Consider the following 144,179-nt stretch of genomic DNA (forward strand, 5'->3'; position numbering starts at 1 on the left):
GGAAGGGAAACATGGAAACTTCTGGGGACATTCCAGCTTAAACATGAGGCCCCATACCCATACATTACTGTGACAATGGGAGCTTCCTTTCAGGTGTTCCTCTAAAGAAAAGAAATAAGAAAAGAAGATTGTATTTCTTATGTTTCATATCTAGGATGAATCATATTCCCCACATCTGCATTAAGTCCTAACTTCTATTTCCTTTTTTGTTTTAGCTGTTCAGTGTTTTCTGATACAAACTTATTGGGATTTGAATTTTGCAATGTTCAGACTCCTGAACAAAACCAGCAGAGTACTGCTTCTTTTGGCTGTCCACACCAAAATACTCTCTGCTGTAAGCTGTGGCCTGGACTTTTGCAAAATGTGGTTGAAAGTTATACTTTGTAACCTGGCTTTTATCATTGTTCTCAGGAAGTTGTAAAGAGCAAGCACTTTTAAAGTGAAATCACTTGTGTTCCGTTGTTCTGGAATTGGGCTTTTAAAGCTGGAAATTACTCTCTGGGGCACAAGGATGATAATGCTTCAAACTTTAGAAGTGTCTGAGCTTTTAGTTTCTGAATGAGGTCGGAGCCAAATGTAATCTGCATACTGGAAATCTCTGATTTGAAGATAGGGTACATTGGGAAACATATCAGACTTGATACTTCAAGGGTCTTATTGTATTGACAAGTTCCCTCTGCCTGTTCTTTTTTACCACTGAAATGTCACATCAAGAGCTCTATCAGTTAATAAGATAACACTGGCACAACACTGAAGTGGGGAAATTAAGAGTGTGAAAATCAGCAAAGTGCTTTTCTCAAAGCAGTAAGCCTGATAGCAGTCCTGTCAGTTGCCTTAAAACAGATGTTGACCAATTTAATAGCTCATCGTGAAATAAGCTCAGAAAAAGCAAAAAAAGGAATTCCAGTTCATGTGACATTTTCTATATAATTGATAATAATTAAGTAATCTAGATAAGAATTAAGTTTAAGGCTGTGTATGACTTGGCAATGTCTTATCCATCCCGAAGTATGCATTAATTCTCGCTCCCCGAGGCAATGATACTCCTAATATCAGTGACTCCTTGGGGGATTACATGAATTACATTAAGTCTGAAAATCACTTTGTACTTTCCTTGCCACCTCGGAGCATGGAGCTGTGATGGCTCAGCAGAGATGGGATGTGTTACAGCCCTCACAAGCCATTCCCCTTACAACCACCCAGAGCGCTGCTGTGAGACCCCATCTCACATGATGTTAGGCAGCAGGCTTGGAATCTAACAGAAGCCAAACCAAAGTCTGTCAACTCTTCCTAAATGAATTTACAAGCAGGGAATGAGATGAATGGCATGGGATGGTTGTGCATTACTGCAGAAAAGCAACTAAAAGCATTTGTGGGGATCTAAGTATAAGATCCCAGAAATACACACATACTTTCCACCATTTAAATATCTTGTCTCTGGGTGGAAGCCAAACATTTTTCTATTTATTTCCACATATGTCATCAAGATTCTAAGGAATTCAATTGCTAAATACATCCTGGAAAAGGACAAGGTGTTAGGAGGATGTTAACTCACCTAACATTGTGCGCTAAAGAAAGAGAAGTATCTCTTTGTTGCTCTCACAGAAAAAGGCTGAATTTCTTTTATTATAAGAAGACAAGATCTGTCTGTGATAAGTACTGAGAACACATGCAATGATACCTCTTGTTTCCAGGCATCCTGACAGCTACTTCAAATCTGCATTTTTAAGTGGAATTAGCAGAGAAAGAAGATTTACACACCCCTTGCTGGCAGCTCGGTTTATGCTCCCTGCAGCAAGGCTCCTGACAAAGCCCAAACTTCCTGATTAATCTCCAGGATGATAGGAAAAATGACCTTTGGAGGAAGATGGTGGTGAACTTGTGCTCAGGATACTCCAAGCCAGACTGTGTCACAAACCCCCCACATGACTTTATGGAAGTCATTCAAACTCTTGGGCTTGTTTTCACAACAAGAGTAAGTCTGTTTTGCACATTTAAATTACAAACTCTCCAAGCAGAGTGAGAGAAACCTCCTACCCAGTGATTAAAGGAGGCCAGGTTAAGTCTCCTGATGCCCCTGAAAGCAATGCCAAGCAGCTGCACTGCTGAGAAATGCTCTTTATCCTTGTCCCTTAGAGAAGAACAGAGCTGGAGAGAACCACACTGGTTACCCCTTGCAGTTGCCCTCCACTCACTCTGCCAGTCCCGACCTGATGCTGCTTCTATAAGGAGAGGCTTCTTAGAAGCATTTGTAGGCTTCCTGAGGGGGCATCAAGAAAATCCTCTCCTTACCCTCTGACTCCTTCATTTCACAGGCTATGAGGAGAACAATTCACACAGGTGGAACTGTGTTGGTCTGAAACCAAGGATGTCTCCCCATGGAAAAAGCCTGGGTGTGAGCTGGGTCAGCACAGCTTACGTAGGGGAAAAGAGAGGCCTGGAGAGCCACTCTGACCCAGGCAATCGTAGCTGCACACTTGGTGCCACGTCCTTGCTAGAAAATGCCAAGCTGCAATTGTCAGACCCTAAAACTCAGCCTGGGTGAAGACGTTATTCTAAAATGTATTTTGTGTTACATTTACTAGCGAACTAGATTTTTTTTTAAAACATAAAATATTCAACACGTGATTTCATATGGCTTCAAGCTTACAGTATCTGTGTCCTCTCCAAGTCTCTGAATGCATCCTACCAAGAGGACAGAACCTGTCCCAGACAGACAACAGGAGTAAATTATGCTGCAGAAAGTTGGTTGACGTTCATGGTGCTTCCTATCTTGATGACACTTGTGTTTTCCATAGATTCAGTGCCCAAATGTAATGTTTTCTGGTTCAGTTTAGAAACCTCCAGGCATAAGCAACACCTTTGATTCGTGGATGAATGACAGTGCAGGCTGCAAGAAACATGGTTTTAGCCAGGCATTTTGTAGGATGAGCTAAATCCAAATGGCCAAGGAATAGGGTTGAAGTTCTTCTCCATTAGTTAAGAGAGTGATGGACTGTGAGCAATACTTTGCAGCTTTGCTGCTGATGGAGCCAAACACAAACACAAACTGAATAATCTTGTGTGCAGAGAGTCCTGAACACAGCACCTGACCCACACTTGAGCATTTCTCATGAGGGCTGCACGTCTTTTTAAAAAACATACACATACCATCAGTTGTATAATAAATGCATACAGAAATCTTTGTTTATATGAACACATTATGTTTCTAGGAATATATAAACAAATATAAATGAATAAAAAGTGTCCTCTTTGCCTCCTCTCCTACATACTGCTTGAGGCAGCTTTGTTGTTCAGCAACAAAACAATCAGCAGCACATAAAAGAGGAGCAACAGCTTTATTATCACTTACCTATGGAAAAATAAACCTGGGCTCTGCAGATGTGGTTGGTGTTGGCCTGACCAAGCCGTTGGAAATAATTATAAACGTTTAGATATACTCACTGGTTTCTCCCTGATTTCACCCATTGATTGGTGGCAGCCTGGTATCCATTTAAAGTGGGTTATTCTCTTTCCATGCTAAGCCTCTCTGAGCAGGGATGGCCATGCCAGGCACCTCGGGCATCTCTCCTTCCCAGTGGCTGCAAACCTGCCCCGTGTGCCCTCAGCAGCCGGGATGGCCCTCGCTCGCTCGGCAGCCACTTCTGTGGCCTTGCCCTGCTCCCCCCTTCTCAGAGTCCTGCTGAGATGAAACACAGCCACGTAACAACAGCCCTGCACCATCTCCAGCTCAGCCCGGAGCCGTGCGGGGGCTGAGGCCTCAGGGGAGAAGAGCAGGGAGAGCAAGAGGGAGCCTTGGCCGCTGCCATGGCTGCCAGGGCCTACTGGGGCCTGGTGCCGCCAGGCCACGTCCTCCCACCAAATCATCTGGAAAACACCTAAAAACCACCAGGAAAAACCCACCCATCCTTGTCCTCCCTTGTTGTGTCTGGATGAGAATGGCCTGTGCCCAAGGCTTAGCAGCCTTTGCCACCCAAAATTGTAAAATTGAGCCATTTTGTTCCTTAGAAACCCCGAGCTCTGGAGATGCCCCCATTCTGTCTCCCCCTCAGTTCCCAGCCACCTCAACAACAATAAACAGCAAAATTCTGACAATAAACGGCATCATTTTGATATGATGTATTTGTATTTACACGGTACATTTTAAAGCAATAGCTACACTGATCATACATATTAGAAACAATAAAAAAAGAAGTTAAGAACTAAAATGTACATCATACACTTGTATATATACTTTTTTTTTACACAGAGGTAAAAAGGCTTATAAAAATCAATACAACAGGGTTTTAACTTTTAGTATATAGATACATAATGATGAGGCTTCAGGCACTTTAATTTGTTAACGTGAGCAATAGCTTGGAAAAAAAAAAACAAACAAAAACCCAAAACCTTTCCACAACAGGAAAAAAAAATTGGTTAATGTTTTTGTTACCACAGATACAAAAATAAAATCTGAATAATTTCTCTCAAATGATTGATGTCAGTATTGCAAAGCTGACTGGGAGAATGCTACACACTGTTCAGCAGCAGTGTGGAAATTAAGGAGAAATATTTACAAAAAACCACCCATTTCTATCCTTGTGCCCTTACACCACTGCCATCACGAACCAAATAACGTACGCAGCAAAATCTACAAGTATTACAAAAACCCAAGAGAAGAGGGAAGAAGGAGAGGGAAAGAAAAAAAAAATAAAAAAGAGGAACCTTTTTTTAATAACTTTTATTTTCAGACATACAGAAAGGCTTGGAGTATGTCTACTTAAATAAATAGGGGCACTTCAAGACCGGACAAAAAACTGTAAGATCTTTTTGTAGTGTTGTGCTTTATAGAGAGAAGATCTTACAGATGTTTGTTTACATGAAACAACTTTTGAGAACAGAAATAAAAGGAAAAGGTTGTTTCATTAATTATTTTTTTACGAGGCTGGCTTGATGTTTACTAGACACCATTGAGAGATTTGTCAACTGCTATTAGGCACAAAATATTTAAATTTCATTCAGCAAACCCAGACATATCACCCAGAGTGTAACACTCCATCCCTTTTCCACTATCATTCAATTTTTTTTTCTCCAACTGAAAAAATCCCCTGTAACTGCTGTGAATTAAACCTACCCAACTCTATAGTGTATAATAAGCACATTGCATACTTAATTCACGGTTGACTAAAAAGCTGTGATTAATTCTCAGAGGAACTGTTGGGACATTCCACCAAGAAAGAATGGCAAGCGTTCCTTTTACATTTATTTGGCAAATTAATTCTTAAAAAAAAAATCCTCTCTTTTAAGACTGATGTCAATGTGCAATAGAGGGAGGGAAAGGACATGCGCCCACTGGCAATTTACTGCAGAAAGAAATTATGGCAGGAACAGCAGTGCCAGCTTTGACAAGCCAATCCCTAGCTGCCTCAAAGTATTCGGATTGTACTATGCTAGTTAGAGCTCACTGCGCTAAATCTTTTTTTTTTATTTTTTAATAAAAATTATTTGGCTATTCCTTGTAATATATTAGAAAAATACTCTTTTTCCAAGCTAATTACAAGCCTTGTACACAAGACAACATGACATTAAAAAAAATAATAATAAAAAAAATTAAAGTAATATTATCCTGCTGTATGCACCTTATGCATCCACTTGATAAACCTGGGTGGAGAACTGGGGAGGGGGAAAGCCAGGCAGACGCCTCAGTCTGGCTCCTGCAAGGACTCACATGCTCCATCCCACACACAGGCTCACAGCAACGTGCTGACACGTGTGGAAGTATCTGGCAGATTGGGACCGCAGGTCACAGACTGGAAGTAGTAGTTAACATCCTGGCTTTGGATTTTTCAATACCTGCTTGGATTGCTAAATGTTGTTACTACAGTGGACGCGAATGTTCTCATGCTCATGGATACAGAAAACAAACACACACGATTTTCCATATAATCCACCACTTAATGCAGCATTTCCCCAGAATTGCCATAATAGTGCTTTTGACATTGCATTGTTAGTAATTCTTTGCATATCAACAATTTTCCTCATCTGGAACCTTAGTGTTTTATTCACAGATCTCTACGAAGAAGTTCCCTTTCTTTTTGGGCAGAGCTCTGAAAACACATTTTTCCAATGTTATTTAGGGAAAAGAGAAAAGCCTAAAATTGAAGTTTCCCTTTCAAGTAGTGGTCTGAAATGATTACAGGTAAGGAGGACTATCAGATTCTCAATGGCTATGTGACTATGGTAACTGAGCCTTACTTTCTGTTCACAGAGCTTTAGGAACAGAGAAATAATTTAAGATGTTTGCTGAAGGAAATGACGATGGACCCTAGAAGAGAAACTGCAGCTTAGATGGCTATTTTTGCTTTGGAAAACAGAACAAAAAACCCAAAGAAAACCAGTGACAGAAATACTGTGTTGTGGTACAAGTTTGTTACTAGCACACCTTCTATACATACACAATAGCTTGACGGTAAGTTAAAATATCTTCCAAGTGAGATCTCATTCACTACACCGTCCCATTTCTAGAAATGCCAAAGCTTGCTAACACGCTGTTGGTACCACACAAGCAGAGGCAAGACAGACATAACCTGGAGATGTTCTACAATCCACCACCATTTAAAGCAGTTCTTCTCTCAAACTCATTTTAAATGAAAAAAAAAAAATTTAAACATGTACAAGACAGTCTGTTTTGATTACAGATTAATAATACAAAAGTCTATGCTGTAGGTTAGTTAGTTAGAACAGTTGATGAGCAAATCAATGCAGTGTGAGCCCCAGACGACCCAATGTAAAGTGATCCAAACTGGTGGTTTCCGGATGCTGTCGGGCACAGTGGCTGCATTAAAGTGAGTGACCTCAGTGCTCCAAAACCAACGTGTTCCTTGAACTACAGGAAAAACCTAACACTTTGAATGCATCTGTAGTCATCCAGCAGCTTTGTGTTTTCCACCACAGCACCTGCACATGACCCCACAGTGGTAACAAGCCCGAAGCGGCAAGTAACAGCACATACATGGAGCAATGAAAGACAAGGCGATAAGGGCCATCCACCGGAGGCAAAACATTTCATCACTGGTGTCGCACGAGCAAGGATCTGTATAGTCTCCTTCTGGGTCGGACATACAGTGATAGAGCATAGTGTCTGCGCACCACATACAGCTCACTCGATGGATGCAAGTCTTGACGCGGTCTGGAGCATCCTGGCATTGACCCCGCTTGTTCTCCTCGTGGTTGAACATGTCCCTGCAGTACACGCACCGCGACCTCTCACCATCTTCCTTCCGCCTGGGCTTGAATTTGACAGGTTGAGTCTTTATCACAGCACCCTTGGTATCTTCACCCAGGTCAAAGTCCGAGTTGTCTACGTAAGGATAAGTGTATTCGTGTTTCGAGGCCTCGCTTTTGGCAAAACGTACGTAAGAGTCCATGTCATCAGGATCAAAGTTCTTTCCTCGTGCTGGGGCATGGCGATAATCCTCATACCCAGTCATCCAAATCTTCTCCCGAGGATTGATGCGCACTATCTCCTCATCATCATCTGGAAAGTTGACGTGCCGGTAGGATCGTGGTACTGACTGTGGAAGTAGGAAGGAGATGAGGAGAGAGAAAAGATAAATAAGCTCATTTTGCTACTGGTAATCACTGTCTCCTTGCTTCCTGAAGAGCCAATACTTAGAAACTTCATCTTTCCTTCTTTATATGCCCTTCACCGTGATCCATCATGGACTTTTTCAGTCTTTGGCTCATGAGGGAGTAAAACTGTCACAGTCCTACACTGGCCTGCGTGCATGTGGTACAACACAACATGCTAAACCAGTGTTACCTCCCCCTCCCCCTCCCCCTCCCCCTCCCCCTCCCCCTCTTTTTTTAATAACAGGAAGCCATTTAAAGCTAATTGAGAAGGAAATGGGGAGAGCAGAAGGAGGGAGCTGTCTCAGGCATGTGGAGGAAAACCAAACACCAACAGACTCTGGCAGACATAGAGAACACTGGGAAGAAACCTTACTTGTTCTAGATGGTAGTGGTCAGAGCTGTAATGGTCGTGAAGGTGTCCACGAGTGCAAATTCTTCGATGTTCACAGGATGCAGGAGAAGCCAGAGTTCGCACAGGCTGTTCCCTTTTCTGAGAGGAGTTGGAGGAGCTATCTGTAGCATTCTGTTTTAAATGGAAAGGGGGGAAAAAATCGTCATATATTCAGCTGTTACAGCACAGGGCATTAAGAGATGTTTTGCCACTCACTGACTTTGCACACACCTGCAATATTGGCAACACCTGACCGCTGGAGGCTTCATGAAGTTTCTCATAAAATACTTAAAAGAGGCAGATCTTTTGCCAGGCCATAAAAGCTGTCACCACACACATGGAAAAATAATATGCCCAGAGCCTGCCCGTGACATATTCACCAACACCACCTGTATTCGCTTGGCATGTTATTTGTTATCCTGGGCATGGTGGGACGATGAGCGCTCACCAGGAGCTACCTCTGAAGAGCAAAGTTAAACCCCAGCAAATGACGCAATCCTGTAGGTCCTGAGGGCTCAGACAGAGCATCTGTGTGCCCAGGCTGTACCCCACCAGTCACCCAGGCTACAAAAATACTGGCAATTTTGTAACCTTTACACATTCTCCAAACACTCACTGAATTCCAGTTCATCACCAGTTACCTGAATATCAGCTTTCCTTTAAAAACTTCAGGCTTTTTTTTCTTGTTTTGTCACTTTTTCGCCACTCACTATTACTGTGCAATGAATGTTACTTGTATTTTTATACATTCCTGGCTCTCTTTGAGCACTTTCTTTAGGTTAATTAGTTACATCATTATGCAACAATGATCGTGAAAGGGTGAAACATAACACAGTAACATGCTGTTGCCAATACCTACTGCTTCTTAACAATCCTATTTCTCTTCCTGCAGAAACACACAAAGTAGTAATGTCAGCCACCATATCTCCATAGCCCTTCCTTGGTTAAAACAGTTGCCATACAATATTCAGGATTTTGCCCATTAATTCTATTTATAAGTTTTGGGCTTTTTCATATTACCATGAATCTCTATGGACAGTTGCTAAAAGCACCATCAAACCAAGAGCAGGAAAAAGAGAGCCTCCATGCACAACAAGCAGAACAGCTGTAGCACTGCATGTGCCTGAAACGGTGGTGCCTGAAATAAAAGAAATCTCCACCCACCCCCCTCTCAACTAACAAGATGTGCTGCAGCTACAAGTCCATGGTCCTGATTGCCACTGCAGTCAGCTGAGACTGCACAACCTCAAGAGCAGAGAAGAATTGTATCAGTAGTAGCAGAAGACTGGTTTTACCTGAAAAACCTTCTCTCCTTGTCAAGAATGCACTCTCTAAATACTATTTTCCAATGAATGGCATCAGACACATTTCTTGCTCCAAGAATACAAGAACCCTCTTTGTGAATATTTGTTTATTCTGAAAACAACACTCTGAAAGACTCTGTCCAAAGGTGAGAACACCTTGAAGCATTTCAACACAAAAACAGATGTTGGTTCTCTTTAACTCCTGCAGCACTTTAAAAGCACCGAACTCCCAACTTATTCTGTTGAAAGCAAATACACAGTTGTTTGCAGTGTGATGTAAAGCCAAGCTGGGTTATCTGAGAGGTATAACAAGCAGAATGAGTTTTGAATGGCTGACTCCCATTAAGAACAGACTTTTAATATGTGTGTTTGTTTTAGTTTTTTTTTTTTAAACAAATACACAGAAGCAAATCAACTCTTAACATAGTTAACAACACCTCTAAAGTGGAACAAATATTCAGGCTGCACCAATATTCAGGCTCTTTTAAAAAAGAGGCTTCATCAGTCCTCATAACTTATTAGACAAAGGCAGTTCAAATCTGGGGTTTAAACCCTTCAAAGCTAATTCCTGTGGACTTAACTTCAGGCCCTGCAATATGTAGCACATTTGGGGACATTAAACAAACAAAAAAAAAGGCAGTTTCTACAAATGTTTTGTAATAACATTAAGCTTAAAACTTGTTTGAAAACCCTGAGAAGAGTCAGGACTTAGTTACAACAGCCATATTGGTACTCACAAAAGTACCTTTTCTGCAGAGCTGTATGTGGTGCAGACCAAGATGCTGAGCTGTGATTTAAGGTCTCAGAAAGCCACATACCACACCCCATGGCCCAGGCAGCCCCAGCCTGCTCTCAAAGCTAAACTTCAACTGACATGAAGCAAAAAAGAGGCAGGGCCTTAAAATGGTACCATGGCAGGCAGCAGGACCCTTCAGCTTCAGTGGATCCACAGCTGAGCCCTGCTGGGACAAGCCTTTTGTGGATACACTCCGAAAACATCATGGGTGTTCGTGGTCCAAACAATGCAGCCTGGGGGAAACAACCCAGTGGGAGGTCATTGCACATACCGTCCTGCAACTGCCTCCCTGTCCTGGATGAAAATAAAAATCCCACCCAAACTAGATATAACTCCTTGATAATCTCAGCAGGGCAGCTGGGAGCTATAACCAGCCCTCCAAGCACAGCGCTATTTGCTGCCTCTCTGGGAAGGCAGCATTTCTGCAATAGGCAACTGGAAAAGAGCTTGTAGTGATTTCTATCTTGCCTGATTTGTATCTACCTTTGCTATCCTCCACACCTTCTTCTCCCTTTAGACCCAGCAGGGCAACTGAGCCTCTCCTCCACATGTGTTGACACGGCTACAAAACCTGTTTGCAGCATACCAGAGGCTGCGGCGCTGCTCTCCGCTTTCACCTTATTAAAAATCGCTGCATTTCCACATTCAATGTCCTCAGATTAGATGGGCAGTTTGCCAACACAAATACTCCCTCTAAGCACCCAGAAAGGGGAAATCAACCTATCCAAGACTGGGTCTCTGCTCACTCGTCCATAAAGAAGTTTATGCTGACTCCTGGTTGGTGACACTAAAGGCAGTAGCTGGGTGACAAATGCAGTGTCTGCAGAGTTACCTTGCTGACCATCAGCTGGGATAAGCACTGGTTCCTTTCAAAAACCAATATTCCACCAAGGTCCCTCGCTATTTCAAACTGACATAGGGGAAGAGCGCTCTTAGCACACATGAATGCATGGTCTGAGGACTGAAGAAAACAAAAGAGGTAGAAAATTCCTACCTCCCAAGCAGAAGGTCACCAGTGAAACCCACAGGCCCCTCACCTGTGCTGCTGGGCACACTCATCAATGATGTGAGGAGGAGATGAACAAGATGATGACACAGTTTCCAGATGAAACTTGTTATTCACAAGAGTCAAAATGAAAGTTGACCCTGAAAACTTTGCTTAAGAATCTCATAATGCAGAGAGACTTAACATGCTGGATGCTAAAAAACCCCCAAACATAATTAAACCTAAAGAGCAGTGTGACATAAACACTTTGATCTGACACACAGAATGATGCCCTCTGAGCCAGTTATTGCTGGCCAGGAAAGAGGTCTTGCTTAATTTAAAATAGGCAGCTCTGTGACAGTGCCCACTTGGTGGCTCAGCAACAGGTTAAAAAAAAGACAACCCCCAAATCACTGCATGTACCTGCTGTGCTGCTCCAAGCTGTCTGTGGTGCTAGCCCTCTCTACCCTGTCCCAGTAAGGGCATTTCCATCATGGCAACCTCACAGAGCCATGGCCAGCACCACAGAGGATGGGATGGCTTCTCAACAACAGCCAACTAAATAGCCTGGGTCTCTCCAGCCTGGGAAAGAGATCATGGAAGGGACCAAGAAGATGAGAAGTCTGCTGAATTGTGAATCCCACAGGAATGTGGGCAGAGAGGGATTATTCTTCTAGTATCCTTTAGAAAGCAAGATCACAAAGCATTCACTGGAACAGGCTCAAATAAGGTTCAGGCAGAAGGAGGTACTTCTGATGGTGGCTATAGCTAAAACGAGGTTCAAGAAGCCAGAGGGAAACCCTCAGAAGAAATTCAGTGACCAAGGATTAGAGGCATGATGATGCTTCAGGCCTCTGAAAGTCTACTGTCCTCTCAATGCCCCTCCCCTGCAACTGAACCTGGACTTGGTGACTGGTGAAAATCAGGCATATTCTCAAAGAAAAGGTACACTCATCCTCAGCCAAGTGCCACTAAGAACAAATGATGTCAGTGAGGGAAGCAGGGAACAGCTTCTGTCCCCCACAAGAAGACTGGGACTTGGCTGGGATTATCTACCATCAGCATAGCAGGCAAAATTCTGGGGAGGGTGGTGAAAGGTGGAAACATGACATGCTTGCTCTAAGTCTTCCAAATACAAACACTCACCTACAGAAATACATCTAGAAAGGATGTGGCCTCCAGACACAGGCTATTTCACTGATGGAAAATCAGGTCCCAAACTACTGAGCCACTGGTCTCTCAGAGAAACACCATCTTCTCAAACCTGTTAAAACCAATCCAGCTCCAGCATATGGTTTTGAGGGGAAACTATTGAAAACATGCCCAATAGTCACAAAAGAGAAAAGAACCCAAGACTAAAAGTTGTTGGAACAGGGAGTCTGATAACAAACTCTGTTTCAACATGCCCTCAAATGCTCAATTATGAGAGATTTGTGCTGCTCATACCAGAACCTTCTGAGTGCTATAGTGGTCACAAACTCTTGTGGTTTCACTGCCTGGATAACAAAATCATTAATCACGACCGTAACAGTCATTTTATAAAACCTGTGCAACACATTTCCTGTTGCAAGTGAGCTGGACATATCTGAGCAAGCACACGTACTGCATGTGTGCTACGGCTGCTTGAAGAAACAGCACCAGGCTTCCACAGGCAAATGATGGCACTGTGGTGATTTAAACAAAAATGCATGTCCTTGTTTCCCCCTCAGACTTTCAGAAGTGACTCATTAAATTAAAAAACCCCAGTCATTAGTAAAGAGGATTATGTTAATCATTTACTGCAGTTTATTTCTCATTGAAATGGATTTGTTACACAAGAAGGCTAATCAGATACCTAAGCAATAAGCACAGATGAGCATCTATGAAAAAAACACAAGAAAAAGCAGACTTCTCCTGCTTCTGAACTGGACTGATCACCTTGCCTCTAATGGCTTCACAGAATAGGTTAACTCTGTGTGATGCAACATGCAAGGCTGACTACAAGAAAGAAGAAAGATTCCTCTCAGAATTATGAAGCAATACAATCTGTGGCAGCTTGTCAGAAATTGGTTGCCAGAGGGAAATTGTGGAGTTCTGTCACTTAAAACTTCCAGAAGTGCTCTCTGCCAGCTAAAGGATTTGCAAGTTTGCTGTGAAAAATAACTGTGGGTCAAGCAAGACATGATTTTTTTTTTCCTCTCTAGAATGGTTAATGGTCCCATGAAGCAGGGGGGAACAGATGTATCATGATGTTGAACAATTAGCTTTGCAAATAATGGTCCTGAAGGAATCAAAACCCCATGCCAGCCTGGCCTTCGCAAAGCACAAGCCAACCTGCTCTCTATTGCCCCGCTCTACTTTTCCCATCTCCCACTGCATGCAAGCCCACACATCACAACATCCAAGGGGGCGTCCTGACATGCAGCAGAGAAAAGCAAAACTTCACCTTTACCGAAGGCATCCTCCTGCAACAGCCAAAGCTCCCTGCAGCAGCTCCTGGGTTCACCTGCGGAAGCCTGACCATGCTGAAGAAGAGCCCAGTGCCACCCCATCTTTTGAGAAGGCATCCCCACCATTCCCAGGACAAGAAACCCAGCTCTGCTTGGGTTGAGGATGAGCCTGGAAAAGCGACAGCCCAAGAGCTGCATCCTCCCATGCCACAGCCCAACCAGCCCTGGCCGAGGCCTCTGCAAGAAACGGGCTCCCCACCGGCAGCCGGAGCCCTCAGTGTGCTCTGCCCAGGTGCAATCCCTCAGGAGCCCTGGCACAATGTCACTTGACCCTTTGCTTTCACTGGGATATGAGGAGGCACAGCTGTGCTATCAGTCCGGAAAGGAAGAATGATAAAACCGCCAAAACAGCTCAGCGAGCGAGTGATACCGAGCTCTGCGCTGGCCTGGGCCTTATCTACGGAGCCGCCGTTTAGGAACGTCACAAAGAGGAAGTCTGAGAGTTATTTCGGATGCGTGGCAGAGAAACTTCCACCTCTCCGAAGAAATTAAGATAAAATATAGTCTCCCAGAACTCCCTCAGCCTAATCTTGCCAGACCAGAACAAGTCCTTCCGTTCTCCTCCAGCTTTTTTAAATTTTATTTTTAAAGCCTAAAGAGAGACAGCACTTCTGACTTTCACAGACAGTGGAACAGCACAAATCCTAGATTTTGTCTCAAAACACCTTTTTCTCTGTATTCAAGACATTTAGAAAAGGGAACAGCTGACATTTTCCATCAACCTCTAACTGTGCCCTGTATACTTAAGACAGTCCATTTCAAAGAGACCTTAGATGATCCAAGTATTAAGAAAGAGATTCAGTGTGAAAAATCTTTTAAGATTTGAGACTCCTGTCTCCTAAGCACAAGCTTTTAATTTGTCATGGCAATACAAAACCATGGAAGAAAATGCTTTTGACAAATTTCTGTTTGTTTCCCATCACTGAAGACAAGACAGAAATTGTATTGCAGAAAATTGCTTCCACACATTTTTGAAACATTTTGCCACTCTCATCCACTAGGGATGGCTGGAACTGAATGTAGCTGAAAGTCTGCTGAAAGTCTGAAAGAAAAGCTTCATGTTAGATCATATTCCAGTTCAGTTCAAAGACAAATTGGCTGTACACAACCATTACAATAAGCATGGATTCAGACTTGTCCAACACCAGAACAGGAGTAGAATTTCTCAAATGTTTGTTTTCTAGTTATCTCTGAAACAAATACCAATATAAAGTGCAGACAGCTAGCTATTTTTTACTGCTACCTTTTCTTATTTTAAGTTTTTGTGGTTATAGCTTTTACTGCCATAAAGATGCTGGTGGCTGTGCTGGCCTGAAGTCAGCAAAACTTAAGGAACATTTATTAGAATTCAGCACACAAGATCATCTCCATTAAACTCCTGCTAAACCCGACTCTGGCATCATTGGGCAGCTCTGCATGGGCCACAGATGTGGCTTAACAGCTCACTTCAAGAAGTGAAAAGAATATATGAGACTCAGACACGATGAAATGACATGACAAACACTCAGATGTGGTAAGGGGGGAAAACCTCAGGGAGATTTTCCTGTTTCACTACTTGCCTCATTCAAGGCATCAGACATGTCTGCAAAAGCAGGCATTTGAAGAGATACAAAGAGAAACTTTGTTTGCAGAAGTCAGAGGAGGACTGAAGTAAGTCAGCATCCCATTTTGCTGGGACTGAGACCTGGACCAGGGACCCTGAGCAGGTCTGTTCAGCATTTCCTTCCCAGGATACTTCTCCCCCTTACTGCAACACTGGGCGAGAACACTGCTTCAGTGGAAAGTTTTTGCATCGGGTACTTACAAGGGAAAACCAGAATGTTTTAAGGGGGGGAAAAAGCCCAAACCACAAGCCCAGCTTCTAGGGTCAATCCCCCAGGCAGCACAGCAATCCCACAGTACAGTGGTGAGAGCAGGGTGGCTCTGTCTACCCACAAGGTGCTTGTGTCCTCATCCATGTGGAAAGCCTCTCCTTACCAGGACTCCCACTCTTTCTTCATTTCTGAAACTCCTCCGTGCTGTGGCCTGACTGGATTTCTCCATGCTGAGACAAGCTACGCTGCTTCAACAGGATCTTTTTACTTAAACCTGGGAACTGTTTTTACTAACCAATTGCTTAAAACCATCTAAGGATAGAGGCCTTTCCCTTTTGCAGAGGATTTGTTAATCTGTTTATACCTTGAAAATGACATCCTGGTGTGGACTACAGCATTGTTGGATGCTACAGCATCCAACATTTGTGCTTGTACAGCTCTGCAAAGATCAGCAGAGCCACTTTCTCTAACAATATTACCCACACTAGCACAGCTGTCCTCTGCTAAGGCCAAGAGAGTGGCCACCACGGTCTGAACTGGTGAGGGGAGGTGATGGCCACTGCCTCTCTCCCCCACCAGTGCCATCACCTGCTCTGTGGGCACGCGTGGGTGCAGGACCACAGGAATGCAGCCCAAAATCACTTTTGCATCAGCTCCCTGGCCTCAGCTGACCATCCCTGTGGTGGCACAGAGGTACAGACAGCACAGGTGGGGGAGGCTGGAAGGGGAGCTCCTAATTTTCAGGTGCTGACAGGGAACTTAGCACATCCAACACTGCCAAAAAACGTTCCTTTGGCAAGATGGGTAAAGAAATAAAGGAGTGAAGTTCATAAGGGGGTGTTAAACTGAACAGCTGAGCACAGCTGGGAACAGATGGCTCCACAAAACTCACCATGAATCTCAGCTCTTCTATACAGAAACTTTCAAGGAGCAGGCAGGGAATAATATAAAGGGGGAAGAAAAACACTACAGAAAACTAAATTAGCCAAGCTAAAAGAATTGATGCACCTAAACCATCATTAATGTCTTTGATGCACTTAATCCATCATTAATGTCTTTGCTATGTATGCTGCAGCCTCTAAATCCAGCAGTGCTCCTCCTATATAATACAACAGGTTACAAAGAGAGGGAGAAAAACTAAGTTAAATGCAAACTTCCCACAGAAGACTGATATGATATTTTAGGAAGTCAGTTAGGGGTCATTTATTCACACAGTTATGAACATCGATGATATTTTAGCTGGAATTTATCACCAAAATAGAATCCAACAGCTGATGCAAACTTTTAAAATATCCTCTTCATATGCACTGCAAATATGTCAGGCTCTGCTTAAAAATGTAATGGCACTTATTTACTTCTGTCTTTCCTTCTCCTCTTGCAGAAAGTGCCAGAGACATATGAACTGCTTCCTATAATCACTTCTGATTTAATTTTCATAAAGTGTTTACAAGATACAGGGTAAGCAGACCCTTAACAAAATACAGGTGAGGGAAGGAAACAGGCCTATTTAGATGCAGTTCTTTATAATGCATTTCTGTGCTGGGCAGAGGTCCACTCTGAGCTCCCCAGACTCTGGTATTCTGTTGTTCATCTTCAGTTACTACCAAACACATCCTGGGGGGCAGAGGGGACACCACCTCACAATATTTTTTCAGTCTGAAAATTATGAAGTTTCTTTATGGCTTTTCTTTTGTTCTTTCTTGCTTTCTTTTTTCTTTCTAGGGGTGGGAGGGGGAATCTGTCAACTTAAAGAAAAATCTTGAAGCCTCATATAAAAGCATGTCTCTCATTGCTAAGCTTTACCAAATTACTCATTTTCTTGCTCAAATTCTCCAAAAAAAGAAAGCCCAAGTAAATAAACAAACAAAAACCCTCCAAAAAAATCCAAGGACACACTCCAGGCAGCCTCAACTCTCTGTCTGTTTTGGGCTTTTTTTTCCTACCTGTTACACAAGACGACGGATTCAGATCACATTTGCCAGTGTTTACACAGCAGGTGGGAATTACAGGCTCCTCCATGAAGAGGAGAGCAACTCCTCGGCCCCACAGTTCCCACACAGCTCCCCTCCTATCACTGCCCAGCCAGATGCTCCAGCTCAGCACCAGCAGCCAAATGCTTTTCCCCGTGCCAATGGTGCAGAGAGCTTTTCCAGCTCGCTGCAGACCTGCATCCCTGGCTCCCACCGGGGCGTGTGCCAGGCAGCCATTCCCTAATCCCTCCTGCTGCAGCACAGGAAGCTGTCAGTCATCGCCCTGCCCTGGCCAAGGCTGCCTCCTCCCAACAGTGTTTACACCCCGTGCTGCATCTACTCTGTCTGCCACCTTCACAGGCAGTGCCTGGGGCCAGCCAGGACACCCCAAATCCAGCTGTCCCTGCTGCCTCCTCCTGCCTGGGACAAGGCATTTTGTTCCAACACAGCAGCCAGTGAGACTGCAGCTTACAAATATAGCTGTCTGCTGAAAGCCACTTCCTCAGGGTGGATATGCAAGTAATGGAAAAGGCCATTTTCTGCCTCTGTCAAATTTTCAAGCACCCTGAAGCCGAAAGAAAGGCCTGTACACTTCAAAGGCTGACTGCACAGCCCAGATTAAAGAGGGAGTCTAATGGAAAGCTGCAGTCATATCAACCATGTATTTTCAAGGTAAAAGCATACATCTGGCCATAAAACATCCCCACCAACACAGCCTCAGCTATCCTGGCATCTCCTTCCAGTCTCAACTGAAGGATGAACTTCACAGTAGAAACATGAAGGAGAAAAATGCCACAAATCCTAAACCACACCCAAGTGCAAGAACCACCTTACTTGTATCACCGGCACAGCAGAGGTCTTGCAGAAGGCAATGGATCCAGGGCCAGGGGTATGCAATGAATTTCAGGTGGCACCATGAATGTTGGTGGGGGGGCAGAGAGTTTTTGCCTCCTGCTCAGCCCATCAGCTCCAGTTTCCCTTGAGTGAGCACTTCTGCTTTTCCAGCCCTAGAGCGAGCTGGCTCCAGGAGCTAAACCACCGGAAAAGTATTCGCTTTCTTTTATAGGGCTAGTTTTTGGTTCACTTCCCTGGGCTGGCTCAGCACAGAGTCAGCTGTGCTATGAAAAGGGGGATGGAGTAGCTGGTCTCTGATCTGCTGAGACTTAAGATGCATCAGTCAAGCTGCATCCCTCAGCAGTGGTTTCACACAGGGGCTAAAATAACTCCTGGAACCCCAAATCCTGCTCCCTCACATCAACTTCACTCTTGGCATGACTGTGCAGCAAAAGCAAGGTGGGGGAACTGGGCTGGCTGAAAAATAACCTGCTTTTCACAGGCATCTTGACTCAAATCAGGTTCCCCTTACATAATACCAAAGAAATGCCCTGGGAACCACAGCTGAACAAAAGCAAAAGTAAAAAAAAAAAAAAAAAAAAAAAAAAAAAAAAAAAAAATCCCCCCTAAACAAACAAACAAACAACCCCCTTTCCCACTCTGTTTTACTGTATGTTACAAAAAAGCAATTTACTCTTGGTTGTATTTGTTTCTGACACATTTGCACCTTAAAATACACAAATGCACTACAGCATTCGGTTTCAGATGAAAAAGGGAACATGCTCATGAACAGCTTGACACTTTAACTCATCATATAGTTTAAGTACATTACTAGACAGCCAAATTATTTTTTCAGAAGACAAACAGGCAGCTAGCTGGCTGCAAGAGTGAAACGATGCTACAACACACTCTGATCACAAATTCACCAGTTCGAAACTACAGCTAGAGAGGCATCAGCCAAGTCACCTTTGTACAAGGACTCCTACAGGCAGGTCTCCTGGTGACCCTTTTTATCTTAAAGGTCATCCTGCAAGAAAACAACACCTTCAGCAATCTGAAGATTACTTAAATTAATGCAAGTCAGGTTGTACATAACAAAAATAATAGAGTACAAAATGTAAAGAGCTGGTACACTGAAATACACCATATCATCATCCAAGCACAGGGAAAGAACAAAATGGGTGTTGAGAAGGAGAAAAGGAGAGGAGGAAAGAATTAGGAGAGGAGGAAAGAAGGAAATCTCTTTTCAACTGCTGGGGCAAACTGAACAAATCTGAATACTTAACTGCACAAATTACAACACAAGTTCTGGCAAGATGCAGCTATAAGGAAACTTCCACCACAGCAAAAGATCAAATTTCCGTTTCCTGCAGGATATATCCCAATCCCGCTGCATGACCAACTGTGTTTGTATGTGGGAATGGTACAGAGCCAAAAAATACACTACAAAAAATGGTCTTGAGAGGAAGAATTGTGACAAGAGAAATTGCTTACCCTCAGCAAAGTAGCTCAACACATCCCAGTCATTGCTATAATTAGCTACATAAAAACTACAGAGCAGTGAGCCTTAGAATATCTGATAGCAATGCAGATACTTTTTGTTTAATAACTTGTTCTTCTTATTTGTAATTCACTTAGAGTGAAACAACACCAAAGCAACGGAAATTCAGTCAGTTTGGGAATTGTGTTAAAATGCCAATTTCTGATCTGCAGTAAGAAAAGCATGTTTTACCTATCAGAGAGTGACACAAAGGCAAAAAAAACCTCATGATAAATACAATAAAGCAATACATAAATCGTGCAAGACCTTTACTCCCCCTCCTTTCTTTTAAAGAAAGCAAACAAACCTATAACCTCCTATCTGCTCCCTTGAGCTCTTCACTTACATCTTATGAATCTGTTATATAGACAAGAATAAATAGATTTTATGTTCTGTGTACCTCCACACCACAGTAATTTTTATATATCCTTCTGTCCAAATGACAGGTTATGACTAAGAGTAAGCAAGGACAATCTAGAGGCTGAAGTACACAGTAATTGCCTCTGCATTTCTGAAGGACTTAAGGAAAAGAGCAGCTGCCTTTCCAGATGATACCACTGTTTCAGTGACAATAGTATTGAATTATCAGTGAGTACAGCCTGCTTGTATTAGCAGAAAGAGCAAGAAAATAAATGGGTTAATTTCCAGCACCACTTGAAAGAAACAAGAGATCCTGAAAGAAAGGGAGAAATACAACACTAGAAAATAAACCTGACAGCCAGAGAAAAAAACTTTCCACTTGACCTTCCCTACTGAAAAATCTCTTTCAGCATTGGAATCCATTCCCATTGAGTGATGTAAATTTGTGTGGGCAAAGTTAACCTGAAGGCAGGAAAAAGCCCCAAACAGATAAAAAGCAGCTAGCCTTAAAACTGGTGGATAGTCAGGATCTTTTCAGGTTTTTGAGGGAAGGATTTGAGCCTGCTGGTTTTTCGGTGTGTGAATTTCTCTCTTCTTGGCAAGTACTTTTTTTTTCCTTTAAAATCTGAATTAGAATAGCTGTGGTTTACAATGCAAGCCCAAAATCCAGACATCAGAGGATGTGGCTAACAGCAATGAACCCTTTGGCTGCTCACACAGAGCACAGCTGGCTGCTGGGCAGGAAGAAGAACAGAAGGCAGGCCATCATGTCCTGTCACTGCAACCATCTCCCTGTCGGTCTGCTCAGCCTCACAGAGCAAACAAGGTGGATCCGCTCGAGGTGACAACCCCATCATTCCCACAGCGAGCTCTGTCCCTCCAAAATGCATTTCCCCCTTCGGCTGTTCGAGGATGGCATTAAGAAAAAAGGAAACTGCAAGCTCTTATGGCTCCTCAGTCTCTGAGCTCAACTTTTGACTGAAGCATATCTCACAACTCAGTGCTGATCTACTCTCAGCAACATCATTTTCCACAGAGGGCTGGGATGACAGATGCTCCAGCATCCCACAGAACTTATGGATATATTCCAAAGTATTTGGACTGGGTTTACTGTCCACTTTAAAGAAAAAAAGCCACAGTTGTTCTTTAAAAGAACCATCTGAATGTGAAATGACCAAGCCAGCAAGAAAAATTAGATTTAGTGTTTATCTAGCGAATATAAATCTTCTAAATTTTAATAGTGAGGCTGTAACATGCTTGAGGCCCAGATGGGAAGTGAAAGAAGACAAAAGGTTTGAAGGAAAGGCAGCAGGGATAAATCTGTTTTTTTAATTAGGAAAGCAGAAGAGATGGAAGGGGGACTGTAATGCAAATATCTGCCCCAATATGCACTGTTGTGGTGGAGAACAGGTAATTGTGTCTGTCTGTGAAATGACTGTCAGCAGTGTCCAAGCCACATAACAAACTTCCTAAGTCAAACACCCCCAAGGACAGGAATCCATGTTCTGACAAGAAAAAGGCACAAGGGGCAAAGGATTGCTCCAAACACACAACTTTGTAGTGAAAACATGAGCCTGAAGACTTTTGCTGGAAGTCCAGGAAGAAAAGCAGCGGCAGCAAGATCTGTCTGTATGACCTTAGTGAAGCATAAGAGTATTTCTCCCTTCTTCCAGTTGGGGAACCAAGATAAGTAAGCTTTTAGCCAGGAGCCAACAAGAGAAGCAATGGATTGAGCGTGTGCACCTTGAAACACAATTCTGCTGCTCAACCATGCACCTCTAGATCATGCCTGCTCGATCTGCCAAACTCTCCAGGTAACATACTGAACAAAAAATAGGGTTTTTTAAAAAAAATTTGTTGATTATATAAAATACATGGGATTTTAACATGAATGTCACACTTGAGTTTTGCTGTGCTCTCCCTTATATTTCCCTTAAAGCTAAAGGAGACTGCAGTCATTTTTAGAGTCACAAACCAGAACAACCATGGGAGCTGCTGCTCCTCCTGCCAGGGGGTGTCTTTTCTTTAGCACTAAAGCAGGCACAAGGCTGCAGATTTATCTGGAAAACACATGAGTGATGTTTCAGCTGAACTGGTCATAAGGTTTCAGAACAAACATCTCTGCTTTTTCAGATGGGATGCTAAAAGAGGCCATTTCAGGCACTCTGCAGACTCTGGAAGACATTGACCTTTTTTCCTTGGAATCAATTCACAATTTTAACTTCGTGGTCATGTGGGATTATTATCTGTAATTGAAAGTAAAAATGTAGATTAGGAAAAAAAAATTTACACAAGAACTCAATTATATGGCAAATTCCGTGGCTGAGGAATTACAGAATACATTCAGTCCGTATTAAACCCTATTTCTGAACTGAATGTTAAAGAAGGCTGAAGATGCAGGCTGGATGGATGAAGACAAACAGAACAATCTCAGCCTGTTACAAGGACAGTGTTTCCCCAGTGGAGACAGAACGGATGGCCAGTCTTACTCAGATTCCATCTCTTGAGAGGACGATTTATAATGTACAAGACAGAAGAAATTTATTTGCTAACATATGGAAAACATTTATGGGCTCTTTGGAGGATCTGAAACTCAAGAAACACAACTACGTATTGTTAAAACTCCTAAATGGAGATTTCATTTTAGAAATAAGCATTTTTCAACTCGAGGCTGTGACATTTAGCTCTATACACTGTTGTTTCCTGCCCTGTCAGGTATGAATTTCAGAACAGGCTGTTTGCTGTAGGTCTAAGCCACAGGAGAAGTATTAGCTGGCAAAGTCCTGTTTTTAAGGATATAACCCATGGGGATATATGGGGTTCAGAAAGATGGATGGGGAGTGTTTGCCATAGGGATGGGGCAGGATACTGCTGCCCAAGTTATCATCTTGGCTCTGCAAATTACATTTATGGCAGGAGACAAGACTACTGACACCCAGTGAATGCTCCCACAGCCACAGCTGCAGATTATTCAAAACCCAAAAAAAGGTCCACCTTCTGATACAAGAAAATGATGCTCCACTAAGCCACACAAGGTGACAGCCCACAGGAGAGCTCCATCTCCACCTTTGCCATGGAAGAAGTACCCTGCTGGATGCCTGGAAGGGCTGCAGGCTGGCTGAGGAATAAGCAGAACGGATGATGCACACGTGGAACCACGCACATCCCACGCAGCCACACTGGAGCTAACAGGAGCAGGGGCTTTATAGAAGCCCAGCATCAATCAACAGCCAAGAGCCGTGTCGGGGTCAGGGCTTGTATGGAATGAGGGGGGTGTTCTACAGCTGGGAGCATTATGCTGGTGCAAACATCTGTGCATGATGAAGTCGTGGTGGCCGGCCACAAAGCAGCCTCAGAAATGTGAAGTTTTGGACCCGCTGTGCTTGAACAGATTGAAACACCTTCAAGAAGAGCAGGACCTCGGGCCAAATATTGAGGCAGCAGTGCAGCAGCAATGGCTGAGGTTTTCAGAGACGGGTAAATGACTGATTAAATGACTCAATCATGCAGATACTTTTGAAAATTCTGCCGCACGCAGTTAAGTTTATTCATGCATGTGTGGGAGAGGGGGAGGATTGTGAAGATTTTAATAACTACCTTAGGAAATAAAAAAGAACAAATGTATTTTCTCTTTAAAACAGAGAAAAAACCAAACACAAAAAATCCACTGCTGTGGCTGAAAAGAGTTTACAGAAAGCTGCAGAGAAGTTTTGTGTGAAAGGATGACCAAATGGACTACGATACACAAGTCAAAAATACATGCAAAGAAAGAATGGAACAGAAGGGTAAAAATAAAACATTTCACAGCCCTACCAATTTCTTATAGTTTTAAACTGCTCTGTGCTTCAGTATGTTATTTCTGGCTTATGCAGTCTTCATACTTCACCATAACCTACCAGATAAATAGGAAGTTGAGATCTTTGAAGAACTTAAGGACTGCGGGAAAAGGAAAGATTTCATCCCAGAAAAACAAAGACATATTGGGGAAGGAGATGTCCCCACAGCCTTATTTTTGGAGTATGACAACACATGTACCCTGGTGTGCCATCTTGACAAATAGCACCATGCAAGGTCCCATCACCAGTGAGGTCCCTCTTGCACCCTGGAGATCACAAACCCCTGCAGAGAGCACTGCCAGGCAGGACACAACTCATTCCCCAGGTGCCAGCAAGATGCCAGCACTGCTGAGGTTTCCCTCCTTACTAATGCTATTGAGCAGCTTGTTCCTCCTTCTCCATCAGGCCTCCTACCCATAAATGTCTGCATGGCAGGGAGACACTTGTCACTTCCCCAGGGGCAAGTAGGTGGGAAAAATCTCCTCCAGTTCTGGCTCTTCATTCTGAATGCAGGAATTTGATTGATTTTGATGCAGCTGGAGAAGGATTCATCCAACTTTTTATATGTAAAGCACCTCCTACTTAAAGGCAACAAACTGGTGGACAGTCAGTCTTCCTCCTTGTAAAAATCATTCTTTGAGTTTAAAAATCAACACTCAGCCACAAGATCGAAATTGTAGAGAAATTCAGGAACACTCCCAGGTGCCTGAACACCAGCCAGTAGGATTTTAGCAAATATATACTCTCCTGTTTCCACAGGCCACTTGTCACTGCTTAAACACTGAGTATTCCAATGTGTAAGCCAGTGAGAGCTGGCACACACCCATCCAAGGCAGATTTGGACAGTCATCTGCTTTCTGACGAGCACAGAAGAGCCACACGCACATCAAGAGTGACTGCCCACCCCCAGCAGAGCACAGCTAGTCCAGCAGATCTGGGAACAAAGCACGACCTACTGGTAAAAGGCTCTGGCTGCACTGGTGCCTCCCCCAGTGCCCATAAATCACTTCTGGAAGGTAGTTGGGAAGCAGCTGCTAATGATAGTTTTGCTGCAGAGTGCAGGAAGTCACCTTTTAACCCTGCCTGCTGTTGTTTGTCTCCCTGAGCGTGACAAAAGGACAGATGTGGACAACATGCTGGCCCTCGGGAAGATCCGGTCAAAGCTCAGCAGGGAATCTGATGTGGTCCCATGCTGGCAAAGTGTCACCCTCAAAAAACACCTTTTGGCTTTGGATGCTTCCCAGGGCTCATTTTCAAGCAGCTTGATGCTTGTACCGATTTTTTCCTCCCTCACCCTAAAAATCCAGAGAAGTATCCCAAAGACAATTTTGAGTTTGCTGTTGCTGCACTGAGGATTACCCACATTCCCCTTTCCTGCCATCCAGGCCCCACAGGACAAGGAGGGGATTTGTAAAATAACCAATATGTGCCCATGGGGGTTGAATTAAGCTGAGCAAGTAACTTTATTAACAAAGAAGTATACAATGTGAGCAACTTGTTTCCAGCCCACGGAATAGCGCTAATCAGAGTCACGTTTTCACCTGACAAGATTTTTTTTTTACTTTTTAACTTTCCTTTTGAAGTTAGTAGCTTTAGTTTCAGCAAAACTCCATAATACATTTTAGACAACACCACAAATCAATCTCCAACAGCTCACTCCTGTTTAAGTCACTGCTGCTTAGACAGATGCCACACTACTGTGCCTTCTTCCACCCGAAGAACACCAGTCTGAACTTTCTACATTCCATGTACAGGTGAAATACCTTTGAAGCTTGCTTGTTTACAACTGTAATCCAAAATGAATATGTATCTCAGGAGCAGTACTCTTGCTAAGCATCTGAGTCTGCAGGAAGCTTCTCAGGGACAGACAGCAGTATTAGCAAGTGTGTGCACCACCTCTGTCTAAGCCAAAAGAAATTCAAGGGCAATTATTTCTTCACTTCTAGCTGCTGACACCACCTGCTCTGACATGCTTTTCCTGTGGCGACACGAGGCCAACAAGAGGCCTCACATTCTGTAGAGGATATACTTCCATCAAATAAAACACACCCATTGTCCAAATATGACGGTGGCTGAACGCCAGCCCTGAGGCATAAAAAGAAAAATCCCTTCCAACCTGACCATGTAAACCTGAGCATAGAGAGAAGGAGCTTGGCGGACATGTACTCACAGTGAAGACATCATCGTCGCCGACTTCGGCCTCGTTGTGAAGGGTGGACGAGGAAGTTGTAGATCCTAGAAAAAACAAAACCAACAGAGGTTTGTGTGCTGTAGATGTGCAAAAGAGTGGCTGAAATTAAGGAAGAACAACCCATCTGCTGGTAGCTGGGTTGGAGAGGTAAAACTTGAAAAAGTATTTCTTGAAACACAACTGTGTGACTGCCAATGCTAATTAACAATCATAAAAATAGCAGTTACCATTTCCAATTACAGAAGACTAATTTCTGAAGAATGGTAAAGCTATGTACTAATCAGTGCTCCAGGCTGATTCTCAGCTGTCAAGAAATCACGTATGAGTTTTTCTTCACTTACTCCCTAAATGTGGGGCAGGGGGGAAGAAATAACCTATAATTTAAAATAAAATGAACCTCACTTTGACAATGAAGAGTTAGATTGTATTTTTTTTCCTTTTAAGTTTTTATATACTTGAAAGGTCTTCTCTATGACCTGCTTCTCAAAGAATCACCTTGCCCCACGTAAACAAAGTATCTGAAAGGAGCTGATATGTGTAAAACCGTAGACAAGAGAAAAATACTGGGGAGTAATTTTCATTAGGTACATTAGGAAATCTTCTGGAACAGTAGGGAAGCATATAAAAAAATCTTCTCACCCCACAGGTGTTCCTGCAGAGCTGCTCGAGGGCCTGGTGAGCATCAAGGCAGGGGGTGCTCACCACTGCTGCATTTGACACCAAATTCATGCTGTACCTAAAAAGGAGTGACTCCTCTGCCTACACCCAATCAAGACCCCAGACCCGCTTCCTGGCTGGCTTCATCTACCCTAAGGCTGCCAAGGAGGGTGGGCACAGCCAGAGGATCTGCTGGGGAGAGAACCCTCAAGTCAAATGTCTATTTTTTTGATGGAAGCCCACTGCTAGAGTGGATTATGCCCACATCACATCCCTGACCAACACAGTACAACGACTTGTACTACTTTCATTCTGGAAATTTGTTAAAATAATGCATTTTATATAATGCTATTGGCACCAGCCTTGGCTGCTCTCAGTTGCATCATCGTGAATATGTGCAGAGCTAAGTGTGAAAGCCCACTTAAAACACTGAGTAATGTGGAAACATTTGTGCCATTTGCTACATTAGCTTTAAAATTAAAAAAATCTGAAGCTCTATGGTGCAGCATAGGGCTCTTGTACCTGTGTCCCAAACTTCTGATGCTACAGGGAATGAACTATTGGTTAAATATTCACAATAAAGCAGTGATTACATGATGTTAAGTTCTGAATGCACACTCAGTCGTGCTTAATATTACCTGCTGAATTTGATCAAGTATGTGAACAAAAAATGAATGATAAATTAAATCTACTGCCCAACACTGCATGTGCATGAACAAATTATTGTTTTTCATTCAGAAAGCCTTATTTGGAAGTTAATGAGGAACACATTCACGAGGATCAGCCTGTACTGTTAATGGGATAAATATAGATTTGCTGATTTTTAAGTATCTGAGATACAGCAGAACTTGATTTCAAATACCTCCACTGTAAAATAGATCAAGAAGAGCAAAACAGGAGTTGCCAACCACTGGCATCTTCAAAACACTACTCAATACATTTGAGTTATTATCTCCTCAAAACTTTGCACAATCCCATGCCACTTTCATAAAACATCCCTTTTATGACTCAAAATGATTCACAGTTTTAACAAGAAGAAGAAAGAAGCAAGTCTACCTGGAACTTCTTCATGTTAATGGCATAGAAAAAAGCAAATTTCTGAGAACATCATTCCTCTCACTGATGAGGTATTTACCAGTAAGGAGCCCTGGGGGATTAATTCTCTTCCAATATCTACCATGCTCATGTTAAAGCAAGGACAGGACATCCAGAACATGAAGTTGTCTTATGGAGCTAATGTCCTCAAAAAGAATACACATCTGTACATACATCTGAGTTAGTATCCTCAGAAAATGTACCATCTGTATATAAAAATATCCTGGTTACACTGGAAGAGAAGGCAAAAGGCTTCTCTAAGTCCCTACATAAAGTAGTATGGCTAAAAAAAAATCAAGAAAAAATGCATGAAGAATCAAATTTCATTAAAATAAAGTACAATTGAATTGTAGCTGTATTGTGATTGCCTGATTGCAATGAAATGTGAAAGGAAAAATTTATGACAACTTCAAAGCACAGACAATTCAAACGCATTTTTTACAGAATTAAAAAAACAACACCCAGAAACACAACAAAGAGTCTTCAAGAACTACCATTCAACTAAGAGGATGCAGACACAACTAATTACTGCAAAAAAAAAAAAAAAAAAACCAAAACCAAACTAAGTTTTATTCAACTCCAGGCAGGAATTTAACAAAGACTCAGTCAGATGAGATTTGACTGCAAATAAAGAGCCTGGGGTGCCTGAGTTGCCATCACTAGCGTAAAACCCAAGTTTATCAAAAAAAGCAGTAACAACAAACTTGATGATAAATAACAGGGAGAAGTCTGAACAGACAGGATTGAAAAATACTTGACTGAAATACCTTATCTCTTCTAAGGGATGAGAAAACTCAATTCCTAAAGCTAGGGCTGGCTCACTGTAGGACAAGGGCCCCAGCTGCACTTGAACACGTGCACAAGAGACCTCCAAGCCCAAGAACTGATTTTGAACACTTCCCTCTTCCCAATTCCCTGACCCAAACCCCCCGCCCACTCTTGCAAGGGTGCAGTGTCCACCCCACGCTACCTTCAATGAGGTCCTCGATGGCTTTCCTCACTCCTCTGTCGAAGGCTCGAGCGTCAGCGGGGCTTTGAAAGGTGAGCCCAAACTTTCTGTTGTCAACTTTCCAGTGGTGGAAGGTGGGGTTTGCCTTTGTGTACACCAGGTCCTTCTTCACAAAGCACTCCAGCACCACCTGGGAGGGCGTGAGCCCCAAAAGAGGAGCAAAGTCACTTTTCCCACCCCAAGGATACAGCCAGCATCGTCTCAGGCTGGACCCAAAAAGCAAGCCAAGTCATGCCTCACACAGGGGAACACCAAATCATGACTAATAAACACCAGACATGGTAATTGTTCTCAAAACTATTGCACATTCATCTTCTGCTTGTGCTTTGAGTAGGCGCTCACTCCCTACCCCAGGAGCATGTTTTGGACGCAGTATGGCACAGGTTAAGCTAGCAGGGGGCTCAGGAGGAAGGAGAACCTCTTCCCTCAATAGTTTCACTCAACAGAAATTTTAACCATCAGCAACAGATTTAGGAGATGCTGCAACACTCCCCTCACTGTTTTTAAATTGTTCACCCCCAGCCAGATACTCATGTCAAGTTCTGCTGTGCCAGAAACCATCTCTAGAGTGATGCTCAGGGACAACAGCAATGGCTTGTCATGTCTTACTCCACCCCTCAAAACCATAACCATGGCTCCCAAATAATGTCAAAAAAAAGCATCCTAAGCAAAACAACATTGGAAAAGACAAGCCATAACTGAAACAGCTTTAGAACACCAGTCTTTTTGAAAGCAAGATAATTTCTGACTCAAATAATGCATTTTTTGAGCCTGCGCAGGAAGTGCTGCTTTTAAGCTAGCCCCTATCTTCACAGGAGTGCATTTCAGAAGAATCAAATACATAAAAACAAGATAAACAATAACATTTCAAGTGGCCCTGGAAATCAGGAAAGGGCTTTATTAATTTGATTTGTGCAGGGATACAAGAGAGCTCCTTTTTAGATAAACAGCTACCAGGAGAAACTGAGTGTGTCAATTCATAAGAGACAACTTGTCTTCATATTCTCACTCAGCTTGTTCAAACCTTGAACAGCATGCAGCATAAATAATTCATGGCCCTTTTAAAAGGCTTGCACTGCATTACTCAGTGCAATGTGACTGGCTTCATGGGCTCTTTACACTTCAATTCACTTCTCACTTACCCCCGCACTAGGTCTAAGAAAAAAAAGAAAAAACCACAGGCCCTCTTTCATTCAAAGGGGATCTTCGCATGTGTATGTCAAAAATTTACCTGCTCCTTCCAGGTGGCATCACACCAGCCTAGGTAGCCAAAGATGGCAATTCTAGATGAGGATTGGGTTTGTTTTGTCCAATCCAGTATTATTTCCACATGCATGTTTTTTTATATATTTAAAAAAGAAAAAACAAAACTTGCACAAGAATACAATAGCAATAGATTTGGGATAATTCTCATTATAAGAACAGACAAAAGTTGAATTAGGGTCTATTACCAGTTTGTCTTTCTGCCTTTCACCATGGATTAGAAATCCACTTCTTCCATTGCCCTCCGGGTACGTGACCTTGCAGACGCCAACTCTGCTGAGACCGCCTCCTTCTTGCGGCAACCATCCCCCACTGGAGTCATCTCGGGTCATAACCACAGCTTTGACTCGCACAATATAGCTGTCACTGCAACGGCAACACAACAAAAACAGAACCTTTGTGAGCATCAGTCACATCACAGCAGTTCTTCCTGAGGGTGGTATTTGGACGGCACGGCGCTGACCCCAGCGGAGAGTTTCTGCCTGGGATGCAAGACCACCTCTGTCATGGATGGCCTGGAACACTCCAGCCATTGTAGGAGAGAGACCCACCAACCTCAAGGAATGAGCCTGCCAGGTTTCCAGATGTCAACACACAGATCAAACAACCTGTGGTCTCTGACACTCTGCCTCCTGCAGACAGGGACAGGGACCAAGACAGTGGGGTGACCCAGACCCAAAGCCAATTCCCACACTGGGGCATCAGGTCTATAAAGTACTGGAAGAACACATGGAGCTCAAATAACCCACGAAAGAAGAGCTTCAGGGTTTCTGTGATCCAATTCATGAAGTGGGCTTTGGAAGATGACACTCAAAGTCCTCCACATCTGTGACAGTTTTACGGGGAAAACCCCACAAATGTGGCTCCAGCTGGTACCTCAGATGAAAGGAGATGGGTATCAGCTCAGCTCAGGTCATCAGGACCATACCATGCCCTAAAACATTCTCACCAGCATTTCACAGGGCTTTGAAAGGCAGAGCCTCCTAACCTCACAAGAAACTATTCTGGAAGCACCTAAGATCTGGGGATAACCCAGATGCCCACCACAAAGGTTTAGAAAGCCCCCACAGTGGGAGACTCCAGGCCTCCCCTGTACCCTTTCCACAAAGCAGTTGCTCCATCATCCACTGGGGACATCACCAAAGTCATTTGGAAGCAGAGAAGCCCCTAGAGAAAGCAAGCAGAAGCCACACGCTGCACAGAACATGCAAGCTAAGACGGGCTGTCCCCAGCACAGAGCTGCAGGGAAACACCCAAAGGAGCTTCTCTGTCCTCGTGCCGCCCATCGCGCGCTGGACATCGACTGACACGGGGATGCCGATGGTGCGACGCCTTCACAGGAAGGGCACCACGCTGGGCTTGGATGGCAGCCACACACAGCCACGGCGCTGTCGGCTGCAGAGCTGCTGGGGCACCCAAAGGTGCCCACAAAGCTGCTGCAGGGCACTCCAACCTGGGAACATCAACAGAGATGAGAAAAGGGACGTGTCCATGGACTGTCCATCTCCAGGCCACCGGGTGACCTCACCAGGAGAAGGAAGATCAACACACAGAGGGCTCCAAGAGGTAGCCTTTCAAAATGACAGGTATTATCCTTTATGGAGAGAAATTCCTCTCTGTATCCAGATATTTTCCCAGCATCCTGTACAGCATGACAAGCAGCAGTAGCCCTCTTCATCCCGCACCAGGTAAAACTGCCTCATTTTCAGACTATTTTTGCAGCAGTTCAGGTGCTAACAGTGAAACTCCAAGCCTCCCTTTCCTTAACACAACCAGATTTAAGCATCTAAGCAGCCTCACAGATCCTACCTGAAAGCAGTTTGAGGACAAACCAAGGGAAGCAGTGAGCATCTTCTGGGGCCAGCTTATCTCTTCTGATCTCACAAAACACATGCTGCAATTTTCTTTTCACAGCCTTTAGTTTATGGATATGCCAACTTTCTCACTGGACCTACGCAATGACAACAGTGCACAGATGCGAGAAGTTCATCCCCTGCTGCCCTGAGTACTTTGCAAAGGCTGACAAAAAGCTTTCCAATCTGATACACAGCCACAGATGACACACACAAGGTATTCACAGAACTGAGAAATGATGTTTTTAAGAGTATTTTTGCTCGAGTCTTTATAGCAGCTTCCTGGTACAGTAAATAGGGCAAGTGTGTCTATAAATTGAACCAGTTACCTTTTTATTTTTTAATGAAAACCTGTTTCTAGATTTTCAAGTGGCAGCTTTAATCTCCTGACTTCCTGATGCTCAGAAATAAGCAAAATACTTCAGCTAATTTCCTACTATGCAAAAATTGAGCTGCTTCCATCCAAGACAGTTTTTGTTTTCTTCCTTGTACCTTTCCCATATAGTCTATGAGAATTAACAATTAGCAGATTAAGTACAAAGAAAGCCAACTATACATTTCTACATCTTTCTACTATTCCCCAAGGATCCTTTCTGGACTTATTTTTAGCTCTCTTCTGAAGTCAGAGCCGCTCAGTACGACCTTCCCTCCTATCCTCCCACAAAAGTCATCCACAGAAACTGCTGCTTCTCCTTCCACACTTGAAAATTGCCACTAGCATTGTAACTTCCTGCAGGATTTACCATTCACTTTTATGGCAGCACTTGGAGCCTTTGGCAGTCCCAAAAGTAATGTTGCCTTCAGTTACTTTGCTGCAGAAATTGTCCACTTAAAGGAAAATAAGACAAGAAGCAGCTACTCAGTACTTTATGATTCCTGTCAGTTATTCACACATTTCCATCACCCCTCAGTGAATTCTACAGGCTTGTAATCACATCTGAGTATTACTAGATACCTACACATTAAATTTAGGTACCGTGACTATCCCTGCCCATTATAATGACAATCTGGTGGGGCACAGAGCCACATGGTTTTCCTCTTTATATCCACATCTATCCATGACCTATGGCCCTCACAAATTCTGCCACCACATGCCAAGATAACACCATTTAAACTGTGTTCTTCCCATCCTGAAGACCAACCTCCTTAAATATAATAAGCCAGAAATTAAAGTTTCCATCCTACCCCTGCAAGGTGACTTCTGTTCCCCTATTAGACAAGAGTCTTGTCCAGCAGAAGGGTTCACCTTTGGCAGGGCAGGCAGAGCTCTGGCTCCATTAACAGAATCCCTTGGCACACTTTCCTGCATGATCAAAAGTCACCAGTGACGCTGGGCTCCCTGCAGAGCCCCATCCCCACTCCTGCTCTGCTCCAGCCACAACATTTCCCAAAGCGCAACCTGTGCTAAGGGACTTGCAAAAAAAGAAAGAAAAGATACAAGGAAAGCAGGTGGTTAAGGGTTCTGAGTGCTTGACATCTTGGTTTAATCACTGGATTAGGACTCAGAAGCTGCACGTTGAATTTTCAAGGCTACATGCAGCTTGCTCCAGTCTTCTATGTCTAAATCCTGCCTGCTGTTTCCATCCACAAGCCTAGAATAGGCAATGCTTCTTTCCCTCATGCCAGTGTTGATAAATACTTGGGAGGTACTCAAATATTTCAGTTCCATATAAGGATCTTGCTTCCTTAGTGTAAAAGCTGTTTATTTTCTTTGCTATTTCATTTTACGCGACTGCATCAAGGCTCTGGCTGGTTCCAAGTATTCCAAATCCTGAGGAGCAAAGGAGTGATCTGCAAATCCCATGTGTGTGCTGCTGATGAAACCTTGGTGTACTGGAGTAGCAGAACAACCACATCCAAGCCATCCATCTGCACTTTTATCATGGTAACTGCAATCTGACTCTTTCTTAAGAAATGGTTAATGAGGTACATGAAAATATATGGTCCATTACAATTAATGAGGTACTGATAGCTAAAAATGAAATAATCAGAGAAAACCCCACAGTAGCCTTAGTTCCTCTTGTTTTATTGGATCCTTGAAACTTTTAAGACTGCTCTAATTGTTGGCTTTATGGCCTATGCTTTTCATGCAAACTATTCTTAATTATGCTCTTAAATGCTATCTTAACCCTTCAGATTTGTCCTCACCAGCCTTCAAAGCTCGGGAAGAAAGTATCAGAAGGGATTACCCAGCTGCATGGCAGCCAGCCAGCATGTTCCAGGGCTGCTCCAGGTTGTCTGCCTGCCCCACCCTGAGTGAAAAAAAAAGAAACAGAATGAACTTTGGGAGTAAAGGTAATGCTGAAAAGCACACGCTGTTTTTATTGGAAGGAAAAGAGAACTCTTTAAAAATTATAGCTCGTGGGTATGCATACATATCTATAAAAGTAAAATGGAGTGTGCATGTGTAATAACTCTTCCGGAGGATACAGAATTTTCCTAAACAAGAAGTGACTGAATATGACCTCTGCCATCACTGAACCCTGGTTTCCCTATCTACAGTCCAACTCACAAAGCATTTGTGTGTCTAAGAGACAGGTGACACTTGAGGCTGACAGAAGTGCTGTCCCCCACCATGTACACATGGGGCTGCCATCATCCTGTGCCCTCAGACATAAACCACATCACTCCAGCAACACTAATGGGGGACAAAGCCATGAGCCCCTTGTGTGGCCAGTGAGGGCTAGTGGCTGCAATCCTGCATCCAGGAGTAAACACCAAACAATTCACTCCTTAGTTGAGGTTTAATTTCACCACTGTCTTTGTAAAAGGAGTGTCAAAGCAGACAACTTCCTTCCACCAGCTGCTCTTCTTTTCCATTTTGCTTCCAAAGCAGCAACTGCAGATACCATTGGAGATATCTAAAAATCCCAAGGAGGAAGGAAAACCTAGTCCAACCCCCCACATTTACTACTTTTTTGAGTCACACTTAGTATCTAAAACACTTCCCAGACACCTTCTGTAATTCAGTAATATTCTTCCCTCTAGCCAAGTTACTTGACCAAAATATAAGATTATAAACTTCCACAATATTGCTGCCATAAGGCACTTTGATATTTTCCTCCCTTTCTAACTCTACAGCTTACAAGGCCAGGAGAGATCCAGGTCTCAGAAAAAAAGGTATTTGCCCATAATGGGTTTCAACATTATGGACTACTGTCTTTTAATCCATGCACTGACATTCCCAGAAGCCAAGTTTCAGGGAAGAGCCTTAAAGGACAGCAGGAGGCTGCTAATGCAACAGCAGCAGAGGTCAGGCACACAAACACAATTTAAACTATTTGGATCCAAACAAATGTAACTTTGCGATTACTAGGGCATAACCCGTCTCTGGCTGACCTGGATATATTTCACAGTGCCAGGTGTTTTCCCTGCCTCAGCAGCTCCAACATCTGGAGTTAAAACCATCACATTCTGCCCAGGTGATTGCTGCAAGTTGTATTGTTGAGGCTCCTCTCTGCAGTTCATCCCACAGCCAGAAAGCAGAGACATTAAAAGCTGCAATTTTTGGAGTCCCACTTCCTTGATCTGTTGGTTGGTTCGTGAAGCTTCTTGCAAATGTGACATATCTGCAGATTATAACCAGCATTTTCTTCTTCAAATCCTAACTTAGCAATTTGTTTGAAAGCAAACTTCTGAGAGTATGCAGCTATAGCAAACTAAGTTGATATTTCCATAACATTTAGATTTCCAGCAGGTTTGAAACTTTTTCATTAAGTATCAAAACCACTACATATCACCAAGAAAAAAGGACATCCGTGTCTCTCTGGCCAGATCAAATGATAGAATGGAATCTGAAGAAAACCATGGAAAATCTCCCAAAAGTTTTTCTTGCCCCCACCTCTGCATCACACCAGGAACAAAGAATCTCTGTACCTGTAACCCAACTCCTGCATAACCAATTTCCAACCTGTATTTTTCTGTTTTACAAATCAAACACTGCCAGAATAAAAGGGCACATAGGAAATTTTAGTTTCCCCACAGTCAGAGTAAATACAAACAATTCAGTCTCCACATTCCTTGCTCCAGAGATGCTGGTAGAGCCTAGAGCAGCCCCAAAGGCAAAATGAAGAGGGGTCAGATCTCCACAGCCAGTGCTCGGCAAGCCTGGCTTTGCTTCCAGCACTGCGGCGCATCCAAAAATCCTCCACAGGAAAAACTAATAGCAGTTTTGTTTGGCCTGTTGTTGTTTTGGTTTTTTTCTCCCCCAGAAGAAAAAGGACTTCTCAAAAAACCAAGACACCTGCAACAACCCAGCCGCCCGCCTCCACATCTCCCTTAAATGCCGAGGCAGTGAGGAACAAAGGAACCCTTTCACCAAAACGTTTGTTCAACATTCAAGGCTGATTTTATTGAGTTTACGAGAAACAGTTCTATCCTAACTAGCTCAAATGGGATTTCATAATCCTGTAATTAGTTCAGATCCTTCCAGGAAGTATAGGAAAATTAATTCCTGAAATACATACATACATTATATATATCTATATATATTATTTTTTCCCAAAAGTATACATATTATGTGGTCCTGCATGGGCTAAATCAATATTTTTGGCCAGCATAACATCCTTTCCTGTGCCAGACTTGCCCAGTGATCCTCACAAAGTGCTATACACATGGGCAAAACCTCAAATGAACTGGAAGCAGCTTTTCAGGGAAAAAAGCTGGCTTACAAGCACGCTGATAGGCAAGCAAAGATACTGATGCAGCTCTAGGTCTCTCACCAGAAATCAGCTTATTACACACACAATTTTGAATTAAAATGACATTTTAACAGCATTGGGGCAGATTAACTTATGACTTGTGTCTGTGTTGAAGCATTTATGTAACATTGCTGAAACTGTGTCAGAGCTATCAAAAGTTACAGCAAATGTTGTTATAAAAACACCTAAAACAATATTTGATTTTTTCCCCTAAACAGCAGCCACGACATCACTGGGACATGCACACTAATGACAGAACTTTTAATGACCAACCATTCAATGAAATTTCTTAAAAAAAACTTCCTTCAAATTTGTTGAATGGGTCAAATTTGCAATAAACGATCATAGGTGCACATAGTAGTATGTCCTGAAAAGTTAAAAAGGGCAGCATTAATACATTTGAATAATTTGCCCTGCACCTCATCTGCAGTACAGGCAAGAGTTGCAGCCTCAAGTCCTCCTAGTTTTGTGCAAGAGTACAAAATATTAACAAATTACAAGGAAGCTAATTAGCACTATCATTTACAGTAATGAGTAATAAATTGTTGTTGCATGACAGATGGTATTTGTTTTATACCACGTTTAAGATAAGCAAAAGTCACATAAAAGTTCAGCCAGCCAAATAGGTAGATTCACAAGATCTGTATCCTGAATTGATTCCCCCACCTTAAAAAAAAAAAGAAATCATCACAATCATGTTCTACCCTAATTTTTTTCCTAACATAAACTGACCACAAGCACTCCGTTATTGCTACCCTATGTGAGCTAATAAACAGCAATATTTAGCAAAAAAAAACAAAAAAAAAATGACAACCACAGAAACTGCATTCCATAAAAAATTATTATGTCTGCTGACATATAGAGAGTATTCCTGTAAACTCAAAGTTTACAAAGAAAAGAAAAATCACTCACCCAAAGGAAGTTAAATTTTCCCCCCACTCTCCTCCATTTTGATCAGTAGAGACTACAACTATATTTATTCCTCTGTAAACATCCTCAATGACACGTACGTTATAACTATGAAGAGCAGACAATATTTTGCAAATATTAAAAAACCAAAATAATTCTGTGACTCAGTTCCAGCTGGGTCTGTATCAGAGGAGGGGTGAGGGAGTAAGCAGGATAACTGCACTCTAAATCTAAAGGGTTTTCATCTTTTGCCAGATAAATGAACATAAAAAAGAAAAGAAGACATTCTTGGCTGTATCAAAACCAGCACACACGTTGGTTTCGCCTTCAACCTTTTTTTATAAATCCCCTACTGCATCAAATGTCCATGAAGAGGGACATCAAGGGAAGCAGCTTCCCAGGCAGCATCTATTTTTTCCTATTGGAATTTAAAGAAAGGGTGAATATTAAACCATTAGTTCTGAAAAAAAAATTGATACATAACCATTAATGAAAGGCTGTGTTTCACAGAAGAATTCATACACATTTACTGATAAATTATATGCTGATTTAGACAACATTCAGAAGGGCTGTGGGGGGAGATGGGGGGAGGTGGAGGAAAAGAACCCCAGGAGTAAAAAATATGGAATTATACGCAGCCAGAGCACACTTACCTGCTGGGGGATGCCATTTCCTCTGCATTTTAAACCTTTCCTGCTCGGTTTTAGCACCATTGCCACCAGCAGCCTCCGTGTCTGCTCCGGTTACCCCGTGTCCCAGCTGGCTGCTGCCGGGCGGGCAGGCGGCTTCCCCCCATGCGTGATTCAGTCTCCTAGAGGGATGTGCTGCATTGTGCGGGGTGAGTCATCCCAGAGGTATTCTGCACATTACAGCCCCAGCCGGCCCATTACTCATTCGCAATATCCTCCCGGCTCGGAAGAGAACATCGACCAAAGATCCTTGTTTCCCCACCCCGGTTATAGGCTGGGAAAAAATAAAATAATTACAATACAGCTACCATAAAGTCATGATGGGGGTGTTTAGCAGCAGCTGACGGTGCTGCTGAGAGGCTGCCCAGCACAGCACCCATGCACGCAGGGCTGCAAACAGGTCCAAAGTTGAATGCAGGTGTCATTTCCTCTGGTAGCCTGTCAGCACTTTATTCCCAAAAGCTGCCAACACAGCGCTGGGACCAAGGGTCCAAACAACTCCCAAGGCTTGAAGGAAGCACTCAGCCTTCCAATATGTCTGCCTCCATCACGACTTTTAACAGGGTTTTAAATACTTCCAGCGGGCAACGAGTTGGGTCTAATTATCAACTACGGATCCTCATACACCCCATCTCTGCTGGCAGCCCACATAACCTCAGTGCCAACAGGAGCATCCCTGCACACGAGCTTTGTTTTGGACACATTGTCTCAAACACTCCCTTGCTGCTCAGGAACCTTCTGAAGCTCACTGCTGGAGCCTCTCGCTCAGCCAGGGTGTCGTGTGTGCCCTCACAAGTTCTATGATGATCCCTAACGCCCTCTCATTAAAGCAGAAATGTTGCTCAAGAAATGCCTCAGCACCGATAACAAGAATAAAAATTGTGACACTACAGCTCTGAAAGCAGCTTCTAAAAATACCTGCCCAGTTTCTGAACTAATCTGTGCTGATGATTAGGCAGGAGGGGAGAAGAAAGCTAACTGTTTCCAGGATCAGCTGCTTCTGTCTGCCTTAAATCCAAATGGTTTTAACCCTGATTTGGGACAAAAAATCCCTTTTTCCCCAAGGTGGAGAATGGTGACTGAGGTCATGCTGCCTGCAATCATCCTTCAGAGGAAAGCTGCATCTCCACTTTACAGAAACTGACAACCTAAAATCACAGGTACTCCCCAAAACTTCATGTGTGGACCATAGAAATGTCGAGCTAAGGACCAACGAGGTTTGAACCCATCTTCAGTGAGCAGACACCAGGCCACATGAAGGATGCTGGGACATCAGAGGGGGGTTGGACTAGATGGCCTTTAAAGGTCTCTTCCCATCCAAACCATTTTGATTCTATGACATCCCGACATTTGCTCACTCCTCTTTCCAGCACCCAGCGAGCACATGTGCAGGTGCAGCTGCAGGCCCCTATTTGCAGCTTGGCTGGATTTGTCATGACAACGGAATCAAGCTACAGTCCAAAGTCGGGATACAAACAACAAGCAGCATGCGAAGTTTGTTACAGTGGTATCAACAGACAGCTGCATTTACTGAATTTCAATATACAACTTAAAAAGATCTTTTAGCTTAATGGCCAGAGAATAGTCTGTCTTCATAGAAGTGCATTTGCAACCAGTGGGTTAACTCATTAGTCAGAGTATCATGCTATGCAAGTAATTAAAAATAATAGATGGGGCTTTTTTTTAAGATCTTAATTGCACATCCCCAGTCCACATCTCATCCTACCCAGATGTGCCAGAATCTGCCACCTCACTTTCCTCTTCAAGCTCTGCAGCAACACTGCTTTTACCTTCAAATGCAGCACCCATCAGCTCAAACCTCATCTCTCTCCACCAAGAACTCAGCACACAAGTCCAAAGCAACATCAGCCAGAAAAATTCAAGAAAGCTGCCTGGCACTTTTTGCTGCCAGTCCAGTTTCTAAAGCTTTTCTCCCAAGGGATGGGGGAAGATGAAATTAGCCTCCCTGTGTGAGACAAAACTATCCTTGAATAAGCTGTGTTGTAATCATGTTTTTGAAACAACATCCTGAACAGTTACATATCCCCAAGCATTCCTGTTTTCTTGCCTTCCTACTGGTCTGCAGGCCATCTTGCCCCTGGTCCTCCTAAAAACTCAAGGGTCAGCACACAGAGAAACTTGGGACCATCAGAAGGTTCTTACAGATGAGCAACATCAACAAACAGTTCCAGTATGACAAATTACACAGAAAAGTCACCACAATGTGGTACCTGTGTACCACAATCTCACAGCTGCTGTGGGGCAGGTCTCAGCTGATGGGGCTGGGTTGAACCACCACCTGGGTAATCTCTGCAAAGCTGCTGCTCTGCCCAGGGTCAGGAGCAAGTGGGGACAAACATTGCATGTGAAAATGCAAGAGAGAAAAAAGCTCTCTTTCACAAATGTTACAGCATGCTCAATCCATAGGAATGCAAATAATGCCCTCACCTCTTGTGTACATCCAGAAGCTGCTGCATCAGTCAAGAAGAGCCACCAACTAATTCAGCTGGCTTCAAGCCCTGCTCCCAAGGGTTTTCTCCAAAAGGAAGTAGATATCAAGTCACTGGATCAGCATCAACTGAATCACTCACTGGTTGGGTTCTCACCTTTGCACATGTTCATTAACCTTAAGGTTAAGCTAACAAACCTCAGCTCCAAGACTGGCAATGCTGCTGCCCTTTAAAAAATTATAATTAAAATAATTACTATTTTTCCCTTAAATACTGCCCAGTCCAGTAGATTGCACACCCAACCCTACCAGTGAAACATCCTCCAAAGCCTTCTTGCAATTCCTAGCGTGGACCAGTGAGTGGCTGTGCCAACACATGAACATCTTTCCCCATTTCCCAGCAAAATTCATGTTGCTACAGGGTTCTGCTGTTAGAAATTTAAAGTAAACACTGCACCTGGAGAGCCAGCAAGGTGGTGGATGTGTCTTTTGCTGCCTGCCAGCCAACCACAAGCACAGTTCAAAGAGCAGAGACAGTGGCTGGAGCAAGAGGAGCCCATTTTCACTGTAGCTGCTGGAGTACTTGTGGTGAAGGGAATGAAATTCAGTCACCTTGTTAACAGCAGTCATGTCAATGGGCTCAACTTCTGCAGCAAAACATTAACAGAGCACCCGGGACCAGGCCCTGGCAGTTGTGCACTGGGCACAAAGATGCCTCAGCACACCAATCCAGTGCAGGGAGAGGTGTCTGAGCATCTGCAGGGCCAGGTCCATTTTGGGAGTACTGAAACTTGTCCTGGCACACCCTCTGGGAACACCAGGTAACCTACCTTAAGTGTAGTATTCAAGATTAACCACAGCAATATTGCCTGAACACTGCTTGCTGTGCCTTGTAAGAGGTAAAGAAGGTGACTTTTCACAATTTTGTTTAAATTAAAAAAACTAACAAAACCCAAAATAGAACTAACAAAAAAAACCCGAAACAATCAAATGCCCTCCAAACAAACAACAACCCCAACAAAAGACTCATACATGGTCAGTGTAGTTTTATGCCCAGCACTTGAGAGACACCCACTGCACTTATGCTGTCCCTGTTGTCCACAAAGCTGTCCTAAATACCGGGATCATTAAATTGTGTTGTAGGGAAAAGCAGGAAGTATGGCAAAAATAGGAAAAAGAGCACAAAAGTAGATCCTTAGGAAGGACTTCAGACATTTTATGATACACTTTACACTGCTGAACATTACAGGAGCACTGAAATGCTCCTCCCTACAAATCATTACCATGTTTTCTCTATTTCGAATGTCATTCTCATAGATGAATGGACCTTTGTACATATGTATGACAACAAAAAAATGACCCCAGCATAGATGGGTATTTCCAGCCAGGATCTGGGTGGAGGCCATATGGACTTCATTTTCCTGCAGACAGATCAAAGGAAAGTGCCAAGAGCATCTTACAGGACTCCACATAAACATCCATGACCAGAAAAGAGGTTACACAAATGACATGCACCGAGCTCCTCCACACCGGAAAAGCCTCATGTGCTTTTCTTCTAATTAAACCCTTCCTCCACAGCTCCTAATTGATAGCTGGACAAACAGCTGTAATGTACTCCAGGAAATCTAACCCTGTACTTTGCCTTACTTGTGTGACATGGCCTCAACATCACAGGGCACACAGCAAACTTTCATTTTCTCAATAGGAAACTGGTTTAAAAAACAAGCTACTGAAAAACCAAGGCCTCACTCCTCCCTTTTTATTTTGCACTTTGATACTTAGCTCAAAGTAGAGGTACTTAAGTGTGAGTCTTTTAACAGTTGCATCTGTGCTTTCCTTTTCTTTAGGATAAACTTTTTTTACCATGCGAATACTCTCAGACTAATTATGCATATCCTAAACCAGGTATATAATTCTGTGTCTTCTCCAATTTCTTCCCTCTAGATTTCAAATCATCTTTACTGCTCTCTGAGGGCTGGCACTATCTCCTGGAAAGCCCCACACCACAACTCAATATTCAATGGTAAAACCACCTGCAGACCAAGAGGCAGACACCAGGATATGATAACCTTTATCCACCTACATTCCCAAAATCACTGAAAACTCTGATAAAATTGTGCTGACCAGCTCCAGCTTCACACTCTCCAATCTGCTGTTGACTGGGCTTCTTGTCAGCCAGCTCCCTGTTTTGCCAGGGACTGACTTGAACTAACTAGCTTAAATTTTCAAGACCACTCTGCTTCTCTGTCAGTGTTAGTAAAACATTATCTTGCCCTTAAAATGTACCTTGTCCAGCTCTTCTTTTCAGTGCTCCTGGGAACAAGCTGCTGTTTTACAGACTTACAGGAAGATGGTTAACGCTTATGATTCCGCTTTCCATTTTTAGTAGTGTGGGAATTATTTTATTGCTCATTTATGAGTTATCCTCATATTCTGCCTCCTTCAGAACACAGAAAAAACACAAGGAAGGCTTTCCCTCCTGTAAAAGGTACTGCAAGTATCACCAGGCCCGACTTGGATCAGGACATTCAGCATTAACTATTTTCATAAGCGCATGCAGTGGTAGGACAAGGGGGAATGGCTTTAAGATGAAAGAAGGCAGGTTTAGGTTAAATATTAAAAATAAATTCTTTATTCAGAGGGTGCTGAGGCACTGGCACAGGCTGCCAAGAGAAGCTGTGGATGCCCCATTCCTGAACTGTTCAAGGTCAGGTTGGATGGGGCTTTGAGCAACCTGATGTGGTGGGAGATGCCCCTGCAGGAGCAAGACGAGTTTTAAGGTCCCTTTCAACCCTAACCATTCTGTGGTTCTGATTCTATTTCATAGCTTACGGATTTTATTATTTAAGTCCTATAGCAGGCAGAGATTCCTCACCAGTACCTTCGGTTTCCTCTGGCCAACTGCGTGCATCTCCTAACCCCGACTTTGTTCTCCCTGCAGCCAGCTTTCCTGTTTACATCTCTGCTGTCGCTTCCCTTGCAAGCCGAAGGGCTTTGGAAAAAGGACAAACAAACAGGCGTTTCCTCAAGATGCTGGCAGTTGCGTGCCTGTGCCCCTCTCCCTGCCGCTGTCCTTCACCTGGTCACAACACTGTCACATGCGCTTAATGGTTTGCATTTCCTGTGCTCTGCTTTAACAGGCAGACTCGTTTAAATGCTGAAAGATACCGTGGTGCCAAGTGCCCGCTGAATTGTCCCTGGCAAGAGGGATTTTGCTTGCACACAGCAGAGAAATCAGTCAGGGGAATCATCTTGGGGTCATCCTATTTTCTCATTCTGGCAGGTAAGGATGAGTTGTTCAACACACTGCATGTTCATGTTCTCACACCAATTCCTTCTAAAAAGGTTCAGTACAGGGACAGCTGGAGTCCCCTGATATATATGGAAGAGATCAAAGACTCCCATGGCCCTTCCTTTTAGCAGCTTCTCATCCTGTACCATCAGGGCTTTTGGTACACTCACTACTAGCTGGGAGTTGCCATCTCAAATCTTCTGGATTCATTGGGGAATACCACAACATCAGACCAAAAAAACCTGCTAACAGCTTATGCAAGTCTATTAATTGAAATGACCACAGCACTGTTTAAAGGCATCAAAAAATGAAACCTGAAGAGAAGCAACATTATCTCCTTGCAGAAGATCCGTGGGAAGAAAGCATCTATCTTTTATGTTTGGGAAAGCCCCATCTATACCATATACTGTCCATTTTCAAAAAATTACTGAAGTATCTACAAGGGAGGAAGAAGATATACCCTGATTTTTTTTTCTTAACTTCACAATGGTTTTTCTCTGTCTCAAGCCATGTAACAACCACTCTGCACGCATGTTCAGCAGATGATAATGAAACCACAAGTGTTTATCTCAATCCAAAATGGCTTCATTTTTTTCCCCCCTCCCCTTAAACTCAGATTTAACCAGGGTTTTAATTCCAAGGATAAAAGGTGCATGCTTACCCTTTTATGCTCCACCTACAAACTTGGGTTTTTTTCATTAAAGTAGTTTCATCCAGCTATAAGTCTGACTTTAAGATTTATCTGTCTCTGCCACTATGTCCACTAATATCTTGGAGCAAAAGAAATTATAGCAAGGAATAGCCTTGGTCTGAAGATGGGTCTCCTCTGCTTTTGTGCAAAAGGAGGGCAGCTCTGTGCCCAGCATTCCACTGTGACGTTTTGGCTCCCAGAGAAGTCAGCAGCAGAAGAGTGATGTGTCAAGACTGCCCTGCATGGCCTTCTTTTCCACTAGAAATTAATATTCTGAGAAAACAGCAATAACTTTCTGGCCTCTCAAGGTAGAAGACCACTGCCCAAAAGCAAGATGAGTACAAACTTTGCTAAACAGTTTGCACCATGATGGGAAATCACAAGTTGACAAGATGTGTGAAAAAAAACCCAAACCCAAATCAAGGAAAACTCCCCCATGTCTCTCTGTGTGAGATAAAGAGATATTTTCAGCATTAATCTGCAAGGTGGGGCAAAGGCCCACAAAGCTGCTCCTTTGTCCAGGGATGCCTTTTTATTAATCTTAGCACCATGAGAAGGCTGTTGCCCAACCTGTGCTTCCCCCAGCACGGGTTGCAGGCTGTGCAGGGACAGCCTGGGAGCCACCAGGCCAATGCTGAGAAGATGCTGTGGATATGAACACAGCCCAGTGCATTCTGCCACGGAAAGCCCAGGCTGTGCCAGAATGAGCTCTGACCTACAGGCCCAGCTCCAGCAGATTCAGTGACGGAGTCAGATGACGACAGCTCCTTTCGAAATAGAAAGCTGAGGGGGAAAGTCAGTTACTCATCCAAATCCAGTGCTCTCCCTTGGAAATGCATGGATGACGCATACCATCAATTTTGAGAGGGGAGAAATCACATTTCTCTTGTCTTCACCCTGTCCAGATGTGCTTGGGCCGCAATGAGTCCAGCAAGGACTTGGGAGTTAAGTCCCCATCCAACACACGCACACATGCATGAGGAATATAGGAGGAATACATTTACACATTTAATGCATGCACTTAGTGTTGAAATTAGCTAGAAGTAACAAAAGTTATTAGCGTAGCAGCTGAAAAGATTGTTTCCATCCCATTATAACAAGGCAATGCCACATCTGGATGTGGAAAACAGTTGACTAATGGCCAATGCTCACCTTGCTAAAGGATTAAGTGGAAATCTGTGGCTGTCTCAAGAGAAAGCCTAGGATGTAGCAGCATTCCTCTTCTGGAATTCCAGCTAACACTGAGACAGGAGTCCTCCAGATGCATTCACAACCAAGTAAATGAAGTTTAGCTGAAACAATGCTTTGCCAAAACTAACACAAGGACAGTGACCTCTGGAATTTGGTGCTACTTGCAGATGTCCCAAAGGCTGCCATCAATGAAGTCATAAAAAAGGTACTTTAACTGTTGGCAGTGATTCATCCAGGTATTTTTTCTAGCAAAAAGCCTTCTTACTGAGAGAAGAGTTTCCTATTATTTGCAGGAAAATTCAGAGGAGAACAAACAGATACTAATTTGTTAAAAAGACAGATAAACATGTACAGGAAACACTTCTATGAAGGTCCTGATCCTCTGAAGATTAACAATCTACAGTACTGGAGACAAAACCATGACACTGAGGAAACAAGTGTACTATAAAAACAGGAAGAAGAGGAAGTTTATTTTTTTATGTTATTTTGAGGGAATATTTGTTTTTCTGAAGCTTAAGATACCAGCAAAAGCCTCCATCTGCAGGTCATACTATTCTCTATACAAAAGCAGCTGCAGCGAGTTTCCTCACCCAGGTCCCCAGAGCTGTCAGATGGGGAGGCCATCCTGCACATTACAGATCTGCTGTTTCCCTAACCAACACTGTTGTTCAGTTTTCACCTCATCTAAGGCCATTATGAATTGATGCACAGACAATACTCTATAGCTGACACCAATAAATCAAGTTATTTTGATGCTGCATTTCCCCCACGGCCACAGGGCTAGGCGTTCACTCCAGATATGTATTTTGGTATATTTACTGTAACAATATTAAGGCAGTACTTGTTGGAAATGAAGGGCTTTGCCACAAACAGAAAAGTTGTTCTGGACTCTCCTGCCTTAAGTTTGTGCTCAAACGAAAATAAAAGCATCAGTGCTATGGATGACAAGGATGCAGCTGGGATGTGCTGGGGTCAGCCACCACTCCTGCAGCAACCTGGTGGCACAACAATTTTCAGACTGTCACAAGTCACCAAAGCTGAACAGACCCATCACTTTGTCTGGAAGCACCAAACTTTGCTTCTGTCTCAGAAACATCTTGTGTTCACTCATGGTGGCATCACAAGGAGCCCTCAGACTTCTGTTCTATGATATATAACTTTATCCTCCTTACGTGAGTCAGGCTGAGGCACAGCACTGCCATGGGGTCTTCTGCTGTTAAAGGAGGTGGGGAGAGTAGGAGACAGGACCCCCACATCAATTTGTCTTCACTCAGGATCTTTTAGAAACAACTTCTCCACCTTTTTCTTGCAAAAGCCTGCAAGAAATCTAGATAATTCCCACTGCAACCAATGCCACGCACATGTACTCTATGCCAACCTAAGAGCAGAATTCAAATCTTTCTGCAGAATTCCCAGAGCACAGAAAGCTATCAATGCAGAAAATAAGTTCAACTTAACCTGAAAAAAAGGTTTAAATATTTAATACTCCTAATATATCCTCATCACTTCACTCTTCAGTACCATTTATACCTGAGTTATTTTTGTCCACTGAAAGTCATCCCTTTGAACTAGGGCATTCACTGTTTAGGAAAAACAATTAAATTTCCATGTTAGTTAGTGGATGTTAGTTAACTAGCAGGGGGAAAATTATCTATGTTAGGAAAATGCAAGTGCAACACCATCAGCCCTGCTTTCCATTTGACCTCTACCACAACTGCAATAATGATGCAGGTGTTATTTGTATGGTTATTGCGCATCAATTTTTCAGTATCTCTATACTGGATCAAATATGAAGCAGTTGCTCTTTGTCTGACACACACTACACCAAGCCACACACCTTCTGCTTTGCTCTTAAGAAGAACAGTGACTGCCTGTAACAGCATGGTCATCAGCGGGTACCCATCTTTTGTCAATTCACGTTTCCTTTCCACATGATTACTTACATTCAAATGCTGCTGAACTGCTCCAAATTCAACAGACCAGTTTTTACCTCTGCTACTTTCTGGGTTTTTCTGCCCCATGTGTGCTCATGTCCCAGGGTTTTACAGGACCAAATGTTCTACACCACCTTGTATTTCCTCCTGTTAAGTACTGGTATCAGATATTAAACAACTCACATCAGTTACAAGCAGAAATCGGAATAATAATAACAAAAATAACAGACGGAGCCCATAAGCACCAGCTTCTAGGAAATCACTATCAGAAACACTGCTAAAGTTTATGCTCTCTGGCTAATTAAGTACTTGAGTTGGAGGTAAGAAGCTGCACCCATATACAGTGCTTACCAAGACTTCCTGTGCTTTCCACCCCAAAATATCACCCAGAAAAGTAAGTTCCACTCTGAAATTACACCCAGATATCCTGACTTCACCCCTTATTTGCTCCAGATGAAGGAATGAGCTACCAAAAAACCCTGTGCAATGCTTCCACAAAAGTACCAAACTTTGACTCCTGCCATTGAGATAGATCATCAGTAGAGAACCAGCTAGCAAAATACAACAGTGTTTTGCTCCATTGTCTGCCATCACCCAAGAGATACTTTCAGAAGTCACGGACTGGCTCTTCAAGTTCTTTTCTTCAAAGCACATAAAAATAGTATGAAGTAACAGCAAAGCACAATAAAATGGTGGGTGTCTCATCTGGCTTCTGAGCTCTAGCAGCTCTGGTGACAGGACACAGTGTCCAGGACAGCTATAAGCCAGATGATGCTGAAAGTGCTGGACTTTTGTTCTGGGACATCTCACGGCTTCTTCACTTTGCACAGTCCCGGCTGCATGGGGCATTTTTGCCTTACCCATTAATCAATCAGTGTTTGTGGTCCATCAGTATTTGGCATGCCAATGACATGAGAAATAAAATCACAACAACAAAAACAATATAAAATTCAAGCAGCTTCAAAACTCTTCATGGCACTTACAGACTCCGGACTCTCCTGCCAAGCAAGGTAGCGATGGGAAGGCTGAGCTCTGGTGCCAGGGACCCCAGATAGCCATCATGCCTATAATGACCAGCTGTTGCCAGCATGGAGGATGGTACAGGCACTATTTCAAAAATCCCACTCCTGGATAGTGCCTGGGACTTTCTCTGCCAAGCACTGCAAGCTCCAGGGGGCTCCTCACTTGCTTTCCTGAAATGCTGCTGTGGAATGGGCACAGGGGGCTTTGAGGAGCCCAGAGGTGCTCACACTGTCTCCAAATAGCTGGTTTTATTAACTTTAACCTGCAACCGTGGGCTGCTGAAGGTGCTACATCCCATTTAGATTTGCAGGGATAAAATTAAGCTTTTCCTTTGATAGGGAGCGATTTTTGTGCGGTGCCACAATGCTTGTTCGGGCAAGCTTTCTACTCACCTGGGGCAAGCATACTCTTCAAGCTTAATTAGATCATATCCCTAGCTAAAAGAACTTAATAGTTAATTGAAACTTCATGCCAACCTATGGTCTGCTCTGCATGTCTCTCATGCCTCGTGTAATAGAAGTCCAAGGGTGGGAGAGCAGCGTGGGGTGGGGAGAAGGTTTAATTTTAGCCAAAAGGAAGAACAGAGTCAGCACACTGCCTAGCTAAAGAAACAAACAAAAAATAAAAATCCACTCTGCCACAACCCTGCTCCATGATGTGAACAGTGCATGCATGTGTACCATAAAGCAGAGGAGTGCTAAATGTCAAAAAGTGCTCACAAAACTGGCGGTACAGCCATGGACAACACAAGCCAAGAGTGCTGTGCTATGCAACACAGGGGGACAGTCTGCACAAGCCTTGGAGATGCCAACAAGGCGCTCGTGACAAAACTAAGGCTTATCCTACAGTGGGGAAGTTAGCACATACAGAAAAAACTATCTTTTTTAAGCACAGAAGAGGTTAGTATATTTAACATTTTAATTAGCTCATGAATGACAAAACCACAGTGCTGCAAAAGAAGTTCCTGTATTTAAAATGTTCCAAAATAAAATTAATACACAGGGACTGGATTTCAGCCTTTTAGGTATTTCCTTCCCCCATATTTAAGGTCTAGTTTTCAGAATAAGTTACATATAAGATAGCAAGAGCATATACAAGCCATAAATAAGCACAAACCTTTCAACTTTTCTTTATTCAATTAACTGAAGAAACTCATTCATGTTCTCTGTAATGCAGCACCTTCCTACAAGCCGCACTTCACTCTCCCTCCAGTCATATGTTTCTTCCTGGGATTCAAAGATTTCCCTTTGGTGTCAAGGGAGTTTCTAAATTCCCTTTATGAATTATACAGCAAGAGATACCTGAAACAGGTGCTCAGCCAAGGACAATCCCATTGAAGCCATCCAAGGAAAGCCCTCCTTGGTTTTCTGCCATCTCACTAACCTGGGGAGCTCTAAGGACAGCTCTAGCAATTTACAGGTAGGACTGCCCTGGACCTTATATAATACATTTCTGAGAAAAAGATTATAAGCCTCCTAAGTTCTCTGCCGTCCAGAATTTGAAGCAAAACATCAAATCAGCAAAACACCCCAAAGGGGTTAGTTACTTCCTTCATTGATCAACACTTATCATTTTAAAGTGTCTTGAAATGCATGACATAACAGGGAAATTTACCTATGGATTAAAAAAAAACCAAATTCAACAAGCTGTTCTGCATTTTTTGTCCTTGCTACACAAGATCTTGAGGAGAAGTTGAGGCGCCAGACAGTTCTGTCCTAAGCCAACAGCAGTTCTGTAAAACACAGCACAGTTTCCCTTCCCTGTTTGCTTTGCACTGTGGACTTCCACGCCTCACGTCCCTGCAACCACGGCCATCCGTCATGCTCCAGCTGCCTCTCCCTGGCTATTTGCTTAGGGCTGGGTACAGCCAGGAATTCCTGCGTGTAACAAAATGTACAAACGTGCTTTTATGTGGGGCAGTTCGATGCTGGAGAGCGCTCTCAAGGAGCTTCCCCCTTCTGTCCTGGGGAGCTGGCTTTACGCACAAGTTCAGGGAGCAGCAGAAGTTTCTTGCTGACAAAAGTCACGTGGAAGCAGAGGAAAGGGGTTCAACATTTATTCTATCCACCTAAGGAAATGAGAGCTTAAAGGAGTGCAGAATCCAGAATGTAAGATATGATAAGGCTTAACAGGTAAGGAAATAGCCACTGCTCTGTATCTGGTAAGGAATGCACCCTTCAAGGATAAGCCAAGGAAGGCTCACTGTCTAACACTGGAAGACACCATCTGCAGACACAAAGTAGATTCACTTCTGGTCTAAGAAAAATAGTCACCACCTCCTTGTTCCCTCTCTGGCAAAGATTGACCCAATTGCCCCAAATTCACATCATGGCAGTTAATAAAACCATGAGCTGAAATTAATCAGTACCAAAAAAATTGTATTTTTTCTGCTGAGACATCACCAATTAAGACAAATTTCTCTGTCATTCCATCCTTGCCTCCTCTCCTCACTGCTTTCATTACATACAGGGATGTTTACTTCAGTATCCACTGTAAAATAAATCTAGTGCTAACCACACTCAGAAGTAACATCAGTAGCTACCTACCAAGTATTTTTTAATGCATGCTAAGATTTGGAGAGTCACTTTCATATAAAGATGAGAGAGGATGTGAAGGATACGCCTTTGATGTTCAGTTCTCAATTGAAGGAGAGTTAATGTTGACCATTTCAAGAGACAACCTCCTGCAAATGCAGGCATGTTCTCTGCAACCAGCAGCAGCAGCTTTCACCTAGCTCACTGGAGCCCATTATTGAGCTCTTTACAGCATAATTCACAACAAATATGTCTCATATATTGTGTCTAATTCCTCCATAGACAAGTGCTTGGAGACAACAGACCCAGGTGCCCCTTGCAAAGCAGTTGGGCTTTCCAACCCTGGCTTACAGGGCAAGGGATTCTTTATACTGGACAAAAGCAGCACCTTGCTGTTTTAAACACCCACAGTATGAGCAAGTATAGCCAGGGCTCACTACTTGTGACCCAAGGTGAATGATGATCTGAAGAATGTCCAACCAGGGATGATCATTTTCAGTCCCACCTCTACCATTTGTACCCCAAGCACTGAAATTAGAGCAATTTTTTTCTTCTTAAAATATGTAGAAGCAAGCACTACTTGCAACTGACTATGTACAGGAGGGTATCAGACTCATGTATAACCACAAAACCTGGTAAATGGTCTTGTGAGAAATTATTTCTCCCATTCCTGCAGCAGAGAGCAAGTAAAAGAGGGAAACAGTCTAATAATATTTAATTGCTTTTTTTCCTCTAGATGAAATTTGTACAAAAGGCATGCCTTTTAAAATCTCAACACTTAAGTGCTGGAAAAAGGATCTATTTTCTTCTCTGTATCACCTTACCCCAAATCAACATAAAAACCTCAGTTACGTTCACAATCCAAATAGAATGGATTAGCAGAATCACTCTGTGATTTTATTGCTTCAATCACTGCAGAACACGGAGTGCATTTGGCCAGCAGAGGCAAACCCAAAAGCAGCACAGTGCTCTCCTGCTCACTGCTGTTCCCCTCTGGTTTTGTTCAAGTCAGCGCTGAGAAAGCAAATTAAGCTTCCAACTCTCAGCTCCTATAATGGCACGTGATACGCAGCACTGACTCCAGAAGTTTATATATCTTCTCTTTAAAACATGAATGGGAAGGTGTACACAAACACCCTTCTTTCCCCATCCCTTCCTTCCCATAAGAAGGGCTGTTTATTTTTTTATTTGACCTTATGAAAGGTTGGGGAAGCTATTTCACCAATACTGTGATAAAGGTTGCCCACGCTTCCTTAGGGAAATAACCCAGGGAAGGAGGAAAAAAACAAAAAAAAAAAACCACCACCCAAACACCCCCACCAGCAATATAGCAGCTAGATGTATTATTTAATGACTTTTGGATAGAACATCAAATTTTATCGACTAATTAATCCGGTCTACAGCTCACCCAGAGCTTTCCTGAACTAGAAAATACAGAGCACACAGATGTACAAGCTTTAAGTACTGCAGAACTTCAGTGCTCCATAGCCAACCAAGATAAAACTGCCTCAGATAGGGGTTTTGGTGTTTCAATTTATGGATTTTCAGGACCACCATTTCTAAAATAGTCCATGTAACTACTAACTCTAGGGAACAATCTTTTATGCTCATGGGGATTTGGAATGAAGAGGGGCTTTTCTGCATGCACTGGAAATTTATTTCAGGACTCTTGCTTAAAGGCACACATGCAGAACCAAACCAAATGAATTGTTAGTGGCTGACTTTGTTAAGCTGTAATTTATTTCATTCATGGGCTGATTCACAGGTGATTAAAGGGCTCCTCAACTGCTCGCTGGGGGAGGATCAGCACAGCTGAGGTCACTGGCACACCAACCACTATCTCCAAATCCAAAAACTGGGAGACCCTGGCTAGATCCTGGCCTCTGGGCACACAGTTATTCCTAGGACACAGCTTAAAAAGCCTGGGAGAGAGGCAAGATTTTTAATGCGCAAGTACAGAAGAGAAGTTGGGTAAAAACATCACAGTAAGGGAGGCACACATTTTTAACATCATCCAGCCCAGCATCATGCAAGCTGGCCACAGCAATCCCAGGATAAATAAACTCTTTTGGAGTTCAATCCAAGGCATCAAAATAAGTCCACTTCTGTCTCTCCTTTATCTGGTGCTGCTAAGCATTTCTACACATACCACATTTCTATAATCATAACTTTGAGGTAGGGGAAGACCACCCTTCCCCATGTCAAACAGATAAAATCCCTCATCTTCCTCCTGACTCTGTGTTTGTAAGGACATTAACCAAAACTGGTCACTTATCCAGAGAGACTGACCTGGGAAGGTTTAGGACTTCTGGGTAAGGGTGAGGGAGACACAGACTTTAGTAACTGATAAAAACACAAACAAACCTGATAAACAGCTAAGAAGAGAGGAACGGTTGATATTTATCATATAACTTGTTTTAGGAACTACTGTAAAAAGGCACATCACTGACTGATAAGATCTTCCAAATCAGTGGAGTTTATGTATACATAGGCACAAGGGGAAAAGGTTTATTTGGAGTTTAAGGTTCTTCCTGTAGGATGCAGTGTTTATAAAGGGTATTTCTAGAACTTCCTGACTGCATTTGTGAGATCGTGCTCTCTGTGTGCCTCCAGTTCCCTCTCCACACCAGTCTGTCCCTCTCCTCTCAATACCCCTTTAACTTTTCAATTTTATTTATTATTTTTAACCCATCTGGTCAACTCTGTATTTCACTTCCTTCAAATAACAAGCAGAGGCTCATCTCCAGCACTGTTTAGTAATTTTCCAGCCATTCAATACACTTATGAAATATTACTATAACAAAATGCCAAATACTTGCACAGAAAAGAAAGAAGGAAATTTTTCCCTTAAGCAGCTCTAATGGCTTAATTGTACTGCAGCCTTTTATTCTTGCTTTTAAACACAAAAAACAAGCTCTGCACTCTCTTTTTCTTCTAGTTCAACTAAACACCAAGTGCCTTTTTAAAAGCACAAGGTCATTCAAGCAATGCAAGTATGAGAATTACTATTTTATAAAACTCTGTACCTTTTCCTAACCCTTTTTATCTTTACAGCCACCAAACTGCATACATATAGTAACAACATGTAAAGCAATCAGGGGCTGCAACCAGCTTAACACCTCCCATGCCAAGTTTCAGTCAAGGATGAATTACATTGGCAGCATTATAAACCTCTAGTGATAAACTTTTTGCTGCAATTTCACCAGTATTTAAAATAAAAAAGCCGACCACAGAAGTATCAGTGGCTTTTCCATAATTTATAAACACACACACTTTATATACGAGCATAACAAGCTCCTGAAATACAGATTTACACTGAAGTCTAACAGAGGTGTCTGTACCCTGGCCGTTTATTGCCACCAAGGCAAGCAGGGCTTTAAATACAACTTCAAAAATGAAAATAAAAACTTTAAAAAGAAATCAGCACTAAGGAATCAGGCACCTTTGTTTTTAGGAAATGTGATCATGTAAGGTGGCTGTATTGTTGAAACTGTGGAGAAAATTGGAGAAGGCAGGTCTAGGTCTGGCCCCCATCTTCAGCAACATGCTCTCCCATGCAGCTCCTTCACAGCCAATCTGCTGGCAGAGGAGGGGGAATTTCTCAGCTCATCAATATCATCAAGACCCACTGCATGGGGCACCTAAGGCAAAATTAGGCATTCATCACCCCACTGAACCACTGGACTTCTGACCTCAAACATACACTCACACAGTACAGACAAATCATGGAGAGGTGCAAAGATTCAAGCATTACAGTAATCACACAAATAAATGAAACAAAAGTACGTAATTGAACAAAAACTAAGCTACACATCTATAATCTCCAAGCATGCTTTAAATTAATCCAGGTAATACTTTCAGATCTCTACATCATTTTAAAGAACGAGACAGTTTGTAAATAATTGCAACCCCAGAGTCAGATCCCCACAGCAGTACTGACTGTACTTGCCAGTTCTGCTGATGCCTTTCAGCAGCTCTTTTATGGCATCCCTTGGATCACTGGAAAACAAAAAAAAAAAAAATAGCTCTCCAGTATTAGAACCTGGATATGTTTCCCCTTCACAGTCCTCAAGGTTCTACAAAGACGGATGTGGTGATGAGCTGCCCAGAACTCCAATTGCTACCAAGGCATGATCCCAGCGATTCACCCTCTCCTCCCGCCCCCTTCTGTCCCAGCCTGAGGCAAAGCACACGCTTCCCTCTGTGCTGCAACTTGAAGCATTAGTTAGCAACCTTCCCTCAGCTCCAGGGCATACCTTTCCACTTGTAAAACCAGGTGAACAGCCAGCACGCCTTCCAAGCACTTGGAAGCCCAGGTGGGAGTGTTCGGACATGTCAGCGAAGAAATGCAGCGAGCGCAGGTAAGCTGAGCTCTCTGCCTTTAGTGAGGGGGTGAACATGAACACATCTTTTGGGGCAGCACGCCTCTCAAAATACGGACCTGCTCAAGGTGCTGTGGACTAGGAATCATTACAGAAAAAGAAGTGCTGCCAATATTTAAAGGGAGAAAGCCAGACAGAAAGGAGACCCTTCTTTCACCTCAAGTATGTCCCCCAGAAAAATGCTTTCCACCACTAGTACGGGAATTAACAAATAAATAAAAAGCATAAATGGTCTAGAGACTCAAACAAAAAAGGTAAATTACACAGGTGTGCTTTAGCTCAGATACTAATTGCTTCTAGTGGCATCAACTAATTCTAAACATGGACTTAATTCCTGTAAAACCACATCATTTAAGAAATGTCTTTCTACAGGTGAGGGGAGGACCAGCAAGGAGCTGGTAGGTGAACTGTGGCGCTGCAACAGGCTCCAGTGTTTAGGGAAGAAGCTTTGTGATTTCCCACAGCATTTTGAAACTGACTGCTGTACAACTGCCTTCAGTGTATTTCAAGTATTGCAATGGAAACTAATCTTGCTCTCAACTACTCAAACAGGCAATTCTACATTTTAATGTACAGGAGGGAAGCAGCCACTTCTAGCCAGCAAGAAAAGAAGTAATGGGACTATCCAAACAGGATGTATGTATAATGCAGTTGAAAAAACCAACAACCTAAGTGTTTCCAGACCTCCTTGGGACTTGAGTGCATGTGCAGAACATGCTCCTGTCCTTGCACGGCAGCACAGGTCCCTACAAGCCGGAAGATGTGCTTTCCATACACAGGATCAAAAGACGCTATCAGGTTTTACAGCACATCTCCCAGCACCAGCCTGGCAAAGAGCAGCAGCAGAGGTGCAACAGTGACCAGCACAACACTCCTATTAAAAAGGAGGGGGAAGTGGTTGCACTCAACAGGAGACAAACACTTTTGCTACCAGGGAGAGATGTACACAGGTAAGGAGTCCTAATGTTACTTCTGAAAGCCCGTTTATCCTTCAAATAGCTCACTGAAGACACTAATTCTGGCTTGCATTTTTCCTCATTTCTGTAGTACCTGGGACAAAAAGCTGTAGCTAGCAAGGAAAAAGCTTCATCACCACCCTAGTCTTCAGGTCATGGAATGTTTTTTGTCCTTGCCAGACACTGTCAAAGTCTACACTTTGGGCAACTCTGCAATCCCACTTTTGGAACCACCACAGACGGGGAAATCAACTTCTATCGTTAGAAAGTCCTGTAAACCCTGCTCCCCGTGCCTGCCAGTAAGAAGCTTCCTTCCTAGCTGGGATAGCCATCAGTAGTACTCAGCTGATAGACTCAAGATCTCTCCTCTGATTACATGTAGGAGTTGGGAACAAAGGGGGGGGGTGACAGGGACACGACAAGTCCCCAGAACATAGTCCTTGAAGTGCAAGTTGCAAGCAAAGAAAGTCAAACAATAAAGTAATTCAAAGACTGTAAAAACAAGCAGGCTAGAGACAAAAACAGTACTTTGGGTTAAAACTCACTTCAGACCTACTGCAACAGGTAGAGCCTGCTGGCAGAAAAGTCTCCAACAGCCTTGAAAGCAGGTTTTGTAATAGTGCTTTTCATAAAACACCATATTTAAGGTGAAGCATCTACTGTGTTTTACCCCACTGGGTGCATGTTGTAAGGATCACCTTCCCCTGATGTGAGGAGAAAATACTGCCATGAGGGTTTGCCTGCAGCATGACTCATAGAAGTCCTGTTTCCAGACAAGTGTGACACAAGAAGGAATAGAAATAAAATCGAGAGGAAGCAAAACAATACCCTCGAGTGTGGCGAAAAGGAAATGGAGACAGAAAATGATATGTAGTGAAGACATCCTACTGGACTTTGAGATGATGTCCACCTGCCCCCACAACACTTGTCTGATGTCAAGCTGGAGCAGAAAAATGAGGTTTGGGAACATTTGCAGGTACCAAGACCAATGGTGATAAACCTCCCAGAACTGCTGTGCTGGTGGGCAGAAGTGCAGTAGTAGTGCACTGCTTTGCTATTCTTGCTCCTCATCCCAGCTCCATCCTGCAGCTCTACAGCCTCCACTCAGCCAGGAATTGGGGCCACAGATGGTTTTCCCTGCTTTGCAAGGAATCAAATCCTGAGAAACCATGTGAGCAAACCCAGCCTTTGCTCCCAAGAGCTGATGCAAAACCCAAGGTGAGGGTCAGACACAGAGAGAAGGCGGCCAGCACAGCCCAGCTGCATTTCTCTGCAGCTTGAAAGGGTCAGGTTTACAGCACTGAGCAAGCACCAGAAAAATAAATGATTAAAGGAAATTTGACAAGGAAAGGGGGTGGACGTGGGTAGAGAAACGGGAAGGAAGGAAGGAAAACTCAGAAGATCTTGGCAGAAAACCAATGGGTAAGAAAAGAAACAAAGAAAAAAAAAAGAAAAAAGAAATCATTAGAAACCATCAGCTGAGTTTACCCATGGCCAAAGTGGGAAGAAATGGCCAGTGCAAGCAAGATGCTGGGAGATGCTGCCCTGCTCTGCTTGTTGCCAGGCTTGGAGCAGACCTCTCTTTCCAGTGCTGGGATTCATGTGACAACAGTTTCTTGCTTTCTTTTGGTAGTCTACAGAAACAGGGACCTGCTGCAGTTCCCATCTCCTGTCAATCAACTCCACAGTCTATCTGTGCCTTTTTTAGTCAACTGACCTTTTCTATTTTACTTCTTTTTTAAATTCTACACTGCTTTAGAAGCCTAAGTCCTACAAAAATCAAATGCTCCACTTAGCAAACAGGGCATATATCAAAAACACAGTCTCCAGAGCTGTACTTTTAGTTTCACTGATCTCTGTGCCCTCTCCACCCCTGCAGAGCTCTTGCAAGAAAGATCACCTTGTGCTGTTACAAAGTGGGGGAAAAAAAGGAAAAACAAAAAAGCCAAATTTTTCAATGAATTTGTTGTAGGAGTAGTTCCTATGTCCATTCTGCTGGAGGGAAGGAAACTGAATTTATAGATTCCTCAAGTATGCCAGACCGTGTAAGAAAGAAAAATGAGGGATTGAAACCAATAGTTATGTTGTGCCTCATTCCTGAGCTCCTGTTTTCCAGCCTGATCCTGAAGAAGGAGGACAACTACCATCATCTCCCTGCAATTTGGTGGCCGACAGGAAACAATTTTGTGGTTTAAATCCAGCTAACAGCAAACCAAGCCCATGTTAAGAGCGAGCCTTGCCACACAACGCACTTTTGTTTGCAGCCTCAGGATTTAATTAAACAGGTAGATAAAACCTACCTTTTAACCCACGCTCCAGGGTGTGCCTCAGTGAGATAAAAAAACAGGCTGCAAAACCAGGTCAAAGATGATTCCCGTGCTGGTGCAGCATCTGCGCCCCACTCAAACACCATCCCACCGCACTCCTCAAGGAGGGCAGCTGCACCAAAACCCTCACTTTCTGCCCCAAAGGCAGGTTGGTTTGGTTTCTCCTTTTCAGTGCTGCATCTGGATTACCCATGGGCTGCATGGGGCCATAGCAGGGTCTAATGTGCTGAGAAATTTAAAATCTACCTCCCTTCCTCTTGTGGCAACCCTCTTCCCTTCCAGTTGTCTGACCGAACACCCTCTCTATACATCCTCCACCTACAACTACTTTTCAAGCATTTCCAAAACAGAAGTAGAAAGAGTAGAAAGGGCAAATCCCTTCTTTTTTCCCCCCCCTCTTCTTCATCTGACAGATCTATTATTCCCTTATAAACAACTACTTCTCCCAGAGACTGAACAAAGCAGCTACTTACATGTCATATTTTAAACAGGCATGTTTTCAGGCCAAGAAATAAACAGTTATATTTTGGCAATCCTTCATTTCCTGTCCTATTTGCGAGCGATAATGTCATAACACAGTGTGTCCCATGCCTTCCTCCCTGGCTGAAACTTGCAGCAAAATAATTTAGCTGAATGAGCTGCCTTTAATACCTACAGAAAAATCATCAGAATGGGGCATAAATGTACTGAAAATGAAGGGGGGAAAATAATTTTTTTCAACACAAAGGGCAAACTGCAATACTTATGGATTCAAAATTCAAAGCAAACATCACTGGTGTCTGCTCAGATGTGGAGGGAAATGAGATTTTTGGATGGGCAAAAGAACCAGCAAGAGCCAGTTGAGTCTAATTTTCTTTCCTTAGACAGGAAAAAATACATTGGTGTGATCTCACACCACATTTTGCTGTCCTGCACACCACCACAGCAACCCTACACATATGCCACTTAACCCAGCTCGTTAAAACCTCCGGGGGACCAGTCCCACTTTCAAACACTTGGCAGGAGCGCTCCCAGCGCACTGGAATAAACCAGGCGCGCGCTGGAGCGGCGGGGACGCTCCCGGGACACAGCCCGGCCAGGGCATCGGGCTCCATCCCAAGCAGCGCAAGGCTGCGGACCAACACTTCCTCGTTCTCTGACCTTTTCCATTTAATTACTTCCTGTGACTTTCTTGGAACCATGCATCGGAACGAGCAGGCGGCAGCCTCCGGGCATAACCGAATCACTTTAAGGGCTCAGCTCCATTCTCCCCCTCACAGGCGGAAAAGCCACGGGCAGCAGCCCATCCAGGATGGCTTCGGAGAGGGTCGCCCACAGCCGCCCATCTTCTGGGTGGCCGCTGCCCGAAATCCCCCAGCGCTCAGGTCCAGCACCGCAGCCTCTGATTTATGGCCTGGCATCCTCATTCTGCCCCCACCCTGCAACGTGGAGGTAGCACGGGCTGAGCGAGGGGCAAGGAGGAAAGCAGAAATAAAGGCTGAGATGCAGAAAGAGGCGCTTGCTTGGCAATGACAAACTGACCTCTATGTATCGATCCGAAATGGTGCAGTTCTGAAGGGACCGATGAGTTTCCAGCATCCCAAGTCCTGTTTGCTTCCCTTCTCGCTTTTATAAATTGCCTCAAAACTCTAAGTGTAATTGAGCTGTTCTCAAGAAACTACTAAAAAAAAAAAATAGGCAAAAAGAAGGGGGGGGAAACCCTTGTTATTTACTTGAAGAGGGTTATTCTAAAAGGCATCCTGACAGTGGTCCCTTTTTTTGTAATCTGGCTGTTAACATTTGCTCACAGTGCACTCAGTGAAACAAGAATAGCTATGCAAATTAAAGCCAGATATCTAGGGCAAATAGCGTGCTATACTACCATTGTTCTGACAGCTTGAGAAAACTTATCAGAAGAGCCTGTCCTTATTTCTTTTAACACCATATATATTGGAGAAAAAAAAAATCAAATCACTTCACCCACCACTGAAATGAAAAAACAACCCATGAGTCACCGACTTCAGCAACGCTATCAATCAGTGCAAGGCTGGAAGCGAGGAGCTTACAGAGGAAACTATGGCTTACCTAAAACACCTCTCCATGCCCTACAAAGCCAAGGCCTGCGCTAAACCCTGACAGCCCAACCACGGCCGCCAGGAGAGCCACCAGGGATGTGCACTGAGGTAGGGACCATGAGGCACCACTGACCCTGAAAGTCAACGCATCCAGACCCCAACAAAAAAGCTTTCAGTGGCCTGGGAATGGCTTGAGTACCAGCTCCCTGCGGTCACCAGCACTCCCAACCTCCAAGGGACCAAAGCACACAGTGCTGCTGGCTTGATAGGTGACCCCAGGAGAGGTGGCCTGACCCAAGAGCTCCCACACACATGAAAACCATTAGCTGAAGCCTCCCTCAGCATGGCAGTGCAGCAGCACATGGAAGAATTCACTCCCAAAACAAACTGCAGCCTACAGTCAGGGGAAAAAAAATCCCCCACCTAACCATCAGAGCCAAGTGCTCGGTGTTTTACATCAACATTCACCTCTCCACTGAGCCCTGCAGGAAAACACATTTGGAAGAGGATCTCGCCTCAAGATGAAGGCTGGTGAGCGCCAGATTTTTGTCCACTGAATTGGGTTAGGTTTGACCCCGTGTTCTCAAACCCAGAGACAGGGACCCACTTCTCTTCCTCTTGTCCAATTTGAAAAGTTTAAAAAAACCCCAAACAAACCAAATGAAGAAGCAGGTTTTTTATTGGAAATGAGTTGGCCATGTTTTTCCAGCCTGCTAGGTCATGCAACTACTTCTTTTTTTGTTTTTTTTTTTTTCTTGTTTTGGTTTTTCTTTTATCAAATTCAAAATAACCACGATTTTAGAAGCTACACATAAACACGAATTTATAGTCTCTTCATTAAGAGCTGCCAAAATAACAATTCCTCTCAACACACACATTGGGGCCAGAAGCCATTTCCTTCGCCACTCACATTTCTCCAGTAATTCACCCTAAAATACGTTTATCATGATGAAGGTGCAAGCGTGGCACATGCCACCGATTATGATCTTTTCGGACCTCAAAACCGAGCCAAAAAGTTGCACAATTTTGACGCTGCTTTATAAGCCCTGCAAGGAGTCGTTTTAAAGCACGGTACATCCTATGGCGCTTGGCACCGACCCAGTCCTGCACGCCAGTGAGTCATTCCTCTTGACTGTCAAAACCCCGAAGGAGATAGCCAGGAACAGCCCCTGGGCCAGCACGGCGTGAAAGAGCCCTTCCTGCCATTCCGCTGCAGTAGCTTTAGGTTTTACTTTGGGGAAGAAAGCATTAAAAAAGGGAAAAGGGCACCGTCGGGCATTTTGAAAGCCTCGGTGCGGCCTCTCGGGGGGTTTATTAGCGGGGAGGCGGCGGGAGGGCTGCGGAGCGGGGGTGGGCGGCGGGGGGTGACGGTGAATGGAGAGGCCGCCGGTGACCGGGTTTATGAATGCGGCGTCATGTGACGGCGGCGGCGGCCGCCCTCCTATTCACAAAACGGTGGCGGCCGGGGCGGGGATCCGCGACGTCGTGTGTCCCCCCCCAGCTCCGCTTCCCGACCCCCCCAGGCCCGGGTCTGCGCGGCGGGGGCGCGCACCGCTCCCCCCTCCCATCTCCGCCGCTTCCGCCTCCGACCGCCCCCGCCGGGCGCCCCGAGCCCCTCGGCCGGGGCGGGGAGCGGCGGCGGCGCGGGGCTGCGCCCCCTCCCTGCGGTGCCCCGGGGCCCCGCACCCCGGCGGGGCCGCACCGCCCTCCCGGGGGTTTTTATGAATGAAAGGGCCGTATGCAAATGAGCGCGGCCCGGGGGGAGCGCGAAATGGCGGATGCGCGGGCGGGCGGCGCGCACACGAACGCGCGTGTCCGCGTCCCTCTGTCCGCCCGCGGACGGTCCGTCTGTCCCTCAGTGCATGGGGTACGGAGATGAGCGACCGGCACCGGTTCCCGCCGGGGCAACAAAGCCTGCCCCCTGTTCCGTGCCCCGACCCGCCCGCCGCCCCCGGCCCCGCTCACTCGTCAGGGTAGGCTTCCTCGGTCATCTTCTCCCCGTCTAGGCTCATCCCTCGCCGCGGGCGGCCGGGCTGCGCCTCCGCATCTTCCCGAGCTTCACATGGCGAGGGAGGCCGCGCCGCGGCGGGGCTGGCGGCCGCGCCGGGCCCGACGGCGCGGGAGCGCGGGCGGCGGCGGGGGGGGAGAAGGGGGGACTACGGCCGCGCTCGTCGCCGGGCGGCGGCGGCCGGGGGCGGAGGAGGAGGAGAGGCGGCGGTCAGCGCGCCGCGGGGGCGCGGCGGGGCGCGGCGGCGGCGGCGGCGGCGCGGGGTCCGGGCCCGGGGGAGCGGCGCAGCGCCCGGGGGCAGGCGGCGGCGCCGGGCCAGCCCCATGGCCGCGATCACGCCATGGCGGGGCGCCGCGGGGGGCGGCGGAGCGGGCAGGGAGGGAGGGAGCGGGGAGCCCCGGCAGGAAGCGGCGGCGCTGCCGCGGCCGCCGGGAGCGGGCAGGGCAGCGCCGGACCCGGGCGGGAGGAGGGAAGGGAGGAGGGAGGGAGCCGCAGCGGCGGCGGAGGGGAAGGAGGAGACGCGGCCGGCAGTGGCGCCGCCCCGGCCCGGCCCCCCGAGCCCCCGCGGCGCAGCGCAGCGCCCGGGGTGCGGTCCCGCCGCGTTCGCCTCCGCCCGCTGGCGCCGCCCCCGCGCCGCAGCCCCCGCGCCCCGCCCGCCGCCCGGCGCTGCTCTCCGCCGGGCCGGAGCGACGGGCCCGCCCGGCTGCGGCTTGTGCCGTACGGCCCGGCCCGGCCCGGCTCGCCGGGTTCAGCCTCACCCGGCCCCGCTTAGCCCTGCGCAGCCGGACCCAGCAAGATCTGGCTCAGCCCTGCCAGGCCGCACTTAAAAATCACAGAATCGATTAGGTTGGAAAAGTCCTCTGAGATCATCGAGTCCAACCTATGACCGAGCACCCGGTCAGTCAGACAGTGGCACTTAGTGCCACGTCCAGTCTTCCCTTAAACACCTCTGGGGGCAGTGACTCCACCACCTCCCTGTGCAGGCCATTCCAATGTCTAATGACCCAGTTCCTCCTAATGTCCAACCTGAAACTCTACTGGCACGCCATAAGAGTGTGTCTTCTTGCTCTGTCGCTGGTTGACTTGGAGAATACCTTGCCAGATGCTCCTTTCAGGTAGTTGTAGAGAGTGAAAAAGGTCACTCCTGAGCCCCCTTTTCTCAGGCTTAACAACCCCATCTCCCTCAGCCCCTCCTCATGAGATTTGTGCTCCAGACCCTTCATCAACTTTGTTGCCCTGCTCTGGACATCTTGGCTCACCTCAACCTGGATTCTCCCATCCTGGCTGGGTTCAGCCCAGCCTGGCCCAGCTTGGTTCGGTTTGGCCCAGGGCAGCCTGGCTTGGTGCAGCTCCTCGTAGTGGCTGATGAGACCCATAGGATGCGTTTCCATACCATGATGCCATGTGCCCTGTGAGTGGTCTGGCAGCTGATCAGTAGAAGAAGCCCAGGGAGTTAATGTTGCCCTCACAGCTGTTTTCTCACCATCCTTGTGTTCTTCCCACCCCACCTTGGCCTCTACGAGAGCTCAAATTTCCCCTTAGTGCCACATTCAGAATTGCTGTGAGGTGCATGCTGGCATGGTGGTAACATCATACAGCTTTTCTCGTAGGTCAGTTCAAATGTTTTTTGCTGCAATGAACAGTGTAAACACTCCACCAACTTGTGTTGCGTTCATAGCTACACCATGACATCTGCCCTCAGGACTTGTTTGGTCCACAGAGAAGGGGTAACAGGAGCTGACTATCGAAAAAATAGTTTGGCCCATGAAGTTAAGTAACTAGCTGTGAGTTTTGGTTTTGCTTCCCCCATCAATTCCTCTGTGATCGGGCAGTCCTGGGAGAAGAAATGTGTCTGTACCACCTAAGCACATCACCTTGCCCTCCAGCTTTTGCAGGCCCCTTCACTGCAGCATCCCTTTCCCACAGCAGGTAGGGAGATGTGCCATCTCTGCTCTCACTGCATTGGGATATTCAGTCTTGTTATGGCTGTGGTTCCTAAGGGAGTCACATACTGATTTAACTTTCAAGTCTAGTCTATGGGATTTAGTCTTGAAGGGGCCTTCAGATTTTGGTGTGGAAATTGTGTTTCTGCTCTGCTGGGTTTCAGTTTCTAAGTGCTGTAAATTTTCTTTTCAGGAACAGAAGTGGAAACTCGGAGAGAAACCTGTGGACTGCTAGTAAATGAGATGGAGGCAAGAGCTGATCAAAGCTTTGAGATCTTCTCCTCAGGGAGAAGCAGTGTGTCCTTCAGAGGTGGTACCAGATTTTGCAGCTTTGTAGCACAATATTACAGTAATATTCCTGTCACTGCTAGAGGTTTGGCCGTAACACCAGATAATGTGTGAGAGTGCAAGCCTGCTGCCCTCCCTTTGGAAGACTGTGGGTGCTCTTTTGGGCGGCATTGCTGTCTATCCCCCCAACCCCTTCCCACCCATTCCTTTGCAAAGCCCAGTTTGTCACCCCCTTGGCTGTGCTAATGCATCTCCCACTGAGGAGTGACACTGCTGGATCTGCTAAATGGTCCCAGCTAATAATACCCCCCAATACCTCTTTCTTTTGGAAAGTTATTCAAGGATCCAGTGTGCAGAATGGCATGATAAACATCTTGGCAAAGCTGAGCTGGCAGCAAAAGGAAGTGTCAGGACAGGAGTAGAGTGGTTGGGGGCAAGGAAATGGTAGGAACGTCTTCAGCTGCTGTACAATAAAAGACCAGATGTAATGATTTGACACAGTTCCACCCATCCTATGTCTTTTTTTCCCCCCCCAAAGGATGATGAGATTGCACAGACCTCTAACATCCTCAAAATCTTTCATGCCAAAAATTCCTGTGATTAGCAGGAACATTGATGTGCCTGAAGTGGGGAGCATGGCATTTAGCAGTTGCTGACTACAGAAGCAGAATATGGGGAGAGTTATAGCCCTGTGAAAAACCCAGGGCACAATCATGTAATTAAAAGGCCATTATAATGGTTGTACCTCTGAGGTGGACTGGGTATTAATCACTGTCTGATTAATACTTGAGAGCTTGTCTGTGTGATCTGGATGTAGTTTTATGTGCTTATGTTGTGTGTGCACATATTTACCCCAATGGTGAGAAGCAAATGTGTCTGAGGCTTGGAAGCTGAAGTTTTACTTGATCTAGCTTCTTGAGTCATTTCCTGTGGATTTGCAAGATCTCTTATTTGATCTCTGCTTTCACTGTCCTGCCAATTTGCAAGCTGCTAAGTGATTTATTCTCTTAATAGTTTCTCTCACTGTACAACCCTCTTACTATTACTTTCACTGAAGTATTGAATTTTATTTTTCTAATATTCAGGTTACTGTGCCGGTTCTTGTAAGCCTGTTGGAGCTGACTGACTTTTCTGAATGAAAAGGCTCTCTCTCAGAGGTGTGATTTCTGTTTGTGCATTGTGTTGTTTGTACACAGAGCTTCTGCTCAAACACAGAGTAGCGCTTCCCCGTGATGCGATCGTTAAGGTACCTAGAATTAATTAGCCTTTGGTGGCAGAGCTTCAAGGCAGCAGCTCCTGCATACTAACGATTTGCCTGCTATGACTGTCCTGTGTTTTATATTCAAAAGAAACATTTCTTTTGCAGAGTAATACTTCAGCTGTTGCAGAGAACCTTGTTTCTGCTCAGATTGGAATAAACTTCCCTGAGTGCTGTTACACCTTTAGCTAGCACTTATTTAGGGTGAGAACCACTGGAATTTCAAGTGTCAAAGTTTAGGATGGCATTTACTGCAGGCTTGCAACGTAGCCTCCTGCCTTCACTTACTCTCGCTTGTAAAGCCTTTCAGCCTTTGAGATGAAATCTTCCGCACTGTTGATTTAGGAACCTAATTATGAATGTTGGTACCCTGTTGACTGTGCTGAATTCAATGATTTTTCCACTGACTCATTTGGTGACTTTGAATGAGTGAGGAGTGGAAGTCAGCAGTCCTGAATCATGCCATCCTCCAGACAATTACCCCCCTCCCCAATAATTCTTTTGAGCAGCAATCATATTTTAAAAGCAGCGATTGCATCTGCATTTTCCCCCATCATAATTGCTCAGAATTTAAGAGCTACAAAAACAATCTGCAACATTTCAAATCAGTGTAAAGTCTTTCAGGATTGACACTTTTTGGGAGGTCACAGTTTGGAAATACAGGGGGTTTTTTTCCAGCAGGAGTGGGATTTTAGCATGTGGTTTGGAGAATTTTTGGGATCCTTTTTGGGCACCTGCCAGGGGAAGAGGATGTGGAGAGCTCCTTGCAGTCTTCCCAGGATGTCCTTTTGGAGGCTGGTAAAACCAGAGCAGGCAAGCAGAACAGACCCTTGCTGCCAGATGAGCAGACTATTCCACTTCTCCATTTTTCGGGCTTTGTAAACCTACATTTTACCAGGACAGAAAGTTGAGGCGATCTCTGCGCTGCTGCCTGTGTGGCTTTTCTGGCTTTTCTGGACACCATGGGATCAACTTGGGCAACTGCAGTAAATGTGCTGAGGGCTGGGAAGGCATTGACCAGTGCATGGAGTCAGGCATGAGTCATGCCTATGGGACAAATCTGGTGTCATTTGTAGCTGTATTCCTCAAACCTTGTGCTCTCCTTCATCCTCTCCCAAAATAAAAGCAAAGTTTATTGAAATGGGGAGATAGTGAGGAAAAGCAGTATTTTCAAACCCTTGCTTTCCTACTGGGCACTCTGTTGCCCTCTTAATATTCAGCAGTAAGTGATTTATAGCCCCCCTGACATGGTGGTTTGGTGTTTTCTTTGTGTGCATAACTTCCTTTTGATATAAAGGGATGATAACAAACCTAAATTGTAGTCTCACAAGCGCATGACACTTTGTGGTGCAGATAGCAGGAAAATGCTCTAATCTTGAGTTCAACACTTCAGCCTACCCACCCCCAAATTCCACCCTGGTGAGAGGGTGGCACTAGCAGGTTTAGTGAGACAGCAGTGTTGGTGGGGGTGATTCTTTCACACACAGTAGTGCAGGATGATGGTTTTGGGGGTGCCACTAGAGTCAAGTCCCTGGCATGGACTCAACAAGAGACGGGTGCACAGCTTCTTCTTGAACTTTTTTGCGTACCTTTTTGTGCTGAATGCTTGGAAGGAAAAACTGCTACAAAACCTTCACTTTCTGCTGCCAGTTCTGCAGTGGTGCTCCTGTGTGTTCCCGACTCAGCAGGGATGGTCCGTCCCTGGACCATCAAACTGAAAAATAAGTGTGCAGAAACTTTGCAAGTGTCACCACAACCTCAGGATTAGTCCTGAAGCCAGGCTACTCTCAGCATGAGGGAAGGGCTGCTCTTCTCTTGAGATGCCTTTCCACCCTTGAGAGGTTTCTGAATTTTTGATACAGCTGTTTCCAGGGCCTCATGAGAACTGAACAAACAGATGCCAAATAAAGTTTTACCTCACAGAGCACAAAAGTGGGTGGATCTGGGAAAAACACTGGACTTGTTCACACCTTTGTCTCCCCTCCTTGGGGGTCATTTGAATCAGGTTTGAACCTTTTAAGTGTATTTCAGAAAGCTGCCTTCTGATAGCCAAACTTCACTTGGGTGTTCCTCCCTTTCTCTCACAGCTATTGTGAGACCATCTCCTCTGAACACTCATGTTCCCTTTATTGCAAAGCTCTTTGATCAGCCTCAGCAGGTGACATGATGAACAGTTGACTGACTACTTTGGCAAAACCAGTTTTTGTGGCTTGACCTCCTTTTCACACACAGTGTCTTGCTGTGAGTACAGGGTCCTATTCAGTGTCTGAGTGGTTATAATTGCTGGTTTACCCAGTCTAGACCTGGTTGTGGGAGAAACCCCCGCACAGGTATCAATCAGGAAAGGCTTCTGGAGTTAAATTAAGCATTTGAAATATGGAAATGCTGACATGGCTGGGTCAGATGTTTGATGGTACACAGGGGAAATGAGTTGTATATACCCTGTCTGAATCCTCATTTACTCAGCCCTTGGCTTCAGGGCTGCTCAGTGACACTGATCCACTCTGTCCTTTGCAGATGCTTGGCCATATTTAATTTCAAAGGGTGCCAGTCCACCCTCTTCTCCAGGCAGATATTTTCCCTTGTGTCAACATCCTCATAACAACTCCAGCTAGGCAAATATAGCACATGCCTTATGAGTGTCCTGGAAGGACTCAGAGGTGGAGAGTTAGAGCTAAAGAAGTCTCATGGTTAACCCCATGCACCACCAAATAGCTTTGGGATAAGTTGCAGCACATGATGAGGAAGCTGGGAGGAGAGTTTAATGGTCCTGCAGAGAACACCTCCTTAGACAGCCACCCTCCAAGATGTTCCCAAGGATTCCCATGGAAAATAATCCTGTGCTCCTTTTATGTTCTGGTAATCACACACATACTATGCCTCCCTGCCAGTTCTGAGGAGAAAAGTGATTAGTCACTCCACACAAAAACCTTTGGGAACTATACATATACTCCACTATGGATGCCAGCTCCATCTAGAAGGGAATGAAGACTCACAGCTCTGCTCTGTGTGGTTGTCAACAGAAGCTGCTATTTGCAGGTACTGGATGCAAGGCCTTCCAGATGCCCACTGCCAGCTGCATCCCCAGCAGTGTTTGCTGCCAGGCTTAACAAAGCCCAGAAATGCAAGCCCAGCTCATGAGAGCTTCACACCTACAAGACCAAAAGCACAAGCTTGATCCTGCTCACAGAGCTCCCTTGTTCAAGACAGTAGACTCTCTGGTCTCTTAGAGAAAAGAAGAAGGGCTGGTTATTGCTGGATGCCTGTTCTGACCTTAAAAGCTGAAAGTAAAAACAATCCAAGATATGGGGCATGCTGAAGTGGCAGCTGAAGGGCTTTTTTTGTTCCTTCTGCAGTTAATGCTGTTGTGCTAAAATTGCACACGGGTGGGAGTGGGGGTTAATTTAAGGTTTAGTGTGACCAAAAGGAATTATTTAGAAAATAGCAAATGGACAGCATTCTGAAAAATGAGCTTCACTTCCCTAACCAGGAGTACTTGACTTAAGTTGAAGAGACTATGAAGGAAACCTCCATATCCATGGCAGGTAAACATTTGCCTTTGATTCTGTTTTTCTCTTCAAGTCTAGAAACCCCAGCATTTACACTTAAATGGATATGCTGTAAGCTATGTTTAGGAAGAGAATTTCATCCCCTCCTGCACGTACTTTTACACATGATAATTATTTGTCTGTAGCTTTACAAAGTATGGCTGGAGGGATGGTTTGAAAGGGAGGAGTTACATAGCACTGATGATAACTGCCTGATTCAGCCCTACTGAAGGCAGTGGCAGCAGGATCAGACAATCCAGAAGAGATTATTTTATTTTAAATAGCCATTATGGACCTTCAGTGACTTATGATAAATTCCTGCCTTCTGATTTCATGCACTGAAGAACACACATGTGTGCTGGAACCATGTCTTCAGAGTCACATGTTCAGTGTGGACATGAATCTCTGCATTTTGTCACCATTAAAAAAAAATAAAAACAAACAAAAAACCCCACAAAAACTAACAGAGAGCTAGAGAGCTTATGAAGATGACATTTTTGTGAATGATGGTATTTTTTAATACCATCGATTTTGTCTTCATCAAACGTATCACAGAGTCTGAGCTTTTCCTTTATTTTTTACATTCTGCTTCTTCTCACCCACTTGATCTGGTCCTTCCATACAAATGGAGTTGTAGTCCAAAACTCATGGAGGGGTGAAAGAACTGCTCTATAACCACATGGTCTGGATGCAATACCTTGCACATAAGTGCTTCTCTTTGTGCCAAAGACATTACCACACTACCAGTATTTAATTTGTTACCACACAAAGTGCTCTGGATAGCTGTGACATTGAAACACTTCCTATAAATTGGTTCCTGCTCAGCTCTAAAGACATTTGGGTCTTCTCTTTGGTGTTTTTCAGTCTAAAAAAGTACAAAGGTGAAAACTCTCCCACAAGGCCTGATCAAAATATTGTCTAAATGGCAGTCTAAATTTTGGCCTCTCACTGGCTTGCAGGCAAAGCAGGACAAGTCTTTGTTTTCTTGAAAGAAACAGGGATGGCTGTCTTTAAAATCCTGAGGGGGTGGAAAGCAGAGATGATTTCCACCCTCCTGTGGCAAGGTCACTTGTATCCCCCCTGCAGATGGACCTACTGTAGAAAGAGGATGGGCAAGGCACCTTTTGAGAAAGGTCACCAGAGCCTATTCTGTGCTTTCTAAGGAATGCAAGCAGAGGTAAGGGCTTTGTGCCACTACCATTTAGCTGTCACCCATATCACAGGCAGAGCTTTCTTTGATCATAATGTCTCCTATTGCAGGAAGCTGTGGAAACTCTGCAGTGACTTTGCTGCACACAACTACCCCAAAAGGGGCTTTGACCTTTTAACAATGGCACTTCATTATACAGTATTTTCTTGTGTTGATTTTTCAAGTATTGGGGTGGAGATAATCACTGAGAAACATGCGATCTTGAAAAAAAAAATAAAATAGATTAAATTATATATTGTGACTTTTGATTTAGAGTATCTTTGTAAGCATGTCTGATCTTATATGCTAATTTTCCTTTGTATCCTTCACAGTCATTTGTAGGTATGGAGGAAAGTGTTGGTCTTCCATTACAGCAGAAGGAGCTACAGCCCAAGGAGACACCTGGCTGTCAGGAAGAGGACTCAAACTCAGGAACATTTGGGAGTCATTTAAGACAGGAAGATAACATCCACTCGAGTTTAATTCCCTGTGCTTGTTTGTGAGTGTCTAGTTGCTTAGCTGTGAGTGGTGCATAAATCACCTGAGACTCTCCATTCCTCTGTAATTTACTGTTAGAAAGGACAGAAATAAATTCTAACATATTTGTGTGACACACCAGAATTACTCCAAACTTAGAAGAATTTTGGAGCAAAGTTAAATGTTTCAAGTCTAAATTGCACACTGCTAATTATCTCCTTATATTTTATGTCATCATGGATTAAAATGAAATGCTGCTGTGAAGGTGCCCCATCAAACAGAACATGATTCTAGTTGTTTGCCTTGTGTGGCTTGAGTAAAAGTGCATTTCCACCCTAGGAAAATCCTTTATGCCCTGATTTCCAAGTTCAAAAATAACTCTCTACAGATGAAACATGTTTCTCACCCTTTAAAGTAGTGTTTTCACCTACAAATACTTGCTGCCTAAACAAGAGCTCTTTCCTTTGCACTTGTGCCAACATGCAACTTGGATAAAGAACTAAACTTAGATTCATAGTTATAATGCTTCCACTGACTTTTTTGGTTTTGTTTTTTAATAATGACTGTAAGACATGTGCCATCTCTCTCCTGAATTTTAATCTTTCTAATGAAGGTGTGTTTGAAGAAGGCACACCCTTCAGAAGATGTTTTGTGGTATCGTCTTTGAGCCTTTAGTGTTGAGGACCAGCTGCATTTTCAATTTTAAATGCACTTTTCAGGGTCTTACATCACAGAGGCCTAAATTAAAACACACTTACCATAAAGAGGTGCAGCACATGCATTCATCCTGGAAATTGCACTGCGACATGAAAGATATCCAAGCCCTACATGTAATTTTGAAGATGAGCAAGCCTTGGCCTTTCAGATGTCCCACGTGAGGGAAGCGCACCCACGTCCCACAAAATTGTAAGCTTCTGAATCATGGAAGCTGGATCTTAAAGCCTCTAATTCCCACTGAATTAGAGATGTTTGACGATGTGTGTGTCTGTGAAAATTAATCCCAGTGCTGGACTGGGGGTGGCCGACTGCCTGTGGATGTGAGCCTACGCAGGAACCCCTGTGGTCCAACACTCAGGGTGACCCGGGGAGATGCAGAACTCAGCGATGGGCAGCTCTCACTTTGTGCCTCCCAGCTCATCCTCCACATGTTATTCAGGATCAGGGATCAGGATCTGGTGGCTCCCCATGGCATGAAAATTTTCTTTAGTGGTTTGCAGGCTGAAAAAGGCTGGTCATGCCTTCTGTAAAGAATTATCTAATTAGCTCTAGATGTCTTTCTCCTAATTTAGGTTATTGGAGAAAATGTTTCTTCTCTAGTATGGTGGTAAACACAGGAGTGAGAGCACTGCACCTTTATTTTGGACGTATATACCATGATGAGAGCAGCAGCTGGTCTTTAACTTCACTCCCTGCAGCTATGGAAACCTTGCCACGGGTTGTGCACCCTGCAGAAACAGAGACCTCCTTTCGGGGTTCATGGGTTTAATGCCAAATTCTCTCTCCATACACATGGCTCCCAGGAACCAAACAATAGCTTCAGAGAGCCATCAGCTTCACTAGCCTGCAGGTATACAGAGGGAACCCCCAAGCTTCAGCCTGAGTGAGACTTCCCTTCCTCCCTCTATTTAATGTCAGTTTCACTTGCAGCTGTTCAGGGGAAAGGTTTTTTTGCAATCTCTTTCAAGTATCAGATACTGGCAATCCCTCTCCTGGAGTGCCGTGGTTGGAGAGTATCCTGGGCTAACTTGGGAGGGCAAGGCTCTCCCATATCTAAACAATGCAGTAAATGTTACTCAGCCTCCTGTAGGGTTACTGGGCTTGACACAAATGTCCTAGCCAAGCTCACAAGGAAGAGGAAATATGGGAATATACGCCACCAGAAGACACTATCTTCCTTGACGTTTTTGTCTGTAAAACAATAGCTTACAGAGCGTTTTTAACTGAAAGGTGTTGTTGGCCTTTTTCCTTTTCATTTTTTGACTTTTGTTTCCTGTAGGAGAGTCTCTGGAATTCCTTAATGTTGTCATCAAGTCCTAGGGATTTTTTTCCCCCTCTTTTAGCTGTGCTACATCTCCCAGGTTACCAGCAATGCAAAATTGCTGAGGGAAGACATTTCTGTTTAAACTGGAAGCCATGAATACAAGAGCTTCTCCTCCCAAAGGAAATGTTGTTTTTACTTCCATGTCCCCAATCTTACATCTTTGCTTTGTACTCAGGTATTTTCACTTGAGACTTCCCAGTTTCCTAGAAATTCTCATTTACTCTCTTGCTGAGTCTGTTGAACAAGATACTAAATCCATCTTGCTTGGAAAAAAATTAAAGAAAGAACAATAAAACCGTAATTGAAACATTTTGCTGAAAAATGTCACAGCATAGTGATTTTTGAAACAAAAGCCAAAGAAATACTTTTTGCTTTTCTAAATTAGGAAAAGAAATGCGTGTGTATACCCATTCAGTTGGAGTGGAATTGGAAAATCTTTGTTTCATATGCAGTGCCAGCTTCAGGAAAAGGACAGTCTGGCTTTGTCTTCTTATGTGTATTTGTGTGTCTTTGTTATCAATATTTAGCAGTCTTGGGAAGTTTTACTGTGATGTTGAGGAGAAGGCTGCAATTCCAGGCACTAAGGTGGCTCCTTTGGAAAGGCTGAAATGTGGCTGCCTGCTCTTAGGAACTTCTCTAAAACCACAGGGACTCTGCACCCCACTTCCTTCTAACTCAGGACAACCAGATGTCCAGGGCTCAGGTCCATTCTGAGGTCCTAACAAGCATCTTTGGGATATTGTTTTGTCCCAAATTTTTTTTTCCTGGATATGTTTTTTTTTTTTTTTTTCCCAGCAAGCCCTGCTTCATCTGCAGTGATCTGATCTTCTTCCACTCAAAAAGACAGGAGTCTCCCATGCAGGAGACTTGTGCCTCACCCGCCACACCACCCTCCCCAGCTTGTCCTCCCTTCACTGCTCCTTTCTCTCTTTACAGTCATCACCCAACTGTGAGCTTTGTAACCTCAGTGCATTCATACCCCTGCTCTCCCAGATCTCAAGGGATAAGTTTCTGTCAGTCCCACCCAGAGGGATCATTCTTGTGTGCAATGACTTCAGGGTACATCATGCAGAACCTCAGTCCGGGATTCCCTGGCCAAAACTGAGACACCATGTTCCCTTCCACCATGTGAAAATGAAAGTAAGCTTGGCCACAGCAAAACCACAGAGCAGTGGTGAAGCCTTCAGTGTTGGTGGAGGTGGAATAAAGCACACAAATCTTTACTTCAGATTTTCAAGGGGTGCAAAATACATGGATGTGCCTGTCAGCAAGACTTCCAGAAGGACAAAATGTCACGGGGATCCCCACCACGAAAGGCTGCCCCAAGGTCGGTGACACAGGATTTCCGCAAGCTGGTGCTTATCTTGTAGACAGATCTCCTGGGGGGTGAAAAGTCAGACACACGCACAGGTACAGTGAGCACAGCTGTCTGTTGTGGGGCTGTAAGGAACTGCCGGAAACCCACAGAGGAAGATGCAAAAAACCCCCAAAAATGTAAAGGGGAAAGGCGGGAGGGAAGAAGCTGTTTTTTTCAAAGCTTGGCTGCCCTTGCAAGCAGAGTAACATCACAAAAGAGACACATGGTTATGCAGGTTTAGACCATGAAATCCTTTTGGAGTTTTGTAGATGGTGAAGTAGAGAGAAAGAAACTTCACTGAACACCTGTGCAATGGTTAACGTGATGTTTTCAGGAGAGTTCACCCATGAGTAGGCACAGTAGCTTGCTGTGCTGATAAAGCTCATTTCTGCTCTGGAGTTAGGCAAATGTAACACAATAGCAAATGTGACAGAGGTGGAAAGATTAAACAGGAACAGATGCCTTTACCCTACCTGCTTCACACACTCATGTGACGACAGAATCTGCATTGAGCATTTTAGAAGCTCTTGAAATTCTGAAGTCAGGTGGCCTGGATAATACTGACTCACTTCTTACGTAGAAGTTAAGAATGGAGTAAAATGGGGTACTTGAGGGCTCAGTTTGGCCCCAAGGAGCAAAGGTTTGTTGCTTGCTCCATGTCTGCATGTCAGGAAGGCATAAAGCAGAGAACAAAACCTCTGAAAGACCTGGGGAAATAATAGCTGCTTCAGTTCAGGGGCTGAGCTGGAAAATGGAGAGTAAAAGAACTAGATTACATCAATGCAAAAGAAATGGTAATTTTTACTCATTTTTTTCCCCCACTTGTTTTTCTTGGGGGAAATGGGAAAAAAAACCCCAATGTGTTATTTTGGATCAGCCCAAATTGCATTTTGAATGTAATATTTTGTTTTGAGGTTAGTTGCCCCTCTTGTTTCTCACACTTTCTTTTATTTCATGTCTCTTTTGAGTGGAAAATGCCACTTTAAAATAACAAATCAGAGGGTTGTGTTTAAGAGGCAGTGAAGTAGAATGCTCTGGGATTTTCAAAACAATTTTTTTCAAGAAATGTAGTTATATATGTTTACCATGTTTCATTCATATTGGCATATTGGAAACTCCAAAATTGCATGGTTTGGGTTTGTCTTTTTTTTTCCTAGGTATTTTAGTTTTTTTTTTTTTTTTTTTTTTTTTTTTGTTTTGTTTGTTTGTTTGTTTGTGGGTTTTGGTTTTTGTTTTTTTTTTTTTTTTTTTTCCTTATTATTCAATTTCTGCTGAAGGAATTGCCTCTGCAGAAACAACAAAAGGGAGATGTGTAACCTGAGGAATGGGAGATTTCAGGCAACAGGACAGGGCTTACCACAGCACCTGGGGCAGAGGCCAGTGTATGGCTGAAGGCAAAAGCATGAGCTTATTTCCCAGTAAAGCTACTGAAGAAACAGCAGTGAGGAAAGCGTTGAGGCAACAGGGGATGGATGTGTACAGCTTTACAGTGTTCAGTTTTAAGTGGCTGTGCCACTGGAGGGCTGATTTTTCATCAGCCAGATCACTGTCACAAGCCTTGCATCCCAGGTTTTCTCAGTTTGCTGGCAGGCCCTAGAGAGGCAGATGTGTTGGATCATGGAAGGGATGTTGAGGGCTGGTTTTATTCTTGTGCACCCCATCCTCTGTGGGGGGATCTGCAGGGCTCTCTCCTTTGGTTGGGTTTGCCCTCTTAGGGTTATGGAGAGAAGGAGGTGCTCTCAGGGCTGCTACCCCTCTACTCTAGATCTGGGCTTGCTTGCTCTCCAGGCCAGCTTGGGGTGTATGGAGGCGCAAAATGCCTTGTGCTCGCTCCAGATAAGAGAGGTGATGCTGATAGGGGGGAGGGAAACAACCCGAGCAACTGACTGAAGCAGAATGTGGTTTGCAGCACAAGTGTTTGCCTGACTTGTCAGCGCTGTGAGGCAGGGGCAGGTGGGAGCTGGTCCAGGGGTGCCACACTGCACTATGATGTCCAGTGGACAGTCAGGTCCTAGAGCTTCTCTTTCCATAGCATCCAGATGGAGGGTAACTGGCAGCTTAGGTGACAGGCATTTCCTTCCCAACCAAGAAATAATTCTGTGTGCTTTGACTAGCAGGGGAATTCAGACATTCTGAATTCAAGCCATTTAAAGTTAGAAACTCCTTTTTCTGATTTTCCCAGAGCTGGCCAGCTGTGGCCTTCTGTGTTTGCTGCATCATGAGATGCTTTGTAATGAGTGGTGGGGTCTCAGCAGGTCTTATGCTGTCACTGGAACAATGGAGTGCAGACTTTCTTTATATCCTGGAGGGCATCAAATAATAAGAACAAGAAAAGTTGTCCAGCTGTGCTTCAGCTGGACTACTTTTCTCTTTTCATTTTTTCAATCAGTCTTAGTAGACAGCGTGGCTGTCTGATTCGTCTTCTGAGGAGGATACTTAAAATGTAAATAGAAAACTTGTTTTAAGAAATGGCATGTGCCTAGCATGAAGAAGTAAGAATTACCCCTGCTGGAATAACCTTCCTTTCATTGGGATTATATTAGGGAGGAATTTGGTCTGCTCCTTGGCAGCTCCATGCACAAGCTGGCCGTTGTTATTAAAATCTAGAAACTCATTCCTAACCTTAGTCACCTCAGGTGATTTGCACTTGAAAAGATCACACAGACTGGTAAATTTGGGAAGGATACATAAAGGACTAGCAACATGAACTGCCTTCTGGCTGGTGAGGGCTGGGGTTACTCAGATTTCTTGGCAGTGCAGGACTATTCATTAATTCAGTTTAACTCCCTACAAAGTCCATGTAGAGGTGAAGAATTGCAGGCAAAATCCACTGGCTGGACCCCAGCTCAGAAGACTGCCCGGAGGTGTCTGCCATGGCTCAAGGTGTCCTGGAGAAGGAAACCTAAGTATCTGGCTCCCCTGGCCAGTGGGAGATGTGCCTGTGACAGTGCAGGCAGATGTTTGCTGCTCACAGCTTCTCTCCAGTTCCTTGTCACAGTAAGGTGAAAATGGACACAACAAGTGGCTTAAAGAATAGAATTTGAAGAGAGCAGGTCAAGGGATCTGCGGGGCCTGGTGGTGGGAGTGACTTGAGCAGCACAGCTGCAGCTGGAGGAGGATGCACAGCTCCACCCCTCTGCTCCTGCTGGGAAAGGGCTGCTTGGGAGGCAAAGCCCAGCTTAGCAGGGACCTGGGAAAAAGGGGGCTATGAAACAATTTGCCTGCATCTATTGAAGCAAAGCAAGCAGACAGCATGGAGAACAACTCATATGCTAAGCCCATCATACTTGCTGTCATATTTTTTTGTTGTTTTTTTTTTCATTGTTGAAACCACTACAGAGAGCAGCACATTTCCAGGAGCCTGGCTCCAGCAAGCAAACTTCCCTGTGGCTTCCTGTCGGCTTGGGGAGGATTCGTGGCTGGGATGCTTTACCTCTTCCGTGCCAACTCAACTGGAGCCATGTCTCAAGATGGTTCTTTGATACCCTGTACAAAGGATTGTTCCTTATGGTGTTTTTGTCATGAAATAATATGTTTCTGCAAAATTTAATCTGATTAAAATACAAAGAATTAGTATGGGGGACTGGATATGTGCAAAGTAGTATTTTTATATCTGTTTCTTTTGTTAATAGATAGGCCTGCCAGTCCCACAAAAACTTAAGCATGCACTTAGTGTTCCCAGTGGCTAATCCCATGAAAGTCTACTCCCAGTGTGTATTCAAGCACACAGGAACATCCGCATACGGCACGGACTGCACGGCCCTAACCCCGATGTGCTGACTTAGAGCTGTCAGTTGTGAATGTTCCCATGTCTGGAGCATATCCTCAGACTCAGGAATGCCTGAGCCCTCACTGTCTGGATCTACAAGGTGTTAAGTAGGATTTGGAAAATGGAGGGCTGGAACGGATAGGCAAGAAGTTACATTTAATGATGTGAAATAACGGTAGAAGCCAGGCACAGGATCATTAAATAATGGATTTGGTTGTTCATTATTTACTTCAGCCTTCCTTCTGCCCCTGTGAAATGCTGACTCCTGTGCTGTCCATCTAAAAATGGCACAGTTGCCATCAATTTTTCCAAATGGACATATTTGTTTAATATTTTGAAAGCAGGTCTGACAAATCCACAAGTATCAGTGTTAGGCAGAAGAAGAGAAAGCTCAGAGATAATGCAGTATGTGCACGTAGTAAAGCATGCACCTTATCACTCAGTAAAATTGGTGAATTGCTATCAGTGCCACAACAGCGTTCTCAATTGCTCCAAGAACTTGCCATCTTTAATACAAGACCACCAGAATTTTGGTCTGCAATCTGATAAAAAGCCAACCGTACCAAAGCAGCAAAGAGATTAAAAGCAAAACAAACAAAGGAAATGGAGGGGGGAAAATTCCAACAAATTAAAAATTGCAAACTAGAATTTTAACTGTATAACAGATTTTATACTAAAAAGCCTCACCATATATTCCAGTATTGTTTTGATAGCAGATCCATTGCTCATGTGAGACTGGAGTGACACCAATCTGTAGGTACTGCTGTGCAATTCTGGGATCTCTAGAGCACTGGTGATTGTGAGTTGTTCTTTCTTATAAGGACCCTATGGGCTTGGATAATTGGGAAGATGTGCTGGGTTTGATTTTCAGCGTAACCTGAAGCAAAAGTCAGCTTGAGGCTGCCAGATTGTGCCTGGTTTCAGATCAAACCTCTGTGAAAGTAGTGAATTGAGTAGGGTTTCCACTCAAACCATAAATTGGTCTTGATATGTTTGAAACTTTGCCCAGATTTTTTTTTCTTTTTTTTTTTTTCCAAACTTGGCCTGTGTTCTAGCTTTGTAACAAAACCTAAAACAAACATCTCTGGGTTTCGGGTTTAGTTGTGAAAGTTTAACACAGAAACCATTTTCCTCCAGGGGGAAGGGGGATGCTGGCCTGTATGCTAAGGCTGAGCTTAATTTTTTATTCTTTTGAGAGTGACAGTGACAGTTTGTATTTTCTCCCTTGAAAGCAGTTGGAGAAGAGGCTTTGGCTCAACTGCTGATCTGAAGGACAGAACAGGGGAGGGTGACCATCATGTCCCTGCTTGCATCTCCAGCCTGGTTTTCCCATTCTTGGTAGCAACAGGGAGTACATTATTGCAGAAAAGCTGTGCTGTCTGGCTGTGATGCTACTTAACTCAGACCAGAGCAGCTCTGAATCAAGGTCAGCATTTGATAGCATGGAGGCCAAAGATAGCAGGAGGACAGATTTTTGCCTGGGACATGGTAAGATCAACAACTGGGAACCATGCCACCACAAGAGAAGGAGCTGTCAGAAATTGCAGCTTCCAGCTCACGCTGAATTCCCATCTCACTGAGAGTGAGGCTTGTTGTGTAAGAAAGCAAGATACCATCCATTAATTGCTGGCAGCATTTTGTCTTTTTGAGAGATAGAAACTTCTGATTCCTCTTGTGTTTCTCCCAGCAAGCTGGGCCTCACTTTTTGTCAAGGCAAACCAAGCTGGCATTGCTCCCCTTGCCCTGGTCAGCATGAGGGAATCCAGGACTCCAGCATTTTCCCATTAGTCTAGGGCATCATGTGGTGTGAAACAGCACTTTTAAAAGTTGATTTTAGTCCAGATTCCTAATGTCTACAAGGTCAAACACTTCAGGAGTTACCATTCACCACACTAAGAAGTTGCTGCTGTCTCTGATGAGCACACATACTCTGTGTGGTCCTCACAGCTTTTGATCCAGTGGCGTGAATGCCAACACCAGAGTCCTCTCGGTGTGCCTGGCTATAATCACAGGAAGCTCATTCATTACGCATGTCCTGAAGATATGGAAGTCTTGCTAATCAGCTGGGATGGGAGGGGTAAATTAATCATTTCCTTTTACACTTGTTGATAGAGCAATTCATTCTGTCATGTGAAAATTTGGAAGTGGGGGAAAGTTTCAGTAAACTGAGTAAAACCTGAGATTTCAGTCAGATATTGTGGTCCAGCTTTGCTGCTGCTTTTGTCTTCAATCTTACTTACCCTGCCTCCTCACAGCAGGGCCTTTCCCAGGATTAAACCACACTTCCCAGAGCTGTCCTTTTGAGTTAACTGGGACAGGGAATGGACTGAAGACTAGGGAAGTGCACCTACTGTCCCCACTCAAGGGAGCAGATGAGATCCTGGAGAAAAATGCCTGAGGCAGTACAGCCATTGTTATCTCCAGCCATTAGCAGCAAGAGGAGATCAGGGGCCTCCCATGCTTTCCTCAGAAAGTGGGAAAGAAGTGGCCAGAGCAGTTGGGACAAATTCTTTCTGCCTCTTCCTGTCCCATTGGGCACTGCTGAGCTTTCTTTACTTGCTGCTACACAAGAATCTAAAATAACACTCCTTTGGCTGCTGCCCTGGATCTCTTCATGAAATGAGGGAAGTAATGTGCATCTTCAGTACTCTGTGTCCTTCTCCTGGCAGCGTCTGACTTCTGCAGCGATATTTTAGCCTCTCCAGAGGCAGCTGCTGAAATATTGTTGAGCATAGCATTGGAAAATAAGGAGAACTGAAGCTGGGGTTTTTTTTTGTTTATTTGGTTTGTTATGGTTTGGGTTTTTTGCTACATCAGGCTTTAAGCTGTTAGTTCTAACAATAACATTTCAAATCATAGTTCAATAATACCACTATGTGTTTTAGGGATGTTGATGTCATGGTGGTTTTAGATGCTTGTCTAGATCCTACCAATACTGGTGGGGTATGTACACAAAGGGCCTTTATATTACTCCACAGCACCTGAGGTCTGCAACCAGGGACCATTAACAAAATGTTACACGTCAAATCCATTTAAACATCCTACACCATCTAGATACATCAATTGTAATATAAAGTGAACACTACCTTTGCATGGCTGTGGTATTAGAAGAACTTGCTGCTTGTTTTGCCTGATTGCTCACTTGTGTGCTGCAATATCCTTGTGCTAAGTGCAGACCTCTGTAAAGCTCCTTACACTGGCTCCTTGGTAAGGTAGGACTGGATGTTATTTCAATTGGGGGGGAAAAAAACAATTAATGTTTCATGTGATCACAGAGTCCCCTTTCAATTACATCAGCAGGAGATAAAACTTGTTAGTTAACTGAAGGGCTGAAACCTCAAGGTAACCAGATGCCATTGGACTTAGAGGATTCAAGAGAAGATGGAACTGTGTGCTACAGGAGCTTTTAGTTTGCCAGGCTTGCATGAGTGTGGCTGCACTTTCCATTTACAAAAAACAGCTATTTTTGGTATTATTAAGTTAGTACAGATGTGAAATGGTCTCTTAGACCTTTTCTCCTCAAAGAAGCAATGCTGCTTTATCTATGTTGAGGCAGTGAAAGTGTTACATGCTACCAACCCAGCTGTGCACCATGTTAGTTTATGGAGCTGACAAAAGGGTTTTAAGTTAATCCAACTGATTTCAGAGTGCTCTGATACAGAGCTGACCTCTAGCTTCATGTTGATGACAGGCAGCAGACACTGGCACCCTCAAAGGAACCTAGTACTTAGGTGTCTTTAAGCTGATCTAAGTGCTCCTTCTCACACAGGTTGTTCTGGTATGGTGCTTTGGGTATTTACAGTTAAAGCTGTCATTGGGCAAAACATCACCCTGGGCTTGCAAAGACCTTGCCAAATCAGGTAGTACCAGCTGGACCAAGCTTGCAGTGAAATGATGAAATGCTGGCTACATGCAAATACCTGTGGGTTGGGTGTCAGTAGCTCTGCTGCTGGAACCTATTGCTGGAAGGCAGTAGCCACAGCTGCTCCTTCAACATTCAGTGGCCCAAACCCATATTGATTGTGACAAATTTGTTGGTTTCTGCTCTTGCTCTGGTTCCTCAATATAGCTTCTGCTCTTCAGCTCCTGCTTTCTTTCTGAGAAGATCATGTCAGAAAGACAGACACTGCTCTGGCTTTCAGCTATGCAATTTTGGCCCCAAAATGAAGTGATTCTCTGCTGCTGTAATTGTACCTATGCAACTGACAAAATGTTGTAGCTCAGCCTTTCCTACTTCCTCATGGCACTGCCACACAAATCACTGTGTTAGTAAAACAAATGGCAAAGTTATGGAAGAGAGCTTGAGCTGAACTAATGGCAGATTGCTGCTAGGAGAGGGGAGCATATCCCCTCTTGCTCTGTGCGCCCCCGTTCTGCCCTGAACTGTGACTGTTCTCCTCCTCCCTTTGTGCCAGTCTTCAGCCTGTTTGGGATCCTTCAGTTGAAAGCACTGAACCAAGGTCTTGATAAAAACGAAAACTAAAGTGAAAAAGAAAAAACTAAACCCACACACCCACAAAAAGGAGATTTTTGGACTGGACAGAAGAGAGTGGAGTCTAGTACAGGGGATGGGACAGAATGCAGAGGGAAAATGGGATGTTCAGTGAGAATGGAAATAGGATAAGGAAAAAAAAACAAGAGGAAGGAGGAAGAGGAGGGCATTGAACTGTTATTTAAGCCCATTCACTGCATGTAATCTCACTTTCTTCCTGTAGCCCAAGTCTCAAGGCAGGAGACCTGTTCTCTGCCTTGTATCTTTGGCAGAAATCTTTACCATTGTTTTTGCAAATGGGTTTGGTAGCAGCAGCAACAGCCAGAGCACCCACCAATGTGCAGAATGTGGGACGCACGTGGCAATTCAGGATCCGCTGCTCTGGATACTGGGATGAAGCTCTTTCCCTCAGCTTACTAAGCACTGCTGCAGGACACACACATGTACAATGACCTGGGAAGAAGTAAGCAGTAAACTCTGAGGAAGGGAGGAATGAGTTGAAATGAATGTAAGAAGCACTGTTTTCAGGCTGCAAGATGTGTAATCACTAATCTGAACAAAAGCTCTCTATCCCAGCAAGGTGTTAATTATATGTCTTGTCTTTCAGGATATGCGTGAACAGGGTCCCTTTGCCCACTGGGAACAATGGGTATAATTATTATTTAGTGGGAAAGAGAGGAAGCTCAGCTGCCCTTAATGCACAGGATCAAATGAAGGCCAATAAAGTGTATGTACACGTGGCCTGCACTCTGTGGCTTAGTGTAACCTACAAAGTTTGCCAGTGTAATTCTAGGGTGTGGAAAGAAATGAACTCCCCCACTGCTGGCAAGGTGCTGGTGTAGACAGAGCTGTGCTGACAGATGAGTGTTTCTGACAGTTTAGCATGTCTGGGTATGTTGGTGGCGTTGCTGTAGGCTGAAACTCCCTTTGGTGGCACAGGCCATGTCTCTGTTAAGGGGATTCAACCCACACGCCTCCATAGCAGTAGTCCAGGCAAGGACAAATAAGTTTCACTTATTTTGGTGTTGTTAGTGCAAGATACCTCCTAGCCCAGGACAATGTTTTTCATGCGTTGGTTTGCTGATGTTCTAGGTGTATTATGGGGTACAGCACATGTTTTGAACAGTAGAGCTCTGTGTTTCAGGCTCTGGCTAGGGAATGAAGCCTCTGAGGCTGAAGCAGGAAAGTATTTATGCCAGAAAGTGATGCAGAACTGCACAGGAGGGGGGCAGAGGGCTGCACCATGAAGCTCTTGTAGAGAGAGAGAGGACAGCTCACTTGAGCATGTGTATAAGACACTCTCTGTCCTATCACTCCAGAGCCAAATTAGAACTTAAGTCTCAAAAGTCACCATAAGACTGTCCAGGTAGGGCCTGATACTGCTCTGTTTCAAGCAGTATCTGTTCAGTTCTTCAGTATAGGACATCCCCTCTGCGGAAGAATTCTGTGCACAAAGCTGCCCAGCTCTGCTCCCTGCCACAAACCCTGGATGGTGCTCATCACCTCTTCAGCAGGCTCTTGCTGTAGTGAATTCCTCGGGCTTGCTCATTTGCTCCTTCACTTTGGGAAACAGATTTTCCCCCTCCTGGCTCAGCACACAAAGTGTGGACCATTTTGTCAAGATCATGCTGGCTCTGATTTCAAGAGTTGACTGTCATCAAGCATCAGTGTCACCAGGGAGATTTCTGCTAGGTATGGTCCAGAAAACTGCTTGGACTGATCTTGCTGGTGACTTATGTGCAGCTGTAGAAGAACATGGAAACCTTCTCTGCCAGAATGCTAGAGGAATTTCTAGTTTAACCCTCCATGGAGTATCCTGAGCTTTGAATGTGAATAAAAAAGTGAGTTCTGGTAAATGTGATTAATTTTATTAGGAGGAAAAAGGTAAGAAAGTTAGCATTAAATTTATTCAAAACTACAATAAGTGTTGGTTGGAAAAAAGCATAGAGACCTCATTATGGATAACTTAAACAACCATAGATAACCAAAATGTGAGAGTGCAAACATAAAGCATAGATCTTTCTGCTACCTCCTCAAAGCACAAGGACTGCAGAAAAAGGTGCTTTAACCAAAGTTTCTTTCCCTCTGCTAAAAGCATGCTATTCCTGAAGAGATGCCATGCATAAAGAAGAAATCATGCTAAAGGCATAATTTTGTTTTCCAAGTCAATGTTTCATTTGCCTCCTCTTAGAATATACTTTTCTTTGCTTATAATCTTGGCATGGCTGTACATATTTTCTATTCTCTTCAGGGGTGGTTTGCTTTGTTGTCATAGCAATGCCTTCTAACTCCTGCACTCACCAGTTTCTTTTCAGGTTCCTGCAGGCTGCAACCAGTCCCTCATTGTGATGATCACATCTCCTAACAGCTTTAAGGCCTCTTTTTTTATCTCCTAACTATAGGCACATTCAGAAGCACAATTCCAAAGAATTCTGGTCCAAACAGGTTTTCAGCTTGAAGTTGGGGGGAAAAAAAAGCTCAATAATATTGCTTGTATCTGTTTGGGGTTTTCATTGTTCTACTGATGGTCTAATATTTCAACATTTTTATTCATTCATCTTCTTTCTTGGATGTGAGCTATAATTGCCTTGGTGATCTGGCCATTGGAGACGAGATGCACCAGGCTGGAGAGGTCCTGGTTGACTGGAAGCTGGCTAATGTTGTCCTAGTTTTCAAACAAGTGCAATTAGGATGACGCTGGAAATTGTAAGCCTGTCAGACTCACTTCAGTGACTGGTAAATTATGGAGAAGATTATTGAGGGAGGTATTGAAAAGCACCTGGAGGACAAGACAGTCACTGGTGACAGCCAGCATAGCTTCAAGTCCTGCTTATCAAACCTGATTTCCACCCAGCTGTTCAAGAGAAGCCAGTTGTTGTTATGCTTTTGGATTCCAGTAAAGCTTTTGATACTGTCTGTCATGGGATCCTTCTGGACAAAATGTTCATCCCTCAGCTGGATAAACACATCCTGGGATGGGTGAGCTCACAGCTGGGGCACAAAGGGTTACAGTGAACGGGGTGACATCAGACTGGGGACCTGTCACTACTGGGGCTCTGCAGGGCTCCATCCTTGGCCCTGTGCTCCTCAACATCTCCATAAATGACCTGGACACAGGACTGGAGGGACACTGAGCCAGTTCACAGACAATACACAAGGGAGAGGAGCTGTTGGCTCCCTCCAAGTCAGGGAGATGCTGCAGAGAGACCTCAGCAAATGAGAGGACTGGGCAGTCACCAACCATGTGAAGTTTAGCAAGGGCAAGTGGCAAATTCTGCACCTGGGGATGGAGCAGCCCTGGATGTACAGCCTGGGGAATGAGAGGCTGGAGAGCAGTGCCATGGAAAGGGACCTGGGGATCCTGGTCCATAGCAAGGTGAACATGAGCCAGCAGTGCCCTGGCAGCCAGGAGGGTGACCTGTGTCCTGGGGACATCAGGGACAGCAGCCCCAGCCAGGCAAGGGAGGGGATTGTCCTGCTCTGCTCTGCACTGGGGCAGCCTCACCTCCAGTGCCGGGGGCAGCTTTGGGTGCCATGATATAAAAAGGAGGGTTCCAAAGGAGGGCTACTAAAAGAGAGTCTAAAAGGAGGGGAAGCCATATGAGGAGTGGCTGAGGTCACTTGGTCTGTTCAGCCTGGAGAAGACTGAAAGGAGATCTCATTGCAATGTACAAATTCCTTGTGGGGGGCAGCAGAGGGACAGTGCCAATGATAGGACCCCAGGGAACAGCATGAAACTGAGTTGGGCAAAGTTTGGATTGGATATTAGAAAAAGGTTCTTCACCCAAAGGGTTGAGCACTGGAACAGGCTCTCTGGGGAAGTGGTCACAGCACTGACCCTGTCTGAGTTCAAGAAGCATTTGGATGATTCTCTCAGGCATGTTGTATGATTCTTGAGACTGTCCTGTGCAGGGAAAGGAGTTGAAATTTGATGATTTTTGTGGGTCCCTTCCAACTCAGGATATTCTGTGATTCTGTGATTTTGTGATCAGTGTGGCTTTAGGACTGTTTTTCCCTAGCTTGTGATCACAGTGGCAATGTGAAGCTGGGACCAGGCCAGCTCAAACAAAATTGTTCCCTTTTCTTGTGCAGTCTTGCTCAACATCTTTCCTTAAGCAGAGCTCCACTTGTAAAGACTCGCGTCTTGCCCTTGTGTCCGGCTGGACCCTGAGCAGCTACTGAGGCAAAACTCTGCAGTCAGTCACTGCTGAGCCAGGCAAGAAAGAGTTAAATCTACAGGAGTGAGGGAGGCTGGATGAATTCCTTAAACTCCCTCCCTTCATCCAGAACATTCATTTACTATGAAGCAGATATTAGATCGCCAGCAGATATTGCTGGACATGGGCTAAGTGGGATGGGGTAAGAGGACAAGTCTGCACTCAGTCTTTGTGCCCAGCTTTGCTGTGGGTGTTCTCTGTCCTTGAACAAGTCAGTCCTTCCATCCTGCACATCAGCACAGCCCAGGCAAAAGAGAAAACACTTTCTACATGCTCAAGTGGGAGGGAAAAATCTTTCCAAGCCCATTTAGACTTAGGTATCACATGGGAAGGATGATAACAGATACTACGTAGAGAGAGCACAGACTTTCCTTGTAATTTCTGCCCTTCATGGGAGACCAGAGTAGGGAGGTCTCTGGGTTTGAAGGTCCTGCTCAGCAGCTGCTCTGAAGTAAGGCAGGCATGCTACTGTGAGCAGCACACCTCAATTTAGGCTGAAGTCTGACATCCTTGTTATACCTCCAGTGTGTTGTGCAGCCGCTGGTTTTATATGTATATGGGAAACACTTTCAACAGGATGGGGTGATTCCACTGTCTTCCACTGCACAGCTCTCCCACACTTTCTTGATGTGTATCTGCAAGGGTACACGAGGGTTCCAAAGTAGCTGTCCAAAGGAGCCATAGCATACATGCTCACCCCCAAATATTTTCTTGAGACAGATTATTACAGGCTTGCATTTCCACCCTCACCACACAAAATACAAATCACAGAACAGAGAAGGCTCCTGCTCCAAAGAGCTTTGTTCATTGCACAGTGGCTGTGTGAGGTTGCTGGCTAATACTTTGTTGCTGTTGGAATTAGTTTCAATATGAATCAATACCATCTTTTTAGTGCAGCAGGCACATATGTTATACAATTGAAAGCAATTTTAAAGGAACTTGTGCTTTAATGAAACTCCTCTCCCATTTTGGTTCCAGAGACTGCCAATGATCAGGAAGGATCATTGGTTTTTTTCTGTCCTTGTAAACATTACATTCAGTTTGGATTGTTGTTGTTGTTGTTGTTGTTTTTAAATCAAAGATGTTAGGTTTTTTATTTTTTATTTTTTTCCCAAAGTAGGAATATTTATCTTTGAACCCTCCAACAGCTTTGGAATGCAGCCTCCACACAGACTTTAATAGCAAAACCCACTTCTTCTGACTCAGGGACCATTTGATGAAATGTCTAGAGAAGCAAAAAGCAGCAACAAAAAAAGCTCTACACAGATGCCTCCCTGTGACTAACAGAATGTCCACCCAAAGCAGAGAGAGTATAAGTACGTTTGTCATACGTGGGTGTATTTTTCCCATACATTCATTTTTAAAGTTATGCAGTAGAGCACTATAAAATTATAGTTTTACAAATAAGCATTATTTGACCGTCACTGGGCTGAGCCGATGACTCACTCTGTGACCTCCCTGCAAGTCATTTGATTTTCTTGTTCCTCAGTAAAACTATGTGGGAAACATGCTGAAAAAAGAAAAAAAAGACAAACCCAGAAGGCATTCCTGACAGTATGTTCCCTACCTTAGCTTTGTGTGTTGACTGGAAACACAACACTTGAAATAAGAACTTTACAGCTGCTGGCTTGGTGTCTCTGTCCAGCCCTGCAGGAATTGTGGGTGGCCAATGTCTCTGAAAAGCATGCTCTAAAAATGGGTTGTGGTGTCTGACCTATCCTAAAACATTAGCAGCAGAAGACTTGCAGGCAGCTGCCAATATCATTATTGTGTCCCATCAATCTCACTATAGTGTCCCATTGTCATTGTGGTGTGAGCTGGGTCTTTTACCAACTGCCTCCAGAAGTACTGGGAAACATTGGGCTTACAATACAGAGCTTACAGGCTTTAGTGTGTCTGTCCATATCTCAGTCTTCGTGGTTTACCTTCCAGTATTAGATTTCAATTTGACCTGAAAGCTACATGTTTGCACATAAACACCTTCTATAAACACTTAAAAAAAATAAAAGTCTCATTATGTCTAGAAAGCAGCATAATTGTTTAGTGTTTCCAAGACCCAAACTATTAATTAATCCTACCTGTGCAGTATTACCAGCATTTTGAACACTTCCTTGTTGTTTAAAAGTGTTAGGGTGAATCTCAAAGAATTATGAGATTGATCTGGTTTCAAAGACCTCATGCTTGCTGGCTAAATCTGGGTGCCTTGTCTGGATTTTCCTTTAAAGCATATCTATGCCAGGTTTTTGAAGTCTTCTTTGGAGAGGATAGCAAGAAGGAGAAAATAACTTTCTTTGATGACACTGGGGACCGCATGCAATCTCCTGGTTCCAGGACCTGAGGCTTAAAGGGTGAGGCTTGGAAAGGCCTGTTGATTTTGCCTCTGTCTTTGTTTTACATATGTTTCTAGTTTATTTTCCTGTTGCTATTCATTGCTTTTTTGGTTTGCTTTCATTTTGCTTTTCCCTCACTTTCCACCTGAGGGGTCTTGATCTATTTTAAAGAGGACACAGCAGTTATCTTAAAAAGAAATCTCATTAACTTTATTTTGACTCCTTCCTTCTGGTTGCCAGTTATGGGAACCCCTCCTCTCAACCTGCTGTCTAGTGTAATTGCTACCTTGGAACAGCTCTCCACATACATAAAGGGACTTACGAGGTGTCAACTCTGAAGCATCTATACCATACCGTGAAGGCACAAGCTTACTTTGGGGCTGACTCATGACTGACAAACCAAATCTACTGGATTTAAGTGCCACAGCCAAAGAAATAATTGCCCTTGTTAATTTGGATTGCCTGTCCATCAGGCGCTGGCAGGGTTGGAGAGTTGCTCTTGCTCCTCTCTCTTTAGGCCAAATTCAAGCTCTGCCATTTGGATGATGTATCTGCTGACGGTAGGACAACCACACCAAGTGAGCAAAGCCAGCATTTCCCTTTGCAGCTGTCTTGCTAGCAGGATTATCTTGCTGGCTTCTGATGCTGTAGCTGTCCTGGTCCTTGCTCATTGTGGTCAGCTGCCTGGGACAAGACAGGGATGTGGGCTGTGGGATGTGTTTAATCTACAAAAGGATCTGCATGATGGACAAACCTGCCAAGCAATGGAGCCATGAAGCAACAGTGAAATCAGCCCCAGGAGGGTGACTCCTCTCTCTTCTGAGGATGTACATCGCTGAAGCTGAGTCACAGTCCCAGCCATTTGAAAGGATGTGGGGCTGGAATGAAATATAGCAACAATTAACAAAAGCAAAATCTACTAAATAAGAGCTTCCTCCATTTCATTTTCCTTATGGATGTTACTGATTCATCACTCTAGCAATCCTGGCTCCCACCCAGGATGCAAAGGGCATAATATAGGTTGTCTGGAGGCAGTGGCTATGAATGATAAGGAAGGCTTCTTGTATGTATCCTACCCAAAGTGCTTATGTAGAACAGCAAAATATATCACAGGGAAAGAATCATGCCTGTTTGGATTGCTGTGCTATTTGAAGGTGGCTATTACCAAGTGGGTAGTATCAGTCACTGTGAGTAGCTGTTCTGGGAGCAGATGATGCAGTGAAAGCTGCTTCCTATGCATCTTTATCCCATGCCTCTGTACTCACAACCCTTTAAATACAGCTTCCTGCAGTGACTTGCACAGCCCCACAGCACCTTCTGTTCCCTCATCATATGAGTCCCACCTGCTTTCCTGCGCCACAGTGCCAGCTGGCCAGGCAGCAGATGCTGGCAGTGGGAAAGCTCCAGTAACCAGCGTGGAGGCAGGCTGGTGTGTGCTTGCTACTGGGTTACCCCATCAGCCAAATGGGTGACTCTGGAGATACAGAGCCTTTCCTGAAACAAGGACAATAATTTGGGTGTCTCTTCTGAGCTCAGTTCTGATTTTCATTAGGCTTGGTGAGGCTGCAAAGATATTATTTTCCTCCCTCTCTGCCAAATTTAGCTGGAATTGGCCAACAGGTTTAAAAGCATTTGAATGGAGGAGGAGGGTGGGAAAGGAGAAGAAAACAGACAGAAGGATCACATAAGCCTCATTTCAGCAGGCTAAGAAAAAACAGAGTTTAGCTTCTAGTTATTACATGTCTTTGATTTGTCTTCAATGCTTGAATGCAAAGAGAGATGATTTTTATCCAAACCGGTAAATAAACAGTTGTCATCACTACTTGAGGGATGGTTTTTCTGGTTACCTGTGAGTGAAAGGAAGAAGGAAAAATCTTGATACTTATATATTTGGAAGTGGAGAGTGGAGGAGTAGAAAAGATTATGAGCAAACAGAGGGGGCAATGGTGATCACATACAGTGAAAATAATTTTCACCATGGTAACAAAAAATAAGCTCCCCTAAGGATGCACTTGGACCAACAGAACCAATGTAAGCAAAGATAGCATTGAAGTATGTTTTGTTTAGAACATAATTCATGGCAGCTTCAATGAAATTCTAAATGAAGTATGATATTTCCCCCTTAAAAATCACCTTTTGAAGATGGAAGCTGTTAAACTCTTTTAATCTTCACTTCCAATGTTTGCCAGCAAAATCCGATCCAGGAAGTCAATTAGAAAGAATTCTCCTGTGTGCCAGGTTTAATTATCTCGTTGTTGTGCATTGAATCACTATGTAACTCTACTCTTTAACTTCCTGCACAGAGTTTAGGATTATTAAACCTTATTTTACAGAGGTGTCAAACAAATACTGGAACAGTATGAAGCCAGTATCATTGTGTCTGGCTTGTAAAGGATGGGGGATTCATGGATTTAAATAGATCCTTAGAGAAAACTTCCCCCCTCAGCAGTTATGATTTGCTGGTGAATACAATCATGTGTAAGCAGAATCTTTGCTTGTATCTTGTGTGGAAGAAGCTACTAATGAAAAAAAAGTGAATCTAAACCCTAGAGTCTGTGTCTTCCTACTCTAAGCCAGCTGTCTAAAAGGAAATGGTCAAAGTGTTGTCAACCATTAAGAAAGAATTTGTTTACCAGATGTTCATAATAATCCTGTGAGTATAAAAAAAATAGAGAAATCTGACTCCTTACTAAGGACCAGGGCTTGCCACTCCTGTTTCATTGACATCAGCAAGACTCCTCATGTCACAGAGGGCAAATATTTTTGTGAGAGCAGATTCCTGCTCTGAACCCTCCTATGTCATTTACATACATGCCATCATTTCAGGATTGCTCAGAGGCTGCTGTGGGTGACCTCCTCCTTCCCATCTCCCACACACTAATGTCACGTGTGTGTAAGCTCTCAGCCTCAGAACCTGAATACCAGCGTGTGTGGTCTGGGCTGGATCTAGATGTTATGTGTGGCTGGGACAGGAGATGTCCTCCAGGATCACCAAAACATCTTCAGAGAAAGGTTAGTGGTATATTTGAAAAGGGTCATTCAGTTTGAGAAGCTACCCAAGTAGGAAGTAACTTGGAAGTAACTTGGAAGTAACTTGGAAGTTTGGGAGAGTGACAGCCTAGAAGAACACTCATTCTTTTATCCACTCAGCTGGATCTATGGAAAGATAATACTGCTGTTACTTTAATGGAGTTGTCAATTAAAGGGCTTCAAGGAACATCCACTGACTGGGCTCAGCCCACTAATTCAGACTGCTTGGGCTGGGCTCTCTGATTGTGCCTGAAGTGGTATAGGCAGTACTTAGATAAGGTGATCCCACCTAGAGAGTTGGGAAGCTGATAAACCTCCAGAAAACGGGAGCTGACAAGTAAGTGGGAGTGGACACATCTCCCAGCAGAGCAGTTGTTGCCTTCCCAGCCAGGTCTTTGAGTCCTGACTTGCAACTGTCATTCAAGGGTCAATTGAAAAGGAGCAGGGGCTGCTGAGCCTTGCAAGAGACCTGTTTTAGGATGAAATGTTTGTATTCTCAGTTGGTTAGAGCATTGTGCTAACAATGCCAAGGTCACGAGTTTGATGTCCTTATGGACCATTCACTTAAGAGTTGGACTTGGTGATCCTTCTCGGTCCTTTCCAACTCCAATACTTTGTGATTTCTGGGATATAGTCATTTTTGGAGGGTTGCTTGGCCCATATGGGAGATTCAGCAGAGACAGTAACTTTACCTAGAGTCCCCATAAGATGCTGCTGCACTCTGCTAGCAATAGGAAACATCAGGAATCCTCTTAGACTGCTGGATTTCGGAGTTTTTCATTGCACAGAGGATGCGGTGCAAAATAAGTTGGGCTAAAGGATACTGGTGTCACAGGAATAGAGCAGAAAGATTGAGCTAAAGGATACTGGTGCCACAGGAATAGAGCAGAAAGATTGAGCTAAAGGATACCGGTGCCACAGGAATAGAGCAGAAAGATTGAGGTGTTCGTGTTCCCCACAGCTCAGTCCTGGGGCCAGTCCTGTTTAGCTAGGATCTTTATAGACAACCTGAAAGGAGGCTCTAGCAAGGTGGGGGGTTGGCCTCTTCTCCACCTAACAAGTAACAGGATGAGAGGAGATGACCTCAAGTTGCGCCACTGGAGGTTTAGGCTGGATATTAGAAAACATTTTTTCACCAAAACGGTTGTCAAAGACTTGTACAGGCTGCCCAAGGACGTAGCAGAGTCACCATCCCTGGGAGTACTGTAGAGGTGACACTTGGGGACATGCTTTAGTGGTGGACTTGACACGATTAATGGATCGACTTGATGATCTTAGAGGTCTTTTCCAACCTAAACGACTCTATGATTCCATGAGGTCATGGATCTGCGGGGCGCAGAAGCGGCCGCCGCCTGCGCGTCAGCCACGGCCGGCCGCGGCCCTCGAGCTGCTCCGCGACATGGCGGTCGCGGCCCTGCGGCGCCTTCCCGCGTCAGTCGCCGGCAGGCGGGCCCCAGCAGCTCCCGGGCCTCGGAGAGCCGCCCCCCGCCGCTCCCGCCTCTCTGCTCTCGGACCTCCCGGCTCTCGCCTCCGGCGCGGTGACGGCCCCGGCCCCGCGGGGGTCTCCAGCGGCCCCGGCCCGGCCCTGCCTGAGGGGAGGGCGACATCTTGTGGCGTGTGGCGCGGCCGTCGGGGCGGCCCCGGGGCGGGCCGAGGGCCCGGCCGCCATCGTGGCTCCCCGCCCCGCCTCTGACTGGGGGCTTCCTGCGGTGACTCCCCACAGGTATCTCCGAGCCAGTGGTGGTAATCACAGAGTTACAAGGTTGGAAGAGACCTTCAAGATCATCAAGTCCTATCATCAACGCAGCACCACCATAATCACCTCTAAACTGTATTGCGTGAGTGCCACGTCTGGGTGCGTCTTGAACATTTCCAGAGATGGTGACTCCAGCACCTCCCCAGAGAATCACTATTCCAGTGATTCCACCCCCCCCCCCCCCCCGGCTCCCAATACCTAATCTGACCTGCCCCTGGCATAATTTAAGGCCATTTTCTCTCATTCTGAGACATGACAGAAAAGATGAGCCCCCACCTCACTAGAGTCTCCATTCAGGGAGTTAGAGGGGGTTAAGGTCACCCCTGAACCTCCTTTTTTCCAGGTTAAACAAATGCTGTTCCTTCAGCTGATCCTCTTAGAACTTTTTTTTTTTTTTTTCCCCCAGATACTTCACCAGGTCCTTTGCCCTTTTCTGATTTCTTTCCGGCACCTCAGTGTCCTTCCTGAATTGAGTGGCCCAGAACTGGACACAGGGCTTGACATGTGGCCTCACCAGTGCCAAGTACAGCAGGGTGATCACTGCCCTGGTCCTGCTGGTCACACTATTCCCAATACAGCTCAGGGTGCTATTGGCCTTCTTGGCCACCTGAGCATATTTCTGGCTCATATTCAGCCACCTGTCAAACAGCACCCCCAAGTCCCTTTCTCCTGAGCAGCTCTCAAGCTGCTCTTTTGCCTGCCTGTCTCACTGGGTGGGGTTGTTGCAACCCAAATGCAGGGCCCGGCACATGGTCTTGTTGAAGCTCCTCCAGCCATTTTCAGTCTGTCTATCCAGCCTCTGCAGAGCCTTCCTGCCCTCCAGCAGATCAACACTCCCAACCAACATGTGTCCTCTGCAAACTTACTCAGGATGCATTCAACCCAAATCATTGACAAAGATGTTAAACAGGACCATCCACAATACTGGGCACTGAGGAACAGCAATACTGAATCCTGGGAGCCATTTCACCCAAGTCTAGTATGAAATAACCCTAGCTTTTCAGGAGTGGGCCCCTGTTGCATCTTACTGCCTTTAGTTGGATAAAGAAGAGCGATTTGTGGCTGAGCAATGTTGGGTGTTGGTGCATCCAATGAGGTTTCCACATGGATTCTTACAAAGCCACAGTGGGAGGGCCCATGAGCAAACAGATTAGTTATTGCTGTTCCAGTTGTGTATGTGATAGATATAAGGCTAAGGGAAACTGGCCATGGCCTGAGGATTAAGAAATTTTGTTTATATTCCTCTTTCCACTACTTGGTTGTAAAATGACCTTGGATAAATCCTACGACCATATAAGGTCTTGGCTTTCCCATCTATAACTTTATTAACACTCCCTTGAAAAGCACTTGAAGACCTTTCAAAGAGAGTAATAGGATTTCTCTTTACTAAATTGTTCCATGGCCTAAGGAGCCTTATTTGAAAACAACTGTTTTCTACTGGCTTTTAAAGAATTCAAATGATTAATTAATTATTTTGCAAAAATGGTTGCTTTTCTTTTAGTTTCAATGCTGAGATAGTAGCATCTATTTTCTTTCAAAGGAGGAGTTTGCTATTTTATATTTTTTCCATTTGCTAAGATGGATAAATAGGAAGATGGCTTATTCTGATATAGGATTGCAGGCAGAGTTTTAGTGGCTATGAATTAATCCTGAACATTTTAAACATTTCTGGGTTTTGTTTTTGTGTATGTAGAAATAGTTGCTTTATGACATTTTTTGTATCAGAGTTCAGCCCCATTCCAAACAGCACTGCTTCCTGTGAAATATTATCACTTGCTTTTCCCATCTGTTTATTTTTATATAATAAAATGAATGCCTAAGGCAAGAGATCTGTCCTGCAAGGTGCTCTAGCCATCAGTACTTCCCACCTAAACCAGTGAAAGCAAAGCTGATGGTCATGGGCAGCGTGCTCTAGGTGGCCCTACTTGAACAGAGGCATTGGACAAGTTGACCTCCATAGGTCCCTTGCCACCTCAACCATTGTGTGATTCTTCGACAACTCTGACAGTCAGGCCATGGATTTGCTTGCCTTTTCCACTCTGGGCTGAGAGTGTTAGTTTGGGAGAATATGGCTACCTTTGTGCTCTCCCCAGGCATGTGACCCTCAGGGGAATTTGAGAATATCTGTGATTGACAGGATGCAAGTCACAAGCTTTGCTCCTGTGTCCTCCTAAAAGAGCCACAGAGGCACACGAGGACTTGACAAAAGTGCCGAGGTCATGTAAAGCACTCATCTTGTCCAGGCCCTGTGGATCACGAGGGAATCACTGCCACAGAATGGATTAATTTGCCTTAGGAAGATCAAGGAGATGGCATGTGATAAAGCTCCCCAAAGAAGGAATAGTGTAGGAGTGTTGAAAGGAATTTTCTCTTTCCACCTTCCATGGAAGACAACCTGCTGGCACATTTTTGCAGGAGCAGTGGGATTCATACCTTTGGGTCTGTGCCCTCCTATCACATCTCTGCCTCACACTCCCATGACTCAGCCCCCCATTCACCCCTGTTTTGTGAGAGACAGTGCTGATCAGATGGATCTGTAAACCTGCCATCATTCCAGCTGGAAATATGGGTCCAGCTGGGTCTCTGACCTTTAAGGTTCCTTCTGGGCAATTTATGAGCTTTAATCCATAGATTTGCAAGGGGGCTATTTTTGTATTGTGATTGTCACCCTGTGACAATCCAGGAACATGTTCCATCCAGGAACATGCTAATGCCCTCTGAGGTCACACGGAAGGAAGGAAGTGCAGGAAGGAAGTGGTGGAAGGAAGTGGCGGAAGGAAGGAACAAAGGAAGGAAGTGGCGGAAGGAAGGAAGGAAGGAAGGAAGGAAGTGGCGGAAGGAAGTGGCGGAAGGAAGTGGCGGAAGGAAGGAAGTGGCGGAAGGAAGGAAGTGGCGGAAGGAAGTGGCGGAAGGAAGGAAGGAAGTGGCGGAAGGAAGGAAGTGGCGGAAGGAAGGAAGGAAGGAAGTGGCAGAAGGAAGGAAGGAAGGAAGTGGCGGAAGGAAGGAAGTGGCGGAAGGAAGGAAGTGGCGGAAGGAAGGAAGTGGCGGAAGGAAGGAAGGAAGGAAGGAAGGAAGGAAGGAAGGAAGGAAGGAAGGAAGGAAGTGGCGGAAGGAAGTGGCGGAAGGAAGTGGCGGAAGGAAGTGGCGGAAGGAAGTGGCGGAAGGAAGTGGCGGAAGGAAGGAAGGAAGTGGCGGAAGGAAGGAAGGAAGGAAGGAAGGAAGGAAGGAAGGAAGGAAGGAAGTGGCGGAAGGAAGTGGCGGAAGGAAGTGGCGGAAGGAAGGAAGGAAGGAAGGAAGGAAGGAAGGAAGGAAGGAAGGAAGTGGCGGAAGGAAGTGGCGGAAGGAAGGAAGGAAGTGGCGGAAGGAAGGAAGTGGCGGAAGGAAGGAAGTGGCGGAAGTGGCGGAAGTGGCGGAAGTGGCGGAAGGAAGGAAGGAAGGAAGGAAGGAAGGAAGGAAGGAAGGAAGGAAGTGGCGGAAGGAAGGAAGTGGCGGAAGGAAGGAAGTGGTGGAAGGAAGGAAGTGGCGGAAGGAAGTGGCGGAAGGAAGGAAGTGGCAGAAGGAAGGAAGTGGCGGAAGGAAGGAAGTGGCGGAAGGAAGTGGCGGAAGGAAGTGGCGGAAGGAAGTGGCGGAAGGAAGTGGCGGAAGGAAGTGGCGGAAGGAAGTGGCGGAAGGAAGTGGCGGAAGGAAGGAAGGAAGGAAGGAAGGAAGGAAGGAAGGAAGGAAGGAAGGAAGGAAGGAAGTGGCGGAAGGAAGGAAGTGGCGGAAGGAAGGAAGTGGCGGAAGGAAGGAAGTGGCGGAAGGAAGTGGCGGAAGGAAGTGGCGGAAGGAAGTGGCGGAAGGAAGGAAGGAAGGAAGGAAGGAAGGAAGGAAGGAAGGAAGTGGCGGAAGGAAGGAAGTGGCGGAAGGAAGGAAGTGGCGGAAGGAAGGAAGTGGCGGAAGGAAGGAAGGAAGGAAGGAAGGAAGGAAGGAAGGAAGGAAGGAAGGAAGGAAGGAAGGAAGGAAGGAAGGAAGGAAGGAAGGAAGGAAGGAAGGAAGGAAGTGGCGGAAGGAAGGAAGGAAGGAAGGAAGGAAGGAAGGAAGGAAGGAAGGAAGGAAGGAAGGAAGGAAGGAAGGAAGGAAGGAAGGAAGAAAGTGGCGGAAGGAAGTGGCGGAGGGAAGGAAGGAAGGAAGGAAGGAAGGAAGGAAGGAAGGAAGGAAGGAAGGAAGGAAGGAAGGAAGGAAGGAAGGAAGGAAGGAAGGAAGGAAGGAAGGAAGGAAGTGGCGGAAGGAAGGAAGGAAGTGGCGGAAGGAAGGAAGTGGCGGAAGGAAGGAAGGAAGGAAGGAAGGAAGGAAGGAAGGAAGTGGCGGAAGGAAGGAAGGAAGTGGCGGAAGGAAGGAAGGAAGTGGCGGAAGGAAGTGGCGGAAGGAAGTGGCGGAAGGAAGGAAGGAAGGAAGGAAGGAAGGAAGGAAGGAAGGAAGGAAGGAAGGAAGGAAGGAAGGAAGGAAGTGGCGGAAGGAAGGAAGGAAGTGGCGGAAGGAAGGAAGGAAGGAAGGAAGTGGCGGAAGGAAGGAAGGAAGGAAGGAAGGAAGGAAGGAAGGAAGGAAGGAAGGAAGGAAGTGGCGGAAGGAAGGAAGTGGCGGAAGGAAGTGGCGGAAGGAAGGAAGTGGAGGAAGGAAGGAAGGAAGTGGCGGAAGGAAGGAAGTGGCGGAAGGAAGGAAGGAAGGAAGGAAGGAAGGAAGGAAGGAAGGAAGGAAGGAAGGAAGTGGCGGAAGGAAGGAAGTGGCGGAAGGAAGGAAGTGGCGGAAGGAAGGAAGTGGCGGAAGGAAGGAAGGAAGGAAGGAAGGAAGGAAGGAAGGAAGGAAGGAAGGAAGGAAGGAAGGAAGGAAGTGACGGAAGGAAGGAAGGAAGGAAGTGGCGGAAGGAAGTGGCGGAAGGAAGTGGCGGAAGGAAGGAAGGAAGTGGCGGAAGGAAGGAAGGAAGTGGCGGAAGGAAGTGGCGGAAGGAAGGAAGGAAGTGGCGGAAGGAAGTGGCGGAAGGAAGTGGCGGAAGGAAGGAAGTGGCGGAAGGAAGTGGCGGAAGGAAGTGGCGGAAGGAAGTGGCGGAAGGAAGTGGCGGAAGGAAGGAAGGAAGTGGCGGAAGGAAGGAAGTGGCGGAAGGAAGGAAGTGGCGGAAGGAAGGAAGTGGCGGAAGGAAGTGGCGGAAGGAAGTGGCGGAAGGAAGTGGCGGAAGGAAGGAAGTGGCGGAAGGAAGGAAGGAAGGAAGGAAGGAAGGAAGGAAGGAAGGAAGGAAGGAAGGAAGGAAGGAAGGAAGGAAGGAAGGAAGGAAGGAAGGAAGGAAGTGGCGGAATGGCGGAAGTGGCGGAAGTGGCGGAAGTGGCGGAAGTAGCGGAAGGAAGGAAGGAAGGAAGGAAGGAAGGAAGGAGCAGAGAGGACCACAGAGGTGATGCTCACTGTAACAAATTCAAAGCTGCTTATTCATAGAAAGAATCACAGCTGCCCCATAGGAATCCATCTCCTCATACTGTGGAATTAGTCTATGGAACTCATTGCTGCTAGACTACATTGGGACCAAAACTTTGGAAGAGACAGAGAGAAGAAATCCTCATTTTCTGCTTATTTAGGATAACCAGTTTCATAATAAATTATACACAACATGTTGGTTTTTTTTAAGAAAGATACAAAACCTGATGGAATGAAGGTCAAGTCCAAACACAGGGATGGGGAAAAGAATATTGTTTATTTCTAGCATCCTGTATCCTTCTCCAAGATGACTACTATTGTCTGCTTCCCTAGTTGGAATTAGGAAAGAGAGTTCTTAGGTGGGACTGGTGTTTGGTTGTTCCAATGTCTGCAAAAAGGAGATGGTATTGTCAGTCAATCTGCCAGTTCAATCCTATGCCTCTCAATAGATACTGCTAATCATTAACACTGTCAGTAATCAAAGACCAATGGGCTTGGGGATGGACCCTTTGCCTTTTGAGTGGTTTTCTCTAGCAGCATGGTGCAGCTTCTGGTGAGGTAAGGGTTTGAGAGGAGAAAGTGGGCATTGGAGCATTCAGCTTTGCCCTGTGAAACGTGGCATAGCCAGGTGATAAAGTGTAAGTGACCCCCAAGACAAGCAGCCAGCAGCTGCATGGTTTGCACTGGAATGAAAACTGCTCTAAAGCAGTGCTGCCATCATTAGTGTGTTTGATAGGGAGATAATGCCTTCTCCTTTTGATAGGGAGCAAGACTTTCCACTCTCCTCGTAAGAGGTTTTACTGGTATCCTCCAAGAGCTCGTGAGTGGTGCAGTCTGTTGGTCTTTGACTCCTTTCTGCATCCTATGTTAATAGGAATTTCCAGGGACTCCACTTTCCAGCTTCAGAAAGTTGCTCTTTTCTCTCCTTTATAGAGAATGAAATGATTTTCCTTAATTGCTCCCAGTCAGTCTGTCTCATTCTTCTTGGGGGTTCTGGATCTATTCCCTTGACAGCTTCTTGCCAGACTGCTGTTTCTGAGAATGCTCCGCCTTCCTTGGGCTGTAGTCTTTTATTCCAACCACTGCTAATCAGTGCATACATATCTGCAGAACATGAAGTAGCTGCTCAACACATTAACTCCTTGGTGACTGGGTAAGTGTGGGGCTGGAGCTCGACATTCTGCTCCTTATAGAATATAAAACCATGGGACTTCCTCTTTTCTTCTGGGTGGTCTCTCTGGAAAGGAAGCACTTTGCTGAAGACTAAAAGAAAACCTGATTTTAAGGAATGGCCTGAGGAATATAAATTCCCATAGGAAAAAGCAGAACAAAATTTCAGTCTCTAGTCTCAGCTAGTTTGTTATTCTGGGGAAAATTAATTGTCAACGTGAATAGTCATAAAAATAGGAATCCTGCACATGGCTATTCTTCATTCTACCTTATGGGGTTTTTTTCCTTTGTGCTTAACAGGAAACCTTGAGCCAATCTAACAGGAGTGGCAGAGCTTAGCTTCATCACTGAGTGCATTTTAAGAAATGTGGTTCCCTTAATTCCCAGGGAGGGATGTATGGGGCTGCATTCTGTCCTCCATTTTCTGTAGAAACTATCCCATCCAAAATCATAGGGCATTGTCATAGTGCAAGAAGACCTTCAGCTATTTCACACTGGCGTTGGTACATCAAGATTCTTTTATGGCAATTGATTAGGGCCACTGTGCTTGGTAATCAGCCTCTGACTTGGTTTATTAATTTAATTATTATGATAGCTTTTGGAAGCTGTCCTTAGATCCCTTAGGTATTTCGTGTTTTTCTCCCCAGTGCAATTGTATATCCTCATGTTTTTTTCTTTCCCTCTTGCCTTTTGGTTTTCTAACTGATACAAAAGTTCCACTGCTAAGAAGAACCAGAAAGATGAGGCTTATTTTCCCTGATCTTTGATCTCTAATGATTTTGAGTCAGTAAATAATATCTGCTAGGGATTCTTGAGTGTATCACATCTCTCAGGAAAACACACTGAAACTTCTATAACAATTTAAGGAGAAAAATATGCTGAAATTAGCCTTTCATTGTCTGTATTTGACCAGGAAATACAACCTAAAAAATTATTTATATTTTAGCAAAGCCAAATTGGTGGCTTTTCAGATAAAAGATAAAGAGATAATTCAGAGAATAACAGGAAGAAGACACTTGAGCTATTTTTGTAGCTGTATGTTTATAGACAGAACCATCCAGATGATACTGATCCATATTGATGTGTGACTGTTAAGGTGGAAACAGAAGGTCTTCTTTCATTAGTAGGAAAAACAAGGATAAATTCCACAAACCCTGATACTGTGGGGAGAAGAAATTTTCAGGATCCAGAGCCTTTGGGGTGGTAATGTTTAGTGATTAGGCAGGGTGAAAAACTTTCAAAAGATACTGCAGAAGTCCCAAATAAGGGCATCTCAACATCTTTGCTCAGTTGTTTACAACTGATTTTGTGGCAATGTGTTTATAGGGAAAAGAATAAAAAGATTAAGTATTGGGCCCTGGGAAGGTGTTTTGTTTGTATATATATATATATATATATATATATATATAAACTCACAAATGCACACACACATATCCATACACTTACATATGAATGGACATGTTTATGAAAGAAAGTTGGCATTCTCAAACTGCCAAAAAAGAAGTTTGTCACCATAATTGATGGAAATGGAGTGTTTTGGGCCAGGATCAGTAAAAAGTGCCTAAAGAGCATGTGAGAGTTGGATTTCAAAAGTGCCTGTGTGTAATACCAAGATTGTATTTGCCTACATATTTTGGTAATTTAAAAGAATACTGGGTACCTACATCCTTTGGGCTGTAGAAAATAACTTTATTTTCTCTTGTCCCAGAAAATCTGCCATTGAATCCAGGTGCAAGAGCAGTAGAGGAGGCCTTGCACTCTTAATACCCAGGCTGGGATGTTTTGTTCTTCTTTGCCCTTAACTGGGAAAGTTGAGCGAATCTCATAAGAATGGCAGACACCAGCTGGCCACGACTGATTTTTTGGCTGGTCCTGCCAACTCTTGGTGTGAATTCAGGAAAGGGAACTGCCCTGTTGGCTCTGGAGCTCAAGGGTGGTACAAAAATGATCTAATAATCTTTATGAGCTCTTAGTTTCTTATCAACTACTCAAGGAACTTGCTGTTTCTGCCTAAGTGAGACTTGCAGCTTTAGGAGGAATAATCCTGTGTATCTTGGCAACAGCTCTGACTTCCCCCGAGGTCTCAGTTATACAAGACCCTGTTGCTTCACTCACAGCATTGTCTGTGCCTGTGGAACAGTGTCAGGGCATGAGCGGTCTCTGGGCTGCGGTCACTAGATGGCAACATGATCCCACACAGAGGCACGTTTCCTGTTCCCTTCCTTGGAAGACACACTGTCTTGTGGAAGGACCCAGGACCGGAAGATTGCATTCAACTTCCTTGACGCCTCAAAGCTTTCTAAGATGGCAGTCAGTGAATACAGCCTTACAGGAGAGGTGCTGTGTCAGACACAGCATCTGCAAGTTACTTCATATTGCTAAATTCTCAGTGTCTTCAAAGGGTCTCATCATCTGCCTTTAGAGAGTTGTAGTGAAAAAAAATTAAATTTTATTTTTCTTGGTGATTCTTAACACAATATTGTTAAAACATATTTTTCAACTTTCTGTTCAAGTCTGTTAAGTCTACATGTCTGTTTGCACAGGAGTGCATTTATAAAACAACTTTTATCTTGTGCCTAGATATTTAGAAGATCAGCCCCTTTGGATTCAAGTTTTCTTGTAAGCTCTTGATAGTGCGTTGCTGAATTCTAGCTTAGCTCAGTGGAAAGGGGGACAGCAACCCTGGCACATCTCATTTTCACTTGCAACTCTGCTTTTCTTCCAGAGATGGAGCATCCTGTTTGCTGGAAGAGCTGCAGTCTCAAGTCCTGTTAAGGGAACATTATGAGTTAGCAATGGCCATTGCTGGTGGAAGAAGTATGAATACACAGACTGACACAAAATGCCATCACAATTATGCAGAGGTTTCTACAACAGCAAAAAATTTTCATCTGCATTAATCTTGTTTCTGTCCTTTCCCAAGCTGTGGGGTCAGCATATTTAACAACTGCAATGTTTGGAGGTAATGAAATTAATACATTGAGGCTACTGGGATAACTCATGTCTTTTTACATGATTAACATTATTTCTTTGGCTGAAGGCATTGGTGCCTCTGTTTTAAGATGTGTCAGAATATTTATCAATTTTTTGGAGGACTACATACCTTGTAAATACTCTTAGACATGTCTCCACTTTGCAAAATAATCAAGGGAATGAACATTCATTAGATCCGTGTTTACAGTAAGTGGATCACAAAATATTGGCAGGGCCTAGACATTTGTGTGCCAGCTGACTTGGAAACTTTTGGTGGCTGAACCTTTCAGAGTGATTGAAGTTAATGGGAAATGATTTCAGGGGCAGCACTCCTGTCTGGGTCTGTTACCAGCTGTAGAAGCAGGATCTTGTGAAGGTGAATTATTCACCAAGTACAGATAACTTCTCTGTGCCAATACACTGCCATCAATCTGAAGTATTTTGTAAAGAAAAATGTCATCTTAATTGTGCAATGAACACAGTGTTTTCTCTCTGCTAAGCTGTTTACCCGAGACCTTTCTGCACCTTCCATGCCCACAAAAGACAAACTTGTCTGCCTGGCCTTCATAGGTACTGTAGGTACAAAACAGTTACTGCTTTCAAACTTAAGCAGGTGCATCATTCCAGGTATGTGAGAAATCTTGCAAGCCAACATTTCCTGGTGCACTGGTCTCAACCAAAGGCATCATCTTCATGTGCAGCTTACAGAAGGGCTCTTTGCTGGGGACAGACCCCTGCAGATCCCCAGCCATCTCACTTGCTCTCTTCCAGTGATGCATTCATCCTCAACTGAGACTTCTGCCACAGCTACTGAGAAACACAAGGGAACAGGAGGAAACATAAGGGCATGTGAAATGCCAAGTCTGCCTTCCTCCTTCCAGAAGGATTCCTTACTTCAGTGTTGCTGCAGTTGTGGATTCATTCAAAGACTGTAGTTCTCTTGCTCTCCTGACCAGTGTACTCTGTTTCACCTTAGAAATGGTTTCCTATACCAGCCATTCTTTGGGAGGAAAAACTACCACCTGTAATCCAGCTGCTGTAGCTAGTCAATATACTATTATTGCCTGTTCAAGTTATTTGATCTTTTTTTCTTCTGACATCTTCACTCTGATCCATCTTATTTTTCACTCCAGTTAACAATAATAGGAATTAGTAATGGAGAAATGAGCTCTTTACCCCTTATACTTTCTTGTGCCTCCCAGGCACAATACAAACTTGGTGATTCAGTTGGAACTTTGTGCAGAAGGGCAGAGTTAAAACCTGATTCAGAAGTCCCCAATTTTATTTAACTTTATTTTTTAACATTTCATTATAGCCCCATATGAGTATATGCCTGATAGAAAGCATAAATGCACAGAGCCAGATTTTCCTTGGAGGGCTCTATTCTGCACGAGGTGTTAAACAGCTGCACAACACAATATCTGCCTGGAGAAATCCCACTGCAATAAATGGAATTACCTGGATGGTGTAAATAAGAGCAGATTCTAGCCTCAAGGCTACTTGCAGTTATTTTGATTTTTATTGCTGGCCAACAGATGAATACTCTTTCCCACAACAGCCTGCCAATAAAATAGCACTGTTGTTATGATTCTGGTGTTTTCCTCTCTTAATTAATTGAAATTGTTATTAAAATTCAGTGGTCATCCAGATAATGCCAAACTATTTGGGAAGCTTTTTTACCCCATCTTAATTGTTGTCAGTGCTGTCCCAGGTATATGCTGTAAATGGAAAATGTGTGATACTTTTTGTTCAAATCCCAAACTGACAAAGCTTGCCTGGTGCTCTAAATAATAATTTTTAAAAATCATGGCTATTTATTCATATAATATATGGGTCTCAGAATTCATCATGTGTGCTGGTGAGGCCTTCTCTTACAGGAAATGCTAACATGTCATCTCTATTTGCTAATTCATCTCTTTTTAGCTGGATTCAAAGCCTGATGATTCTCAGCTGTAAGGAAGTGTCTCTGTGACACAAACTCAGTATTTCTGGGTGTTGTATTTATTAGAGGAAATGCTCACTAGACAGAAAAAAATGATTGCAGGAGCTTTCCCAAAGTATCTTAGGAGAAAATCTTCAGTATTTTGTGTATTTATTCAGAAGAACACAAGTGAGCACAAAACCCCATTGATTTGTGTTATTCTCTTTTGGTATCAGGTACATGCAGTGTATAGTGTGAAGGAGAGATACATGTATTTTAAAGCTGAATGTCCAGGGATAGTTTAGATTGTGCTGATTTTGGTGATATGAAGAACATCCTGGCCCCAAATGAGCTTGTTTCAGAAATGTGAACAGGAAGAAAATTGGGCCAGAGGTTTCAGCTGGCTTTTCTTAACCTATACTTCAGTGTTTGCATGCTTAGGTGTCTTTCCATTAAAATAGCAGGGATGCTCCAAGGTAAGCTAATTTCAAAATGCTGGAGGCTTTGTATTTTTTGGCAATTCTGCATTTCATGGATGATAAGCTTTCCTCAGGCTTTCATTTTTTGGCTGTGAAGGTGATTCATCCAAAAAGGAGCCCTGCTGGTACTGTGTGGAAATCGGCTTCAGAGCTTGTTGGTGCTGGGCACTTGAGACAAGCTTTTTGTGTGTGAGGGGCTGATCTGCTTTTGGCCTGCACAGCTGCTCCCCACTCCCTGTGCTCATGTAAGAAGGGCACAGGTTTAGTGCTGACAGGCAGCAGGGGATGACGCTGAAGCTGCTGCCTTGCTTTCCCTGACTGGGGACACGACAGTTCCTCTGTCTTTGCAGAGACTGTGTGAAGTTGTTCAGTATTTGTAAAGCCATGTGGGGAGGCACATTCCCACCCTCCACCATGCAGAGGAGCATTAAGAGGCTCTCAGTCAGCCTAGGAGTCCTGTGCAGTGTGAGGAGGCTGGGCTATGAAAAGATGTTCAGTTGGAGTGGAGTAGAGTGGGAGAGCAGTGAGGGTTCTGGAGATTGGGCCCTGTGTTTGAGGTGCAGTCCTGAGATTACCAGGCAGAAGAAGCTGTTCCCTGAAGGGTGAGCAAACTGTTGTTAATTCCATTGGTTGTGTGGGAGCTGATGGAGATGGGCATGGTGGTGGGCAGTGGTGGGGCTGAGGAGGACATGGTGGATTTTATACTCTGTGGTGCTTCTTGGGTAGATGAAACTATTTGCAGGATGTTGTCAGAGTTCTGTGAGTGGCTGTCTGGACATGGGGCAAACTGAGCAGAGACATGGAGTGTGTTGGCTCAGATGCAGGGGTAAGAATAGTTACATATCTTTCAAGAGCAACTCAATGCCAGAAGTGGTGGCATTGCTGTTAAACAGCTCTTGAGCAGTTAGCTGGAAGAGCTGGTGCTTCTAGAAGTGGGACACCAGGAGAGACAGCCTGGTCCTGTGTCACTGGGGCTGAAAATTCTGATTCTGACTGTACTGGACCTGATCTATGTCTATGTAATGTTGCTTTACCTGAGCTATCAGTGATTCCAGTATATGGCTTGGGATGGGTGTTGTTATAAGGATTAGGAGGCCTGATGGATCTGAGCCAAATCTGAGTGGTTGGTTTGCTTGCTGTGTGCTCCCTGGTGTAGCCCTTATTTTTCATGTTATCTGGAGTATGGTGTTGCAGGGTTTTTGTTAGGGGAGATATCCATGTCCTTTGTTACTCTTGTTATAAATTATACTCTTTATTGCAGTATGTAACTATAAAGATATACTATTACATAATCTGTCTTCCTTCTTTAAAATAGTAACCCTCCACCCTGAAGCTGCTTACAGAAAAATCAACTTTTCATGGCAGATTTTTCCTAAAGAAAGCTCAATTATTTCTAAGATGTGTGTTCTTTTAAAGCTGTCAAGAGCTAGGGTAATATAAAATACATGCAAACAAATGTGTACTCAATTTGATACTTGGGTGTCTGGTTGTGTACTGAAGTAATGCTGTGAAATAAACGCGTGGAAAGGCTAATTGACTTTGACAAGTTAAACATGTTGGATAAAAGCTGATCGGGGCTGTAGAGAGTTCTGGTAATAGCAGAGGGTAGCATTATGAATAATCAGTCTTGTTTCTAGATAGCAGATTCATTGTTAGGCAGAATAAATGATGTTGCTCTCAAATATACTGTTGCTGCACTTTTCTTCATCTCTTTCTCTCTAACACTGATTGAAAGCTCTGGTGAATTTTACTTGATTCCCCCACATGGTAAACATTTGCAATGGTATGAAAGTTATGAGAGAACAATTCTACTTAAAGGAAAGGTTGAAATGATAAATGAATTAATTAACAGGCAGATGAAAATAAGTCTTCTGGTCATCTGAAAAAATTATCTGCTACAAATACAGCTGTAGTGGCTTTTAGCAAATGCCAGACTAATGTGAAAAAATGTGTTTGGACTCACTTCTTGCAGCTCTACAAACACACAATGCTCCAGCACTTGGCTTCCTCTTAGCTGAAGGGTAGAGTGTATTATATTCAGAAAGAGGTTGCCAAAGTTTGCAGTCCTTCTAGTTTTCATTGCAAGTTTCGACTCTTGTCCTTCAGTCCCATAGGATCTTCCATGTTCTTGTGAACACCTTCAAAGTCATACATACTTGTAGGAGACCTTAAAACCCTTGACTGCTTCTGTGTCATCCACTTCTTCCACTGCCTGTTGGTGGCAGTCACATCCTGGGGTCCCAGGCTCTGATTGCTTGAGCAAGGAAGGAATTTCCCAGATGTCATGACCAAGCCAAGAAAGTAAGTTAATCTTGCCTCTGTAGCAAGTCCCAACCTGTAATAGGAGCTGGGATGACTGAAGTCTGTAGTCCATAGAATTGGAGATGGCAAACATGGAACAGCCTCAGGGAAGAATGTTGGCAGACAGAGGGGAGGCAGGAAGGGAGTTTATACTGGTGCGATTGCTGCTGCTGGAGTTAGTTTAGAAGACATGGTAGTTTTACAGAACCTTTCTACTTCTGCCTTTCTCCCTGGAGAGAGTAAAGTTTTTACTGATCTGTATGATATTGGGATACTGTTTCTACTCCAGTTCTTTACATAATTTGGATAATCCTTGGAGTTTACTTTAACTCTTTGGACAGAAGGTGTTAAGAATATTGTCTCTGTTCTAGCTGAGAAGAAGATAGAAATTTTTTACTTCCTTTACTACTCTTTCTTTCTTTCTTTCTTTCTTTCTTTCTTTCTTTCTTTCTTTCTTTCTTTCTTTCTTTCTTTCTTTCTTTCTTTCTTTCTTTCTTTCTTTCTTTCTTTCTTTCTTTCTTTCTTTCTTCTTCGTTTTTCTGGCTTTTCTCATGTTTGTTTTCTACTGTCTATGAAGTCTGGCTTGTTTATAATTCTATTTTCCTCATTGTTTGAGAACAAGACTGGACACAACCAAAATTCCCCGTGGCATCCCCGGAGACACATCCTCCCTGCTCTGTGCTTGTAATCCTTTGTTTATGGTATTTCAGCCAATTCTCGATTAAGGATCATGTGACAGTGTTTATATTCAAACTGAATGCAATTAATAAGTGTCAAGGCATCATGAAATGCTGTGTGAGTTGTGTGCTAAAAGACAAATGTTCTATATCTAGGCCTTTCCCTTCAGGCACTAATTAGATAATATATGTTTGAAAGGGTTGAATCTGTCAGTCAAGCCACAGTTCTGTAAATCCATGTTGAAATTCATATGGCAACACTCATCAAAACACTTAAATGTGTGCTTAAATTTTTTCTGTGTTCAATCAAGTACATAAGCATGTGCTTAAGATTTGGGTCTCCAGGCAGACCCATAGAGATTAATGAGGGAAATGTTTCTCATCTCTATCCACCAGATCTCCATCTTGCTACCAGGAAAACGGAAGCCTTCATTTACCTAGAGTGGAGTCATTCTGAATTTGAAACTTCAATAGATATTTAGTGTTCTTACTTAAAACATGAGAGTTTTAAAAAAGAGTGCTTAGGAATGCAGTTGCTTTCCTGTCTTCTAGATGTAGTTAAGGTCCTTTATGGCAAGTAATGGAACTCATCAACAAAACCTATCAGTGTCTCCATTTCACATCCAGGACTATTTGTGGCAGTCTTTTCCATTGTCCTCTTAAAAGTTCATTTTGAAGTCAGTGTGGTCTTTACTAAATTATAGTACATGGCCTTTTCATTCCTCTGAGCTGGAAAATAAGAAGCCCTAAGACATAGCATGGCCTGTGTCACTCAGACTTCTGACACTGTAAATTTGCAGAGGATTTCTCAGTTCCCAGAAGAATTTGGGCATTTACCTGGGAGCAAAGTATCAAAGGACCTTTGAATATTGCCTGTATGGCAAGGAAAGGACAGCCTTGAGGCATTTAAGAGCAAACCTGTCTCTTCTAGGGGTAGTTAGGCCTGCTGGTGCTCCTGGCTGGCTTGGATAGGCAGTCTCTGACGTGGCTGTGTAGATGGTGGGCAGTTTGGTAGGGGTGCCCAGAACATCCTGCTCTTTTGTAGAGGCTGCCCTTTCATTGTTCACAGAACAATGTCTTCCTGGCTATAACTGCCACCATTTCACTTATATGCTTTTTTTTCCCTGAAACCTCTTCCTTCAAAAACCTGCAGGCTATAGACAACCAACATTTTTCAGGAAGGAAAGAGTAAGAAGTAAGAAGTGAAATAGGTTCAAACAGAGTGAGATAAATTTAACTGTCCTAGAGGACCAAAATGGAAATGAGGGCTTGACTGGGACAAAAACTAAGGTTTCCACTTGAGTCAACCAACCACAACGCTTGAAGAAAATTAAGCTCCAAGTCCTGAGTGGTTCTGGGAACTGGTATTAAAAATACCAGTTTGAACATGGTGACCCATATCTGGAACAGCTGCAATGCTATAAGCTAAGCTTATAGAATTGTAACACAACCACTCTGAAATCTTACCACCTGTTCTGTCAGGACTCACATGTTTCTCTAAAAAGCAGAATTAATACATTTAAAGGCAGTGGCCACTACTTGGCCTGCCAACACAGTCTAGGCTACTGTTAGAATGAAGGTATAGGAATTTGCTTCTGCTTTCCACTCCCAAAGGGTATTGGGGACCAAAAATTTGTAATGGGTAGAACTAAAAGCATGTTTCAGATCTTCTTGCTAGTCCTTTCCAGGGACTGTCTGTACTGCCCCAGGGTGCTAGCATTACAGTCCTGGAAGAATGGATGGTTTAAAGCCTAAGGGAGAGCAGGCTTGCATCTTCCAAAAGTCTTTTACTAAAAACTCTAAGAGGAAAATGTATTAATGTGTTACAGTACTATGCTGTGACGAAGTCAAAGTGCTGCATGAGAGTTCAAGAAGCCATCTAGTGAGTCCAAAATGTAGTTATGAAACAAGAGTACCAAGTCCATAGCCATCATTTCAGAATGAGATGACAGGGAGGTCTGAGTTAGATTTCAGTGACCTCCAACACAACTTGAGGGTGGTGACTGGTGATGTAAAATCTAGTGGGTGATTTCACTTCTTGCTTCTTCAGCTAGCTGTTGTATCCTGATATGAGGCAGCTGAGTTTCACCCAAGGCATATTTTAGTCAAGGTAAGCCTTTCTGAGAGCTCTGAGCAAGTCCTCAGGGACATACTTGGCTTTGTGGTGTCTGCTAGTGCCCCAGCATGCTCAAATAGATGTTGTTTTGTTCAGTTGAGTGCTGTTAGCAACAAGGCTGGAGGCCAAACTACCAAAACCCTTATGGCTGGGAAATAGGCAGTCAACTGGCAAAGGCCTATGAGTACGTGCAATTTTTAGCATTGATTGAATCTGCTCAGTTTGGAGGCAGGCCCGTCTCATGTGATGGTGAGTAACCCAATATGATTTTCTGGCAAGTGGCAACTCAATGCCAACATTGTGAATAATCCAGGGCAAAGCAAGGTCAAGTGTTCAGGTAACACAGGTATTCTTAAATAATCCATGGACCAAAAGTAGCTTTTGTGATTTCTCACCTTCTTCCCCTCCCTCTGTTTTTCTGTTGTGTTCATTCAAGATCTCCCAGCTCCCAGGCCTAAGTCCTGGAAATGGAAAGCAGCCTTCTTGATCATGCACAGGTGGACTGTCAAAATAGATTCAAGGCCACCATTCTGTCAAAAACACACTGGGAAAGGTCATGGGGTCAGGGCTTAACACTTGATCTGAAAATGTAGACTGACTCTTGAGGTGATGCATGCGAGGAAGAAAACCCTTATTCTGTATCCTTGACACTGAATTTCAAGATCAGTTTTTAGAGGGATTTATGTTTTACTACTGCAAAACCCCTGGTCCATGGTGGTCTGCCTTGGTCTCCTGAGCCTTCCCATGTCTTCACATATTTCTCTTAATACGTGTTTGGGCTAATTCCATCATTAAGCAAAAATCAGGATTTGGTGAGAGACTGTCAAGTCATCTGTGGAAACAAGGGCTGAAATGACAGCCAGAGAGATGTTTCTACTTCTTTATTGCTTGTTTTTAATGGGTTTAGCCTTTATGGAGCCCATCAGACCCAAAAGAAGTTACTGAGTTCTGAGAAATAAGTGTTGATTTGGGCTGAATTGCATTGGGAAATGGAGCTGCTGTACAGCAGAGGAGCTGGGACAGAAAAAGAGAGGTTAGTTCTTGATTTGAACAAATTCTTGGAATCCAAAATTTGCAGAAGTTTTCTATTCCATAGGGAAAAGTGCAAAGTGTAAAACTTCCATTTGTTCCTTAGATGAGTTAAGGACTTACTGTACTGATTCTTCCCTTTTCATCTTCTTCCCCTTCCTCTGTCCCTCACTTCAGTGCTATCTCATGAGTCAGAGTGGGTGTATCACATGTAATTAGTCTACATTGCTGTTCATGTTGGGGCAGCTACCTTACACAACAGTCTTTCATCAAGAAAAATCTGCCAACTGAACGACCTGCAGCACATTGCCAGGTGACCTATTCCACTTCAGAGGCTGCTGTGCAGTTTGATGCTTGTTGGATTAGGAAGTGTGACCACAGTAATTAGCAGGAAGTCTCTGGATCTGGATGCAGCACATTAAATGCAGTCTGGCCCTTGGAAAAATCTGACCTTGCTAAATGAGAGTGGGAAGGCTGGGTTGAGGTGCAGAGATGAGATGGGCAGGAGAGGATGTGAGAGAGATGAATCTAATGTCACAGATCTTGTCACAGGCTGAGGCTGGACATACTTTTTTCAGAGGCTGCTAAAAGAATTGCTTGCAGCTATGTGACAGAGAAAGGTATGAGTTAAAACAGATTGACTTTCCTCCTCCAGCACACACGTGCTCCCTAAATACCAGGGGAGTACAAAGGGAGCAAGTCTTTAAAAAAAGATTTGTTCTATAGACTGCAAAGATGTGTGATTACTAGCAGTCGTACAATTTATGGCAGGCAAATGTGCATGTGGAGCTTTTATGATGTGCAAGTAAAGCAAGAAGATAGAGGGAAGGAAAAGGCATACTCTCCAAATGCCCATCTTTTCAATCAACAAATGTTGCCTTAGAGGCAAAAGCTTGGGTGTTTCTTTTTCCCTTGGTGTTCTGTGTGCTTGTATTAGTCACACCCATTTATTTTTGGCATAATTCATGCACTGTTTGAAACTTGGCAAGAGTAGGGATGTTATGGCCAACAGTCAGTCTTGCTTCAGGAGTTTCTATGAATATGAATGCCTGAAGTTCACATAAGCTTACTCTGTTACCATAGCAACAGATTTGTTGTGAAATCCTTGTATTTTAAAGGCTAGATCCTGTAAATTAACTTCATCTTCACTAGGATGTGTGATGCTAGTGATTTGTACATGTATAGTTTTCAGTGAAGTTGCAAATATTAGGGGAATGGGCAAATTCGAGGATGTAATGAAATTAGATTTAATCACAAATAATTCCAGCACTTAAGATCAAAGTAAACTAGTTTTGTGTGCCATCCAGAGAGGGGCTGAGTGCCCCCCAGCTCAAGCAGAGTTCAGAAAGAGTTGAAGGTCCTGAATAACACAGCTCAAGGTGCTGCAGAATGGTGCCTTACATATAAATAGTGCAGTCCCTTCTGAGCATCCAACACCTACAGGGATGTGTTCAGTTGTAAAACAACACGATAGGAAGTGGAGGAAGTGTCTCATAGAAGCAGAAGAGTAAAAACCTGCTGGCCTTTTTTTTTTTTTTTTTTTAATATTAAAATATGGTTTAGCTTTTCTGCTTGCTCAGGGATGTTTGAGTCTCAGTTGACAATGAGCCCTGTCCAGGCAAAGCCCTGCACTGCAGTCCATATGTTCTGTGTGGAAACAGGGGTCATTGCAGGTTCAGGGTCTTACTGTGTCTTCATGAAGGGCCATCAAATACACAAAACAAACTAACTTGGGAGTGGAGAGGAAGTAGGAGCTTTTGGTTGTTTTTTTTTTTTTTTTTTTTTTTTTTTGTTTTTTTTTGTTTTTTTTTTTTGTTTTTTTTTTTTTTTGCTGTTTTCTTTCAGTGGACTAATCACGCTGTAATGTAACTGTAATAGTTAACAACCCCAACACCCACCCTTCTCCCCATGCCCCCCTCCCCCCACAAATGGGCTTTCCAGATAGGCAGGTTCCTTTTTGAAGAGATAGTGGAGCTCAGTTTTCTGTTTGTAAGTCCCTAAGCCTCCCAGTGTTTGCAATTGTTGAAGTAAATGGAACCCCTTGCAGTGTGTAAGCTTAGAAATGTGTTCCAGCTTCTTCAGGATCCAGGTCCAGCTTACACCACGTACCTAAGAAGGGAAAGGAATGCCAAATTAATGGCTTTTGACTTGGGTGCCTCTGGTATTTCAGGGGCTTAGAGGTTTATGGGATGCTGGGTCATTCCCATTCTGCTAACAGGAGTGTGCTAGGGAAGAGGGCAAGACTCTGCAGGCCAGATGACCTTACAGCAGTAGTTTAAGGGGATAGTTCTCATTATGGAAGAGAGCTGACTTGCAAAATTGTATTTTTATACCAAGCTGGTTTTGGTTAGACCAGTACATAAAAGTATCTGAAACACAAAACTTTGATTTTGTGGTTACAGTCTTTAAATATTTAAAAACTACTAAAATACTTTTAAGATTTGTTTCATCTTTACTTAAAAACTGCTCCCCAATTCATGTCAAGTTTCACTTTTTATGCTGATTTTGCAGTCAAGGATAAAATAAAGCTGTGAGATTTTGAAGTGGGAAAAAGAGGGTGCTGGTGGCAAGAGGATAGGCTTAAGAGTCTCTGAAAACTTTTTTTTTTTAAAAACATTTTTGCTGGAGGTTGTGCAATAACTATGTGCAATAAGAAATGTGCAGTCTTGCCAAAGAAATTATCTGATTTCCCTTTTAGAGTACAAAATGAACTTATTGGCAAATTCAACAGCAGTCCAAATTACCAATGACATTTTTTCAATGATAGGATGGTGGGTTGGAATAATTTGTCTTTTGTAGGAATTGCAGCTTTCCTTGTAATAAAGGATGGATATGAACTATATTTTAAGGACAATCGGAAGCTTTCTAAGAACAAGATAGGCACCTGATAATTAAAGAAATACATTAATGAAGCAAAGTATGTGCAATTCTTAATTCATACAAAGAAAGACTCCCGAGAAGTTTCTCAGGGCACATTTGGATGAATCACAGTTGCTGATAGTTTTTCCTGTCATTCCTGAGATCCGTGAATATGTATGTCTGCACTGCAGAGCTACAGTGTACTGCAGAGCTCAGACATCTTGCACACATCTTGCTGGAGTCACCCTGGGCCTCTCCTCCCTGCTGTCCATCTCCTCTCTTTCTAAGCTGTGACCCATCACCTGACACAGTTATACTTCCTGGGATTAGCAAGTATCAGCTTCACTTCTCACCTGGCCACTGCCTGTTCTACTGTACAAGCTCCAGACTGCTTTTTTACATCTTTCCTATGGAAAAAAATCATAGAATTTTAGAATCATAATCATGGAATTGTTAGGTTTGGGAGGAACCTTAAAGATCATCTCGTTCCAACCCAACTGCCATGGACAGGGATACTTTCCACCAGACCGGTTGCTCAGAGCTCCATCCAGCCTGGCCTTGAACGTATCCAGGGAGGAGTCATCCATAACTTCTCTGGGCTACTTCTTCCAGTGCCTCACTACTCTCATAGTAAAGAATTTCTTCCTAATATCAAAACCTACTCTCAGTTTTATGCCATTTTGCTTTGTTCCATCATTACATGCTCTTTTAAATAGTCTCTCTCCATCTTTCTTGTGGACTCCCTTCAGATATTGGAAGGCCACATTTAGGTCACTCCAAAGCCAGAACAGCCACTTTTCCAGGCTGTACAATCCCAATTCCAATTCCAATTCTCTCGGCCTTTCTTCATAGCAGAGTTGCTCCATCCCTATAATCATCTTGGTGTCCTGCTCTGAACTGGTTCCAACAGGTCCATGTCCTTCCTGTGCTGGGGACCCCAGATCTAAGTGCAGCACTGCAGGTGGGGTCTCACCAGAGTGAAGCAGGAGCAGCAGAATTCCTCCTCACCTGCCCCCCACACTGCCTTGGATGCAGCCCAGGGCACATTTGGCTTTCTGGGCTCTCAGTGCACATGGCTGGGGCATATCCAGCCTTCTATCCACCAGCACCCCCAAGTCCTTCTTCCCAAGGCTGCTTTCCATCTGTCCAGCCCCCAGCCTGGGTTGCCCTGACCCAAGTACAGCACCTTGCACTTGCTCTTACTGAATCTCATGAGATTCCAGTGGGCCCAATTCTCAAGCTTGTCCAGCTCCCTCTGGGCATCACCACTCAGCTTAGTGGCATCTGCTGAAGGAGCACCTGATCCCTTTGTCCATGTCATTAATGGAGATATTGGTCCCAATATGGACCCCTGAGAGACACCACTTGTCACTGATGTCCATCAGGACTCTGAGACATTGACCCTCTGTATGTGAACACCCAACCACTTACTCATCCATCCAACAGTCCACTCCTCAAATCCACCTCTCTCCGATTTAGAGAGAAAGGTGCTGTGGGAGATCGTGTCAAGGGCATTACCGAAATCCAGATAAATGACACCTGTAATGGTTCCCTTGTCCATTGATGTAGTCACTTCGTCATAGTAGGCCACTGGGTTGGTCAGGCAAGACTTGCCCTTGGTGAAGCCATTCTATCTCTTCTGAATCACCTCCCTGTTCTCCATGTGCCTTAGCAGGGTTTCTCAGAGGATCTGTTCTGTGATCTTCCCAGGCACAGAGGTGAGGCTGACAGATTGGTATTTCCCAGGCTCCTCCAGGGTCCTCCTTTTTAAAGATAGGTACAATTTTCCCCCTTTTCCAATCACCTGTCTGCCATGGCTTTTCAAATATCATGGAGAGTGGCTCGGCAACTACACAGGTCAGTTTCTTCAGGACTTTGGAAGACATCTCATCAGGTTCCACCCACCCAATGATATTTCCTTCCTTTTCTGTTTATGTGCAGTGACTCCGTGCAGGAGACAGTTTCCCGCCAAAAACATCCTAGAGAGTGCTAGAAAGATGGACACAATGAGAGGATTTCAGCATTGCACTTTTGTAGGTGGTGTCCAGTTTCTGTGTTCTTGGTGTGCAAATGAAACTGGAGCTCAAGAGGAGTGTAATATAGAAGATCTTATGCAAACCTGTCTTTAGGCTGCCTGGTGTGTAGCTACCTGCCTCTGGGTGCAGGAAGAAGGCATATACTCAAACTGGGAGAGGCATCCCAAGGCATCCTTTGCAGTGTTTACTGCTTGTGAGAGCTGGCTGAGAGCTATTCCTCACTGTGCTTCCAGAGCAGGAGCATTTGCTGCTTTGAGTGAGTACCGGAGAGGATTAGTAGTTGAGCCCTTTGCTGGGGCACACTGTTCCACATTATGGTGTTGGTTAGGTTTTCACACACACAGAGGAGCTGCAGGTTTTCCAAGGTGGGGATAATGGTCTTCCCTTGAAATGTCTTACTGGGCAGCCTGACCACACTGCCTCAAAGATTTCATATGAGACTTCTGTCTCCCTTAAAGGAAACAAACACAACGAGGCTTCAGTACAATGACAAATTATTATCAGGATCAGGAGGCAGGCAATGCTCTGCATGTTACAGTGTGGTGTAAGTAGCTCTACTGGCTCCTATCTCTGGTTTATTTTGATATTTTCTGGCAAAGCAGCTCCTCCTTCCTCCCCTTTTGCATTATTTGTTTTGTATGTTTAATTGGCAAATTGGAGCAAGTGTGGAAGCTTGGATGATTGTTTTGCCTGGAGCTTGGCTTTCTAACAAACATCTGGCCCCAGCTCCAGACCCAGATAGTTTGTTCTGGACACTTAAAGGAAGTGCATACTTTGCAAGTGGTCCATTGAATGTCACAATGATGCTCTGCAGAAATTCAGCTCTAATGAGGTTTGTATGGCTACAAACAACATGAACAACATAAAGCAGTTTAGAATTGTCTTCATATTTTTTTCTTTTTTTTTTTTTTTTGTCTTTCCAATTTGGGTGCTGAGGTCATCTCTTATTCTAACTTAATTTCTTAAGCACAGAGGTATCTTGTCTTCACTCACTCCTGTGGATGACCAGGGAAGTAATATCTGTTTAAGGTGCTTGTTAGATTTAGCTTATTCATTTCTTTTTATTTTGGGACAGAGAAAACTCCATGGGAAGTGGAATGGACTGTAGTACTAGAAAAAGTACTGCTGGCTCATTTGTTTATGATGCTATGTCTATAAAGAATAATATTATACAGGACTTGCTGTTACTGGACTTCTGGTATTAACCCTCACTGTACCTCATTATCGTCTGAGAGAGAGATGAAAAGGCATCCCTAAGGTTTGCAAAAATGAAGAAGTTGAGCAGTAAGAGGTACTATGTTCCCCTTGTGCTGCTGTCTTTCCAAGCAAGATGAGGCAGACTACAAGGAGTAACTGAAAATAAGTGATCAGGAGCAAATGGACTGTGAACCCAATGCCCATAATTGGTGAGACAAGTTATTTCTTCTTTTCACATGACTGTTACTGCTAATGAGAAGAGTTATTTTCACCACTTCTTGAATTGCAAGTTTTAGGGGGAATAGTAGCTAAAAAGTACTAATCATTACACAAAGGGAGAGAGATATTGTCTCTCTTATGTGGTATAGTCTTGTTTTCTTTCTGAATTCAGGCTTTCTGAATTGAATTCTGGGCTTATAGTGCTGGGACAGAAGAGATATGCAAGGAAACAGAGTCAGCAGCTGAAGTAGCATAGCCAGGAGTCAGCTCCCTTTACCTGGCCTCTGGATACTGGGAGGATGTGGCTGCAGGAGTCATGGAGTGAGGTGTGTGACCTGTGCCGATTCCAGGTAGAGCTGCTGACATTCCCAGTTAAGAAATGTGCTATCCCAGGTGTCCCTTTGCAAGGTACAGAGCTGTGCTGCCTGAAGGAGTCTCCCCTCTCAGCTTCCCACCAGTTTGATACCTGTGGGCACAATGATAGGGGTCTAACTCCTTTCCTTTCCATCCCATCTGCTGCCTGAAGTGTATGTGTGGTCACTGCCCGAACTGGTGTAAGTCTGAGCAAGCCCAATTAGATTTAATCTTCCCTGTTCAGTTAAGTGATTGTTAACAAGGCTCATCCCTCTAACTTGGGTCATTTTTTACCAGGGTTTGCTGTTGGATTATTTAGCCTGACTTGTTTAGACTAGAAATTGACTGTGGCATGACCTGCTTGCTCTTACTGTCTTCTGTCAGAGGTAGAAGGATGGGCAGTAATTGGGGGTTGGCCTTCTGTGATCAGAAGAGGGTATATGAAAGCAGTAGCAGTTATATCCCTTGCTCCTCTATAGAAGTGTCAGCATTAAGGGTGTGTGTAGATTTCACTTTTGTTAATTTATGAAATAAAGCCCATATCTAAAGAAATTAATACAAAGGGTGTCAACTGGGTTTGGGAATAATACATTAAATCATGTTGTCTGACCTGTGGTAAATATTGCATAGTACAAGCACTTAGTCCCAGAGCTGTACTTGAAACACAGCTAATTTCTGTTGTTGGTAGTGGATCTAATTCAGATGAGTTGAAGTCCTGCCTCAGACTCAGTATCTATGCATGGGTAATTACCGCAGCCAAGCTGATGCTCAGGGTCTGGAAAGTGTGTCTGATGTCTGAGACTCACTCATCATACAAAAATTGGGAAAAATGTGTGGCAGGCAAGCTATCTTTTTGCTGTACTTAATAGCAAATATTAAGTCCTTGGTCCTAATCGATACTGATTGGTATCATTGGAGCTCAGAGACAGCATTTTGGAATTCTGGTTATTGTTCTCCTGGAAGCATAGAGAACCATGGCCATCAAAACCATCAAGTCCCTGGTGCATTTTGCAGAAGGATTTACTTCTGATTTTTGTGGAAAGTTTCACCATGCAAGGAGACAAGTTCTGGTGACAACTCTCCCCCAGCCTATCCAAGAATGCAGAAAACTGTGTCTAATCTGGAAGGACTGCTGAAAGAGTTCCTTTCATGGGATTTCAAATTTCCTATTTGCCCAAGAGCAGAATCCCTTCAAATTCTTCACTGGTGAAACTTCAGCCACAGTATGAGTAGAGAATTTTATCACTTGGAAATGTGATGCTGGATAAATCCATCTTGACCAGGTAAGGAGTGGCCTGTGCTGCCATGTTCTGCACAAACTTTCCAAAATAGCACTTAAAATTCTTTACAACCTCAAGAGCACTTTGCAAGCATCGACTAAACCTGGAAGTGCTCCCTTCTGCTGTGAGATACTAAAGCAGGTGGTATAATTCCACACATAAAACTAGGAAGATGACCTTCATGTAGTTGGGTGGGTTAACTCCAGGCCACACAATGCAGATACAAACCTTGATTCTTGCTTCTGTGTTTAACCACACCCTTAAAACTGGTATTTCAGCCTGCAGCTTGAAGCATGTCAGGACTGCAGGTGAGAGACCATGGCTGCAGGGAAAATCAAAGTCCTGCAGGGGCCAGTTTGTAATAAAAAAAAGTCAGAGTCCCATTAAATACCAGTGTGTCCTGGTTAGATCACAGGAAGCCAAGTTCTTCAGCCAAGCCTGTGTCCATGACTGATTTGGAGAAGCAAAAGCCTACTGTATCCTGCTATATAATAAGCCTCCAGCTGGACTCTAATTAGGCAAATGCTATTACATATCAGCCCAGAAATTTGGGCTCAGTGTGGATTCAGTTCTTTTCCCATAGAAGCTGGATGAAGTGACATCTCTGATTTCAGGCTGGCTCAATGTCTATGTCTTTTGGGGCTGAATCCCAATTTCAGTCATTAGAAAAACCCTTTTTGACTGAATTTTTTTGGTGACACTATTTCTTTCTGTAATCAGTGTAAAATATAAGAGAAAACAAAACAACTTTGGCTCCTGATTAATTTTTCCCCCCCCAGAGAATGGAGGAATCTGGGCACATCAGCTGTCTGGCCTGGAAGCAGCTGGCAGGTTTTCAAATACATGGATGTCTTTCCAGTTTTCGAAGAAGCTGTGTGTGGGTTGGAAGGAGAGCAGACTGCCTCCGACTGATAGATGAGCTTCAGAAATTCTCCTCTTGTTTTTAGATATTTTCAAATATTTGGAGAACAATATTAAAATAAATGACTGACAAAATGATGATTACTCTTTTCAGTATTTCCATGGTTGCACAATAAGGACAGCACATGAAGAAAGAGCTGAAAGTTACATTATCATTGTAGGAGCAGCAAAAGTGTCAACATTGATTTAAGAACAAAGTCACACAGACGATTTTATTTGTTCCTGATCCTCCTTTGCGATACTTCAGTCTGTTTACACAGTGTTACCCAGACTGACATTTCCTATGTGTGTCCAAATTAGTTTAATTTAAAATTGCAATGCATATTGAAGACAGAGAATTACAGCTCATGTTCAGTAATCTTCCAGAAATTCACCATTGCTACTGATTAGCTTTTATTAACACTACTAACTACTGAATTCAGAGAGAATGTTATTTCAGATCACATTAAACTGATGATGAGTGCAACATTTCTATTGTTTGGAGCTGACACAGATCCAGTGGAAAAATTATTCCCTGAGAGATACAGATGGATTTTTCAGCAAATCAGAAGACAAAATCCATTTGTTTTAGACTCAATATTCTAGACCAAGAAAATACTCTGAACTGTGTCACATTGTCCCTTAAAAAGGTATGTTTCCAAAATCAGGGGGGAAAAGTATTCTGGATGATAAATAAATCCTTTCAGCTTCAAAGAGTCCACTGTGGTAAGGATGAATGAAAACACAGAGTTTAGGAATATGAGGAAAGTGGTTTAAGTAACAAGACTGAATAGCAAAGCCCATCAAAGCCATTAAGGCATAAACCAACAGATTTTAAAAAGTGAGAGTTGAAGATTATTTAGCATGGTGTGGAGGCTTTGCAGAACCCATTTCAAATGAGGATGGAACAAAAGAATGAGCAATTGCAGCTTTAGGGGAGATTTATTTCAGTGGAAGGGAAAACACTTGCTCTCTGATACCAATTAACCAACAAGAGGACAGCGTCACAAGCCCCTGATATTAAAAATGTAAATCCCAAGCCCAAGGGTGCCTGAAATGCAGGTCATACAATTTGAGGAGAGAATGCATAAAGAGATAAAGAGACTCATATTCAGACCACATCGACTGCCTGATTATCTCCTTGCCTTCTGCCTATTCTGCTGGTTTCCAATAGGAGAGTGTCAGCAGACAGGCGCAGGAGGCTCCACGGATGAACCAGGATCACCTTGGGAAGTGGGTTGATCAACTGTGTGTCACAAATGTTAGGAAAACAGAAGATTAAACCTGATATGGTACTGGGAGGCAAACAGGTGAGGGAAACGCAACATAAAGGAGCTGTGGCACAGTTTTTGCACCCTGCAACCCTGGGGCTTTGTGTGGGGCTTTAAATCAGTTCCCAACAGAGGGCATGACAAGAGTCTTTTGGATGGCTTTACCTAATCTCACAAGGGGTCAAAAAAATCAGCTGAGACCATGACATCCAGAAGTAGGGTTTTAGGGTGTCATGAGCAGCATGGGAATCCTGCTGCAGATTTGCAGTTTGGAACTCAAAGGACTGCATGAGCCAGAACGAGCACAAGGATTCTGGCTGGGAAACTTTGGACCAGCTGCTTGCCATGATCAAGGGGACTGTGGACTCGAGTGGAACAGCTAAAAACTAATTATCTTTATTAGTACTGATGCAATAAAGGGCCCAAGTTGTCTCCTGAGGATCTGCCTGAGCTGAAAACCTGGGTCTGGAATCTCACAAGCCTTAGGCTTGATCCCAAGAGTCAGAAAAGGCTATTTCGATAAAACCAAGTAATTTCCATGCTGTCAGGGCAAGAGGTGGGTGCTGGTAGGTAGATCAGCTGAGGTTCTAGCACTAGGAGAATCATATCCTTATTGCTCCAGGTCACCTGGGTTTAGCATTGAAGGTAAAAGGCTTTAAATGTAGTTTCTGTGGTTGATAGTAACAATCTGATGGTGGAGAAGAAGCGACAATATTGCAAACTCCAGAATATGGCCTCAAACACAAGATGCTAATGCTATAAAAGAGCCTTGGATCATGGAAATACTATTTTTAATGACTGTAGGTGTTTCTTCATTATATTAAGTAGACATGTTGCTACAAGACCAGGCTGCCTTTGATTTATGGTTAAGAGATTGTGATAGGAATTAAATGAAAACTCATAGGAAAATGAATCTAAATAAGAATAATTGAAGAGATTCATGGTTCATTTGCACTTATATTCATCATACCTATTGTCTGAAGAATTACACTTACTTAAAGCCAAGTGACAGATTATGATTTACTAGCTTGGTATTCGTGACATCACTGTATTGTCTGTTCCATAGTCACAAATGTTAAACCTGAGCAAAATACTATTATAGAGTTATAAATGTCATTAAACAATAGACTGAGGTAGTGCCTTGTAACTTCAATGTCCGGATTAAGAAAATTACATGGAATGAAAGTATTCTATTTAAAACCAAAACCTTGGCACTGTCTTTTCCATAACTGTTATGCAGTAAGTCATTTAATTTGCACCTATTTTCCACTTGTTTGAAATTCTAATCTATAAATTCTATTTTTTTTCTTTACATTGAAAAACTCTTCTTTTCCAGTTTTTGAGAAATATAATCCAAAGGCTAACACAGCCCTTCCCTGGAAAATGTTAGAAGTAAATGTACACTGCTTCTGGGCAATCAGAAATTTGTAAGAGCAGAAGCTGTAGTGGAAGAGGAAGATACTTTGTATCAGAAAGCCTGTCTGAAAAGACTGCGTTGGGTTATAATAGTTGCCTTCACCTTTCAAAACAAACAAACAAAAGGACACTTTTAGATTTTTGCAGAGCCTATAGCAATTTAATTTATAGGAACAGCATTTTTGCTTCTCTTGGACTTTGAGCAGATTCCATTCCATATTCTAAGAGACCATGTAAAGCTCACCAGAACTGGTATCTCCCCTGTGTGAATCATACCTCTCTCCCATCAAAAGTAATTCTCTGCATGTGCATTAGCAGTGCATCTCAAGGACACCTTGACCATGTCAGAAACTGAAGCAAGCAGTTCAGTGAGCAGTTCAAGGAGGTTTGTTAGAAGAGAATCAGCCCTGTTTCCTACATCCTCCCCAGCGTGATGGTGAGATGACAAAGGCTTGAGTGGCAGATCAAGTGTGTCACGCTCTCCGTTTAAAGCCAGTAGTTTGCCTTTCTTTCCTGGAAGTGCTTCTCCTTCATAAACATTGGAGGCGTTTGTACATGCAGCTGGCGGCTCGCGTTATTCTTCACAGTGGCCACTAGAGAGAGCGAGTGGCCAAGGTAATGCTTTGCTTAAGTACCGCAAAATGTTTCTGAGTTGAAAGGAACACAGCCACTCCCCGGAGCAGCCTATCGAGCACCATTAGATGGTCTGTCCATTTTTACATCTTTTCTCTTTCTTAATGCAGAAGTGTGGCTTGGATCCTTTATCCTAAATAGCTAAATCTTCCTATTTCAATGATGGAAGTTAAGCTATTGGTATCAGTACATACTTTTGCCACTGTTGGAGCCATACATTTCAGTTGTTACAATGCTCTTAGTACAGCCATTGTTCCTGTGAGCTTTGCTCACAGGAGCTCTTAGCAGTCTTGCTGGAGAGATGTGAGGATTTTGCTAGTAGCCTGCAATTTTTCCCAAAATGTGGTAGAAGGAATGTCTATTTTTCTGCCAGTGCTGAGGTAACATGCATAAGTTTCTTTAAGATTTCGGTAGTAGTTGCATTTGCTTGTGTTATTACATATGTGATGAGCTATTTTTGTTCACACCAACGCTGGACAAGGGTTAAAGGGGACTCCTTTCAGGAGGGCTGATATGCTTCAGAAGTGGATGTTCTTGTTCTTACTGGCAGGCCCCTAACTGAGAAGCTGAAGAAATGGGGTGAGAAGTTTAAGGGGAACCATCATTCATTGAAATCTTAACCCACACTTTAATACCCAGGTGGGATTTCTTCTTATCACAGAAACCACATTTTACAAATTATTTGCTCTAGCAAATAGCCAGGCAGGCATGCTAATAATGATTGGAGCATCACACAGGAGTGGGCTGTGAAACAAAGGAACTTGCCAGTGCCCGAGATCCTGTCTCAAAATTGTAATTGCTTAGGGAAAGTGATTCTCTACTTCATAAAATGTTATGTACTGCAAAGTGAGTGACTCATCAATATGGGGATATTACCACTAACTCTTAATGCAACTCTCCCCTCTAAAGGGCAGAAAAGCTGGGGCCTGATTCTGTTTCCATTAGAAATTATGAGAGTTTTGTAGATGATTTCAATGAAGACTGAAGCAGACCTTCGTTATTTTTATGGGCTAAATGTCCTATGCATTCAGTGCTTATGCCATTACAAAGACTTATGTTTGTAATAAGAGACATATTGCTTTGGATATAAATACAGCCATGAGTATCAAATACAAAAAAATATTTAAGTGCAGAGAGCCAAATTTGTCCCTGTTGCCACTCCAAAAACTTAATAGAATTACACCAGGGATAGCACAGGAGAACAATAGTAATAGCAGTAATCAGTAACAAAATAACCTTTTAATCACCCTAACCTAACCCCTTGCCCTTCACTCCCAAATTTACTGATAGCAAACAGGAGTGTTCAGCAAACCAGCCAATCCTGTTGCTGAGAAGGGAATATGCTGCTATGTCTAATATGATGTGACATGATAGAAGATTCCTTATGGATCTTGATGCACAGATTTGTTGTATTTGTGCAAAAGTTTATTGTATTTGTGTATATGTTTTAGAAGATTTCCCTGTCATGTTTTGTGGTGTCCCACTTCCATTCCTACAGACTCTGTGCAGCCCTGTTTTCTCTCACAAATTACCCCTAAAGTCCTGTGGCTCTTATCATGCAAGTGAGAAATTTAAGCATGATGAAACATGATGATGAGGTTCACAGAGGGCCTCACCTTAAAGATGCTAAGTCCAGGGAGGGAAAGTCCCAAAGCTTATGTGAACTGCTGAACAGAAAGTCTCTTGGAGCCCATGTGCAGGCAAAGCAGGGCATGGACATGTGGTAGAATCCATGTCAGATGGATGGGGTTTGTGTGAGTCCCAGCAGAGAGTTGAGGGAACAGGGGGACTGAGCTTGCCTGGTGCTTGTCAGACTCCAGAGCACATCTCTCTCCAGTCCAACAGTGAAATGTTCTCAGATCTGTTGTCCTTAAACCTGAGCAGACTATGGATTTGAGAATCAGGTGTGTCTGTCCGTCTACTTTAATTTTGAATAGACCTCACCATTGTCTGTGTGGAGGAATTGTTTTTAAAGCAAATTGCCTATGTTTTTTGCTGATCTGTAAAGAAAGTGTGTGCCAGGAATTTAAAGCTATATATGCAGAAAATGTAAATCCTCATATGGATCATGACAGTTAAGGTGCAGAGGGCAGTTCTGAAATTTAAAAAACCCCAGTCTATCTTATTTTGAGGGCTCAGTGGAGTTTGGATATGGCATCAATTCAGTTAACTGCTTGTCTGCACTCCCTGGAGGAGAATGCTATGTCTCCATCCAGATACTGGCATATCCCTATTTTTATGCCAGCTATGCCAGAGTTACAAAGTTTTAGTCAAGCATGATGAGACATGACAGGGCACACTTTATTGAATAATAATGCCTGCCTAAGTGCATTTTCCATCTTCATTTAAATGCAATGCATTTGAAGTAAAGCAGCAATTCCAAAACACGGGTTTGTGTGTCTACAGCAATGGGTACCTCATTACTGTTTACATTATGCAAATGAAGGAACAAGAAACAAAAGTATTAATATGACAAAAATACCTAACTACTGTGGAAATTAGTCCCCAGCAGAAACCATGATCACTTTTTATTTGGATGGATTTTTTTTCTTAGTGTTTTCCCTTCCTACTGTATTTTTAAAGCATTTATATTACTTAAAATGGATCTTTATACACTAGAGGTCTTTAGGAGCCGGCAGGAGACGAAAGCCCATAGCAGCCCTTCCGATGCTGACAGTTTAAACCTAAGAAGCTCTGACATTACTGGGAATCCTTTTGAAGTGCCTGCAGCTTGAGGAAAATCCATCTGTTCCAGAAAAGGAGACTTTTCAATTAAACAACATCTTCTTTTCGATCAAAGATAGATTTTTAAAGACTTTTAAATTGGCTTTACACTGTTGGTATTAAGCAAGGACTGGTTTTCACCTCTAGCCTTTCAGGGCCGGAGAGCTGAGCCCCACTTGGGCTTTATGCCAGCTGGTTAGCAGACTGGAACCAGAGGGATGGGTTATTTCTTTTAATGGAGGAAAAGGAATTGGCAGCAGGAGTGAGCTTATTAAATTGTCTCGGTCTGCTTTTATTAATGCATTTGTGGAGTCGGCAGGTAGACTCAACTGAGAGAATTTCACCAGCAAAGCAGCCTCTTTCGAGCGTGGGCTCTTGTGGTGACTCCAGGATTTTGGCCGGGTTCAATGCACCCTTCATCCTTCCAGGTACAGAGGCCATTTGATTTTCTGACCCTAGTTTTCATTTCTGTCTTCCAATTCACCTCTGTTCGTGTTTCACTGTGTTGCAAAACCATCAATGTCTCTAGTGTAGGCAGTGGAGCCAACTCCTATCTTACACATCCACTGGCTATTAAGGCACTGATTGAAACAAGGCACCACACCCCTGAGCTACCTTTTTGATATTTCCATATCTGCCTTGAAGGAATCTATGTAAACATTATTGTAGAAGAACATTGAAACTGAGCTGCTTCTTCCTTGTATCTTAAGGACAGAAAGATTCTTCTGTTCATTTTCTCCCTGGTCTTTACCCCCTGTTTTGCTTATGCCCATTTCACCCCCCCCCCCCCCCCCCCCGCTCTGCTGTTATACTTGATATTGTATTTCCCACCAAACCTCTCACGGAGATGGCACCAGAAGACCTTTTCTTCAGTCTCAGTTCTGAAAGGCTGAGTTCATGCGTCATATGCAGGCAGAAATGGAGGGAATAGGAGAAAGATGGGTTCCCCATGAGCTTAGGACACTGGAATTAATGAACATCTTTTTTCTTTGCTGCTGTCCCTCTCTGCAGTAGTTTGAGGGTATTTGACTTGGGATGTGCTATGCATTGTTTTGGTGGTGGCTGTTGAACTGGTTGTAGTGAGATTTAGTAGTGAGTGAGAGAGTGGCAGTGATTGAGTGATCCATTGAGCTTGAGCATGGGTTACGCAGTAGGTCAACTTGCTGTCCTCAGCCTCTGCTAGCAATGCCATATAGCAGGATTTTCTGGCAAGATTAGGTTTTGTTTCTTCTGTTCTTTGGGCTTGGATTTGTATCTCAGTGTCTTCTCGGGGAGAGCTCATCCCACAAATGCTCTACACCTAAAGAATTACTCCTGAGCCAACGTGGAAAGCTGTCTCCTGCCATGTTTCCTGCTGTGATCCAAGATGGTGCAAGTGGCTCCTTAAGCATTTGGGATAATTTTGTAGTCTTATGGATAGTTTTGTGAGCCTTATATCAGACATCAAAATGGGTATCTTTCATTACCATATACCCACCATATTTTCTCAATTATCCCTTATGTTTTTTTGCCTTCCTTCCTACTGAATGGCTGTTTTCCTAGCCCTTGGCTATGAGCACCACACCCTCCCAAACTTTGGTTCAGACACAGGAGCAGGCAGAGAAGGTGGTCTCGGGGGAATTCTAGGAAGTCATCTGTCCAGAACTGAGTCAGGATATTCTTGATTTCAGAAAGACTTTTTCTCTCCTGTTAGGAGGAGATCAGGAATAAGTTTTACACCAGATCTCAGTTTGCACAGATGGAAGGATCTGGTAGCGCTGATGTATGCCCAGAGCATATCAGCAGGACAGGACAGGACAGCAACAGGACAGGAACAGGACAGTCCACAGTGCTCTTCAAGGAATTAAGAATATGCTGAATTATGAACATTATTCCTGGTTTCATTTTAGCTGAAGACTTTGGTAGGATGATTTGTCAATATCCAGTTGCTGATATTTATTGCATCTGATTGCACTTCAATGAGCAGAGAACTTCCTGCTGTCCCCCTACCCCCACACACTTCTCCTCATCCCCTACCTTGATGATCCCATGGGTTTGAAGCTCATCTGTGGAAGTAATTTTTTCTAGTGGGATGCTTGTCAGATCCTGTCAGCTACAAATTGCTCTACTGAAGGTGCAGAAATAGAAATCCTTACCTGTTACTTGTGGTGGTGGTTTTTTTCCCTTTCTGAATCTCAGGACAATAATCTGCAGCAATTCTCCCCACAACTCCCAGTGCAATTTAACATACTGGGTGTTTTTTAGGTCTTTTATCTGCACCATCAGCTGGCATCAGCTGGTTTGGAAGGTGTGCTACTGTCTAGTGCATTGATAGCAATGGAATGTGCTCTTTAAAGTGCTACACATCAGAGTTAAGTGAGGAGAAAGACAGAAGCTTCATTATCATTGTAAGGGGGTTAATATTTTAAACAGGATTTGACTCTTTTTTTTTCTTTTTTTTTTTTTTTTTCTTTTTTGCCTATTTTGTGTGTCCCAAGTGTATCTGGTCTAAGCATAAAAGAACAGAAAGAGCTGTGATACCTACTTATTTACTTTTCCTTGGCATGACTTTCAGCAGAGATATAACCTGATGCAGCATATGCATAAAGCCAGTTTGGGCAGCCTGCATGGGGACATGAGTGACACAAGGCCTCTGTGAGCAGAGGAGTTCACCAGAAATGTCTTTACTTATGGCCAACACACACAAATTCAAAGCCTACACTGAGGGTTTACAGCACTCCATGCAGTGTCTGACATACCAAATGCATGTGCTAGAAATCCCCAGCCTTTTGTTCTTGCACACAATCCTGGCAGGGTAGCTGTCACTGCTGCTGGTACTTGTCTGACACTTGTAGGTCCCTAGCTTTGGAAAAAAAAGTTACAATTATCCTTGATGCAGATATTTAAAAAGGCAAAAATGTCTTAAGTTAGACTCACTCAAAAGTGCATATTTCTTTTTGTAGGTTTTTATGATAAGTAAAAAAAAAAATTTATTTAAAAACCATTCTAAACACATCACTTGCAGGTACCTCTGTTGATCTTCCTCCAAATAGCCTTACTCTAGATCTGGCTTTGCTTCTCTCCAGTTCCCAGATAACAGAGGCACATCTGATTGAGATTTTAAGGCCTGAAACCCATTCACAGGTGAAAACACATCTTCATTGATAAGGGACCAACTCCAGCTCTTGTAGTGACTGTTGCTCACTTACTACTGCTGCTGTTGTGTCCAAAGCTTTGCAAGTAGCTGCGAGATCTGAAAATGATCCAGATGTTTTGTCCCAGTGTTAGAACTCTGCCTGCAAAAGGAATCATATACATGGTTCCTTTAAAGGAACCTCTAAAGGTAAAGCCAGATGAGTTTGTCAAACAATGACCAGTTTATGGGGTTAGCAAATCATACTTGAAAATCAACCAGACTTCTCAGAAAGGCTTCTAGAGGAACAAATAATAAAGTTTCGATTTACTTTGGCAGCAATAGCTTTGTTGTTTTGGGGTAGAGGTTTTGAAGGTGCTACTAGAATTTATAAAGCCCAAACTAGCAGAGCCTGTTGTTCTTGTACAACAGTTACTGCGGGGAGCCTAGGTACAAAGAAGTCTTCTGGTCTGCTAAGGGAAGGACAGAGTTGTATCTGTTTCACCTTGAGAAATAAGAAATCAGCCACATAAATAAAAGATGAAAAACTGGGCTTTTTTTTAATGGGCTCGTTTGCAGAAGTCAGGAGTGCAGATCAGTGCCTCTGTTAATCAAAGGACTGGACACCTCTCCATTGAGGACAGGATGAGAAATTTGGGGCTGTTCACCCTGGGAAGAGAAGGCTCTGTGGACACCTTATTATGTCCTTTCAATACTTAAAGGGGGGGCTTATAACAAAGATGGGGACAAACTTCTCAGTAAGCCCTGATATGATAGGACAAGCGGTAGTGATTTTAAAAAGGGTAGATTTAGACTGGATACAAGGAAGAAATTTTTTATGATGAGGCAAGTGAAACATTGAAGCAGGTTGTCAAGGCAGGTCATAGATGCCCCAATCCTGGAAACATTCAAACAAGTACCAGAATGTTTACAGCAGAGTCAACAGAAATCTGAAGAGCCAGGCTCTTTAAAATTCACTGCACTCTAGCTAAATTGCACTCTAACACACATTTCAGATCACATGCAAACCTGACAAATTTGAAAGAGTATGAAGAGGAAAGTCTAAGCTCTCAAATCCTGTGTTACTTGGTACAGGTGGCCACATCACCTGGTGCAGTGTATTTCTGCTGTTCCCGCAGGAAGTGTTGCAGCTGCCACTTACTGAAGCTGGGGATCAGCTCTGCATCTCCTTGATAGGCTGAGTCTGAAGACTTCTTTCTAATACATCTTTCAGTTCTCCCCTCAGCCAAGCCAGCTGAGGTGAAATGTTCCAGACCCCCAGCACATCTGTCCTTCACATTTTTTTGCATCCATAAAACCATATCAGAAGATACTTTGGAGTATTGCCCTGAAATTGTGAGATCAGCTAGAGAGAAGTTAATGGTGGAGGTGGAGCCTGGGAATTTTCATGCACACAACTTTGCCACTGTTTTCAGATGCATGTTGACAGAGGATAACCCTACTGCAGGGAACCCAAACTCTGGAAACAGGGATAAATCCTCATTCCAGGCACCTGACTCCAGAACATAACAGTTTTCACCTTTTCCTTGGAGAAATCAGTATCCCTGTACTGGCTGTAGAAGTTGGCCAGAGAACTTTGTCTTCCTGAATGTGGAGCTGGTCTTTGCAGAGGCTCCAGCACATCCCCTCCCTCCCCTTTTTCTGGAAACGGTGTAGGTAGATAGACTGCCAGGTAGAAAGACTGCAAGCTAAACAGAGATTTATAGGGCAAAACCAGCTCCATTACACCTCCCCCTCTTGGAAACCTACTGGAAATCTGTGCAAATTGTAGGAGAGAAAGAATTCTCTTGTGAATTTGCACACAGCGATGGCGTGTTGCATCCCTCTTGCAATTTCCAAGTGAGTTGAAGTGTAGCCTGGGCTTAGCGTGTCCTCCATACACAGAAAGCAGGTTTATAATGATGTGACAGTGGCAGGAATAATGGCAGCGAGGCTCATGGCTGGTGAAAATGTTACAAATGTTCAGCCATACATAATGAGGGAGAAAAGCGAATCCTTCTTAGTAGTCTTGGAATAGCTGAGGAGCCATCAGAGCCCTGAGCTGCAGAGTATGAAGTACAGGGAAGATGAAGATACAGCTCTTGCTGTATTTTCTTAGTTTGCTTTGCTTCAGCTGACCATGTGGGCTGTGTGCTGGGAGAGTTATTTCTCTTGCATGAAATTCACCCTGAATAAATGGGAGGAAGGAGAGGGGTTTTTTTGAGAAATGAGATCTAAGGATGAGGAAGAAGGATTTGCTCTCTCCCCACCACAGTCAGCCTGAGGGGCTGACTTAGGGCTTAGTCCTAGAGGGATTATTTGCACAAGTGGAAGCACCTGCAGAGGGTTGGACCACAGATTTCTGGGAAGATGGTCCTTTCCCCTAGATTTCTTATTATATGCTTGTGCTTGTGGAGAAGCTGAAAATGTTTCCCTGCCCATAACGTGATCTACAAACTGTAATATCCTTACCAATGCACATCAGATGGGTCAAGTGTCCAAGGCCCACATATGAGCTTTAGACTCCTTTTGACTTTATCTGTTCCACTCAGGTAAATATGGAAAGACTAAGAACAGTGAAACACAATACTCCTAAATGCACTGGTAATGGATGGTAAATATTTTTAGAAGGCACAGTGTTGTGGCTTTTATTCTTTCCCTTTTTGTATAATGGTGTTTGTGGTTACTTATTCAGCCACTACTGCAGTTTTTGCTTTGGGAATATAATCACCTACTAAGGCAATTTATTGCCTTGTATATTTCTCTGCCAAGAACATTATCCCTTAAATAGAGGTTTTGTAATAATAACCTCTAATTTCCACAACATCATTGTTAATTTCCACAGTTTCTACTTCACAAGTATTAAAACTCCAAGTTCTCCACAAGACCCTAGATTGTTGCAGCTTAATGATAGTAAATCCAGTATTTTCTTCCTGGTGATTTTAGTCCTTTAAAAGGCATAAGTCCTTGTTTCCTTGTTCAGTGCCATTTGAGATGCATTGCTGGGAACTCTGGAGCCCGCTGTGGAGTCTTGATGATTATACTGCACGCATGTTAGCACCCTGGGACCTAATCCTTCCCACAACACCCAGTCACTGGGGTCTCTGTGAGGTCCTTAAGTGTTTCATGGCAGAACAGGAGCAAGACAGCTCAGCAAGTGTTTATGTAAGGACCAGAGGGCTGGAGCAACCTCAGCAGTATTGGTCCACTGGATAATGTCACACCTCCCATACTATTTGGGTAAATGGACAGAAACAGCTGCCCATTTACATTCTGACATGGGCAGAATGTGGGACTAACAAGCTTTCTTTTTTCTGCTTAATTATCTTATTTACTTTCACAGATGCCATTTGGCATTCTCTCCTGAGCTGGCCTTGTTTTAGTGGGAGGGTTTCTGACTTCTCTATATGGTGCAGAGCTTACAAGGATTTGGAGATCCTTCTCTGTGAAAGCACTTTATGATACAAACCAGGGTTTTCTAAGATGTGGTGTGCACAAAGTCATTTGTGCAGAGTAGCAGCTGCCATTACTGAATTTGTTACTTGCCACACACTGACAGTCATGGTATGCAGCAACCACTGAAAAGAACTCCCTAAAAAGGACAAAAAATCCCACATCAGAGTATTATTGTAAGCCATTGATGTTTTCTTTGGAGTATAGTTTAGGTAGATACTGTAAAAAGATGAAAACCACAGTGCAATAATTTGCTTTTTAGTGCATCTCTTCAGGATCTGTCTTCTTTGCAACTGCTGAAAAAAAAACTTGATCTTCTCCCAGTTTTATAGATTGGTTATAACAGTCAAAGTTCTGTCTTTCTTTTAAAGCAGCACAATATACTTGTTCAGGGCAACTGCATGGATAGAGATGAGGTTAGTTCAGCTCATTTTTCCCCAGTAAGATTATAATTTGTTTCTCCATGCCATGACTTATTAATCTTTCTAAAAAATATTCCTTCTACTGTTCAAAAGGAAAAACAAAATGAAGCCAAAATATGCTGGATCAGAGCAAAATTAATTGGAAATAATTTTCTTTTAAATAAGTTGCATATGTGTTTCCCTGTTTAGTATTCACAATGTACAGCAGAGACACTTTCAGAAATGAACTCATTTTAAAAAGAGATAGATTTACACACACCACAATGAAAGCAGTCACTGGCAGCATTGTATACCGTATCAAATCAGTGACTGTTGGTACATATTTGAAGTTAATTTGACACTGAAGTAAACAAATCAAAGTGTGTTTATAGAATAATTAGACCATATTCCCAGTATTGTGGCTACAAAATTTTGTCACTGCTATTGAAGTACTCTGTGGTTTTATTTGGTTTGTTTACAGAATTCCTTAGCAACACAAAGAAAACTGTCAGAATTACCTAAGTATAATTGTCATGGTAAAACCTGTCTTTGCATAATAGTCACAGACCAGCTATTTAAATCATAACCAGTGAGTTTTAAAGACTTTGAAGAAAAATTGCAAATATTTATTTTACCCAACTGAAAAGAATAAAAAAAAATCCAAAACCAGAAATGGGCTCAAACTTTTTGCTAATACTCTATGTATTTTTCTCCAACATAGAAACATAATACCTTTATATAAATAGCATATTACCGCAAACATTTTTTTCATCTGGTGTTTTCCAGTCATATTATTGTGTGGTTTTGCATCCCTTAAGGATCATGTGACTGGAAAGACATACGAAACTGATAACAATATAAAGTTTTGTTTACATGCAATCTCTTCCTGCAAATGTACATCTAACTGTGCTTGAAGAAATGGTAGAGAGTCTAGACTACCCCAAAGTGAGAATACATGTTTTTTAGGTTTCTAAGTCAGACGAAGAGACCATCTGTTATTTTCATTCTTCACTTTTATGGTTCATGTTATCATTTGTCACTTTTGCCACATCTCTTGAGTGCAAGGCAGCTGCTATTGGTTAATTTGGGCTTATTCCTGCCAAATGTATGGGTTAGTTTGGTTCAGCTTGGGGGTGCTTAGCTCTTCTCAGAAGTAGTTCTCAGAACTATAACATTACTTCTTCTGCTTGCCCAATAAAATAACAGTGCATGCAAATCTGAATCTGAAAGAAGATGCTCCTTACATGTATGGAAGGAGAAGCTGCTAAGAGAAACAGAAGTAACAAAAAAGAGGTAGAAGAGTAAATAATTAGAGGTGATGTCTGATCCTTTTTGAAACCAATGGGAAGTTTGTCCCTCACTTCAGTGGACTCACACCTCACCACAGAGTCTGCTCTGGGAATAGCTGCTTACCTTTACTGTATCCCTTTGATCAAGGTGTGTTTCTGCCCTTTACTTTAGTGAAAGTATTCTCACAGTAAATGTGTACGGATGAGAATTCCCCTAAAATGACATAATTCTCTGGTAAATTACTTCAGACTCACATTCTTGAGCGCCTCAAGTGAAAAAAAAAAAATGTTCAGATATTGTTTTGTGGGCACAAGAAGTTTTATTTGGAACACAAATTTACTGCCCTTGAATTTTTTCTCCTTCTGTGACTGCCTTCTGCAGATCTGGGATCCCTATGTCCTGAGAGTATTTTGTTCAACACTGGCCTTTCCACTCCAGAAAATGATGTACCCAGCTGTTTGCTCAGGTTGCAGGGCTTCATATGTTGATAGTTCATGGTGCAATCTGGTGTCACAGTGGGACTGGACTTTCTGCAAGTAGCCAAAATAATTTCCATTCCTTCAGCTATTATCCTTCTCACAATGGGGTTGAACCCCAGGAAGCAACCTAGTGCACAGCAGTGGATGTAATGCCACTGTTTATGCAATACAGGTCAGATTCTTGTTTAGCCCAGAGCTCTTTCCCAGTTGTAGCCAGAAGAGGATCCAGGTATCCAGGTGGCAGGTTTTGTCTTAGACTTTCTCCCATCTGGATTCCTAGTAATCTGGCATCTGGAGCATAGCTTTGCTTCACTTCCTCTTGCTAGGAGTTTTGGAAAGCACACAGCAGTTAGTCTTCCTCTAGAGCTCAGGGTTACAGAGTGATAGATAAAGACAGTAATCAACAAATGACTTTAGCGTATTCTAACCCTTCCTCTTTTTGGAGAAGACATGCTATAAAACCAGAACTGGAATCTCCTGTGTTGTTTACTTTGTTTATCAAGATTATATTAAAAAATCAATATCTAATTTTTCTATTATACTTTAGCACTGCATCTTCCTAGCCCTTTAGAATCATATCCTATTGATTCTACCTTTAATGACTTTGAAATTTTCAGTGATTTGTTTGTGGAGAATACTGTGCCTGATATAGATTTCCCTGTGTTAGTTTAAACGCTGGTAGTATACTTGGTGAATTAATGAAATAAAAATAGCTTTGTCAATAAGCAAAAGTGAAGCCACTTCCAACGTTTGTTCTGTAACCATTGCTTTCTGTAACTGCTGCCTACACAAAATTAGTTGGTGGGATTAAAGAATATATTCCTCTTTTATCCCATGTTTGAGTACTTGATCACAGAGGCATAGTTTAATCCAAACATCAATAGCATCTCATCAATTCAGTCAGATGCAGCTGTCAAAGTGGACTTTTGGTTTGTTTAGAGCTTTGAGATTTATCCTTTTTTAAGGTCATAGAATATTTTCTTTGATTTTTGATGCTGAAATCTTTCTTAATCTTCTAAACTTGAGAAACATCTGTTAACATTTAATGGGGTGACTTTTGTCTTAGATTTGGAGTTTGTGTTGCAAATCTCTGGTTTTGAAAAACAGGAGAAAAGTACAAGCATATATTCCTTAGCAGTTATAAGCCTGCTTGGTCAGCAAGCGATTAAACTAGTTAAAATGGAGCAGCAGGCAGTGCAGTTACTTTTAAGGAGTGTTTCAGTGGAGTGTGATTTAAAATTTGTTTTGCTTCACATTGGCATTAGCCATTTCCCTTTACCATGGCACTTAGCTGAGGATCTGAGTAGCAGATTTGTGAGAGCTTTTAAATAATGAGACAGTGATGTAACCAAGTGATACAGAAGCAGAAAGAAATTTAACCTGCATTCTTAAGCTTTGGAGATTTGGAGCATTTGGGAAGAATGTAGTAGCTAATATGTTTGGAGATAAATGGCATCTAAAAATACATGCCCCTAAAAACATACAGACAGCTGTCATGTCTAGTGCCTGAATATATTAGTCATTATCCTCATTAACAGATGCAAAATCATCCTTGTTTTCATAATGCAAGCATTTCATATCAGGTAATTTGTAGTAATTTTTTATGGGGCTGAATCCTTCAGCTCCCATGTGAGTTGGTGTTTTGAAGCAAGATTCAACTGAGAATTGGAAGATCAGGTCCAGACATCTTTCCTGTGCCTTCTTGCACTTTTTTACCTACTCCATAATAAGATCATCTTTGCCAGGAATCTAGCGCATGTATTTTTTTTAATTCAAAGCATAATATTGCCCCATCAGCTTTTTCTGTAGCTGGTAACCACGCATGTTTAATAAGTTTGATGTGAAGTCTTGTCTGCTGTCTTCTTCACTTCCATTTCAACAGCAGTATTACCTGGATGAAAAACATAGGATGTGGCTTTCTGAATATAAATGCTCTTTTCTCTTTCTCAGCTCATAGAGAAGAACGTGTTGTTCTATAATTGCAGAGACAGCACTGGCACAACTTGTAAACCTCTGCAAAGTACTGCAGAGCTGCCATTCATGAGTACCAAGAGCTAAGTACAGCATGAAAAGCAGGAGGGCTTGCCAAGTTTCTTGCCACTTCCTCCTACTTCTGACAAGGTTTTCAATTAGCAGCTTGTAGGGGCCCAGCCTGTGGTCCTATTTTCATGCAGTATGCATAACTTAATTCCCCAGAAGAGGCCGGAACTGCAGGGGAAAGGAAAATACACATAGATCTGTAATGTTATATATTGGAAGAAAACCATTTACTAACAGTGTGATTCTGGGAAGAGGAAAGAAAGAGGGGCACCGGGAAGAGGAAGAAATTACTAGCGTGAGTCTTCAAAGCAATGAAATCTCCCTCAATCTATTCTGTTAAAAAGCATAGGTGCCCGACACATTTCCTCCCTGCAGCCTTGTGTAGTCTCTACCCAGCTCCTACACAACTCCCTACTCCTTGTGTAGTCCTCATGTAAGGTTAAGCTTAAACAGCAGCACAGAAGATAGTTGCACACCCCAAATGAAGTGCCGTGCCTGCCTAAGTGCCCCACAGAGCAGATACGTTAAATTAACACTGCTTTGTTACACTTGGCAATGTTGCTGAGTGTCTCCATTTACTACCATCACTGCAAACAGAGAAATCTTCACTTATTGGGACAAATAATGAATTGGTCTGAGTCTTTGTACAGTTCTGCCTCCAGGTAGTAACTTGGGTCTCATGACAGGGGGGACCAGGTGAAAACAATTGTGTGAGAACAAATACACTCCTTGAAAACTGGTGCAAAAAACTGGGGCTGCTGCACTTCTGTTTGGGTCCCTTGCAACTCAGCTTATTGTGATTTAGTGATTCAGATTTTGCTTTTAGCAATCCATGATGTGTCTGTGCATGGAGTAAGCTGTGGCAACACACCAGCAACCTGGTGAAAGCACAGGTGATATTAGGGAGGACCCCTAAGAACAGGAGAAGTCTTATGGCCAGGCAGGGAGAAAAAAAGCCCTCCTGAGTCCCTGTGGTCACAAGAATATCTTAAAACAGATGTCCATCTGTGAGCTCTCATAAAAACAGAATGAGGCAGTGTGGCCATGGCAGGCTGTCCTTTGGGAGCTGCTACTCAGCATGACTGGAGTGGATTGTTTCTTCCAAGCCCAGGGTGGAACCACAAGTGGGTTCCTCTGTGTTATGCCGGGATGATCCTGGTCCTTTGCTAGCCAGTGTACATGGAAGTACAAAGGCTTATGGAAGACACATTTACCTTTCCCTTCTTGTCTCTTTTCCTCTGCTAAGAGCTTCAGTGGGAACAGATAAGCTGATTTATGGCAAGTGTGTACACAGCTGCAGTGGAAGCCTTGAAGCAAAACTGGAATAACACAGCTATAGTGCTGAAAGTGCCAAGAAAGGTATGAACTGTGTGGACAAGGAACTTACATCTGTGACATGTAGGTGTGGCTGCTGTTGTGAAAATTGTCTTAATCCCCAGCAGTGCTGCAACCATAGCTAAGCCTTCACCTATTGCACTGGCATGAGACCCACTAGACAACTTCATTTGAGCTGAACCATCTGCAACCTGATTCACTCAAAGATGGCAGGGAGTTTGGACTAGGTGACCTCTAAAGGTCCCCTCCAGCTCAAGACATTCCATTCTGTACATTCAATTAGAGAAAAAAAAAAATAAAAGAAGAAAAATCAGCCCTGAAGGCTATGAGTAGGATTCCTATTTACTGATTTTAAGAAGCCAACCATATCTGGTTTCCATGTATCCTGTATAAAGGAGAGGGAGAATGGATCCTCCACACAGCAATTCAGAATATCTCTCCTTGTGTGCTGCCTGAAGCTGGGCCCTGGAGGACAATGCTTGACACAGAGAGCTCAGTGAGGTGCTCATCTGGTGTCCTTGGGTATGGAAATGGGGCCTGGGCTCTCTGTGTCCTAGGGCACAGGACCACCCTGCTTACAGAGGGCAGGTTTTGGAGAGGTGCTGCTACAGGGAACAGTACGGCGAGACCTTTGTGAGTGCTTCCCCTGTAGTCCTCTGGTAAAAGGAAGAGATGTGAATTTCATACATAAAAGGAAAAGTATCACATTTTCCCCAAATTCTTCAGGAAATTAGTCTCATATACAACCCCAGAATTTGGCTGCCTTACAGAGACAGAGTGTCATTTGCATGCCATTACCAGGCTGTAAAAGTCTCATGGTGACTGCCTACTATACATTTGCAATCTTTAGGGATCCTATAAAGGTCACCCCTGAGGTCAGGTTTGTTTAGTCTGTTCCATAATGGTGTAAAGTGGACTTGAATGTGTACTCTGCTCAAATAATACACAATCTGATTGATACTTAAACATCAGTAAGTGTTGTATATATGTTGCAGTTTCTAATGTTCCAGGCAGAGGCAAACCATGTATTTGCTAACAAATTGTTTTTACAAACAACCTGATGTGGCTTTGAAAAGTGAGTCAAAATAGGGAATGAAAAATACCCTCAAAATTATAATAAGAAAAACCTTCAATTTTTTCTTTACTTGAGAAAAGTTTTTTTTTTTTTTTTTTTTTTTTTTTTAACATCTTCTCTGAGCCTTCCCTGTATTAGGAATTCTTCCTCCTGTTTACTTTTAATTCACTCACCATCCATTCACTGATTGCCTTGCAATTCAAAAGCCAGGTTCTTTATGTTGCATTGTTCAAAGATGGCTTAATTAAAAATAGATCACATCTTCTCTTTTGTGCCTAATAAGCATTGTGCTGATTGGCTTCATAGAGGCCTGGATGATATTTCAACCCTTTACATATCTTTCAAAAGGAATAATAAAAAGAAAGGGAGGGAAGAAAACCAATGTGAAATCTTTTTCATCCTTAATATGTCACGATTTAGTAGGCAAGAATTATTACTCAGTGTAGGCTTTGGAGAATAAAGAAGGAGTAGAGAAAAGCTGATATATGAGTGACTTTGCTCTATTTCTTAATTTTTAAAATACTGTAAAAGTATTATCTGTTGTGAAGACTAGGCTCGCCCAGTTTTTCTAGTGCTTCTCTTTCAACAAGACTTTCATGATGAAAATATAAATAAAAAGTGACAAAAATTTATACAGCTCAGCACAAGATTGGTTGAGGCAAAATGTTCTTATTGCCATTTTCATGGCTACACTATAAAGTTATAACCAATTAGTCATTAAGTTTTTTCTGGTTTTAATCCTTTGTCATGCACACGGGCTCAGAGAGGTGTTCCCTCATACTTTGTTAATTTATCGTGCACTGATATGTCTGTGATGCTATATTCTACTTTATTCTTTCTTACATTAAGAAGTTTAATAGTTATGCTCTATTTAGTGAAGAAGTTGTAATAAAGAACAAATACAAGAGCATGACCCTTCACAAGTAATTTGTGTTCTGGTTTAAACCTAGTCAGCATCCACCAACACTTCTGGCTTTTTTTTTTTTTTTTTTTTTTAACCAGCTGTAAAATAAAATTATCTGTGCTGCCGTCCAGCAAAGCTGCCTGCTGTGCTTCTGGAAGGGCCGTTTGCAGGTGTACCAAGAGTGAGGCTTCCTCTGCTGGGAGCAGGATGAACAGCACTGCCCGTGGGAGCCAGCTGAGCATCTCCCTTTCTTACGCAAATAGGAGCCCAGTGCTTTGCTCGTCATCGCTGCACCTGGCCAGTCCCAGCTGGCCAGAGTTCACCCTGCAGGGCAAAAAAACCCTGAGGAGGAGCAGCCTTCTTTCTGGAAGAAGGTTTCAGGTCCTGCCCTTGCTGTGGAGGTTTGTGCTTTTGACCCAGGCTCGCTGTGGTGCTGATGGACTGGGTGCACCCCTCCTGGGATGGCTGCGCTGCTGTGGGACTGTACTCGACAATGCAACTGCTGTGTCAAGGCAGCTCAGCTGCCTCTGAGCTCTGGCTTGTCCTGCAGTGCAGACACGTTCCCTGGGAGAAGCTCTAATGGATCAGAGGTGAGCAGAATCATGGTCAATGGCCTGCTTTGAGGAAATCTAAGATAACACAGCAATTTTGTCCTCTTGCATCCCCTTGCTGATCTCTTCACCACCTAAAATCTTTGTCATCTAGAGGCAGAGCCCCTTTTTACCAGCCCTAGCTAGTTCAGCTCTGGTTAGCTCCACCCCTGATTTTTGCCCTTCTGTCTGTTTCTGGACGCAGCCCTTTGTAGCCTTTATTCTTCTTAAGATCTGGTTCAGGAAGGTTTGATTTGACTCTGAGCTGGCAAATTCTGACTTTTCAGTAACTTTCAAAGCATTCCTGCAGAGAGCGATGACATGGGGAGTCCCCCTGCCAAAATGTAATCATGCAGAAAATGCAAAATTGAGATCATCATATAGATTATTTTATAATGTGGCCACATGAGACCACATGGTGTAGAAGCCAGAAACTGAACAGTCAGTGCAACAAACTCTAGATTGTTGTAATTTGATTCACGTAAGGGAATTGTGTTAGCTTTTTGGCTGTGGTCTTCATGTTCTGTTTGGAAATGTATGATGTCATTGTACCAAGCAAATCACAGCAAAAGGCTGCTTGTATTTATGTTGGCTGAAGGTTTAACCAAGTGTACATGGCAAGCTTAATTTATTGCTACTTTAACTTTGTTTAGCCACTGAAGGGCTTTATTTATGCTGGTAAATTCAAATAGTGGCTAACAGTGACCACACAGCTAAAGAAATGGCAAGAGTCATTATCACTAAATCACTTTGTTGCTGAGTTCCCTTAATTAAGCAGTGGGGAAAAAAAATTTGAATCCCTGGACATTCAATAGTGAATATGGTGGTAAAAGAGAGTGATTAATTGAGATATCAGTTGCTTTCCTTAGGAAACTAAATTTCTGTAACATACTATGGCAAAGCAAGGATGAAAATAAAACTCAAGCATCATCTAAACTGCTGAATTAATTGAGGGCATATTAAAAAGTTTTATAGGCTCTCTATAAAGTAAAATAAATAGCAAGAAAGCTATATTCTTTATGCAAACATTTTTCATTACAGTACGTGTCGGTCCCTTGGTGAGAGCTCATTAACTTTTTAAAAATTACCTTTAATGGGCTACTCATTATCATCACCATCAAATGCCTCACTTGTCCGACATTCTAGCGTTTAGAGCAGATTAAAGCCAAAATTGCCCTCTAGATACAGGGCATATTCAACTACACAGGAAAAAAAATAAAATCATTCTGTAAAGTCATGGCTTATAAGCAGTGAAAATTAGGAATGTTGAAAGCAGCCTTTTTTTAAAGCTCAGAAATGTGTCTCAGTGTGGTAGCTGTGGTTTTCAGCAATACATAAAAAATGAAAAGGTTCCTCATTTTCAAGTCCCTTATTGAAAAGCTATTTGGTTAAACATAATTGAGAAACAGGCACCTTGAAGCCTGGTCTCCAGGGCTTGGGCATATCCTTGTTTGGCTGTTGTTTTACTAAGAGACTTGAACAAGTCACTTTTTCCTTTAACTGAATTAAAACCTGTGGGTATTGAGATCTCCTTTGCCAAGGACTGCAAACCTCTGCATGAAAGCTTTAGGAGATCACTGCTTCATTGTTACTCATCCTGCAAGAGCTCTGCTTGATCTCAAAACTACTCTAAGCAGGAGCAAAAACAGCACAAGATCTGAATTTTTAGCTTGT

The 144,179-nt window shown here is 43.7% G+C and overlaps 1 protein-coding gene and 1 long non-coding RNA gene across 3 annotated transcripts; one reads left to right on the plus strand and one right to left on the minus strand.

The window, feature by feature from the left end:
- Positions 1-4,104: 4,104 nt before the first annotated feature.
- On the minus strand, positions 4,105-63,307 carry SPRED2 (sprouty related EVH1 domain containing 2). Of its 2 annotated transcripts, none has more exons than XM_059468223.1 (6): positions 63,095-63,307; positions 30,334-30,511; positions 28,844-29,012; positions 26,101-26,165; positions 7,985-8,134; positions 4,105-7,553 (listed from the first exon to the last, which is right to left on the minus strand). In XM_059468223.1, exons 1-6 carry the CDS (start codon positions 63,139-63,141, stop codon positions 6,903-6,905), a joined length of 1,260 nt encoding a protein of 419 aa, XP_059324206.1. In that variant the 5' UTR covers positions 63,142-63,307; the 3' UTR covers positions 4,105-6,902. The 2 variants fall into 2 exon arrangements, with proteins under 2 accessions (XP_059324206.1, XP_059324207.1); XM_059468224.1 differs by lacking the exon at positions 63,095-63,307 and adding an exon at positions 38,261-38,385.
- LOC132070977 (uncharacterized) lies at positions 62,886-72,408 on the plus strand. The gene is made up of 3 exons (XR_009418056.1): positions 62,886-63,102; positions 65,274-65,390; positions 71,696-72,408. It is a non-coding gene; the product is annotated as an uncharacterized LOC132070977 (long non-coding RNA).
- The last annotated feature ends 71,771 nt before the right edge of the window (positions 72,409-144,179 follow it).

Source organism: Ammospiza nelsoni, chromosome 3 (assembly GCF_027579445.1).
Source record: "Ammospiza nelsoni isolate bAmmNel1 chromosome 3, bAmmNel1.pri, whole genome shotgun sequence".
NCBI lineage: Eukaryota > Metazoa > Chordata > Aves > Passeriformes > Passerellidae > Ammospiza > Ammospiza nelsoni.

Bases quoted from the DNA above. Each gene is read 5' to 3' on its own strand.
- SPRED2 (XM_059468223.1), bottom strand. From the start codon at position 63,141: ATGAGCCTAGACGGGGAGAAGATGACCGAGGAAGCCTACCCTGACGA. The intron at 26,166-28,843 runs GTAGCGTGGGGT...TGTTTTTTCTAG, and splicing joins CATCGAGGACCTCATTGAAG to GATCTACAACTTCCTCGTCC. The intron at 7,554-7,984 runs GTAAGGTTTCTT...CTACTTCCACAG, and splicing joins ACCACTACCATCTAGAACAA to TCAGTACCACGATCCTACCG.